Source organism: Vombatus ursinus, unplaced genomic scaffold (genome assembly GCF_900497805.2).
Source record: "Vombatus ursinus unplaced genomic scaffold, bare-nosed wombat genome assembly UNPS02010304.1, whole genome shotgun sequence".
NCBI classification, from domain to species: domain Eukaryota; kingdom Metazoa; phylum Chordata; class Mammalia; order Diprotodontia; family Vombatidae; genus Vombatus; species Vombatus ursinus.
Genome location: NW_020950082.1, coordinates 3,817,781 through 3,961,959, shown reverse-complemented (window position 1 = coordinate 3,961,959; position 144,179 = coordinate 3,817,781). Strand labels below are relative to the sequence as shown.

Here is a 144,179-nt window from a genome sequence, read left to right as displayed (position 1 = left end):
GAATAGTCATAAGCAAAACAAACTCAAACATTGGTGGGAAATATAAGGGGGGGAATTAAAAAGGAAAAGAAGAAAGAGTAAAAACCTGGGATCAAGAGTGGGGTAAGAGTAAAAGAAGAGGAAACAGGCTATTTCACTTGCAAAACCACTGGTGTTAGGACAACTCCTTTTCTTCTGCTACTTTCTTGTTTGCAAAGAAAGAAGTGAAAGCAAAAGGTACAAGAGGACAAGATGTGGAAGGGATACACAAAAATTAACAACCATGACTTTAAATATAAATGGAATGAGATCACCCATAAAACAGAAGAGCATAGTAAAATGGATTAGAAACCAAAATCTGCACCCATCTATTTCACCACAAAAATTCAGGAAGCCACTCTTTTCTCTCATCTCCTTCTCCATTTTTTTTTCAGAAAGAAATTTAACCCAAAGTTTCCTATTTCCCTGTTAAGCTACTTCCCCACTGTAGCAATAATATTTGTATAGCCCAGTCTTTCTATAAAAGAGTTTGTTCTCTCTTGTCACTAAGTTATGGCTTTCCTTGTGATCTGGATGTGCAGTGGGTGTTCTTTGGTTGGTTAGTTTACAGGACATAGAAAGCTGGGAGTCTATCTTTTCCAGCTTAGCAGTTGATGCTACTTAGAGATATTTTAAGAGCTGTTTATTCTATATTTTAAAATACCTCTATAAACTTCAAAGAGCAGTCTATTGTGTTTCCATAGCAACTGCAGCCCCTGAAGCTAAATTCCTTCATGACCCTCTAAAAAGGAAAACTGAAGAAAAGAGAGGACAGTGATTAAGAGGATGAGTACTGTCCTAAGTTGGTCCTAGTCATGGTCTGAGTAGATTCTACTTCTTTCCTTTCAGGCTTGGAAGGAAGAGTGACCTAAATGAATAATTTTGCATTTTCAATCTGTACTTCATGAACAGCTATATTTAATTTCTCCCATAGCAATTCTACTTTGTTATTTAGTTGCTATTATAACAAAAAATTGCTCTCACTCTCTCTCTCTCCTCCCTCCCATATTCAAATATAGCATCAAACAGCATCCAGACTAGGCCCTGATACTAGTTAGAATAATAGATTTTTTAGAACATAGATGCACCTACAAGGATAACCAGGCATTAGAAAGGTGCCCCCTTTGCATGGTGCTAGTGAATTTGGGGGTAGATTATAGCTATCCTAAAATAACATGTCTGTGCTCTGTAAAATCATTAGTGAGGACTAAAAAAGGCTCTGCAAATAGCCCTTCCTCTTAATGCAGGTTTTCTTCCCAGAAAGAAATGCTTGAACTAGCAGGACCTAGTAGTTTTGGAGATTTTTCCAAACCTGGTTAGTGATGAAAAGAAGCCAGGATCTAGTAGTCCCCAGTGGGCGATGAAGAACACTAGAGAGGCCAGGGAAAGAGGTAGTACTAAGAGGAGGTGAACAGCAACAAATCAGGGAGCTATTACTAGAGAGACAACATGGTAACAGAGGATCAAACTGAGTGTTCACTCCAACTTTTGCCAGAGCCCTATCCAAGGTATTACAGATAATACACAGATCCCTGGAAGGGAATGGTGGAAAAGGGGGGGGGGGGAGTCCATAAAAGAGGGCTTGGATATGAAGCCTTTTGTGCAATTAAACGTGTCTAAATGCAAACATTTGTGAGCCTGAATAACTGTAAAGGGAGGTCTTATTATCAATGTCAAATAAAACATTTCTAGGTCTCATCTGGGTGAGAAAAGCAAGCAAGTGCCTAAAAGTATGCCTGCACCCATTCACAGCAAGAAAGAGCTCCTGACACAAAGGTTATATCCTGTTTCCTTTTTATTTTCCTTTAGTTGCCTAATAAATCTCCCTTTGAAGAAACCCAAACATAGTGTTAATTGAACTAAAAGGAAAAAAAAGATTTCTATTTACAGTAGGTTAGGAAAATTTAAGGAAGTCTGAGGGTCCCAGGAGCCAGGCATAGACTGGTTGCAACCAAACTTAGATGGACCAATATCTAAAAGAGATTTCAATGCAGAGGAAGGAAAAACCTCAGGGTAAATGGGGTTAAGCTGCATGCGTCCTTCCCCTATTATGCTTGCTATATTCCTTTACAGGCTCTATGCCTAATGACATTTAAGCATGCTTTTAGCTGCTGCCTTTTTAGACAATACATAGCTTAATGGTCCTTAAATTTCAATTTCAATTCTAATTCTCTATTACCTCCTTAGATTAAGTTTGGCATTGGTTTAGAATTTCCCTGAAGGTCCTTAAATACCTCCCTCTGACATAACCATTTTTAAAGATCTCATAAAATAGGCTTAAATCACCCTAACATGCTCTTGTATGGTTTGAAGTCATTCAAAAATATTTATCAAACAGTTATCAGATGCATGTTTACTGAGTAATATTGTCTCTCCCCTCTCCAACTGATCCTCTACAAATTGGTAGTAAATTGATATTCTTAAAATATAGATCCAACCCTGTCACTCATCTACTCAAAATTTTCCATGGCTCTCTCTTGCCTCTAGGATAAAATATAAACTTCTCAGCTTGGATTGTTTTTTTCATAATAAATTTTACTGATGCCTTTTGTTTTTATATCACAGTTATTTCCAGATATGACCCCACTAATACTAAACAGCAGTCCACTGTAACAGAAAAACAAGTAAGCAAAGCAAACTGATGCAACTCTATCTGACTATGCATGTACAACATTCTGCCACCTCTCTCCTGAAAAGAGAGATATTTCCTCATCTCTCTCAGGCCAAGATTAGACATTATATTTACTAAGTGTCCATCTTCATTTTAGTGATTTTTAAATTTTACTTTGTTGTTATCATCACGTATATTGCTCTCTCATTTTTGCTTCACTTTGCATAAGTTCAAACAAGCCTCCCTGTGTTTCTCTGAATTCCTCATATTACTTTCTTATGGTACGTTTTGTGCTAGGCCTAACTCAGGCCAGTCCCCTGCCAGCTTAAGTTCAGTATTGAAACAAAATGAGACACCCATAGGTCATTCAACATTTACTTCCATTTGTTTTTGTTATCACAAAAAGCCTAACAGCATTTAAATTCCTCCACCATCTGTCTCCCACCTACCTTTCCAGTTGTATTTTATATCACACACCCTACACACACCCCCGCCATTTTCCATTATACTCAGACTAGCTTGTTGCCTGTTTCCTGTATACAACATTCATCTCTCACCTCCTTCTTTGTACAAGTGGTCCCTGTGGACCTATTCACTATGAAAATACATTTTGGAATGTAGTACTTCCTACTCACCATCATCTTGTGGACTCCCTTGTTTCTTTTAAAACACAGCTGAGATGCCACCTCCTACACAAGACCTCCCCCATTATTGACACTCCCTCCTTCTTGAAATTACATTTTATTACTTTGTATGTACCACATATTTACTTACTTGTGGAAATGTTGTATCTTTCCAGTAGAATTTAAGTTCCTTGAGGTTAGAGATTGTATCATTTTTGTCTCGGTATCCCTAGCATAACACAATGATTTGGATATAGTATGTATTTGATGAAAGCTTGCTGAATTATTTAACTCACCCCGGGGGATACAAAAGAAACGGTTTTTGCCTTCTAGGAGTTTGTAATCTAGTTGATATTGTTTACATATATTTATCTTTCTCTTTCTGTGTGTTTCTCAATGTTGATTTCTGCTTATGTGTCTATGGGAGTCTGCCTTATGATTTAATTGAAAAAATGCAAAGGTCTATTGTAATGTTTGTCCCACTGTCTATCAGGATAAAATTTAAGAGATTTTACATGTAAATGTATGTTAAATAATGTGCAAATCAGTGCTTGGATTTTTGTGTTAGGAATTATAGGAACTTTTAAGATTGACTAGCAATTAAACATAATCTTTGAAAAGAGAGGATCAAATGCTCCAGATTATAGAAACTATTGAAATTTGCATACACCAAAAGAATGCTGTAGAATGAGAATACAAGAGCAAGAAATGTGCTAGTAGTACCTCTGTACCTGTTTTGAGAATTGTGTGGCCTAGTTGAGGCATCAGTGTCACAGCTGACAGATGCTGGTTTCCTTCACAAGTGAAGAACATTGGCTCCCTTTCTTAGCTCTTCTAGATACAAAAAAGCATATGTCGTTCCTATGTTTTATGTTGTTCACCTAGAACCAGTTTGAACCAGTAATCCATTTTTATATAATAACAGTATTTGGTTTATATTATACTATCATTTTATTTGAAGCTCTCAAGACGTTCTCCTAGTACTAATAGCAAAGAGTAATGTTTTGAAAATGAGGGAGGAGGATTAATTAAAGTTTTGAGTAAGAAAGCTAGTTAACCACATCTGGACTTTAGGTAATTCCAATGTACAGTAAGGTGATTGCATGATTGACGAAGTACACAATTTCTCCAGAGATAATGGAATTTAAACTCAACTTTCCTGATTCCTGAGCCCTTTCTTGAACACAAATACACACGCACACACACACACATGAATGGAAAAGAAAATCATATATTTAAAAATACTCTTATCAGACAGAGCTATCCTTAAGGAATGGAAAATAGAGCTTATTTACCTGAGTTCTGTGCTTGCCCATCTTACCTTCCTATCTCAGTTGCCAACTCTTATTTAGATTCCTAAGAGTGAAAGAAATCCCAAAATCATTTTATATGTGTATATGTGTGTGTGAAAGAAGCATTGATCAGGAGAGGTCCCTGATCAATTTGTTGAGTTTATTGGAAGTGAGTCTTTATTCTAAGCATTGGATTGTCCATTATTCTCCAAATAGAATATGGACATGGATATTAGAACCTTGTAAGGGAACAAAAATCAACTACTGAATCCTTCTCAGTGACTAGGGCTGCTCCAGGATGAATTGGTTGGTTTAGAACCACCCCTTGGTGCCTTTTAAGGACAAGTTTCAGTGACTGGAGTTGCTGCCAAGATGATTTAGTTGACTCATGTTCTTGGAAGGATGGACTCTCATGAGAGGAGCACCTATTTGTTCTATACCATAGAAGTAAACCAACACATTTTCTACTTTTTTTCTCACACCTTTCTTCCCAAGTATAGCAAGTCTATCACTTGGTGGAGAGAGGATATCTCCATTGACAGATGTGTTGGAGCAGAAGTACATAGAGCTACATCTGTTCACTTGTGAAACAGAAGAGGAAAGTTCTTATGAATGTACTTTACCAGTTGCAATGATGGCAGCAACCAGAAAAATGTTGGTGAATGCTGGAGAAGCTTTCTTTGCTCCCTTTTCTCCTTGTCAGAGGAAGAGGATTTCTCAGGTATTATCATCCTGGAGCCTAGTCTTCTAGTCAGAGAAGGGAAGTTTCTTGGCAGTGCCAGACTTAAACAGTGCCCAAGGGATTTGCCTAAGAGTAACCCCAAGTTCAAGAATTCAAAGATTAGGCCTTCTAAAGAGAAAAATGCCTCCTATAAGAACAAAGGATAGCACATGTGGGCCCAGCAGTTGGAATATCTATGAGAGCTCAGATAAGGGGGAGAAAAAACTTGTACTTTGACCCCCTAAATTGCCATGAATTATTCATTTATGTATTTGATTTTTTAATGTGAAAAGGTTTATAATTTATTTTTTCTAATTACATGTAAAAATAATTAACATTTTTTTTTAATTTTGAGTTCCAAATTCTCTCTTTCCTTTCCCTACCTCCCTCCTTGACAAGGTAAGCAATTTGATATAGATTATACATGCGCAATCATGCAAAACATATTTCCATATTAGCCATGTTGCAAAAGAAAACAGATTAAAAAAGAACAAGGAAAATTAAGAAATTTTTTTAAAAGTATGCTTCAATATGCATTTAGATTCCATTAGTTATTTTGTTATTTTCCCCTAGCTCTATAAAATAATTTTTTTTGTAGTTTGATTGATATGACACTGAATAAGTAAACTAATTTAGGTAGAATTGTCATGTTGGCTTAGCCTACCCACGAGAATTTAATATTTTCCAATTTTTTAGATCCAACTTTATTTGTGTGAAAAGTGTTCTTCAGGAGAGAGGGATTCACTGTAATATATAGATGCTATTTTCTTGGCAAATCCATTTTCAATTCCCTTTCAAGGAGAGTTCAAATAACTGGGAAGAGTTCAAAGTATTATTCTACAACCCTGGTGGAAATGTGGGACTGATTAATATAATTATATTTATATGTGATATATATTTATACTTTATATAATTATAATTATAGAACTAGAGCTAACATAGGGCAGCTAGTCATTTGTCCCAACCGCCAATACCTGAGGTGGGATGCATCTTTACAAAGGGAAGAGAATTGTGTGGATTGCTTTGAGTCACTATGAGTGTCCTCTGTTTCTGTCTATGAGCTCCTGGGAGTTCTCTAAACCTTCCACATTTTCTGTGGTGTGAAATAAGGTCTGTACTCTACTTGACATGCATTTGTTACCTTAATTACTTAAATTTTTGGAAATCTAGACATGAGCTAAACAGAAGCTACGTTTGGAGATTTTCCCAGTCTAAACCCTGAGTGAGGGTACAATGAGCCAAACAGAGAATGTAGACTTTTAGGAGGGCCCCAAAGATTGGATCTAATCTTTGTGAGCTCAAAATTTGGGAATCCTGAATCATGGCTTACATCTTTGGGGGCTCATCCAAGATTGTTTAATTTTCCAATAAAGTATATGAGGTAGTTTTCCAATTAACTTCAAGACCACATTCCTTTGGGGAGAAATATACAAATCTCCTTGTAAGTTCATCAAAATGATCAGATACCTTCCCTGACCAACCACCTTTTACATACATGTATTACTCATTTGTTAAGAAGGCATTAGTACTACAATGTTGGTTATAGTTGAATACAATATAGCAACATGTGGTATTGAAAGGCTGCTTGTGGTTCAGGTAGGATTACAAGTGGGTATTTTCCAGTTCAGGCTAACTGTATCAGATGGTACCCAGATAAGTATTCTTGCAGAGTTGTCCTGTACTCCTATTTACTTGTGTCTGAACATGCAATCGACTTTGGATTGGCTTCACTGGGTTTCTATAGAGATGATTGTTTATAGTCCTAGAGGCTGTGAAAAAAACTGGGCCTAGCACAGGATAGTGGATCATTTGTCCCACGTCCATCACCTAGGCTGCAGTGCTTCCTTTTTACAGTTAGAGCAATGGCTTTTCAGGCTTTCCCTTTCTCATCATCACTTAGCAACTGTCTCCCCTACTTTGAAGTTTACTCCATCCTGTCCACATCCTTGCTGTTTTCATTTAGGGACCTCCAGATTATTTTCCCTCTTCTTCAATACGTCTAGGACCTAGCTCATGGTCTCCATCTCCACCCAAATCTCCTGGTCCCTGGAACACCCTGTCCTTCCAGTTGGTCATCCAAGACTTCTATTTCTAATTTACCTAAACAATACAAGAAGTGAATATATCTCAACCCCTTCTGTCTCCTCCCTATAGCACCCCACATCCCAAATGAATTTAACCTATGTTCCATAATTTGTAAGTATAGCTCTAGTGGCATTATGCAACTGATCATTTCAAACTCTGATTTTGAACTATAGGTTGACACAGTATATCCAAGGCTTATAGAAGGTTTTTATTAGGATACTTGCAGTCAATCAGCTGAAGAAACTCCAGGTCAATCAAAAGGGGATTGGAGGAGGAGGGACATGTCCTGGAAGAATATACTTATTGGTCAAATGTAATATTTGAATGTTACATGCAGCAGAATGTATGTTATCTTGCATTTATTTTGATTATACTTATATGTGTTTGTGTCTCCCTTCCATGAAATGTAAGCTCCTTGAAGATAAGGACTATTTAATTTTTGTTTTGATCTCTCCAGCACCAAAAATAGTGTCCTACGCATAGTAAATGTTGGATAAATGCATATGGATTGATTGATAAGCCCTAGAATGCAAACCCAAAATTTGCTCTACCAAATACATTTCCTATCCTCATCAGTCAAAGAAGAGGGATTCAGGGAGAAAGGGGAGGGGCTAGCTACTGTAAAAGAGAGCTGAGTCCTCCATATAGTTCTTTTTTGTGTGTGTGTGAGGCAATTGGGGTTAAGTGACTTACCCAGAGTCACACAGCTAGTGAGTGTTGTGTCTCAGGCTGGATTTGAACTCAGGTCCTCCTGAATCCAGGGCTGGTGAGTCCTCCATATAAATATAACCCACAAGATCATCCCCTTTGTGACATGTTTGCTCATCCAATATATTCCTTGTTTTGGAGCACTTAAAGAAAAGTAATTCCCATGCTGCTTCCAAGTTTATTACAAAGGTGCCAAAGACACCGTGAAAGTGGGACATCTAGCATAAATAGGTAGTTTTCATAATATGGTCATATACATTAGGTTTTGAACTAATTTTTCAGAAACCATTCTAGAATCATCTAATAGTAACTAATTTTGCATTGGTTTCAGAAGAATTTTTAATAAAAATGGGTCACATGTTTTCTATTAGATAAATAATAGGAGAAAAAGGAATCTTGAGCTAAGTGAGCAGGCTTGATAGTGCCAGGCACTATTCATCACATTTTTGTGTTGCTGAGGTTTTTTAAGCACATAGTATTATCCTTCATTCAGCTTGCTATGTGTAATTTAGCAACACAGAGCAGGTTTTGCTTGATCTAATTTTAGGTAATTACTTCCCCTCTCAAAGGATGCTTTCCCCCTCCTTTTCTAATGTTTCCTAGCTTGTTACACAGTTACGTTCCATAGATACTGAGAACTTACAAAGAAGAATCATTCAATTTCCTTTGTCAAATATAAAATGGAATTATAAGCAAATGTGTAAAAGAAGGAATTTGACACTAGTCATAAAATGTACCCATCAAAAAGTGCAGAAGAAACAAACTGAATCAGAGTGTATAAGTTAATGAGAGACTACATAAAAACCAGCCAAACACAAACATTACTGACAGCTGGGTGTCTAATCAGAGTCATTACCTAAATGGGACAAGCAACTACATGTTCACTGAATACCAGGTATTTCCACTCAAGAAGTTATGCTTTCCCAGAACTACTTCTGTTAATGCCATAATAATGCCAGTCTCTATAAACATAGACAGAATTCTAGCTCTTCCTTCTCTTTAAAAAAAAATCCTACTAGGTGAACTTGGTTTGTTTTTTGTCTTTACTTTTTAGTTTCCTCCCTTCAAGAGTGAAAATAACATTCAAAGATGTGTATGCTTTGGAATGTTATTGTGTTGTAAGAAATCATGAGCTGGTTGATATTAGAAAAACATGGAAAGACTTGCATGAAATAATGAGAAGTGAAGTGAGCAGAACCAAGAGAACGTTGTATATAGTAACAGCAATATTATTAAAAAAATAATCATGACCAAGTTATTCTGAGTACTATAAATGCTCAAATCAACTATAAAGGACACTCCACCTCCGGAGAAAAAACTGATAAATAAAAGTATGCATAGCATGGTTTTCCATATATTTATTATGTCAAATAGTGGCCTTCTCTAGTGCATGGGGGGGGGGGGAGGGAGACAATTCAACACTTAAAATGTAACAAAAAAGTAAATTAAATTTAAAAATGTGTATGCTGAAGTGTTACATTTCCATCTCATGAAACCAAAGACCAAGAGCATTCCCTAGCAGCCCCAACAACATTATACACTTTGCACCTAGTCATTTCTCCTTACCTTAAATGTAGGGTTAAAAAAAAAAAGCAAAAACAAAACAAAACAAAACAAAAAAACCAACAAACAAAACCATGTCCTGGAAACTCACTTGAAATACTATGTAGGGGTCAATCTAGTTTGGATGTCTCTTTAACATATGGTCCTAAATGACCTGGAAAAATCATTCCTAAAACATCACAATGCCTCAATTAGCCAGAATCAAGCTAACTGTAATGCTCAATCAAGTAGGATTTTTAAAATAAATCACAAGAAAGTAAAATAATATCAGAGATTTGCAAAAAAAAAGACAAATCTTTCTTGTAGAACAATCCCCTACATATACAACACCTATAAAGCTACTGTGATTTCAATGATCTAGGGATCTCCTGGGTGAGGAAGTTCCCTTTACCCATCCATGTTAGCACCTCCTCTGCTTAGAGAACAGTTTCAGTAACTCTCTAAGAGGTTAGATGACTTGCCCAGAGGCACCCAGGCAGTTTGTGTCAGAGGTAGGACTTGAATTCAGATTTCTTAGGTTTAGAGGCTGCCTTTCATATATAGCAATTACAGTGAAAAATATTATTAAAAACCACAACTCACAGATACGCTGAAAGATCTTATTTCATCAAAGAAATATTCACTTATGATAGAAATATTGTTAATTCAGAAAAGTGGATTAATGCACTTGATAAAAGATCTTTATTTTTTAAAAAGAATCAGAGTAAAGATGTGAATGAAATCAATCAGAAAATGTAATTAAAGAGAAAAGTTCATTTTCCAAGCATTCCAATTTATCAAAATGTTAGGGTTGTACTTCCTACAAAACAAGAAGAGTATCTCAAACTTTTGTTTCATAGACAAGTTGGAATGGTAATAGTGTCACATTTATTTCAAAATGTGGTTTGGAGGCTCATCACCTAAACTCAGTGAGGTGACTGTGCACTACAAATTTGTTATCAAATTTCAACCAGGCCCTTATTGCTGTACAGAAATCCTTTTATTCTTTTCTTATTGGACAAGTAATTTATACTTTCTTAGCCTCAGTTTCCCCTTTTGTGAAGTAGGAATAATTGTGTCTGGGGCACTTTCCTCACAGAGTTGTTTTGAAGATCAAATAAGATAATATTTGAAGTGTTTTCTAAAACTTAAAGCACCATTTAATGTCAACTATTATTATTGGCTACAGCAGGTTTGCAACTAAAGATATAGTTGATTGATATAGTAACCCATATCTTTATCAAAGTAACTTGGTAATAATGTGAAAATATGTTTAATAGGAATATATATGTATAGTCTATATCAGATTGCACATCATTTTGGGGAGGGAAGTGGGAAGGAAGAGGGAGAAGGAGAAAAATTTAAAACTCAAAAGCTTATGCAAGCAATTGCAGATAAATCAAAATAAATTAATAAAAAAAACAAAATAAAAAATAAAATAAAAATTTAACAAAATGAAAAATTTAAAAATTTTTAAAAAACCAAACAAACAAAAAAGTAACTAGGTAAGACTTTCCTGAATACTCTCTCTTCTCTGAATTTTCATGACATTAATCTCTTGGTTCTCCTGTCTAGGATACCTGTCAGTATCCCTTGTAGGATCATTATTCATTTTATTGTTTTTCAGATGTGTCTGACTTGGTGTGACCTCATTCGTGGTTTTCTTGGCAAAGATACTGGAGTGGTTTGACATTTCTTTCTCCAATTCGTTCTAAAGATGAAGAAACTGAGGCAAACAGGGTTAAGTGACTTGCCCAGAATCACACATCTAGTAAGCGTCTGAGGCCAGATTTGAACTCAGGAAGATGAGTCTTCATAATTCCAAGCCCAGTGCTTTATCCACTGTACCATCTAGCTGCCTAAGCATGAGGGTACTACATGAAATAGGATCTTGTGTCCTATTCTTTTTTTCTCTCATCACTCTCTCTTGATGATTTCATCAGTTCCCATAGGATTAAACATCATTTCCATGGAGATGATTCCCAAATTTACCTATCTGTCCCAATTCTCTCCCACAAGATTCAGTCCCCACCTGACTGCCAGACATCTCCACCTAGATGTCCTATATGTACCTCAAACTCAAAATGTCCAAAATGAAATTTATCATCTTGCTTCCTAAACCTAACCATCCTCCATGCTTCCAGTCACCCAGATTCACAACCCAGGAGTCATCTTCTTCTCTTTATTCTCCTTCACTTCTATATCCAATAAGTCGCTAAGTCTTATCAATTCTACCTACACCATATCTTTTCACCTAGTTCAAACCCTCATTACCTTCTTCCTGGAGAATTGCAATATCAATCTAATGATTTCTCCCCTTCCCCAATTATTCCTTTATGCAGCTGTCAACACATTTTCTTAAACTACAGGTTTCACCACATTGCTTTACTGCTCAAGAAGGTACTTCCTTCCGTATTGCCTCTGGAATAAAACACACTCCTTTATTTGGCTTTTAAAGTCTGTCATATCTGATTCCAGCCTACCTTTTATGATCTAGCCAAACTACCCTCTTGCTACTATGTTGTTTTCCATAAACTACATTCCATTTCCAACCTCCATCATTTGCACAGGCTATCCCTCCAGACCTGACTCTTGAAATACCTAGAACTCTTCAAGGCTGAGCTCAGATACCACATTTCCTGATTGTTCCCAGTAGTCATTACCTTCTACTACTTGAAATTAATTACTTTATATTTACTTCTCTGAGTATACATTGTATTCCTCCAAAATAGAATGTAAGCTCATTGTGGTTAAGGGATGTTTGCTTCTGCCTTTGTATTCCCATTGCCTAACACAGTACTTACTACATAGAAGGTGCTTAATATATGCTTGTTGAATCCCAGTTATCAATAGCCATAGAAAAAAATTCTCTAAATCACAAATATTTAGATGCAACTTATAGCCATTTGGAGGTCTTCTCACACTTATCAGACTAAAAAAGATGACAAAAGAGGAAAAGGATAAATGATAGAAGGGCTTCAGAAAAACAAGCACCCTACTATACTGAATTGGTCCATCTATTCTGAAAGGTATTTTGGAACTATACCCAGAAAGTTACTAAACTGCACATAGCCCTTGACCAGCTATACTACTGGTGAGTATAGTTGCCATAGAGATCAAAGAAAGAAGAAAAGAATCTATGGGTACAATAATATTTATGCCAACTCTTTTCATGCTAGTTCCAAACTGGAAACTAAGGGAGTGTCTTCTTACTGGGATGTGGCTAAATAAATTATGGTATGTGAATGTAATGAAATATTGTGCTATAAGAAATTACAAAATGCATGGTTTTAGAGCAAACTAGGACAATTTCTATGAACTGATGCAAATTGAAATGAGAAAAACTAAGAGAACAATTTATACATATGTAGAAAAAACTCTGAAAGACTTTAGAACTTTGATCAATTCAATAATAAACCCTAATTCAAAAGATTGAAGATGAAACATGCTGCTTACTTCCTGCCAGAGTTAATGAAATTAAAATGAAGAGAGACAGAGAGACAGAGAGACAGAGAGAGAGAGAGAGAGGGAGGGAGGGAGGGAGACAGAAACATATTTTCTGGCATGGCCAATATCAGAATTCATTTCACTGTACTACGTACGTTTATGAAGGTTCTATTTTTTGCCTTTTACAAAAAATTTCAAATGGGGAGGGGAAGTAGAAAGAATTGATTATAAATGCATATAAATAAATATACATTTATTTAAAAAATAAATGCTTATTGAAGTGAGTTCAATAAATGGACTCAGGTAGTACATAATAGAGGGTCCCCCAAAGACTCTAGGGAAATTATTTTTGTTACCAATTCATCTGCTTTTGCCCATGCAACTCCCAGTCCCTTTTTCATGTCTGGGGGCTATGCCGACTCTTGGACCCTGTTCAGTACCATAATTCTAAGCATTTGGGGGAAACAGTCTCTCCTTGTGTAACCTCACTAACCTTATTTTCTTCATAAAGAAATCATGCTTATGATATATTAACATACATATGGAAGAAAAGTTTCTCTGTTGAAGCAACATGATACAATGGAAAGAAGAGTATAACTAGTAATTTCTGCACCCATGGCAAGTAACACAAAATGGGCCCATGCTAATTGTCATTGAAATGCCCTCCTAAATGCTTCTAGGAAGGTCAATGGGGTGGGATTAGTGGTGACAGAACAGGAAACTGTTTACCTGGGGTGCAACCTGGGTACACCTGGGGTGTACATGATGTGCCATCATGAAGCTTCCAATTCTAACCAATTATTATTGTTAACTAGGTGATAAATTCAGTTCTTGCAGGAGTCAGCAAAACAGGGTTCAAATCCTAGCTCCTACTTGGGAATGTCAATTCCCTTCACTGAATCTTACTTTTTTTTATCTACTAATGAAGAGGTCATATTTGATGATCCCTAGGTTCTTTTCTAGTTTTAAAGTTATGATGCTAAGAGATGATTCTTATTAGATGTAAAGCAATCCTGAGATCTTACTAGATGTAAAGCAGAATGTCATCATTCTTTGACCCATGTTTTTCTAGAGAAACTGAGAATAAACATATAAATTGCATACTTGAAAATAAGTCATATAAAAACAAGAGGAAAAAGACAAAATACAAAGTAGAGGTTTACAGATTAGTTCTTTTAATTTGTCCCCTTTTTTCTTAAAGTATCACGTCTTAGCTTCCTTCAGGGATTAAAAAGGAATAGCACTCATTCAAGCAATTAAGATTTCAGGGAAAACTTAGATGAACTGATATAGAATGAAATAAAAAGTAGAAAAACAACATACACAATTACTATAGCAATGTAAATTGAAAGATCAATAAGTGAACTTGAATGCTGTCTGATTATAATGACCAAATTTGGTCTCAAGAAGAGTTGAAAAAGCATGCTTTATTCCCTTCATTGGATAGGTGTAGGGCTATTGGTATGGAATATTGCAGATACTGTCAGACATGGTGGATGTGTTGGTTGGTTTTTTTTTTTAATTTTTATTTTCATTTTAAAATCTTTGTTATAAGGTATGGCTTGCTGAGAGGGGAGAAAGGAAGGGATATATTTGGAAATAAAGGTAATGTAATAAAAAAGCACAAGTAAAAAATTATTAAATTTTTCTAAAATTAAAACAATCATTTTATCAGCAGCAGCTTGTTAAATCCTGACACCCCACCAAAACATGGAAGCCAAGACTTCTAGCCATCCTTTTGAATATATACAGACCTCTCCATCTCCCTTTACCAATAAAATATAGGTGTCATGTTTATCTCTCATGTTTCCCTGAAGCATTCAGTTATTATTAGAGATTGTGCTTCAGTGTGTGTGCAAGTGATAATTTACCCTTACCTACCCTGGGCAAGTCACTTAACCCTGTTTGCCGCAGTTTCTTCATTAGTAAAATGAGCTGGAAAAGGAAATGGCAAACCACTCCAATATCTTTGCCAAGAAAACCTCAAATGGGGCCATGATGAGTCGGTTACAATTAAAATGACTGAACAACAACAAGCAATGTGGAGGCAGGTACTATGATAGAGAGAGTCAAACTTGAATGTAAAAGTAGAGCTGAAATCACCTCCATCCTATTTTAACTAGGTATGAACACATCTTGAGCAATCAATCAAGAGACCTAAGAAGTCTGAAAGGTCTTTGAAAGCCATTAAATGGAGTAAAATGATGCCAAAGAGGAAGTCTGTCCCAGTAGGGTGGGAAACTTAGTCACAACTCCAGGAAGATTTATAAATTATCAAGCAAGCTGAGAAGGGAAAGGGACTCCAGAAATTCGTGTATGGCTTTCTAGTGCATTTGGATGTGGGGTAGTTGGGTGGAAAGTTGGGAAGAAAGAAAGGCTTCTGCTTTAGCCTTGGCCTGGTATCCTGCTCCTCCTACCCCTTTCCAGATTCTAAAGGTCTGAAGAATATTGGATTTCCCATTTTCTCATCTATCTTCTACAGATCAGCTGGCAACAATGTCTGCATTGAGAGCACAAAACAAATAGGATAGAGATTCACCACATTTAAAGATAACTTTTTGAGCACCCCCCCGAATAGGAAAAAAGAACTTCCTGCAAACAGGAGTTGTGTAACCTCTTTGCCATGTGTGATTTCTGATGTTGAGCCCATTTTCTTGTGTATTCTGTATATACTTGAGGGAAAAATATGTCACAGATACTTGTTGAGATATTTTATATCAACTGTGCCTCGCTTCCACTTTAGGAAATACTTTTTTGGGGGGAAAAACTGTTCAAGGCTAGTTGACTAAATTGATTCTCAATTGATGACTGTGGAGGGAAGCACACCAGTGGGCACTAGAATCATAGGCATTAAGAGGTTATCAATGATCCTAGAATCATAAAAGGGAGCTGTATCCAAACCCTGGGAATCCTAGACTTATCTGTAAGAATAAGAGTGGAGAAAAAGGGTGCTTCGGAGTTCACGTGAGATTACAAAAAAGTCAAAATTCTGATTCAGTCTGATGTCTTTAGAGACATATATTTGAAAAATGGCTTCTATATTTCCTGGGCTACTATGAGCAAGTCACTTAATCTCTAGGAACCTCAGTTTCCTCATCTAAAAAGTGGGATTGGTAATATTTGCTTTATCTGTCTCACCAGGTAATCTTAAGGAAAGTCTTTTTTAAACCTTGTAGTTCTATATAAATGAAAAATAAGGAGAAATACTGCTAATGTACTAACTTAAAGGATTGGCTACTCAAATGCATATAGAAATTAGGGTAATATGCACCTTTCAATCACATGAATTCTCCGGTGTGGATTGCAAGGGCAATCTCTTCTGGGGACTACGGATCTCGTAGAGAGGACCTTATAGAGTTCCTGAGTTAAATGCAATCATCACATCATCAAGAAAGAGAAGCATCTAGGCAATCTGACTAATTATAGGGAATTCCTGTTCCATTTGCATTCTACACAGCACATCCTCCATGCCATGAGAGCATGTCATAATTTTATAACTCAATATTGATAATGAGAAGACTGTTGAAGAAAACTCTCTCTGTGGTTTCATCAATCAAGGAATCTTCTAGGCAAGTGATTTAAAGTCTTTGGGTCTCAGTTATCTAATCTGTAAAATGAAGCAGTTGGACTAGATGGCCCCTGAACTCCATTCCTGTTCTAAATATCTGAATTATGTATGCATTAAAACACACCTTGCTAAAAGCTGTATTTTGCTCTGTTGTGTCAAATGCTCGTTTGCAGCCAACAAACAATAAACACAGTACAATCTTGTATTGTCTATCCCTTAGTCACAAGTCAGAGGTATGACTATGAAGATGTGGTCCAAAGATTGGGAAAACTTACTTCTTCCTTTCTCATATTTCAAGGATTTCTTTGATGCATGCATAGACAAAGTATATCATTTTTATAAAGATTTTATAGAAATAAACATGTAGACACATGAGTCAGTAGTCACTGATATCTTTTTAGCTGCCTTATATTGTAATATAATATCTATTATCTTTTCCATATTGTTGATGTTTTCCTCTCTTAGCCATATGTTGAAAATTGATCCCTCATTGTCCTATAAATTCTGTTGCCTCCAGCATGGATTTCTCTTCATATATTTAGTCAGCTACTCTTTTGACTTTGTTTTAAAAGACATGTCAATTTCCCGTATAATGAGATTAGTTCCACTATCAGCACCAATAAGATTAAATTCCCTCTTTACCCTACACCATGAAATTACTTTGTGTTTGTGTGTTTTTTATTTACTCATATGTGTATATGTTTCGTTGTTTCCCCTAATTGAATGTAAGCTCCTTCTAGAGAAGGCTGGTCTAATTATTGTATTTGTGTCCCCAGTGCTTAGCATAGTAGTTGTCATGATTGACTGATTATGACTACAATTACAAATGCTCTCAAGATGAACTGATATAGTTGGCTATCAGCCAACAAATATGAAAGCTCATTTTCTCTTCTATTAAATTGTTATTTTTAATTGATATTGCATACTGAAAAAACTAACAAAAAAAAAGTTTGGCCTAAGTTGATTCCTTAAAATCTTTGAACATAGAAGTTTAGAATTCTGTAAAGAGAAGTTTTGATATCATTGGAAAAAGAGAGACTTTTTTCCTAATATAGAGAGAAAATTCTAGATCTATTTTAAAAATAAGCTAGAATAATGGTTGACATTCATCTAGGATTTAGAAATATGATCTCATCTAATTCTCTTCCTTATCAAATTCAATGGCCTCACAACAATCCTGGGACCTAAGTTATATAAGTGTTGTCCCTATTTTATGGCTGAGGAAACCTTCATGGCTAATGAAGGGCAGAGCCAGGACTCAAACCCAGGTCTTCTGACTCTAAATTTGTTCTTTCCACTATGCCATATATGCTCAACCTCCAAATGATGTGGAGGACTGTGTATTTATCTTCTGTTTGCATCAGTACCACTGAACTGTTTACCAATTTTTTTAGGATACAGTTGTAATGTGTATGTACTGGCCCTCTCTCCCAAAGCCATGCTGCTATATCTGTCCCTCTGGTTTCCAAGGGAGTAGACAGGAGGAATTAGAATATCTTTCTTTTTAAAAAAAATTTTTCCTACATGCAAAAACAGTTTTTAAAATATTTGTTTTTTTTAATTTTGAGTTCCAAATTCTCTCCCCCTCCTCTCTTTCCTCTCCCTGAGGTGGCAAGAAATGTGATACAGGTTATATATATGAAGTCATGTAAACATTTCCATATTAGTCATGTCGTGGGGTGAAAAAACACCAAAAAAAGAAAAAGAAAAAGAAAGTTTAAAAAAGTGTACTTCAATCTGCATTCACACTCCATCAGTTCTTTCTCTGGAGGTGGATAACAGTTTTCATCATAAGTCCTTCAGAATTGTCTTGGATCATTGTATTGCTGAGAATAACTATGTCATTCACAGTTAATCATCATACAATACTGCTGTGTACAATGTTTATCTGGTTGTACTTGCTTCAATTTTCATCAGTTCATGTAAGGCCAGATTTTTCTTAAAGCATGATGTTCATCATTTCTTAGAGCACAATAGTATTCTATCACAATCACATACTACTTGTTCTGCCATTCCCTGTTGATGGGGATCCCCTTAATTTCCAATTATTTGCCACCACAATAAGAGGTGCTATAAATATTGTTGTAACATACGTCCTTTTCCTTTTTTTTTTCTTTTGATCTCTTTGGGATACAAAACTAGTACTGGTATTTCTGGGTCAAAGGGTAAGCACGGTTTTCTAGCCCTTGAGCCATAGGGCTGAAGCCATAGTTCCAAATTGCTCTCCAGAATGGTTGGATCAGTTCATAGCTCCAGTAGTGCATTAGTGTCTCGATTTTCCCAGATCCTGTCCAACATTTGCATATGTCAATAGATAGTTTTGATTTCTTCTTCTGAAAACTGCCTGTTCATATCCTTTGACCATTTCTCAATTGGGGAATGTCTCATATTCATATACATTTGACTTAGTAGTTAAATCAGAGAAACTTGCTACAAATTCAACACCCCTCCCAAGTTTCCTACTTTCCCTTCTAATCTTGGCTGCACTGGTTTTGTTTGCATAAAAACTTTTAAATGTAATGTAATCAAAATTATCCATTTTACATCCTCTAATGCTCTCTCTCTCTCTCTCTCTCATTTGGGAATAAATTCTTCCCTTATCTATAAATCTGACAGGAAAAATTTTCCATGCTCCTGTAATTTGCTTAAGGTATTAACCTTTCTATCTAAATCATGTACCCATTTTGACCTTATCATGGTATACAGTGTGAGGTGTTGGTCTATACCTAGTTTCTGTCAAATTGTTTTACAGTTTTTCCAGCAGTTTTTGTCAAATAGTAATTTCCTACCTCTAAAACTTGGATCTTTGCCTTTATCAAACACTAGATTACTATGGTAATTTACTGTTGTGTATTGTGTACCTAATCTAGGCCACTGATTTACCACTCTATTTTTAGCCAGTACCAGATTGTTTTGATGATTACTACTTTGTAATACAGTTTGAGATCTGGTATTACAAGACCATCTTTCTTCACATTTATTTTCATTGATTCTTCTTGACCTTTCATTCTTCCAGATAAATTTTGTTAGTATTTTTTCTAGTTCTATAAAATAATTTTTTGGTAGCTTGATTGGTATGGCACTGAATAAGTAAATTAATTTAGGTACAATTGTCATGTTTATTATATTGGTTTAGTCTACCAACGAGCAATTTTTCCACTTGTTTATATCTGACCTTATTTGTATGAAAAGTGTTTTGTAATTGCATTCATATAGTTCCTGGGTTTGTCTTGGCAGTTAGATTCCCAAGTATTTTATATTGTCTGCAATTATTTTAAATGGAATTTCTCTATCTCTTCCTGCTATACTTTATTGGTAATATATAGAAATGCTAATGATTTATGTGAGTTTATTTTATATCCTAAAACTTCGCTAAAGTTGTTAATTATTTCCACTAGTTTTTAGTTGACTCTCTAGAATTCTCTAAGTATGCCATCATGTTATCTGCAAAGAATGATAGTTTGTTTCCAGTTAGAGGATCTTTCTCTTCTCCATTGACATCTGCTTGAGTCCCCATTTGTGGCATTCCTGCCATTGTTAGGCACCTGTGACTAGACCTCATTTCCATTTAACTCTTTAATATCATAGCTTCTACAAAGGGATATGTGTTAAAATTGTATCTTGTTTTAGATCCCCTGACCATTCTCCCCCTTCTACTCAATATAGTACATTTAAATAACCAGTGTAAGGGGGCAAAGAGGAAGCCTGAAGTCTTATACAAACGGTCTCAAAGATCAAAGATGCATAATTTACAAATTGTATCATATATTAACCAAAATCCACATCCTGGTAATATGTGCTCAATCAATAGAAATCATTTAGGTGCTGCTGTCAGAGTTTTCTGGTCCCGTGATATGGAAATCCCAGACAAATTCCAGTCCTCCATAGTTCCAAATAAAACAAAATATCAAAAAGTGCTGATAACTTTGAGATGAAACATGATTTGGATATGTTAATGGACTTACCCCAAGGTGGTCCAGATAAGAGTTAGTGTGTTCTACAAAAACTCCATAAAAATGAGACCTCAAACTCCGCCTTGCCCTCACCTCCCAACACTTTTCTATCTCCACTAGGTCCATGCTACCTAGTGCTCCCAACTCTAAAACATGGTTACTTGAATGACAGTCTCTGCCTCAACCCTTTCCCATACTCAATCCCACCCTACCTGCCTCCCTTCACCATACCATCTCCCCAACCTGTCGCATTGCCGTCTGCCTCAGTACCCCTTTTGCTGCTTGTCTTTGTACCATCTGTGCCATATTAAAATGTGATTGCAGTCCCATTTTCCACTGCCATTGTGGGTTTTCCCAGCAAGTACTCAAAGAATCAGGTGTACCTTCCTCCATTTCACAAATCATCAATTTGGGATATTTACTTCAAATGTATAGCAAAATCAATCATATAAACATTCTTCCTAATGCTTCTAGGGATTCAAACTCAGGTTTAAACTCCCATTAACGCCACCTCAGAGTATAGGGAAATTTAAACTCAAAATTTAGCGCAATTCCTGCATTGCTTTGAAGGCAGTATTGCTGTCAAATAAATCCTCAACTCAGTCATCCTTGGGCCAGGGTCCCAAAGATTATTTGTGGAGGTTTCTCCTTGTTCTTTGGGGTATTGATAGTATACTGGTTATAAAACTCAATCTGGATTCCAACTCCTAGATTTCTGACTTGCTCTCAAGACCTTTTGAAACTCCCAAGGTTGGCAATCCTACTCCTTTCACTTCTAGAACAGAAAAAAAAAAAAGGCCAAGGACAGAGGTGTGTTTCTTGGGGCCCCAGAGAGCAGGAGGCCCTGTATATCATGGTCTCTGACTGGATGAAGAGAGTGGTAAAGGAGTCACTGATTGAAGCCAAGACAGGTAAAGCTGCCTCAGGCCTTTTTAAAAACATGGCCAGTTCTGGCCATTCAGCTAATCAAAAAAGGTTCCCCCCCCCCCCACCACATGATTAGCCAGCTGACACCAGTTACAGAATGTCTACATAGGTTTCACAGTCTCTCCATAGCTCTCCCCTTACACATTATCATGATTCTCTAGGAAGCAAGCTCCCCAGCACGTGAAGAGAATAAATCAGTTTAATAAATTGATGGGGTCTGCTTATGTACTAGACATTCATTACACAGAGAAGTGATATTTGTTTGGTATGATGGTTCAGAGGCACTCTCTCCCCTGGGATAGCACACTCACTTTAGAGACCGTATGAAGTTTGAGAAAAGACACTCTGGTTTACTAGTATAAGAGATCTAAATAGGAAAAATGGAATAACATTCTACCTACCAGTAGAATAAAAACAAAATACAATCTAATCTCATTTCAAAAAAATACTCTTATCACATATTATTGTAGGCCTTCCTACTCCATGAAGTGGTTCCAAAACAGAATGATGACATAGTCAAAATTTGGATAAGAATAACTCACATGTATCTGAGAACTCACATGGTATCTTCAGGTTTATAAAGGTCTTTCCTCGTAATAGCCTCAGTTGTATAGATCCTGGTCACTATTTGGTTTGTGTCTATGAGAGAGATTTTTAAAAAATAATTAAACTAAGGCCCAGAGAAGAATAATGACTTGTCCAAGGTCATTAGGCTAGTGTTAGAGAGAGGGTTCAAGCCCAAGTTTCTCCTGATCACAAATCTAGAGTTACCAACTCTATTTAATTGAACTCCAATAATCTAGAGTCCTTTCCTATTTCCTATGTTTTCACATTGTACAGAACCAAGGGCCCTTTTAAGGCCAGTAATACAATTTTTACATAACTCCATTTTTCTTTTTGAATATGAGGCAATTGGGGTTAAATGAGTTGCCCAGAGTCACACAGGTAGTTAGTGTTATGAAGTCACATTTGAACTCAGGTCCTCCTGACTCCAGGGCCAGTGCTGTATCTACTACGCCACCTAGCTGCCCCTATAACTCCATTTTTAAACAACACTTTTGATCTTAACTCCATCATCAACTCAATACAATAGCTTCCCCACTGATTTCCCTCACAAACATTTATTCTTAATTACTTTTAACCATTTTCTGAAGAAATTTTTAGGTTTTATTTATTTTGCAGCTGCTTTGTAGTAATTATAGGAAAGGGTTTCATATCTTTCCTCATGGTGTGGTGCTTATTAGTGTGCTTTCTTGTTGTGTGTCTTTTAAAAAATACTTTGAGGATTCTACAAGGTGCTTTAATTCTGTTTAAATGTATATATTGGTGTTATGAAGTCTCAATCACAAGGGAGATGGGTATAAATTAACATGTTAATTAGCTACTGTTCAACAAAAAAATTCAAAGAAAATTAAAAGGCTTTCAATTTCCAAGTGACGGTTTACTCATTTCTGGCATATTTGATACAATAAAAACCCAGTAAAACTAAGGAATTAAGAGCTCTTTGAAGTTCATTTTTAATAGATATGACCTATTGTAAAAGACACTGTCATGATTTTCATATATTTTTGTAACACATGTGAATTAGTTCAATGATTCGTGATGCAGATGGACACTATACACCTCAAAAGTATGGTTGCTTTCTTTTAGTAAATGATATCTACTCAAGGATACACCTTTGTATTTCTCCCCACCTTAGAATAGTAGTGCTCCACCCTCTTAATTACTGAGTTTAAGTGAATCCACCACATACTAATTTTCGTATTTATATCTCACTCTCCAAATCTCACAATGCTATTAAAAAACTTATAATGATAGTTACAGTACTGGGAAATTTCTTCTTTCAATTGTTGTATAGGATAGCTTACCAAGTGGACACTCCTATACACTTAGCTAAGGTTCATACGATAATGTAGAGGCTATCAATCAGATCTGGCTCAATAAAAACTTTGGACTACTCCCCTGGCTTTCCTAGCTCTTATGAGATTTCACCTCCTCTTGCCAGGAACCAGACTTCCAAATCACTTTGAGACCATCTCTACATGTTCTGCATGGGTCCTATCTCCCCTTTCCTGCTTCCATTTCTGAGTTTTCTTTACCCCCTCCCCTATCAGAATATAGGTTTTGTGGTTTGTTTTTTTCCTGAAAGAGATTATTTTGCTTATTTCTGTTTTTGTATTCCAAGGTTTGGCAGGAAGGTGCCTCAATAGATAGAGCCCTGGAATCAGGAAAACCTTCGGCCTCAGGCACTTGCTAGCTGTGTGAGCCTGGGCAAGTCAGTTAACTTTGGTTTGCCTCAGTTTCCTCATCTGTAAAATGACCCGGAGAAGGAAATGACAAACCATTCCAGTACTTTTGCCAAGAAAAGTCCAACTGGAGTCACAAAGAGTTGGACACAACTGAAAATGACTGAAAAACAAATTCCCAGGGTTCAGCACATAGCAAGCACTTAATAATTGCTTTATCATCTACATCTATCTATCTATCGAGAGTTGGCCATACAAGTAGGAGGCAAACCAGGGAAGAACAGAATCATGAAAACTCAGGAAAGAGAAAGTACCTAGGTGGGGTTAGAAAAGTGTCAAATGCTGCTGAGAGGTAGAGAAGGAGGACGTAGAAGAAACTAGATTTGCAATTAAGGTATCATTGGTAGGTTTGGAGAAACCAGTTTCAGCTGAGTAATGAGGCTGGAAATCAGATTGCAAGGGGTTGAAAAATGAAAAGAGAGGAAGTAAAGGCAATTACTTTAGCAAGGTCCCCCCTTCCCCCCAGGAAGTTGTCTGCAAAAGGAAGGAGAGCCATAGGATGAGTCTGAGAGGCAGGAAGTCAAGTGATTTTTTTTTTGAATGGGAAAAACTTGCATTTTTCTATAGGCATCAGGAAAAAAGGCAGTAGCTTGAGGAAGATTGAAAATTGGAGAAAGGCATGGGAAAATTTGGGGGAAAGTTGCTACAGAAGACCTGAAAAGAAGACATCCAGGCAACTGAAGGGTTGTCCTTGGCCAGAGGAAGGGCCACCTCTTCATCTGAGAATAGAGAAGATTTCAAATGGTTTTAAGATGTAGAGTAGGGGGAAAGATGAAGGGAGCATTGGGATAATGACTCCTATTTTCCTTTTAACTCTTGCATTAACAAATGTTGACTGGCTCACTGAGGTTTGGTGGGAGAGGGGTTTTGTGTCTGTGCAAAGGGGAGGGGGGAACAACACAAGAAATAACTTAGAAGCAGAATTTGAACCCAATTCTTCCGACTCCAGCTCCACACTCTTTCTACAGTCTCTAGCTAAAATATAAGCCACCATTCAAGGGCTTTGGCCGAATACAAACTTACTAATATTTTATTACTTATGTTTTCTGAATAAAGCTGAACACTTTCTGACAAAATTGAATGCGGTTTTAAAATTTTTATTTAGAAGCAAGAATAACGAAAACACTCATTTTATTCTAGAAAAAAATCTTTAAAGTTGATTGATTCCAGGGGCAGCTAGGTGGCAGAGTGTATAGAGAACCTTGGAATGTGTGTGACTCTAGATAAGTCACTTAATTACACTGCCTCCAAAACCGAACAAAAATAAGGTAATTCATTCCCAAACCAAGCACTCTCAAAGTACAGCATGACCTAAACCTTAACATCTTCATCATTTAAATTGGACATGATGATCATAAAGAAGTCTAAATCTCAACTGTGTTCAGCTTTCTTCTCTTACACCCTCTTTCTCCTCCCCCGTCCCCCAATCCCAAGGTGAAGTAAAACTGCGTTTGACCCAGCTAGGAAAAGGAGGAAATCATTTTTCCTTAAGTTTGATAGCTGAGTCAAAGTCCTTCGACGAAGGGTAGTATTATAGTCAAGAAAAGGGGGGAGGGGGAAGATCGGGGTAGCTAAGTGGTGCAGTGGATAGAGCACCAGTCCTGGAGTCAGGAGGACTTGAGTTCAAATCAGACCTCAGACACTTGCTAGCTGTGTGATCCTGGGCAAGTGTCTTAAGTCTTTTAAAGTCAAAAAAACAAAAAGAAAGACAAGGGGGGAGGAGAACCTTTCTTCCTCCATTCCACAGGGTCATCTTGGGATCCCAAAGGGCTTTCTTTTTTTTTTCTTTCACATTCCTCCCTCCCCCCACCCCACCCTACCCCACCCCAGAACTGGCCAAAGCGCAGTTTTCCAAGCTGTGAGCCCTACCCAGGGTTACCCCGTGACCCAGCCACATCCTAGCTGTTAAAGTCTCTTATTTCCTGCATTCCTAGCTGTAAACCGACTACTTGGGTTAAAAAAGTAAGAACTTCGAGGAAACGCCCAGGAAAAAGGAAGATAGGTTCCTTGAGAAGCCTAAGAAAGAACCGCGGCTTCTCGCGCCTCCGGATCCGGAAGTGGTGATTCCTCCCTCTTGACCTCCCCTTCCCGTCCCTTAATAGGATGACGTGTCTGAGAAAGTAAACGCGGAAGTGGGCGTGTCCTAATCCGCACAGGGAGGCGTGAGCCAGCCAATCAGCGCCTGAAGCGCGCGTCAATCACTGTCCCGGGTTCCTCCGAGTCCGGTGCGTAGTCTCCGGGGAAAAAGAAGAAATCCTCGCTTCTCCGGGTTTTAGTGGAAGCCCGGAAAGGGCGTGGAAAGGGGCTGGAGGAGGCGGAATGTTGTCGCCTGGGTTGGAAAGGAAGGGGATTCCTTGGGAAGTGGGGGACTCGGTGGATTAAAGCTTAATTAATTAGACCAACGAATTTACTAATTAAACTAATTGATTAAATTTAATTAAGCTAGTTAATTAAAATTAATTACCACGTTTAGACATTGGAATTTTATTCAGCTTTTGAAATGCAAGAGGATATGTTTCACTAGTAAATTCACTTAATCCCTTTGGGACTCAGTTTCCTCAACTGCAAAATCCACTGCATCATAACAGCTAGACTTTAGATGGTGTTTTAAGGATTGCAAAGCACTTTACATATACCTCATTTTATCTCTGTGCTGAGGTCCCCTTAGGGTCTAAATCTATGATTCTATTAGGTTTGGTAGAAAACCTTCAATTCAATTCAATTCAATAAACATTTATGAAGCACCCACTCTATGCTGGACACTGCTGTAAGCGCTAGGGATACAGAAAGAGGCTGAAAACATTCCCAGCACCTATCAAAGAAGAATTGTCCTGACACTTGGTTTCTACCTTCCAACATTAGTTATTTTTATAGGAACAGTGTTTTGGCTTCAAATTAGACTATAAACTCTTTTTAAAAAAATTTATTTTTTGAAATCCGCCTACTCATCATTTCTAATAGCACAGTAACATTCCATTACATTCATATACCACAACTTGTTCAGCCATTCCCCAGTTTATGGGCATTCCCTCAGTTTCCAGTTCTTTGCCACAACAAAAAGAGCTGCTATTAAACATTTTTGTACATGTGAGTCCTTTGCCCTTTTTTATGATGTCTTTGGGATACAGACCTAGAAGTGGTATTGCTGGGTCAAAGGATATGCACAGTTTTGTAGTTCTCTGGGCATAGTTCCAAATTGCTCTCCAGAATTGTTGGATCAGTTCACAACTCCACCAAAAATGCGTCAGTGTTCCAATTTTCCCACATCTTCTTCAACATTTATCATTTTCCTGTTTTGTCATGTTGGCCAATCTGATAGGTCTGAGGTGGTACTTCAGAGTTGTTTTGATTTGCATTTCTCTAATTAATAGTATTTAGAGCATTTTTTTTCATATGACTGTAGATAGCTTTAGTTTCTTCATCTGAAAACTTCCTGTTCATATCCTTTGACCATTTATCAGTTGGGGAATGACTTGTATTCTTGTAAATTTGACTCAGTTCTCTATATGTTTTAGAAATAAGGCCTTTATCTGAGACACTGGCTTTACAAATTGTTTCCCATCTTTCTGCTTTCCTTCTCATCTTGGTTACATTGTTTTGTTTGTGCAAAACCTTTTTAATTTAATGTAATCAAAATCATCCATATTATATCTTATAATGCTCTCTATCTCTTGTTTGGGCATAAATTCTTCCCTTATCCATAGATCTGACAGGAAAATTTTTCTATGCTCTCCTAATTTGCTTATGATATCACCCTTAATGTCTAAATCATGTACTCATTTCAATTTTTTTTTGTATATAGTGTGGGATGTTGATCTATTCCTAGTTTCTGCCAAACTGCTTTCCCAGCAGTTTTTGTCAAATAGTGAGTTCTTACCCCCAAAGCTTCGAACTTTGCCTTTATCAAACACTAGATTATCATGATCACTTACTACTGTGTATTGTGCACCTAATCTATTCCACTGATCTACCACTGTATTTATTAGCCAGCACCAGATTGTTTTGATGATTACCACTTTGAAAACAGTTTGAGATCTGATATTGCTAGGCTACCTTCTTTCACATATTTCATTGATTCCCTTGATATTTATAATCTTTTGTTCTTCCAGATGAACTGTTAAAATTAATTAATTAAAAATTTAAAAAATCAATATTTTTCTAGCTCTATAAAATAATTTTTGGTAGTTTGATTGGTATGACATTAAATAAGTAAATTAGGTAAAATTGTCAGTTTTATTACATTGGCTTAGCCTACCCATAAACAATGAATATTTCTCCAGTTTTTTAGATCTGAATTTATTTGTGTGAAAAGTATTTTGTAACTGTGTTCATATAACTCCTGGTTTTGTCTTGGCAGGTAGACTCCCAAATATGTCATATTGTCTGCACTTATCTTAAATGGAATTTCTCTTTCTGTCTGTTCCTGCTATACTTTGTTGGTAATATACAGAAATGTTAGTGATTTGTGTGGGTTTATTTTATATCCTGCAACTTTGCTGAAGTTGTTAATGATAGTTGATTCTCTAGAATTCTCTAAGTGTACCATCATATTATCTACAAAGAATGATAGTTTTGTTTCCTCATTGCATATTCCAACACCTTCAATTTGTTTTTCTTGTCTTATTGCTATGGCTAGCATTTCTAGTACAATATTGAATAATAATGGTGATAATGGGAATCCTTGCTTCATCCCTGGTCTTACTGGGAAGACTTTTAGTTAATGTTTGCTGATGGTTTCAGATAGATACTACATATCATTTTAAGGAAAGTTCTGTTTACTGCTATACTTTCTAGAGTTTTTTGATAGGTATGAGTCTTGTATTTCATCATAAGCTTTTTCTGCATCTCTTGAGATAATTGTATAAGCTTTGTTGTTTTTTGTTATCAATATGATCAATTATGATGATAGTTTTCCTAATATTGAACCAGCACTGCATTCCTGGTATAAATCCCACCTGGTCGTAGTGTATGATCTGTCTGATATAATGCTGTGATCTCCTGGCTAGTATTTTATTGAAAATTTTTGCATTAATATTGATTACAAAAATTAGTCTATAGTTTTCTTTCTCTGTTTTTGTTCTTCTTGGTTTAGGTATCGGCACTATATTTGTGTCATAAAAGGAATTTGGTAGGACTCTTTTGCCTATTTTTCCAAATAGTTTATATAGTATTGGAATTAATTGTTCTTTAAATGTTTGATAGAATCCATTTGTGAATCAATCTGGTCCTGGGAATTTTTTTCTTAGAGAGCTCTTTGATGGATTATTCAATTTCTTTTTCTAAGATAGGGTTATTTCAGTATTCTGTTTCCTCTTCTGTTAATCTGGGCAATTTGTAATTTTTGCAAATATTCATCCATTTCACTTAGATTGTCAGATTTATTATCATATAATTGGGCAAAATAGCTCCTAATAATTGTTTTAATTTCATCTTCATTGGTGGTGCATTCACCCTTATTTTTGATACTGATAATTTGGTTTTCTTCTTTCTTTATTTTTTGATCAATTTAACCAATGGTTTACCTATTTTATTGTTGTTGTTTTCATAAAATCAATTCCTATTTTTATTTATTAGTCCAGTGATTTTCTTTCAATTTTATTAATCTCTCCATTGATTTTCAGGATTTCCAATTCAGGGGTGGGCAACCTTCATCCTCAAGGCCAAATGTGGCCTTCTTTGTCTTCAAATGCAACACTTTGACAGAATCCAAACTTCACAGAACAAATCCCCTTAATAAAAGTATTTGTTCTTTAAAACTGGGACTCAGTCAAAGGGCTGCAACCAAGGACCTAGAAGGTAACATGTGACTTCAAGGCTGTAGGTTCCCTCATTGTTTTTAATTGGGGATTTAGACTATAAATTCTTAACATTCTCTAATTTTATGAGGGCCTTCTACCTTATGAAATCATTGAAGGTTGGAACTGGAAAGGACTTTAATGGTAACCTAGGCCAAACCTCTCATTTTACAGATGAAGAAACTGAGCCCTGGGAGAGAAAAGTTCCTTGCATTGATAAGAAAAATAAGGACTTGAACCCAGGGCCTCTTGCCCTCAAATGAAGTAGTGCTCTTCCCACTATACTATGAAACTAGTTGTGTGACTTCATAAAAATTACTTAACCTCTCAGTGGCCTTCTCTATAAAATAGGGATATAAGTCAATAAGCAAGTCAGGGATCTTGACAATCAATCAATAAACATTTTATTAAGCACCTACTGTGTGCAGACACAGTGCTGCTAATAACCAGGGATACAAAAGGAGTCAAAAGACAGTCCCTACCCTCAAGGAGCTTACAATCTAATTGGGGAGACAACATGCAAACAAATACATGCAAAATGAGCTATACAAAGGATAAATAGGAAAGAGTTAACAGGGGAAAGAAACTAAAATAAGAGTTGTTAAGGAAGGCTTCCAATAAAAGATAGGATTTGCCAGGAAAGTCTTCAGTGGTCCTAGCAGAGGAAGGAAAGTGTTTCAGGTGTAGGGGAGAGTCAGAGAAAATGCCCAGTACAATCTTTATTCTCAAGTGGCTTAAAATCTATGAAGGGGAATAAGACTGAGAAATAATATAACCCAGAATGTAATAAGTGCATAGGAGAGTCAGTCAACTTGAATTTATTAAGCATCTACAATATGCCAGGCACTGTGCCAAGCATTGGTCACACAAAGAAAGTTTAAAATAAAAAAACAAATAACAACAACAAAGTTGTCTCTTCTTTCAAGCTCACGACTGTGTACAAACAAGCTATATTCAAGAAAATTGGGGGTAGAGTCAGAGAGAAGGCACTAAGATTAAATATGACTTCTTGCAGAAGACAAGGAATTTAGCTGAGATTTGCAGGAAACCAGGAGTAGGAGATGAGTAAATATTAAGTGCTTACTATGTGCCAAGGACTGAGCTGAGTCTATGTATTTACTGTCTCAGGGTGAAAACCATAGGTTATATTGATAATAATTTACACTTCAATGGAGCGTTGTAAGAAAAATTCTGTTGAAAACAAAGTACCATTTGTATATTTTTGGTCTGGACTTGTGATTTCATCAGCACAGGGAACTTCTATCACTGGGGCAAATCAGGAAATGGTTTGTAACTTGGAATCATCCATAGATTTAGCACTGTAAGGAAGTTTTAAAGGTCATCTGGTATAACTCCTTCATCGTAGAGGGAAAGAAAAAGAACTTCAAAGAAGTTTAAGTAATTTGCTCTAGGTCACAGAGCTAGTAGTAAGGAGCAGAATCTGAATTTCATCTAGGACTCCAAACCCATCACTCTTTTATGATTTCAGAGGGTTTCCTGGGGGTAGTTAGAGATAAAGTGACTTGCCCAGTTTTGCAGTTTGTATCAATGGCCTCCTTACTCTATAGCCCTGCCCTCTATTCACAATACCACACTTTCTCTCAAAGCACTATAGAAATTAAAGTTATTATTACTGCTCAAAAAACGTTTGATCTAGGACCCTTTTGATGGGTGACAATCACAGATCAGTGGATTTTCTACTGCTAAAGAGGCAGTATGGTGTGGTAGATAGAGGGTTGTCTTCTGAGTCAGAAAGCCCTGAGTTCTGGCTTTCTGACCACTGGCAATTACTTAACCTCTCAAAGCTCTCGGGCAATTCTCTACTTCTAAGTCAAGTTTTTGTTGTTGTTCAGTCGATTTCAGTTGAGTCTTGACTCTTCATGATTTCATTTGGGGTTTTCTTGGCAAAGATACTAGCATGGTTTGCTATTTCCTTCTCCAGCTCATTTTACAGATGAGGAAACTGAGGCAAACAGAGTCACATAGCTAGTGTCTGAGGCCAGATTTGAACTCAGGAAGATGAGTATTCCTGACTCCAGGACCTTCACTATATCCACTGAGCCACTTAACTGCCCTGTAAGCCAAGTTAATAAGCATTTAATAACTGGCTACTGTGTATCAGTTAGCCTGGAGCTGTAAAGAAAGGCAAAAGATAGTCCCTACCCTCCAGGAGCTCTCAATCCAAAGGGAGAGTCAACATGAGGAACAAATATGTACAGATAGGCTATATACAGGATAGAGAGGAAATACATAAGAGAAGTAAGGCACTGTAATTAGGATATTGGGAAAGGCTTCCTATGGAAAGTGGGATTTTAGCTGGGACTTGAAGGAAACCAGGAAAGTTAATAGACTGAGATGAAAAAACAGCATTCTAGGTATGGCAGGGAGCCAGAGAAAATGCTCAGAGCAATAGATAGAGTGTCTTTTCTGGGGACAGCAAGAAGGCTCCGGCATCATTGGATCAAAGACTTGTGACAGGCAAACCCATCAGCAGATTTTTGCAATAGTCCAGGTCTAAGGTGATGAGGAACTGCACCAGAGTGACAGCAGTGTCAAGGGAGAGAAGAGGGCTTGTTTAAGAGATGTTGCAAAGATGAGATCAACAGATCTTGGCAACAGATCCGATATGGAGGGGTGAGATCTAGCAAGGAATCCAGGATGACTTCTAGGGGTTGTAAGTCTGAAGAAATTTGAAGATGGTGTACCACCTACATTAACAGGGGAGTTTGGAAGAGGAGGGATTTTAGAGTGAAGCTCACCTAAATAGTTGGAGATAGTTTGCTTACCTGGTTTTCCCTAATGCTATGAAAGAACAGAATAGAACTTTAAAAAGTTCCCCTTGGACTAGAAAATGCTCAAAGATTTTTTTTTTTTATTCAGCCATTAAATCTAGTATAGTGTTCTGCATGTGAGCATTTAACAAAACTCAAATAATTGAATTGCATTGCCTTTTGTCTTCTAATTTTAAAATCTGATTATTTTCATATAGGTGAGCTTTCCCTTGCAAACAGCTGAGAACATGTTAAATGTTGGCTTTTCTGGAATAGAGAGATATTGTAGTTTTCCAAATAGGGGACTAAGGCATAGAGGGACTTATCCAAGGTTGACTATTCTTTTGTTTCTGTATCTTTAACAAAAAATAGTTTCTGCCATGATTCTTATTTAAATGGATGTTATATAAATGTGAGCTATTATTATTATTTTTACTTGCAATGATTCCAAACAGCTCCCTGCCACAAAAACATATCTAACACTTATATTCTCCCGATATGTGGAACAGTGGATAAAGCACTAGGCCTGGAGTGAGGAAGCTCCTGAGACTAAATGTGACTTTCGACAATTACTAGTTGTATGACCCTGGACAGGTCACTTAACCTCTGTTTGCCTCAGTTTCCTCATCTGTAAAATGAGGATAAATAATGACACCTACTGAAGGGTTGTTTTGAGGACCAAATGAGATAATATTTGTAAAGTGCATAGCACAATGCCTGGCATACAATAAGTAAATGTTGGCTTTTAGTTTTATTATTGTCATTATTATATATGACTGAAAATCATGGAATATGGCAATCTCTGAAGAACTAAAATTATAGATGACCCAAAAGGAAATGGAAAAAAACATGGTGATAATAAATAGACTGTCATATATTTTATGCAAAGAGCTTGTACAGGGTATCATTGAATAAGTGTATCATTATGTAGTGAGAATAAGGTGTAACAGATGGACATCCTCATTGCTTTACTGGTACCAATAGAATGTTAAAAAGTCCAAGAGTGAGGCATCAAGCAACTTGGATATCTCTTTCATAGACAAGAACTCCACAGGATGAAAAATCATTTCGGTTCAGTGGCAAGAGTGCTAGATAGAAGTCAGAGGGGCTGAGTTTGAAACTTTTCTGTCTACCGTAGACCTGCATGTCCTTGGACAAATTGTTTTACTTGTCTTTCCTTATCTGTAAAATCATGTGGTTGGACATAATACCAAAAAACTGCCAGTAGCTCCATAATTGTGTCTAGGACAAAGTGCAAAATCTTCTGGTATTCAAAGCCCTTCACAATCTGACTCTAGCCTACTTTTCAAGGCTTCTTACTCATTTCTTCTCTTCATGAATTCCTCATTCCAAACAAAATGGCTTACCTGCTGCTTCACATACAAAACATTCCTTTGCACAGGTACTTGCCATATCTGGAACACACTTTCTTTGTCATTTCTGTCTCCTTTCTGTTAAGCTCAGCTCAAGTGCTAACTGGCAAAAAGATCTTTCTTGATTCCTCCCACCCCAGCTGCTTTTCACAATCTCCTCCTTGCCCCCATTTTAGAGTGTTTTTATTGTGCATGTCTTTTGAATTTGCTTATGTGCACATTTTCTTGTTTCTCCTTATAGAATGCTAATGTCTTGAGGATAGGTACCTTTCCTCTTTCATCTTTGAATAGCCAGTGCCTGGCACATAGATTAATGAATGCTAGTTGTTCGAATGAATGTTTTTGTGGTTCATTGGTTTTTCAGCTGTGTCCGACTCTTTGTGACCCCATTTGAGGTCTTCTTGGACAAGAAACTGGAGCAGTTTGCCTTTTCCTTCTCCAGCTCATTTTACAGATGAGGAAACTAGGGTAAACAGGGTTAAGTGACTTGCCCAAGGTCACACTGCTACTAAGTGTCTAAGGCCAGATTTGACCTCAGGTTTTCCTGATTCCTGGGCTGGCACTCCATCTACTGTGCCACCTAGCTGCCCTTGTTTGCCCTAGATGATCTCTACAGTTTTTTCCAGTTCTTAAACCTAGACTTCTAAACAGTGAATGAAATGTCACTTAAACTGTTGAAGAAAGTAACCACATCAATAATATCACAGATCCTTTAAACTGTTAAGTTTTATCAAGCACTTTCTTCACAACAAAACCCAGACTAACTACCATTGTTATCCATACTTTATAGATGAGGATACTGATCATTTTTTTTTTTTTTTTTTTTTGTTTAGTAATTGACCAATCTGGGACCATTGCCTAGATTTCATCATGTAGCTAAGTAGCTTGTGACTCACAATCTCTTCCTGTTAATAATTTGAGAAATTAAGAAATTTTTAATGATCTGTTAACAGGTGGTTAAGAAGACCCCAATTCAAAAATGGCCTCAGACACACTTAGTAGCTGTGACCTTGGACAAGTCACTTAACCTCTATCTACCTCAGTTTCCTCGAGTCTAAAATGTGATAAGGGGGCAGGTAGGTGGTACAGTGGATACAGTGTTGGACCTGGAGTCAGGAGGACCTGAGTTCAAATCCAGCCTCAGACTTGTACTAGCTATGTGACCCTGGGCAAGTCATTTAACCCTGTCTGCCTCAGTTTCCTCATCTGTAAAATGAGTTGGAGAAGGAAATGGCAAGCCACTCCAGTATCTTTGCCAGGAAAATCCCAAATTAAGTCACAAAGAGTCAGACATGAATGAACAACAACAAAAATAGCATCTACCTCCCCATGGTGGTCTGTCCTGAGGATCAAATAAGATAATAATTGTAAAATAGGTGGCCCGTAGTAGGTAGTTAATAAATACTTGCCTTCCCCTTCACCCCCCCCCCCGCCATGTTCTTTCTGCTCTAGGAGTTCCAAGCTTGAATGGGGTCCAAGAATTTGTTTTTAAAAACATATTGATAAATATATTTCAATATGGTTGGCTTCCTTTTGGGGTCTATGTATTCTGCTTTATGCATTTAAGCACATTATTTTGAGGTCCATACGCTTTAAAAGTATTAAAGTCCATAGGCTTTAAATGTGTTAAATACATTATTCTGAGCAATAGACTTCACCACGGGGCCAAAAGGGGACAGACATAAAAAGGATAAGAATTGTTGCCATATTACTATAGTCTCACAATGTAGCCGATCCGTCCCCTGCGTTCCCTCCCACTTACTGGTTTGACCCCGCCCACCGCGTTTTCCTTCCAGCTCCCTTCTTCCTTGGGTCCAGGGAAACCCTGGAAACTGGATTTTTCTTTTTTACACACGCTCCCGGAAACGCTTAAGGGCCTCCGGGACAGCCTCCTACTGGGCCTGCGCAGTGGAGTCGCGCATGCTCTGTCGTAACGTGGTTAGGTTTCTGTTGCGGGGGCGGTCTTATCTCCCAGTGCAACCGGAATTGTCTGACGGTGACCCGCCCTCCTGCTCGGCGGCCGCCGCCTCCTCCTGCGCCGCTAGTCCGTGTGTTCCCCCCCACCCCCGGGCCTTCCCCGTCCCTCCCTCCTCGCGGCCCAGCCAGCCTTGCTCCCGAGGTTGCCCGCCCGCCCGCTCTACCGCCGTCATGAGTCCGGGGCCCCGGCCGTCGTCTTCGCCTCGGTGGCGGTGGCTGCTGCTGTCCCTGTTGCTGGGGGCCGCCCCTGGCCCGGGCAGCACCTTCTACCTGCCGGGCCTGGCGCCAGTCAACTTCTGCGAGGAGGGAAAGGAGAGCCCCGAGTGCAAGGTGGGCGAAGGGGGGATGGTGGTGGAGGCCGAGGGCCGGCGCGGGGCAGGCGGGGCGGGCTGGGCCGAGGCCGGGGGTTGAGTGGGCCGGCCAGGCCCCAGGCCTCGTAGGGGGCAGGGCCCGACCCCTGGAGCTTGGGGCGAGCCTCCATTCCCGTCTCTCGATCCCGACTTTAAAAACCTTTCGGGGTCCGGGGCACCGGGTGGTCACCTGGCCAGCACTGGACCAGGCACCACTGAGGGGAGGGAGGGAAGAGTCGGCATCCTCTCCCGTCCTCATGGAGCACCCCACTTACTTTTGGGCTGTTTGTAGCAACTCACCTGCATTACCTGATAATAGTAACAAAAAATAGTTTCTACTCTGTGCCAGCTAGGTAGAGCATCGGGCCTGGAGTCAGGATGACCCGAGTTCAAATCCACTCTCAGACACTAGCAGTGTGACCCTGGGCCAGTCACTTAATCCTGTTTGCCTCAGTTTCCGTCAGTCTGTAAAATGGGGACACATCGAAGAAGGAAATGACCAGCCACTTCAGTATTTTTGTCAGTGGGGTCTTCTAGAGTCATACGCGACTGAACAACAGCAGTATGCAAAGTGTTTTACAACTCTCTTATTTGATTATCACAACAACCCTGGGAGCTAGGTGCTGTGTTAATCCTTTTTTACAGTTGAGGAAACTGAGGCGGGCGAAGTGAACCATTGCCCATGTGACTTGCCCACAGTCTTAGCTAGTGCCTGAGGCCAAATTTGAATTTAGATCTTGCCTCCGGGCGCAGCTGCTTTCAGAACTTGCAGGGCTGAGAGGTTCTTAAACCTTATTTTGGGGGTGAGGAGCAATGGACGACCCCTTTGACAGTCTGGTGAAACCTCTAGACCCCCCCCATAATGTTTTTAAAAGCATAAAATAAAGCACATAGCATTACTAAGAAAACCAGTTGTGTTGATATTTTTTAAAGTTTATAGTTTCTAAGTTAAGAGACTTGGGCATAGAAGCCCTGCACACAATTCAATTTAATTTGACAGACATTTACTAAGGAACTACTATGCGCATGGCACTCCTGCTCAACCCTTAGTGTCGTAGCCCTGGACAATCACATCATTGTAAACAGACTATTTTTTATTTGTAGAGGGTTACACCTCGAAATGCACAAAATTCCTACTACTATTAGTATTGTCACTGAAGCCTTTACATTACACATTTTCAGAGCATTGTGGTGTTTTTTCTTATTACAAGCTCCTGGGGGAAAATTACATACTGCTCCCAAGAAATTTTTTCCAGTAGAGAGATAGGAAAGAAGCAGGTGATTGATGAAACCCGAAGAGGGACCGTCTAGGGCAAGACTTAAAAACTTCAGCGGTTAAAGTATTTCAGGTTGACTTGTTAACAGTAAAGGAAGCAGTAATGTATGTTCAGTCAGTTCTTAAGGTACATTTAAAAATAGTACATCATAATATGGAGCAGCTGGGTGGTACAGTGAATAGAGCTCCTGGTCTTGCTTGGAATGAGGAGGACCTGAATTCAAATTTGACTTCAACACTTCCTAGCTGTGTAAGACTGGGCAAGTCATTTAACTCTGTTTGCCTCGATTTCCTCATCTATAAAATGAACTGGAAAAGGAAATGGCAAACCACTCCAGTGTCTTTGCGAAAAACAAAAACAACCCACATGGGGTCATTTAAAGTCAGACACAACTGAACATCATAATATGTAGTATTGTATAAGATGTTACATTTTACAGTTGGGCTCACAACTCACAGTTTCTTCCCTTTAATAACTTAAGAAGTTAAATTGATTTCTCCCAAACTTTTAATAATCTAATAACAAGATTTTTAAGTATTAATAGTAGAATGCTCTATAGATATGATCACAGGCCTATTGAAATAAGATTACTTAACATTTTTATTTCCTGTTATTTTTATGTTACACAACAAATTTGGCATAATACAAATATTATATGTTTATTCTTTCTGTTATATAAAAGGCATTTCCTTTTATATTTGTTAGTTTTCCTGAATGGTACCTGGGTATTGTATATCTAGATTAGTTAGAAAACTTTTAAAATTTACATAGGTAAGGTTTACTTAAATTTGACTAAGTACCATGTGATTTTTGCGCAAGGGTTGCCTAGTCAAAATGGAAGTCCTGATCTCAACTGAAGTCGAGGATAGAGACTGTTTCTTAAGTACTCAGAATAATCAGTTCTTAAGCTTTAATCTAAATAACCAGATAATAAACATGACTTATACGTCGGTGTGACATTAGCAGTTGGCATATCCATAAGATGGTTTTGAATTCTCTTTCAGTAATAACTATAGAGTCAACTCAGGAATGCTTCATAGACATTTAAGATTGATTTAGATGGGTAGAAATCAGGTCAAGAGGGGACCAGTGCTCTGAAATCCATCTTTAGTCATCTGTGTTATAGGGGACTGCTGGTATACTGTTTGAGTAGAAACAGCTGTTTAAAAAGTAGCAAATAGCTCATGTAATTCTCTTTTCTTTAAATCATGCCATTTAATGAAACTTGAAATAAGCTTTGACTCACCTTCCCTGATACGTGAGTTAAGGTGAGGAAAGCCCATAAAGTCAGTTTTGATTTTATTATCGCAATGACCTGTTAATGTGACCAAGTCCATATTTGGAAGGGAAGAAGTATCAGGTGTTATGATCAATCATAAGTAATTTAAACAGCTGAAAGAACATGCTTCAAAAAATAGAGAAATAAGTATTATAAAATTAGAAAGGAATTTTTCTAAAAGAAGGCTTCACAGTTACTACCTTAGGCATGGAGGATGTGTAGGAAGAATTGGGTTCTGTTAGTTATTTCACTGCCTTTAGACAAGTTATTTGATATTTTTTTTAACATTTAATTTTTATTTTTTTCCTCACATATAAACAAAAATTTTAAACATTCATTTCAACATTCCTGTTTGTCTATTTCTTTCTTGGATCAGTTTATATTCTCATTATTACCTCTACCTGGTCCTCCAGTTGTCTATATTCTTTTTGATATTTTTACATCTACAAAATGAGAGTAGCAGGATATACCTATCATTGTAATAGAATATTGTGATGCTTAATATTTGCAAGGTAATTTGAATTAGTGAGAAAATACAATATGAATGCAAGTTTTTTTATATTATACAATTTTTTGTATTGAGATGAAACATGAAGATCTGTGTTGTTAGATCTTCTGTGGTCTCATTATTTAGGTGTCTTAATATTTTGATAATATAGTATATTTGTGTTTGAGATGATTTTTTCAGTGAAAGAATTTCAAGTAAACCCATAAGTCACTGTTTCTCAGTATCATTTTCTTTTCTCATTTGTTTTCTGCATTTTGTCTTTTCCTTCATTTTTTGTAATCACAGTAAGGTAGGTAGATGTGTAAGTATAGCCATAGTATTCCTTTTTTTTCTAGATTCATCCCAGTTTTTTAGATCAAGAAGATGCTCCATGTTGGCTAATTGTAGGAGTAGGTAGAAGTGAATAGGATTTGCCATTCATTCTATGTCTGTGAAGTACTATTGTGCTAATTTGCTATATAGAAATTCAAACTATACAAAATTTTATTATTTCAGATTTCTAAAGTTGTTGGATGTACTGCTAAGTTTTAAATCAAATATTGAGAATATGCAAATTAGCAAAATCTGGAAAGTTAATTTCCTAAGATTAACGGTAGGTTTTACAGTCCTTGTCAACCATGGATTTAGATCTTAGAACAAGTATTACAACTAGCACTACAAAACATGTGCCAGATTTTCAATATTTGAAGTGTAGAATGTGTTCTCTTAGATGAAGGATCAGGAACTTCTTTCCTATTTAGATAAGAGCAGCCAAGTATGCACTCTTGTGGTTTCTTAGAACTAGGAATAAATGTTTTACTTAAATTATATATTAAGGAGTGGCAAGTAGACATAGGCTAACCTTATGAAAATTTCACAATCTAAAAGATGCTTGCTCAAAAAGAATTTTTATTTTTGTTTCTTGGTTGCAGGTAGGTAGTTCACTTGCAGAATTTGTATAAGTTTTATGTTTGTGAATGTAAATGATTCAAGGGAATAAATATATAAATTATTTATGTAAATATTTCAGGTACTTTTAGATAAGAAGTAAAAGTGACAAATACAGTAGTATTGCCATGATAGGGCTGAAGATTTAATGGATTTTTTATTCTTTAGTTCAGCTTTGGTATCCTTTAATATTTTACTAGAAAATTTTTGTGTAAAAATTTCATTTTTAACTTTTAGTTTTCGATTGTTTTATTGGACAAGAGCTTCAATTCCTGGCTTCTTGAATGTAATAATTCTGTATGTTTTTGTCAATGCCTAAAATCTGGCACTCTCAATAATAGTACTTCACATTTATGAATCACTTTCTTAGCAATCCTGAGAGGTGCAGAGTGCACATATTATTAATATCCCTGTTTAACAGATGAGAAAACCACTACCTTAATAAGTCAAATGATTTGTATATGGTCATACTGGCATATGGCATATCTAGGCTTCAAACTTAGGTATTTCAAGTCCTGCACTCTTTCTAGCATTCATTTGTCTCTTTTGGATGTGATTACCTCAGGCATACTGTATCATATTTTCTTTCAGAACTTACTGTTTCAAAATGAGAGAAAAAAAGATCAAAAGTGTCACTTTAAAACAATTTTTAAAATAAAGTGGGTGTTTATTTTCTCAGCACCTTTGTGTAAAGTCACTGTAGAGGATCTGTTAGGTCTGGGGATTTGGTGGGGAAAATTTAAGAAAGAAGATAGGAAGTGATAGCTAAATACCTTCTCTCTCTGGATTCTTTAGCTGTTGTGGCCGGAAAAACTCCACAGCCTCATCCAAAATAATGCTTGTGTCTACTCCTATCCCTTCACCCCCAGAGTTCCCACTGCAAACATGTGATAAATGTGTCTTCTGAATCTTTCCTGCTTTGTCCTCCTCAACCTGGAAACTTTTGTTCCTATTTTCCTGTTTCTTTCTTGGATCAGTTTATATTCTCATTATTACCTCTAACTGGTCCTCCAGTTGTCCATAAATTGGTGATCTTTGGAATATGGCTGTTCTACTTCCCTCTTTCTGACCTTGTTTCTGTCTCTCTAAATTTCGATTAAGCATTTATTTTCTCTCCCTCCTCTTCCCAAAAAGGGGAAAAAACATTGTAACAAATAGGCATAATCAACTCAAATTCCTGCATTTGCTTGTCCAAAAATAATTTATCTCATTCTGTATCTTGAGTCCATCACCTCTATTAGGAGGTCAGTTGTAGTGCTTCATCATTGGTCTTCTGGAATCATGATGGATCATTGCATTGATCATAGTTCTTAAGTCTTTCAAAGTTGTCATTGTGATGATTTTGTTTCTGTAAATTGCCGTCCTGATTCTTCTCACTTCACTCATCAGTTTGTACAATCTTCCCAGTTCTCTGAAAACCATCCCTTTTGTCATTTCAAATGGTAGTCTATGTATATGCCATAATTTGTTCCGTCATTCTGTTAAATGGATGCCTCCTTAGTTTCCAGATTTTTGCCACCACAAAAAGAACTACTGTAAATATTTTTGTTCATATGTGTCCTTTTCCTGTTTTTTGATCTCTTTGGGCTGTAGACCTAGCAGTGGTATTACTGAGGCAGAGAGTATTTTCCAATTCTTTGGAAATAGCTTCTGATTCGCTGGACTAAATCACATTCCATCAGCAGTGCATTGATGTGCTTGTTTTCCTGTAGCTCCTCCAACATTTATCATTTTCTTTTTTTGTAGACTTTGCCAATCTGATGAGTGTGAAGTGAAACATCAAAGTGTCGTGATTTGAATTTCTCTGATTATTAGTGTTTTGAATCATTTTTTAATATAGATATTGATAAGTTTAGATTTCCTTTGAAAATTGCTTGTTTGTGTTTGATCAGTTAGGCAAGGACCCTTTTTTTAAAAAAGTTTTCAGCATTCATTTTTTATAAGATTTTGAGTTTCAAATATTTTCTCCCTCCCCAAGATGACAAGCAATCTGATATAGGTCATACATGTGCAGTCATGTAAACATATTTCCACATTAATCATGTTGTGAAAGAAGAAACCAAACAAAAGGGAAAAGCCACAAAAAAAAAGTGAAAATAGAATGCTTCAATCTCTATTCAGACTGTGTAGTTCTCTCTCTGGGTATGGATAGCATTTTCTATCATGAGTCTTTTGGAATTTTCTTGGATCATTGTATTGCTGAGAAGAGTTAAGTCAATCATAGTTGATCATTGCACAGTGTTGCTATTACTGTTTACAATGTTCTTCTGGTTCAGCTCACTTTACTCAGCATCAGTTCATGTAAGTCTTTCCAGGTTTTTCTGAAATCTGCCTGCTCATCATTTCTTATAGCACAATAGTATTCCATTACATTCATATACCACAACTTGTTTAGCCATTCCCCAGTTGAAGGGCATTCCCTCAATTTCCAGTTCTTTGCCAGCACAAAAAGAGCTGCTATAACTATTTTTGTACATGTAGGTCTTTTCCCCTTTTTTATGACCTCTTTGGGATACAGACTTAGTGGTATTGCTGGATCAAAGGGTATACACACAATTTGATTGCCCTTTGGGCATTGTTCCAAATTGCTCTCCATAATGGTTATATCATTTCACAACTCTTCCAGCAACGCTTTAGTGTCCCAATTTTAAAGGCTTTTACTTTTAGTCAGTTCCTTTTATATTTTGGAAAAGAGACTTTTATTAGAGAAATTTGCTGTGAAAGTTTTTCATAGTTAATTGTTTCTCATTAACTTTAGCTGCATTGGTTTATTTGTTCAGGAACTTTAATTTTACGTAATGAAAATTGTCCATGTTATTTTCTTTATTCCTTTCCCATGTTTAGTCATGAACTCTTCCTTTACCCATTGATCTGAAAAGAAATTTTTTCCTTATTCCTCTGATTTGTTTATGATATGACATTTTATAATCTGTCATTCCAACCTTATTTCTTGGTCTCCTAAGGGCACTGAGTCCCTAAAATTAACTATTAAGAGTGTATATGTGTTCAAACCAACACAGTGTCTGCTCAGACACAGCAGGGTCTGAACTAGAGATATTTTTCAGCTGTGCTTAGATTATTTATATAATGAGGGAGTTGGACTAGTTAATCTTTAAGGCCCTCTCCAACTCTAAAATTCAGTGACATCTTCTATCCAAGTATTGTTACTCTGAGAAGTATAGGATTTGGGGACTTGCCATAACAAAGCTCGGTAATAGACTTGTGGACATCCATTTCTGACCTCCCACATTCCTTCTGGAATTTTAGATTATTTCCAAAGCAGTACTTCTTGTCTCCTCTAATCTGTTCCTTCTTTCTACTAGGTCCAAATGGTTTAAACAGATATTACTGCCAGGTCCAAGTAGTCTAAATCAGTGGTGTCAAAATTCAAAAAGAAACAGGGCTCCTAAACCATTCTGGTACATATTGACATTATGTTTTATTGTATTTTATTTATTTGTTTTATCTATTTGTTTGTTTATTTTGGCGAGGCACTTGGGATTAAGTGACTTGCCCAGGGTCACACAGCTAGTGAGTATCTCAGATCCTCCTGACTCCAGGGCTGGTACTCTTATCCACTGCACTACTTGGCTGCCCCTGTCAGTTATTAATGATATTTTAATCTGGTTTGGGGGGGTACCTGGAAGTGTTGTGGGCCTATACAGGCAGTCACGTTTGACCCTTCTGGTCTAAATCTCTTGATGTAACCACATCAAGACTTAGTTTTAAAGCAAAGAGGATTTCTGCAGCCTTGCCTTAGTTTCATTCCATTGTGTTCAATCAGTCATCTGCTTCTTTTAGTTGGGATTGTTCATCAAAACTCCCCTTTGCTTGCTTCCTACTTTGGTGTCTCAAAAAGTAGGAAGAAAAAATTAAGGGAGAAGGGAAAAGTGAGAGAAAAGAATGAAAAAAAAAGTGTTGGTTAAGTAGGTGTGAAAGAGAACAGTATAGAAAGGGTACAGTAGATTATAGACCAGGTGTCCTGCATGTAATAAAACAGACTGCAGTTGTGACCAGAGTTGAGGTTAGACATAGGATAAAGCTGAACAGGAAATACGGTTGCAGATGAAAGCAAAGAAAAAGAAGGGACAGGATAGGCCTATAAAAGTAAGCTAATAAAATCAGATATGATGTAATTCAACCCTATCACTCTACTCCACCCCAATAATAAAAACTCTTAGGAATAAACTGGTTATGTTTTGTATTGTATTTGAAAGACTTGTGCAAAGGAAAGTTTCCTTAAAATTTAAAAGGGGAATAAATTATAGAACTTTGAGAAAAGAGTGTCTTTGCTTTTCTATCTGTATTAACAGTGCTTGGAACATGATGAGTACTCATTAAATATTTTTTCGTTCATTTATATCTACAATGATTTGGATAAGGTCTTATCTGTGATTATTTTTCGGATATTACAATTTTAGAGTTTGAAGGGAATCTGTAGGTCATCTAGCCCAACCCCCCCTTATTTTATAGACAAGGATACAAATCCTTCAAGGGGAAATGACTTCCCTAAGGTGAAACAGTAAGTAAGTGGTAGAAATAGGACTTGAAGTAGGTACCAACAATGCTGTTTTCATTACACTAGAGAGAGAGTTAATTGATTTTTAAATGGGAAAAGAAATAGCAATAAGGGACTTTTTTTGGGGGGGGGGGGCAGTCAGGGTTAAGTGACTTGCCCAAGGTCTCACAGCTAGTATATGTCAAGTGTTTGGTCTGAGGCCGGATTTGAACACAGGTCCTCCTGACTTAAGAGCTGGTCCTCTGTCCACTGTGAATAAGGGACATCTTATAGGAAAAAGGGGAGAGGGAGGTGGCATTTAATTAACAGACATTGTATTATGTTAAAGAGGGGAAAATGTTTTTACCATGAGTTGACTAATACACTTAAATAATTCTCAACTAGGGACTGATATATCCTACATTAATGTTATACTAAAGATTTTCAGTGCTGCTTCAAGAGATAGCATACTTATTTTAAATAGCTCATTCAAAGAATCCCTATATATGACTCATTGTTCACTAATTACTTTTATTTTGCATCTCAGTTTTCATTGTGCCTCACAAAAGTTGTTTTAGATTGGAGTCTTTTTTATTTCCTTTTTTAAAGGATATAGTTATATATTCATATATGCCAAATAGGCAGTATACTACATAACTATATTTATGGATATACTTATGTTTCCTAACACATTTGAAATATCTGTATCTGATAATAAGTTTCATTATCTATAATTTTTCATGTACTACATTATATAGCTTTTTTCACAAGGTTTTTTTTTTTCATGTTCCCTTGCAGTGAAAAATTGAATTCTCTTTGATTTTAGCCTACTATGTTCGTCTTGGATATTTTGAATAGAAAATCAGAATTTTTTAATCTTCAGACCATCTTTTTTCAAAATAATAACAACTTTAAAGCAAAAAAGATAAACTGGAAATCAAGCCAGCATGAAGGAGGAGCATGAAGGAGGCCACTGTTTTAGAGACAGGATTGGAAAGATAGAAATAGATGCCATTTTTGAAAAAGAAAGAAAAATTTTGTTCAAACTCCAACAGATATCCCTTTATTAGATGAGGAAAGGTTAATTAATAGAAGATAACTAAAGGAGCAATTCAATTCATTAAGCATTTATTAAGTACTTAGAACTTGCTAGACACTTAGGTACATGCTGGTTAAAAGTAAGAAGATAAAATGAAATAATCCTTGTCCTCCACAAAGAGGTAATGTGGTACAGTGGAAAGAGTGTTGAGCATGGAAGACTGAACTTGGAGCCACAGGACCTGAGTTTAAATTCCAGCCATGTCATTTACCTGAGTCTTAAGCTAGGAGATACAAAGAGGCAGAAGTGAGGAGAGAGCATGCCAGGCATATAATGTGGAGTTAATGAGGGAGGAATAATATGAAATGAGTCTAGAAAGGCTGGAACCAGATTGTGGAAGACTTCAAATACAAAACTGAGGCATTTATAGTTTTTATCATAGAGGCACTAGGGAACTACTAAAGTTTCTTGAGTAGGGGAGTGACATGGTCAGATCTGTGTTTTAGGAATATCAATTTAGCAGCAGTTTGAGGATGGATTGGAGCAGAGCTGCACTGGAAGCAGGAAAACCAGTTAGGATGCTGTTTTTAATAGTTTAGATGAGAGATGAAGAGAACCTGAATTAGAGTGGTTGTGGTGTGAGTAGATGGAAGGGGGCATCTAGGAGAGCTGCTTTCTTCGTATTATCAATAGCTGCATCTCTTAATGTTTGCAATAAATTATAATAAAAAGATGATAATTGATGATGCTGAAAGATCCTGAGTGTTTGAAGAAATCACTGTACTCAATAATAATACTAAGTAACAACAACAACATTAAGGTAGGAGTGAAGCAAATGATTTCTGTTTAACTTAAGGAATATTTAGGTCATCTAGTCTAGCTCCAAGTCATCCTATACGGTATTCCCGAGAAGTAGTCATCTAGTCTCCTTTAAAAGATCTCTGTTGATATAGAGCTTAGAACTTATCATCTCTCAGGGTACATTGTTTTACTCCTGAACATTTGTAATTGTTAGTAAGTTTTTTCAAAATCTAACTTTAAGCAGATTTTGCTGAATACTTCTAGTTCTGTTCTCTGTGGCCTAGTAGGACAGATCTAATTAATTCCCTTTTCCATATAATAACCCTTTTAATACTTGAAGACTGTTATCTATGAGGCACTGCCCTCAAACACCCACCCGCACACCCCCAAAAGTCTTTTTCTCAGATTAAACATCATTTAAATTTATTTATTTTTAGTTTTCAACATTCACTTCCACAAGATTTTGAGTTCCAAATTTTCACCCCATCTCACCCCTCCCCCCACCCCACGATGGTATGCATCCTGAATATCCCTTCCTGTAATCTGCCCTCCCTTCTCTCTCTCCCCTCCCTTCTCTTATCCCCTTCTCCTTCTATTTTTCTGTAGGGCAGGATAGATTTCTAAACCCCATTTCCTATATTTCTTATTTCCCAGTTGCATGTGAAAATATTTTTTTTTAAACATGTGTTAAACATCATTTAACTGATTCTCTTATGGTTTATTACTAGTCTCTTCACTGTCCTAGTCACCAGCTTAGGTCCATTCCATTTTGTCAGCGTCCTAAAAATCTAGCAGCCAGAATGGAGCACAATAATTCAGATGTAGCCTGGCAGGACAAATTATAGTCAACTCTTTGATTTTTGGGATACCATTTAGCCAAAGATCATGTTAACTGTTTTGGCTACTATGTCACACTATTGATTGACATTAAACTTGCAGTACACTCAAACTGCCGTTTATTTTTATAGCAGCTATTGTCTGTCCAGCCATTTCCTTAATTCTTCCTCCACCCCCTATACTTGTGAAGTTGCTTACTTAATCTCAAGTGTAGGACTTTATATTTATCCCTATTGAATATTGTCTTCTAAGAATTGGCTCATTGTTTTAGCTTATCAAAATCTTTTTGGGTCATTTGTCATGCAGCATTTATTCCATTTTGAAAGCTTGATGAGCATTTGTTTTATATCTTCTACCCAGTAACTGATAAAAATGTTGGACAGCAAAGCCAGAAACACATTCCTTGAACATACCACTAGAGTCAAACCTGCAAATTGACATAATGAAAACTTGTTTTGTTCTATCAACTAGTTTTGAATTTATCTAACTATACTATAATTGTGCTTCTGAAGACTTTAGTTTCTTCTCCATAACTTTATAGGACAATAGATTCAGAGCCGGAAAGCACCTTAGAGTTCATCTATCTAATCCAGCCCCTAAATTTTGCAGATGAGGAAACTGAGACCCGGGAAAATGTGATTTGCCTAGCATATAGTAGATGTTTAATAAATGTTTGTTGATGTATTGGCCAGAATCACATAGTGAATAAATGTTAGAGCCAGAATTCAAACCTACATCCTCCAACTCCAAATCTGACGCTCTTTCCAGTATCAGGCTAATCTAAAGCAGCTCTTTCTTGGTTCCTTCATTTGTCCTCATATGAATCAATCACCTGAAGTAGTAGTAGTTCTTAGGTTTAATAATCTCTGGTGGAGGTTCTCCTTAAGTTACAAGAAGATAGCTGTTGTTCAGTTATTTTTTTCAGTTGTGTCTGACTCTTCGTGATCCCATTTGGGGTTTTCTTGGCAAAGATGCTACAGTAGTTTGCTGTTTCCTTCACCAGCTCATTTTACAGATGAGAAAACTGAGGCACACAGGGGTAAGTGACTTGCTCAGGGTCACATAGTTATAAGTTTCTGAAACTACATTTGAACTCAGGAGTCTTCCTGACTCCAGGCCCTGCCCTCTATCCAAGTGCCTCCTAGGTGCCCCGAGATAACTTTAGTGGGAGCAATATTCTGACTCCTGATTCTATGCAAATTAGACTGTTTTCCTTAAAGGTATTGAGGATGCCTCTAATTGATTCACCTGAGTGAAGCTCACTTGCTCTAGTGGTTCATCAATTTCCACCAGCCAGCTATCAGAAAGCTTCCCTAGATCTCCTAGAGCTTGTTACCTATTCAAGTGGTGGGATAATGGCAACAGCCTGAGCCTTTAGTTTCCTGAGCCAACCACATCTTGAGGATGGTTTCAATACCATTTAAAGAGAAACAAACCTAATTTAAAGGGGTTGGGATATTGTTCTTAACTGCGAAGAGCATGTTTAACTATTTGTTCTTGGCTGCATTAGTACTTCTTATCATCTAGTCATTCATTACCTGTGACATCTTTATTAGTCTTCTGACCAGAATTGGAAGACCTTTTCTTTGATAGCTTTGGATCTTTATCATTCATTGGTGCACAAAAAACATTGGTGCTTCCTTAGAGGGTCAAACTTTTTATCTTCTATGGGAAGAGCCTTATACCTATTTAGTTGCTACAATGTTCAATGTTTTTTCTTTCTTTCCTTGTCATTGTGACAGTTTTCCAACCTCCTGTTGGAAGTTAAGATTTTTGTCTCTTCTTCTTTTTGTTTTATTTTTCCTTTCTAGTACCTCTTCTGTTCTTTCAAGGAATACTTTGTTTTCCTTAGTTAACCTGGAGCATAGAGAGATACTTTTCTAACGCTTTTGCCTACTGCCCGGAATAGCAACAGCAGCTGCTAATAACTACTACTACCTTCCCTATAGTATAGGTCAGATACTCAGGAGGGCCCAGAGTAGCTTTAGCCTGGCTTCCTCAGCTGTCTGAGGGTCTCTAGGGGCAAGATAAAAGTACATTTTGTGTCCACTTAGCTGCATCTTGGACCTGAGAGAAGCACAATTGAGAACACAAGCTAAGTGGTGCAGTGGATAGAGCCTTGGAGTCAGGAGGACCTGAGGTCAAATATGGCCTCAGACGTTTGACACTGACTAGCTGTGTGACCCTGGGCAAGTCACTTAACCCCAATTGCCTCACTAAAAAGCAAAAAAAAAAAAAAAGAGAGAGAGAGAACACAAGATAAACAAAACTCATAAACACGAACAGTCATTCTAGACAAATTTCTACATTGGCCACGTGTAAAAAAATTACCTCATTCTGCATTTTGATTCCTTCATCTCTCTTATCAGGAGGTGCTAGAGTATTTTATCATTAGTCGTTTGGAATCCTGGTTGATCATTATAATGATGAGAGTGTAGCACAATGATATTTCATCACATTTATATACCAAAACTTGTTAATCTATTCACCAGTTTGTGGACACTCCCTAAGATTCTCATTCTTTGCCATCTCAAAAGGAGCTATGAATATTTTTGAATATCTTTAGAGTTTGACTTGTTTTGGACTCATCCCTCCTTTAACCTATTCTCCCTCTTAATTCCTTTTTCCTCCCTTTCCCTCATATTTTACCTGTTAAATGAAATGTATTTCTGTATCTAATTGTGTGAGTGTGTATTTGTGTATTTGTATTTTTTCTTTTGACCAGCTCAGATGAAAGTGAGGTTCAAATGTCAGATGTCCCCTTCCTTCCTTTTTTGTATAGATGTCTACTTATGCTCATAGATTATGAGTTAATTTCCCTAATTTATTTTTCCCTTCATCCCATTACTTTTCCTCACTCTTTCCATTCTTTTCTTAAACTCATCAAGACATAATAGAAGCACTCCCCAGTCTCATCTAATTGGACTCCTGCTATGAACACTGATGATGATGAGGTTTAGAGGGCACACATATTATCTCCACATATTTGAATGTAAGGAATTTATTCTTGTTCATTCATGTTTATCTTTTTATATTTCTTTTCGCTCCTGTGTTTGAAATTCAGAGTTTCTCTACAGCTTAGTTTTTTTTCTTCATGGATGCTTGGAAGTTCTCCATTTCATTAAAGATCCATATTTTCCCCTGTAGCATTATACTCAGATTTACTGGGTAAATTATTCTTGACTGTGAGCTTCTGTCCTTTGCTTTCTGGAATATCATATTCTAAGCTCTTTGTTCCTCCACAGTGGTAAACTATGATCCTGACTGGCTTCTTGGTACTTAAATTCATTCTTTCTAATTATTTTTTCTTTAAACTGGAAGTTCTAGATTTTGGTTATAATGTTGCTGAGAGTTTTAATTTTTGATTTCTTTCAGGAAATGACTAGAGAATTCTCTCTTTTTCAACTTTGTCCTCTAGTTTTAAGAAATCTGGGTGGTTTTTGTTAATAGGATGTCTAGTTCCTTTTTTTTTTTTTGTCATGGTGTTCAGATAGTCCAATGAGTCTTCATTATTTTCTTCTTGATCTGTTTTCTAGATCATTTGTTTTTGCTATGAGATATCTTGTATTTTCTCCTTCCCCCCCCCAGCTTTTGGACCTTGTTTTAATATTTCTTGTTGCTTCATAAAGTCATTGGCTTCTGTTTTTTTTTAATAGTATTTTTCCCCAATTACATATCAAGACAATTTTTAGCATTCATGTTTTACGAGATTTTGAGTTTTCAAATTTTTGTCCTTCTTTCTCCTCCCCTCTTCCTAAAATAGTAGGCAGTTTGATATAGGTTATACATGTGTTGTCATGTAAAACATTTCCGTATTAGTCACAGTTGTGAAAAAAAGAAACAGATGAAAAGAAAATAAAACCACAAAAAAGAATAAAGTAAGTGAAAAAAGGTTGTTTCTATCTGCATTCACAATCCATCAGTTCTTTATCTGTACGTGGATAGCATTTTCATTACTGAGTCCCATTGTATTGCTGCGAAGAGCTCAGCTATTCATAAAGTTGCTGATACTGTGTACAGTGTTTTCCTGATTCTGCTCGTTTCACTTTGCATCAGTTCAAGTCTTTCTAGGTTTTTCTGAAATCTTCTTGCTCATTATTTTTTTATTGCAGAATAGTATTCCTTTAGTCTATTTCTCTTATCCATAGGTGCAGTGCTTTTTAAACTGTGGGTCGCAACCTCAGGTCTCGAGTGGAAAAAAGTTTAAGAAGCCCTGGATTAGAGAATGGCCTTACAAATTTCCCTTTTGCTTTCTGCCTTCACCTGACTTAATCATCCTGCTAGAATCCATTGGGGAAAATGCCTAGCTATGTGCTTCTATTCCAGTGATACACAGGCAGAAAAGAGTAAAATAGAGATGGATTTTAAGAATTATATCTTTCACCCATTCCTCCCAACACAGACATGTCATTGAGAGGAGTATATGGAAGTACCAGTGCAGGTGATAGTCATTAATGGTCAGTAAACATTTATTAATTGCCTACTGTGCGCCAAGTACTGGGGATACAAAGAAAGGTATGACAGTCCCTGCCTTCAAGGAGCTCACAGTCTAATGGGGGAAGACAACACTTAAAAAAGAAGCTGAAAAGCAAGGGGATGAGGTAAAGATCACTAGGGTGAGGACATAATGAAGTCCTACAGCTGGGTAGGAAATGATCTGAGGAGATGTGAGTTTCAGAGTTGATTTCATCTTGCAAAATTGTGAGTTTCTGGAAAGCATGAAATCTAGGTCATCTGGGTGGGAAATGATAAGGTAAATTCCCAACGTTCCTTCCTTAAATGGTAGAGGATTAGGGAGGAACTCTCCAGTGTCTAATCTCTAACCTCTGTAGTCAGAGGGAGGGGCCGCAGGGGCAGGAGCTGCTGAAGACGTGTGAATTTCAGAGTTGATTTCATCTTGCAGTGGATAGCACTCCTGATCCAAAAAATACAAACATGGAACTAGGTACATGTAGCCTAGAGAAGAGAAGACTCAGAGGGACATGATAGTTATGTTCAGATATTTGGCTGTCATGTGGAGGAGGAGTTAGGTTTCTTCTGTTTGGTTCCAGAGGACAGAACCAGGTGGATGTTTCAGAGAGTCAAATGTAGGCTTGATAGCCAGGAAAACTTCCTAACTATTATAGCTGTCCCAAAGTGGAATGAGTTGCCTTTAAGACAACTGCCAACAGGTGATTTGGTGTATATTTTGGACTAGATAACTGCTGAGGTCTCTTCCAACTCTCAAATTCTGTGATTCTTGAGTAGGAAAAGTGATTTTTCAATTTTGCCACCAAGAATTCTATGCCATGAGTAATAGATTTCAATTCTCAAAGTTTTTGAAACCCTTGCCATGATTTTGTATTCTTTGACCTTGTCCCCTTCTCACCCTCCCTGCACAAAAAAGAAGTGCTATGTGGCTGTGACAAAACAGCTTTGAATCTTTTTTATTTTATCTAGTTTATGTATGTTAAAATTTGTAAGTAGATATTAAATATTACATTTGTTCAACAGATAATTGTACTATTATTGGTGTTGTCCTAGTTCTTAGTCTTTTTTTCTTTTCTTAGATATCTTCAGCCTTTTATTGATTTTCTTTTAAAGCAAGACGACAGGAAATCTTTCATTTAGAGAAAGCAAGACTAGGAAAAACTATTAAATTGATTGTTAATTGTAGCATTTTGCTACAAATTGCATCTATCTTCACTTTATGTCACTATTAGCTGTCTTCCTGAAGTCCTTTTCCTCTTGCTCAGTGATTTGAACTTGTTTGATGATTAATAAATGTTGGATTTAATATTTCCACTTTAGGGACCTCCGTATCATTCACTATTCAATACATGCTGTCAGTGAAGACATTCTTGTAAGTAAATCAGACTGTGCTAAATACATGAGAGGAATATAAAATACTGTGAGAGATAAATCACTTCTAGTTGGGAGATACTACTTAAATTCTAATTTAGCCACTTTGTGGCAAAGTCACATTTGTTACCCATTTCTTTTCTCTTTTATTTGAAATTACCTCCAAGACCTTAAATTCAGAAATTCCTATTTTTATCCATAATATCCCATCCTCTTATCTCTACTGTTATTTTACTTCTATTTGAACCTGTTTTCCATCCTCATTGTGATCACTTGATCCTAAACTCCAGTGCATCACCCTTATTCTGAATTTGCTTGCCTCTCTGTTCTATGGAGACTGGTGAATCATTTCAGGGTTCTACTTAATGACACCCTCAGATCTCTCGTTCCCTTAGACTTTTCAGTGGGGTCAGCCTTCATTGCTAATTTTACTTGGATGCTGGGGAAAACCACAAAACCTTGTTGACTTCATCATGTTATGTAGCCTTAGCTGGACTATCAGTGCCGCTTCATGTTCATTTTTTGTTCACTTTATCTATTGCTAAACCTTTTCTACTCCTCAAGCTTTGACCCCACTCTTATATCCCTTGTTGTCAGCAGCATTCCTTCTGTTTTATTGGGAGGACCTAGGTCATCTGAGATAAGCAACCCATAAGTTTCCTTTACTTAAACTTCTATCTTCACTCTTTATCTTCCATTCCTGTCTTGGAGAAATAAGTACCTTTTCTTTGCTAAGGCTCACCACTTTGTGATCATCTAGAGTGGCAGCATGATGTAATGGAAAGGTCATCTGATATAGAATCAGAGTAATTAAGTCTAAATACTGGTTCCATCACTTATTATCTATGACTTGAGCAAGTCAGTCTCACTGTGCCTCAGTTTACTCTTATGTAAATGAGAGTGTTGGCCTCCAAGGTCCCTTTCAGCTCTAAATCAGTGATCTTGTGAACTCTCAAGTCTCCACATCTGTAAAATGAGGAGTTTGAACTAGATGACCTTTAACCCGTTATTGTGTGTTAACTTAACACATTAACACGTTATTCCCCAAATCATAAGATGCTTCTCAATTATACCACACAAATAGCTATCTCAATTCAATTAGTTTAGCATTTATTAAATACCTCTTCTCTTTTAGGCATTGTGTTATTGAGATACAAACAGAGAAAATAAGTCAGCTTTCTAGGAGCTTAAAATCTAAAGAGGATTTCGTATATGTACACAAATAAGTGAGGTACATGATGGAACGTGGAAGGGCAGAGATGAGGTTTCTAGATGAGAGGCTACAAGAAATTTGAGGTAGGGAGAAAACACTTTTAGTTGGAAATATAAGGGAAAGGTTTGTGAGGGAATGGTACATTGGAGTCAAGGTTTTAAGAGAGAGGATTCTAATAGGTTACAGTGACAGGATAACATAGAGTAGGAGACAGTATTCCAGTTTGACTAATGCTAGACTAATATAGTCATAGGTCTGATAATCTTATTGGCCAGAACAAACCATTGTACCCACATGGCCTGGTGTAGCTTGTCTAGTGGTAAAGGTAGTACCATCTCCTCTAGTACACTTACATCTTTGTTCATGGTAGATGTTACATGGGGACTTTCATCAAAAAACCTGTTCATACTACAGACCCCATATGCCTTGGGGCTCATCTGTATCTAAAAGCTCCATTTAAAAATGGAGTCTGACAGGGATAACTAGCAAGTCAGATGTTTACTAGGGCAGTGTCTTTTTGTATTCCTTAATACGGTGGAATTTCTTCAATGACTGAGTTTCATTTTTGATGCTGCTGCTCTAGGATTTTTTTTTTAGCCAGGGTATGTTATAGTCAGTTCTTATATCTTTAGGAGTTAGTTCAACAAAAAGGCTATTCAGTCTCTCAGAGAAGGGTTAAAGTTAACCAGATTGTTGATCTGACCTGAAAAAGTATTTAAAAGAGAAGTTTTTTCTAAATCTGTATACCACAGTGGCTTAGTAACTGGGATAATAAAAAACTCTGTTATAGTATTGATCAATTCAAAGCATCAAAGCATTATGTCAGAAAATATTCAGAGAAACTTAGAAGTCCAAAATGTTTTCCTTAAAGATCCTTTACATACCCAGATACCCAGTGTAGTTACTTGTAAGCTGACATTTACAATAAAGAATCAGATAAATCCGCTGATTGATGGAGATTGACAAGTCAGGACAATTGGAAAATGTTTGTTATTAGACAGGCCCAAAGGAGGTATCTCCTTCCCTAGGATGATGCTCTTCCTCCTTACATCCCCTTTCCCTTTACGTCCCTGTTTTTTTTACTAGTAGTACTACAATTTTCTCCCCCCCTTTAAAAAAAATTATGCATTTGAGAGACATATGAACATACCCATATACAAAGAACAGAAGAGGAGTGTATGTAAAACTGAACTTGTCTTATGCTCTGTGTGTGTGTGTTTTAATCTGATCCCTCTCTGGACTTCTGCTCTCTTTATATATTTTTAAAATGTTCACTAATATTGTTTTCTTTTCTTTTTTAAATATTACTATCACTCTTCCCCAATAAAAGCACTTTCTTGTAACAAATATAGTCAAGCAAACCAAATTTACACATTGGCCTTGCTCAAGCCAACCCCAAGCCAGTTTGTTGGGACCACAAGGCAAAAGGGGAGAAGAGGGAAAGGTAGCCGTTCCCCCTACCCAGTCAGTTCATGATGGCCACCCAGTCAGTGAACTGTGACCATCACTGTCTCTGGACAAACCAGTAAAAAATTTATTGCATTCTGTTTTCACTGCTCATATCTTAGTTCATACTCTTATGACCTCAAGCCTATATTGTAGTGACCTCCTAATAATAGGTCTTTTTGCTTCTAAGTCAGTCCTTTCCTTTTCCAATTCATACTTTTATGACCTCAAGCCTATATTGTAGTGACCTCCTAATAATAGGTCTCTTTGCTTCTAAGTCAGTCCCTTCCTTTTCCAATTCATCATCTTTCCAAATGCCAGATTCATTTTCCTCTACAGCACATGAATGTGATAAAGTAGAGTTGAAAGAGTACTGCATTTTGGAGTTAGGAATTTCTAATACTTACTAGTTGTTTGACTGAACAAACCACTTAGTCTCTCTGAGCTTCAAAGAGAGGGTGTGGATTAGACTCAATATTTAGCTCAGTTCCTACATAGCATTGATCACACCAAGTTTATGGCCAGATGCAGTTTGACTGCATCTTAGCTACAGCTAGACTGGGTTCCCAAAGGTCACTCCCAGAATTTGGTCCTTGCTTCTTGGGGCATCCGTGCTGCGTTGACTACTGACCTGAACTCTGGAATGATGGGATACCAAAGAACCCTTTGGGCTTTTGGAAACTCCCAAGGCCAGAGACTCTACTCCTTTTTACTGGACCTCATGAATGAAATAGTAGTGATAGTTGTAGCTGGGAAAGGCCTAGGCCAGGATCTCTTTAATAGATGGCAATCTGTATCAGAGCAGATGCTGCTGAGATGGTTGTTATGGAAACAATTGAATGTAAATTTTATTTTTTTGGTAATCCCAGCTAAGCTATTATTCCTCAGAGTATTGTCCTATTTCAGCAGAAGAAACAGGAACAGGTGAAGACTTCAGCTGGTAGGCAAACTAATGATTAAGAGGAAAGTCTTTTTGAAAAAATTTTACACCTAAATGTGGTATTAAAGGGTAAATACAGCACCTCAACTATTTGGGAGATTACTTTAATGTATGGGTTGACTAGATGACTGTTTAGGGCCCTTCTGATCCTCAAATTCTGTGATTCTTCTTGCTCATTGTGAGGCAAGAAGGGGACACCAGGAAGTTGAAGGTCACATAGGCAGGGCCTTCCAGCTGATTAGTAATGCTTGAAAGCCCAGCAGAGGTGGTCACTTTTGTTAGCTTTAGCATGCAAGTAGAAAACTGGATATGATGAAGAGAAGATTTTGTAATCATACCCAGTGGGGTGAGATGCTTACACTAAGAGAATCATACAGGAACTGAGACCTATTGAGAATACAGTAGATTCATATTTTCTATCTAAAGCTCATTCGGAGACATAGGTTCAGTGAATGGAATGGAAGGCCAAATCCTCGGTACTGCCTAATAATTTTAAACATTTTTGTAGGTAATAGACATCCCCCCCTTCCTCTGGAAGGAAAAAAAAAACATTTCTATATACAAAGTAAGAGAGAAAAAGAGGATTATATGTGAAATGTCTATTATATACAGCTTGCTTTGAAAAAAAAAGTACATAATAAATTCAACATGTTACTTTCAAAGTTTTCCTTTTTGTGTTTTCCCCTGAAGTTCCTTCTCTCCCTTCTTTACGTTTTAGAAAATAAGCTTCAGCAACCCTCTTTTATTCCTTTTCCTTTTTGGAGGGGAGGGGAAGGACACAACTAGCAATAAATCTTCCCTTCCCCACAAATCCCTTAGCTCCAAATAAAAAAAAGGAAAAATAATCCTTGTGACAAAAAAGTATAGTCAAACAGGACAGATCTACATATTTCCCAAGTCCAAAAATGTGCCATTCTGCCCCTCAAGTCCATTATTTCTCCATCACAAGGCAGATCATTATTATCCTTTAGGTTGCATTGGCCATAATTCTTAAGATTTTCAAAATTGTTTTTCTCTACAGTGATGTCACTGTATATTTTTTTCCTGATTCTGCTGACTTTGTTACACTTCATCAGTACATAAAAATCTTCCTAAGCTTCTCCAAAACCTCCCATTTTTGTCATTTGTTTTTTCATTTATACAACAGTAATTTGTTTAGCTACTTCCCAGTTGATGGTCACTGCCTTTGTTTCTAGTTCTTTGATACAACAAAAAGAGCTGCTAAAAATATTATTGTGGTATGGTCCATGGTTTTAATGATTACTCATTGCTTTCTGGAATGGCTATCAATTTACAGATATACCAGTATATATTAATGTGCTTGTCTTCCTGTAGCCCTTCCACATTTGTCATTTCCCTTTGTCAATTCTTGTCATGTGTGATAGGTGTGAGTTATAGCTTTAGTGTTGTTTTTTCATTTCCTTAATAGTGTTTTGGAGCATTTTTTCCTGTGGTTGTTGATAGTTTGGACTTTTTTTTTCTTTTTAGGCAATTGGGGTTAAGTGACTTGCCCAGAGTCACATAGCTGGTAAATGTCGAGTGTTTGGTCTGAGGCCGGATTTGAACCCAGGTCTTCCTGACTTCAGGGTTGGTGCTCTATCCACTGCACCACCTAGCTGCCCCAGTTTGGACTTTTTAAAGAATTTTTGTTCATGTTCTTTGACCACTTTTTCTTATTGGGGAATGATTGTCATTATTTGAATTAATTCCTTATATATTTTGAATATCAGACTTATATCAGAGAAAGTACTATTTAGGTTGTACTTCTTCCTCTCCTTTTTATTTTTGCCCAATAATATAATTTAATTTGTACAAGTTAAATGCAGTATAACTCAGCCACATTTGTACCCAGAATTCTGGTAACTTTTTCTTTTTGGTTTTTGCTTTTAATCTGTCCTCACTTTCCTTCTTCTTTTCTCACAAAAACAAAAAAAGAAAAGAAAGAAACAGCCCTTAAAACATAACTGAATAGCCCAGGAAACCATCCCCACTTTGGCTATGCCCAAAAATATTATGTCTCTTTGTGAACTATAAGTTCATAACTTCTCTTTCAGGAAAGTTGTGTTCTTTCTTTATTCTTTTTTTTTTTTTTTTAATGGCTAGGCAATGGGGTGAGGTGACTTGCCCAGGGTCACACAGCTAGTAAGTGTTGTGTGTCTGAGGCTGGATTTGAACTCAGGTCCTTCTGAATTCAGGTCGGTGCTCTATCACTGTGCCACCTAGCTTCCCCATTTTTTTCTTTATTCTTTTGGACTTATGGTTTATCATTGTATTAAGTGGTATATAACTGTAATAAGATCAGAGTTCTTAGGAAGGCTTCAAAGTTTGTTTTTCCTTATAATATTATCATTGTATAAATTGTTCTCCTAGACTCTTGTCGTTCTATATCAGTTCACAGAGGTCTTTCTAGTTTTCTTTGAAATTGTCCATTTTGTCATTTTTATGACACAATATTTTATCACACTTATGACTACAAATTTCTTTTTTTAGCTTTTCCCCTTAATTTCCAATTTTTTGTGTATCATGAGAAGAGCTAGTATAAATTTTTTTTATTTCTTTGGCATATACTCTCAATAGTGCTGTAGCTGGGTCAAGAGTACGCACATTTTAGTACCTTTTTGGGCATATCAGTTTATGACTCCACTAACAGTGTATCAGTGTACCTGTTTTTCCTTTATGAAAATTTAATTTTTTTATTTTGAACTTAAACATAAGTCAGATATACATTTCCATACACGACTTCAAACAGAAAAATAAGGTTGCGCATGTATCTATGAATCTGCATCAATTATGGTTGCTTTACCTGCTAAGTATACAATAAAGTAAAATTCAAAATTGTCTGACTTATCTATATTCCTGCTGACCTTCACTCTGTACTCTTGTTTGTATTTCTGATTTCTGCAATGGCCCTTTTTCGTTCTCTTAAACTTTTTTTGATAATGTTATCACTTGGACCCTACCCTCCAAAAGTATTTGAAAGAAGGAGAACAAAACAAATCCCCAACTTTGCCATTTCTGAATATGTATCTCATTCTGCACCTTAAGTTCATCACACCACTATCGGGAGGTAGGTAGCATATTTCAGCTTCTGGTGGTTTTTCCTCAAGAAATCACATGTCAGGATTTATCTAGGATAAGTCTTTGCAGTATTAAAAAGGTTTAAACTTTTATAACCTAGTAAAATTGATGAGAAAGAGAAGTATGACTGTAGTTTCACAAAACCATTAAATATAAAAATAAAGCCGTTCATGCTGGGCTTTTTCTTAATGGCAATTTTGGGGGGGGGGGGCAATTGGGGTTAAGTAACTTGCCCAGAGTCACACAGCTAGTGAGTGTTATGTGTCTGAGGCCAGATTTGAACTCAGGTCCTCCTGACTCCAGGGCTGGTGCTCTATTCACTGTGCCATCTAGCTGCCCCCGGGCTTTTTCTTATTGAACAGAATTGGCTCTCCATCTGTGAAGACCTTTGTTTCATTTTAGCCTGAGGCTTCAGTTCTTAATTAACAAAAAGCAAACTATATTCCCTTTATATATGGTTTGAGAAGCTGTGAAAGCCCAAGTGTTCTGTCTTCATCAGGTAGCTAAAGAAATAGGTTTCTCCTACCAGTATGGTATAGAAAAAGAACATCGTATCTGGAGTTGGAGCACTTGGGTTCAGATCTTAGCTTCACTGTTGTATAGGTGATATTAAACTATTTCAGTTACTAGAATATGAGGACGATGGGAATAAGCTTTGTGAAGAGTACAGAAAGCTGTACTAGAAAAAAAGTGATAAGTGAATTTTATTGTGGTCACATGGAATAAATTTCAAGAAAACTAATCTGGACTTTACTTGTAAAATGATAGAATCCATTGTGTTTTTTATATATGCATAGGAGAGGGGTTTAAGAGAATGTTCCTTGAAGATAATAGTTCACTGTGTTTCCACAGTTAAGAACACTGAAGGATACTAGAAATAAAACATTCTATACATGTACAAAATCATGGTTTAGCCTAAAAATTATTGTTTCTGTCCAGATCTTGAGAAAGTCATGTGAGCGCAGAGAAGAATATGTGTTCAACAAAATCCTTAAATACTAGAACTAAGGAGTATATTGTGAAAGTCAAAGGAGAGGTTTTAGGATAAATAATACTGCTTCCTATAGTAAGTAGCAGTCTAAGTGGTGATACAAACTAAAAAAAATAGTTTTAATAACAGATTAATTTATGGGTGATAAAATTACGATATTTTGCTGTGTATTGGGGTTGTATCTATGGATCAGTAGAAAAAACGTTAGAGTTCAAATTGGGAAGTGTGAATTCTAGTTCCCATTTTCATCATATTGTTAAATACCCTTTTTGTTTGTTTTGTTTTGTTTTGTTTTTAGGCAATTGGGGTTAAATGACTTGCCCAGGGTCACACAGCTCGTAAATGTCAAGTGTCTTTTCTAAGACCAGATTTGAACTCATGTCCTCCTGACTCTAGGGCCAGTGTTCTATCCACTGCACTACCTAGCTGCTCCTTAAATATCTTTTTTTCTTTTAAAAAAATTTTATTTTTTCCACTTACATATAAAAATGCATTTTAAAATATTCATTTAAAAAGATTTTAGTTCCAAATTCTCTCCCTCCCTCTCCTAACCCCTCCTTGATAAGTTCAGCAATTTGATATAGCTTATACAGTCATGTAAAACATAATTCCATATTAGCCATGTTGCAGAAGATAACAGACAAAAAAGAAACCCAAGAAAAATAAAGGTTTAAAAAAAAGTATGCTTTGATCTATATTCAAACTTTTATCAGTTCTTTCTTTGAAGGTGGAAAGCATTTTTCATCATAAGTCTTTCAGAATTGTCCTAGATCATTGTATTGCTAAGAATAGCTAAGTCATTCATTATTGTTCATCATAAAATACTGTTATTGTGTACAGTGTTCTCCTGGTTCTGCTCACTTCACTTTGTATCAGTTCATTTAAGTCTTCCCAGGTTTTTGTGAAACCATCCTGCATATCATTTCTTACAGCATATTGGAATTCCATCAGAATCATATGCCACAACTTGTTCAGCCATTTACCAGTTGATGGACGTCTCTTCAATTTCCAATTTGTTTGCCACCACAAAAAGAGCTGCTATAAATATTGTTATACATAGGTCTTTCCCCTCCCGCCCCCCTCCTCACGGGATATTACAGACTTAGTCATGATATTGCTGAGTCAAACATGCACAGTACTATAGTTCTTTAGGCATAGTTCCAAATTGCTCTCCAGAATGGTTGACTCAGTTCACTATTCCACCAACAATGCATTAGTGTCCCAGTTTTTCCACATCTCCGCCAACATTTGTCATTTTCCTTTTCTGTCAGTCAGATGAGTATCAGATGGTACCTCACAGTTGTTTTAATTTGCATTTCTCTAATCAATAATGATTTAGAGCATTTTTTCATGAGTATAGATATCTTTGATTTCTTCATCTGAAAACTGCCTATTCATATCCTTTGACCATTTATCAATTGGAGAATGACTCATAGTCTTATAAATTAGACTCCTTTCTCTTTGTATTTGAGGAATGAGGCCTTTATCAGAGAAACTTGCTGTAAAATTTTTTTCTCCCAATTTTCTGCTTTCCTTTTCATCTTGGCTGCATTGGTTTTGTTTGTGCAACCTCTTTTTAATTTAATGTAATCAAAATTATCCATTTTATATCCCATAATGCTTTTTATTGTTTGCGAATGAATTTTCTCTTATCCATAGATCTGACAGATATACTATTCCATGCTCCCCTAAATTGTTTATATCATCACCTTTCATGTCTAAATCACATAATCTATTCTATCTGATTCCATATTATAGGTGAGTTTGTCCCATTCACATTCACAGCTATGATTATTAACTGTGTTTCCTTCCATCCTATTTTCCCCCCATTTATCCTTCTTTCTCTCTTTTTACCCTGTCCCTCCTCAAAAGTGTTTTACTTTTGAACAATAGCTCCCTTAGTCTGGCGCGTCAGTCCCTCTCCCCTCACCCCTTTCTTATTCTACTCTTCTCCTAATTCCTTATAGGATAAGATAGATTTCTGTACCTAACTGAGTGTATATGTTATTCCCTCTTTCAGCCAATTTTAATGAGAGAAAGGATCAAGCGTGGCCCACTGTGTCCCCCCACCCTCACCTTCCCCTTAACTGTAAAAGCTTTTTTGCACCTCTTTTATGTCAGATAATTTACCCCATTCCTACTCTGCCTTCTTTCTCCTAGTGCATCCCTCTTTCTCACTCTTTATTTTTATTCTTGTTTTTGTATATAATTATATCATAGTCATCAACTCACACACCCAAGGCCCTCTGTCTATTGTGGTATTTAAAAGGGGTTGAGAGACATAATTTCTGGGTAATTTAATCATTTTTATTAATAATGCTAGCATTTTAATGAAAGGATGGTCATTTGTCCATCTCTCTTAGACCAAAGACCCCTCATGGTTGTGGGCTCACAGTTTATATGCCTTTCAAAGAGTAGGTGTTCCAGAGGGTGGCAATCAACTTTGGTTCGTGAGAGAATAGGCTATATATTACAGTGAGGATCTTGGGGTACATGACTTGAGTCACCCAAATCTTGGTCAGTGAGACTTATCAATTTCTATATCACCTGTCTGACGTAAGGGAGAATCAGCACTTCCCAGACCTGCCTGAGCAAACACATTGAGCAGGAATGCACTCATTAGCCCAAGCTAGCATTTCTTTTACTAATGAATTAGATCTTGGCCTGGGTAAATATTTCAGACAGATTTCCTACACTGATTGATTTCTGGAAGAGGAAGTGGAATAGGGGAAAGACCTTGGTTCTGATTGAATAATTAATTATTAATACTAGAGAGAAATAATCATTTCTCTGTAGAAAAGTAAACAGTTTAGCTTTGTTGAATCCCTTATGATTTTTCTTTCCTTTTTTCCTTTCCTTATCATTTTATGTTTCTCTTGAGTCTTGTATTTGAAAGTCAGATTTTCTATTCAGCTCTAATTTTTTTCATCATATATGCTCGAAAGTCCTCTATTTCATTAAATTTCCATTTTTTTTCCTCTGAAGGATTATACTTAGTTTTGTTGGAGAGGTGATTCTTGGTTATAACCCTAGCTTTTTTGCCTTCTGGAATATCATATTCCAAGCTTTCAGATCCTTTAATGTAGAAACTGCTAAGTCTTGTGTTATCCTGACTGGCTTCACGGTATTTGAATTATTTCTGTCTGGCTGCTTGTAGTATTTTCTCCTTGACCTAGAAGCTCTGGAATTTGACTATAATATTTCTGGCAGTTTTCATTTTGGGATCTCTTTTAGGAGATGATCAATAGACTCTTTCAGTTTCTATTTTATCCTCTGGTTCTAGGATATAAGCAGTTTCCTTGATAACTTCTTGAAATATTATGTCTAGGCCCTTTTTTCAATCATAACTTTCAAGTAGTTCACTACTTAGATTATGTTTTCTTGATCTGTTTTCCAGGTCAGTTGTTTTTCCTATGAGTTATTTTACATTTTCTTCTATTTTCCCATTCTTTTGATTTTGTTTTATTGTTTCTCAATGTCTCATGGAATTATTTACTTCCACTTCCCCAATTCCAATTTTTAAGGAATTGTTTTCTTCAGTGAGCTTTTGTACCTCATTTTCCCCTTGTCTAATTATACTTTTTAAGAAGTTTTTTTTCTTCTGAATTTTTGTACGTCTTTTTTCCCCTGTGGTCAATTTTGATTTTTAATGAGTCCTTTAGTGAATTTTTGTACTTCCTTTACCATTTGGCCAATTCTGATTTTTAACAAGTTCTTCCCCTCAGTAGATTTTTGTGCCTCCTTTACCATTTTTTCTTGTTCTGTCTTTTAAGGTTTTATTTTCTTCAGTTGTATGTGTATGTGTGCGTGCGTGCCTCCTTTAACAAGCTGTTGACTCATTATTTTTGTGATTTTCTTGCATCATTGTAATTTCTTTTCCCAATTTTTCCTCTCCCTCTCTTATTTGATTTTAAAAATCCTTTTTGAGCTCTTCCAGAAATTCTTTTTTTGGGCCCGAGACCAATTCACATTTTTATTTGAGGCTTTGCATGTAGCTGTTTTGACATTGTTGTCTTCTTTTGAGTTTGTGTTTTGATCTTTCCTGTCACTATAGTAACTTTATATGGTTAGGTTCTTTTTTTTCCCTCACTTTTCCAGCCCATTTCTTGACTTTTAACTTGATATTAAACTTTGGCTTTAAATATTGAAATTAAATATTCAATTGATAATAAATATTTAAATATTGATATTAAAGTTGGATGGAAGGGGCACTGTCCCAAGCTTCAGGTTTTTTGTGCTGCTGTTTTCAGAACTAATTCTAGGGGTCTGTAAGTTTTTCAGTTCTTCCAAGGTGGTATGATCTAAAGAGCAATGTGGGCACTGCTCTCCTGGCTTGTGCTTTGGTCTGTGAGTGACCACAAGCACTCTTTTCCATTCTGGAACTGTGTCCTGGGTCCCTGCTCCTGCTAGTGCTCCTCCTTGCCCTGAGACTGCAACTCTGATCTTCATATGGGCAGTGCAAGAGGGTCCTGCTCCCAGTGACAGAAAAGGGTCAACTGTAATCTCCTTCTGACCACTTGTCTAACCCCCTTACTGTGTGGGCTGAGAGCTCTGAATGCCAGCACTGCAGATTCAGTGTGTCGTATGTCATTGTCCATCTCCCTCCTTCACTGGCCTACTTGCTGCTGGACTGTGTTCTACTCTCACTCTAGTGAGACAGACCTTTCCTGCCATCTAAGCTGTCTTGGGCTGGATAATGGTTTCACCCTATCCTTTTGCTGGTTCTGCCATTTCAGAATTTGTTTTGAGGTGTTATTTTAACATTGTTTGGAGGGGGATATGGAAGGGCTCAAACAAGTCCCTGCCTTTATTCTGCCCCCTCAAAATTGTTTAATATTTTGAACTTCTAGTTTCTTAATGTAATATAAGTGCGTTGAAAACAATAACTTATTCTTTAAGATCCCATCCAGTTCACAATCTTACCCTAAAATTTTGAAATCGAGTTGAAAAAACAACTGAGATCTAGCCAAAATGTCATCCTGACTGTGTGACCTTGGGCAAATCACTTAACTTGTATTTCTGTTTTCTCAAATGTGCAATAGATAATAGTTTTAAGACCAAATTCACAGTCTCCTAGTGAAATAATGTATGTAAAACACTGTATAAAAAATATAAGCGGTTACTACTAAGGAAGACAATCTTGTTCACTCTCAAACTGGAGGCCAGTGTCAAGAAACCAAATGTTGGGCTTATATTTGGCTTTCCTTCAAATCGTCTATCATGTTAGATGCCACCTCAATATAATGACTGCTGAAAGAGAGTGTAAAAGCTACATATATGGTTCCATGCATTCAGGTGGGCCCATAAGGACCACAAGGACTAGAGATAGCTATATATCAAACATGCTTGCATCCATATTAGACAGTACTTTTGCCTAGATGAGCCTATCCTAACCCCTATGATATTTTCAAATAACACTTATCAGTCCTGAGCAGAGTAACAAGCATCCTTGTTAGCTTTTTTTTTAAAGAGCTATAAAAATTCCTCCTCCTCCTTTTTTTTAATTTTTAAAAAAATTTTTAACATGTTTTTAAAACTTTGGGTTACAAATTTTCTCCCTTCCTCCCAGTCACCACCCACCCTCATTGAAAAGGCAAGCATCTCGATACAGGTTATAGATGTGTAGTCATTCAAAACACTTCCATAGTAGTCCTGTTGTGAAAAACTAAGTATATTTCCCTTCATCCTATCCTACCCCCCATTTATTCTATTCTCTTATCTCTTTTGACCCTGTCCCTCCTCAGAAGTGTTTGCTTTTGATTATCCCCTCCCTCAATCTTCCCTCCCCTTTATCAACCCCCTGCTCTCTTGTCCCCTTCCCCCCTTATTTTCCTGTAGAGTAAGATAAATTTCCATACCCCATTGTGTATGTTATTCCCTCTTTAAGTCAAATCCTATGAGAATAAAATTCACTCATTCTCTCTCACCTTCCCCCATTTCACCTCCACTGTAAAAGCCTTTTCTTGTCTGTTTCTTGCAATACATTTTACCTCATTCTACTTCTCCCTTTCTCCTTCTCCCAGTATAATCTTCTCCCACCCCTTAATTTTATTTTCCAGATATCACCCCTTCATCTTCAACTCACCCTGTGTCCTCTATCTATCTATACAAACATAATTTTTTCCGTCCCACTACCCTAATACTGACAAAGGATTCATGAGTTACAAATATCGTCTTTCCCTGCAGGAATGTAAACAGTTCAGCCTTAGTAAGTCTCTTACGATTTCTTTTTCCAGTTTACCTCTTTCATGTTTCACTTGAGTCTTGTATTTGAAGGTCAGATTTTCTGTTCAGCTCTGGTCTTTTCCACAGGAATGCTTGAAAGTCCCCTATTTCATTGAATGACCATTTTTTACCCTGAGGGATTATACTCAGTTTTGCTGGGTAGGTGATTCTAGGTTCTAGTCCTAATTCCTTTGCCCTCTGGAATATCATACTCCATGCCCTCTGGACCCTTAGTGTAGAAGCTGCTAAATCTTGTGTTATCCTGATTGTGTTTCCACAATACTTCAATTGTTTCCTTCTGGCTGCTTGCAATATCATCTCCTTGACCTGGAAATTCTGGAATTTGGCTACAACATTTCCTAGTAGTTTTTCTTTGGGGATCTCTTTCAGGAGATCGGTGGATTCTTTCATTTCTATTTTGCCCTCTGGTTCTAAAATATCAGGGCAGTTTTCCTTGATAATTTCTTGAAAGATGATATCTAAGTTCTTTTTTTGATCATGGCTTTCAGATAGTCCAATAATTTTTAGGTTCTCTCTCCTGGATCTATTTTCCAGGTCAGTTGTTTTTCCAGTGAGATATTTCACATTCTCTTCTATTTTTTCATTCCTTTGGATTAGTGTTGCAGTGCCTTGATTTCTCAAATTGTCCCTGTTTTCCAGTTTCTCCATTCTAATTTTTAAGGAAGTATTTTCTTCAGTAAGCTTTTGGACTTCCTTTTCCATTTGACTATTTTGCTTTTAAGGGCATTCTTCTCATTGGCTTTTTGGACCTCTTTTGCCATTTGGGTCAGGCTATTTTTTAAGGTGTTACTTTCTTCAGTATTTTTTTGGGTCTCCTTTAGCATCACTCTCAGTTTTTCCTCTACTTCTCTTCTCAGAATCCTTTTTGAGCTCTTCCATGACCTGGGACCAATTCATATTTTTCTTGGAGGCTTTGGATGTAGGAGCTTTGGCTTTGTTCTTCTTCTGGTTGTATGTTTTGATCTTTATGTCACCAAAGTAAGATAATACAGTCTGACTCTTTTTGTGCTGCTTGCTCATTGTCCCGGCCAATTTTACTAGAGTTATAAACTCTTTGTTAAGGTAGGAGCCTATTTCCAGTGTGGAGGATGTACTGTTCAAGCTTCAGGGGTTTTGTGCAGCTGTGTTCAGAGATACTTCTAGGGACCTGTAAATTTTCAGTTCTTCCAAGGTGGTATGATCAAGGATGAGGTGTTTACTCCTTTCCTGGCCTGTGCTGTGGTCCTTGAGCACTCTTTTCTGTCTTGGAACTGTGAGTAGGGTTTCCTCTCCACAGCCACTATAAGCTCCGCCACACCAGCGTTCCTTCTTGCCCCAGGACTGCTACTCAGAACTATGACCCAAGAGAATCTTGCACTAGCAGAGAGATCCCTGCAATCCCTCTCTGATCAGCCACTCGATTCCGCTTAAGTCTGTGGGCCAGAAGCTCAGGAGGCAGCTGCTGCCCCCGCTGAGATCTTGGACTGGAGCTGAGACACCGACTTCTCTCTCTCCGCTGACAAGGACTTTTCCCACTGACCTTCCAAGTTGTCTTTGGTGTTCCTAAGTTGAGAAGTCTGGAAACCGCCACAGCTGCCTGTGATTCAGTATGAAAGTATTGAATCTAAAATGTATCCAAAAATGAAATAATTTTAGTGCTTAGGATTGAGATACTGAATTTGGAAAACTAACATTTGTATTTTTTAAAAGTTGTTAATAGCATCAATATTGGTGAAGTGAAAATTGTAGTGAAAATATGCTAATACAATTTCTAAAGTTCATGGAAGTAGAAAGGGCTTTTACAATATTTAGGACTTTTAGCAGTACTGAAACTTGGTACAGTTTAAATTCAATTAAATCAAGCTCACCTTTTAAGTAAACTTACTATATGTGATTTTTAACTTAAATAAAATACTTACAACACTCCATGTTGTTTAGTTCCATGTTTCAAACACGTCAAACTATTTTTAAATTCCGAGCATGGTAAATCTTTGTCACTGATTTTCAACATACAGTTGTTTGTTATCCTAATTCTGTATTTCATCATTTTCAGTCTGGAATAGAACTGTTTGTGAACAGGCTTGACTCTGTGGAATCTGTTCTTCCTTATGAATATACTGCGTAAGTGTTTTAAAGTTTGTTTATATGTAAAGTTTTCTATGTCTCATCAAAAGATGTTTGCATTTTAAAACTTTTGTTGAAATTTTTTCCTCACAAAGCATGTGAAACTTGGCTTTTTATGTGCTGAGCATTAAAAGTTTTAAAAGGAGGGATTTTTAGTTATATAATATTAAAATATGAACTTCATTTTTGTCTATTTTATTCCATGAGATAGACAGAGTTGCTGATTAAAATGTTGATTTCCCTCATTTGTCTCATTGGAAACCAAGCTACTTTCAGTTAAAACTATTTGAGTGTTTTATCATGTCACATGCACTTCTTTATTTTAAATTATCTTTTAAACTTCCTAAACAATTCTATCAAACAATTTTGTCAGCAGATGGAAATGGCGAAGCCGGATTTAAGGGGTTTTGTTTTGTTTTTTAATTACTTAGAAAACACAGGATGTTCCCCCTTTGCCCAGTTAGGAAGAACTAGAGAATCTTAGAGCTAGAAGGAACTTTGACATTATCTAGTCCAGTGTTTATTGATCTTCAGTACTTGATAACTTTTTCCAAATCTGTAAAAAAAATTTTTAATAAAGGCTTTTATTAAACCTATAAACTTTAAAAAAAAAAATCCTTCTTTTATCTTGCTCTTCCCAAACCCTTCCTCAGTGCTTTTTTGTTTTGGGACTAATTTTTTTTTTTAATCCTTGAGTTTACACAGGACAGAGCAATTGAGAATTTAGGTATTTTACTTGTCTGGAATATAATCTGGGTTAGGAAACAGTGATCTACTCTAGACTTTTATTTTAAGGGTAAGTGACCTGAAGCCCGTTAAAGTTAAGTGATTAAGTGACTGATTCGCACAACTAGTTAATAGACAAACTGTGTCACATAAATCCTAGTCTATTACTTGTTCCACTGTGGCACAGATAACTACACTAATTTATTTTCAATCTAATATATGTGCATATGCCCTTCGGAACTAAAACTAACTTGGGAATGAAAAAAAATGCTCCCTTTTTTGTAACATACAAGAGAAAATAGTTTGAAACCAACAAAAAGAAAAACATCTCAAATAATAGCTTAAAAAGACATAGTTTATATTTCATAGTAGAATAATATTTTTAGGAACATAAGTAACCCAGACAGGATTCTGACTAGAAGGTTTATCAGGTTTTTGCACTGAAGCATTGAACATTACTTACTCTTATCATGAAATCTGTTACTTAATTAAGATGGATGATGTGTTTTATTTTATTTTTTTTTCTCTTGTTGAAAAACCAATACTTTCTTCCTTTCTAGGTTTGATTTTTGCCAGGCAGCAGGAGGAAAACGTCCATCTGAAAATCTTGGTCAGGTATTATTTGGGGAAAGAATTGAACCTTCTCCATATAAGGTTTGTATTTACCATTATAGTTTACAATTATAAACTAAGCGCATGTTTTATTTATTCTTTAATTTTATCAACATCAAAATTCACTGGTATACATTTTATTAAAAGATATGATTTAGTGTAAAAATACAATAGCACATGAGGGCACTATTAGGCACAAGCAGCAGTATTGTTAAGTGTGGAGGATCCTAATGCTAAAATGTTTTACTAACATGTATCTTAAGAAATTTTTGCTTTTTGTTGTGTAGAGATTTTTAGTCATACTGGCTAATTTGTGTTTCAAGGAAACAGCTGTAACATCCATTCTGAGATCTCCTTTGTGTTTGCCTACGGATTAACAAGCGGCTAAAAGAAGTCTTTCTTGAGAGCTGATTATTGCCCCTGAGCTGTTGATATAGAATAAAGTTACAGACTTCAGACAGCTCAAAAATCACAGAGGAAAAGACATCAAAAGCCTTCAACCTAAGGAGGTGTTTTGATCTTTTAAAAATAGGTTTGAAGGTTAGATTACTCTCAAAAATAAAACTTTATATAAAATAATTTCTTATTTGTGAATAGTGACTATTTTCCTTCACCACACAAATAGAAAATATTCATTATTAATAGCATAATCTTTATATGTGAGGGATGCAGGGGCAGATAATAAAATCAGAAACAAAGTTGAACAGAAAGGAATTCTGGATCAAGCATTATGAATATGAATCTGATGTCCTCCCAGATCTCTTTAGGTTTCAAGATAGACCAAAACAGACAATCATATTATAGAATGTGGAGGGTCTGAAGGGATCCAGACGATCAGTCAGTCTAACTCTCATATAGATGAGGAAATGAGGGCCAAGAGCAGTTAAGTGCTCAAGGTAACTTAGCTAGTTTATGGCAAAGTAGGGTGAGATGCTTTTTCCATTATACCACAAAGTTGCTATTATTGCGTTCTACTTTGATTGCCCAGAGTTCTTTAGGTTAAACTATACAGCCTAGCTTTATTTATTTATTTTTTGCTTTTTGGTGAGGCAATCAGGGTTAAGTGACTTGCCCAGGGTCACACAGCTAGTAAGTGTCAAGTGTCTGAGGTTGGATTTGAACTCAGCTACTCCTGACTCCAAGGCTAGAGCTCTATCCACTTCGCCACCTAGCTGCCCCTATTATTTTCAAATACAATAAAATTATAGCTTACATACAGCTCAGAATCATATACAGTGTGCCCCTAAAGTCTTAATGCAGTATTTGAAACTGAAGTACTTAATTAAGTACTTAAATATATATTCTTATACATTTTTCTACTGATTTCTTGTTTTTTTTTCTCCTCACCATCAAGATTAATAGTTCCTTTAGGACAGTAATTAGATTTTTATAAATAGGTATTGAAGGAAGTAATAAAACAAATTATATTCAGAGACTTATCTTGAATTATAATTTGTTTTATAATAATGAAATGTGCCTGTTTATAAAAAATATAGACTATTTTATCACAATTTACCATATTATACATTTAAAAATTGATTGTTAGGCTCATAAGTTGAAGTAATGTTGAAGAACCCTAAATTTGGGGAGCCTTTCGTTTAAAAAAACAACAGCACAGTGATTTTTATTTTGAATTTTGTTTACTCACAATTAAGATCTTGAAAATTGACAGAGCAAGAAATATTTTGAACGTAAGGGTTAAAGAGAAACACATGTTGGCATGAAATGAATGAGCTTTCCCCCCATCACCAACTATGCTTATTTTTAAAAGCCATTAGAGTATTCTTCAGAAAAGATTGTGATTATTTTTACTAGTGATAGAATAATGCTCCATTATTTTCCAACTTTTTGTTTTTGTTTTCTCAAGATCAAATTCAGATTTTGTGACATGTAGACTGAAATCTATGAGCTGTCAGACTGGAATTTCTATCAAAAAGAAGACAGAAAAATATTGTTTACCAAACAGGAAAAACAAAGTAGATGATGAATGTTTTTTAAGAGTGCAGAATAAGATTACATTTTTTAATCTGCTAAAAGTATTTCCTAGTATGAGGGTATGACATTTATGATTAAACTTCATTTTAAATGATTGGAAGAATTTTGTGTTTGGTGTGTGTGTGACATAGCTGTAAGTATACCTAAGGTGTCTTCTATTAATTGACATTCCATTTTATTTTAATACAGTTTTCATTTAAGAAGGAGGAAACCTGTAAGATTGTTTGTACAAAAACATATCATACAGACAAAGCCGAAGACAAGCAAAAATTAGAATTCTTGAAAAAAAGTATGTTACTGAATTATCAACATCATTGGTAAGACATGGAATTATTAGTAGGCCCACTTTTTCCTTTTTCAGGCTATGTTGTCTGCTTGATATTAAATTTTATTTTATAGGTTAATGAAAGTCTTTGAAAAATAACAATTTTTATGCCTTGAAATTTTTAATAAGTAACATTTAGCTGCATGTAAAATGGAAAATTCTGGCTTAAAGGATGTTTATTTAATACAACAGCTTTTAAGAGAACCTTTAGATAAATTTATTATTCTCTGTTACTATGACATGTAGTATAATAATCCCTTATTTTAATCCTAGACGATTCTCATTATTTATGCAGTTGAGAGAGGAGCTTAAGAGAGCTCCCAGTGAAAATTGTTAGTGTTTTACTTTAGACGATGCAGTTGTGTATTTCAGGATCATTGGTGTGGAAATCATGATCACAACCTTTGTGTTTTTTAGACTTGTTATGAATGGAAAAATTAATTGCATTTGCCAAACCTGATAGTGAATTATTCTCAATTTAGCTAAACTTGTCCTTGTGTTCATCACTGGTCTTGCACTCTAAACCTTCATAGCTTGACCTACTAGAGCTTGCATTGGGTGCCATTACCTTTGGGAACCCACAGTCACTTTCATGCCATGAGGAGCTATCAGTGGAGGGTTCTTGATAGTTTAATATGTACATTAATAAGTAAATAAAGTGAGTATGCAAGAACCGTTCCAGACCTGATAGTCTGTGAGTCTAGGAAGTCTTTATAGATATATAAGCATAATAATCAAGAATTGAGACATTATAAGGATCTTATGACTATTATTTCCTTAATTTATTCTTTTGAATTTTTCTTTGAAAGTAATTTATCTTTACACTACAGTTGTGTAGTATATTATACGCAACACTTGCAAATAGAGAAAGAAACAAATAGCTGAAGTGATTAAGTTAGAAGTAAAATCTTTGTTCTATCCACTTTGTAATGATAGGTTGATGTACTCTTTCCCCATTCTTGGTGACAGGGTTACTTGCAATCTAGTTGTTCTTTGAGTTGGTTAAATCTTTATGATCCTTTTCAGCAGCATCTTTTCATCATGTTCATTGCCTTTAACTCTTTCTGCTGGTGGTGCTCCTTTCCCCTCCCCCCCAGTCTTATTAGACTCAACTATTAGCTACCTCAGTATTCCAGTTCTCTTCATGATTATTGGACTGCTTTTTTCTGAGTCCTCTTATTCTCCATTATTATTTTATACAAGTGCCCTGAACATTTCAGTCCTGAATTTCTGCTGATTTTCTTACTATACCCCCTACATTTAATTTATGATAAGAATACATCCAAATCTCTATAACTTCTTTATAATTTAGTGTTTCATGCTACTTTCAGGAAGTCTTTTTTGGTGTCACAACCACACCTTAAACTAAACATGTCTAAATGTTAACTAATTTTATTTCTTTGCCAGACTATCATCTTTCTGAATTTTTATGTTATCAGCAAAACTACTATATTCCTGATGCCTCTGGAATTCTAAGTTTGAAGTAAATGTGTAATTCTTCTTTCTCATTGTTTCTGTCCAATCTTGTTGCTAAATCCTGCCTGTCCTCTTATAACATAATTTTTGCATGTATGCTTTTCTCACCATTTATTCCCACGATGCTAGCCTGGGACTTAAATCACCTTGTATCACAATTACCTGCAATGAGTAGACTTCACATTGGTACATATTCCTGGTTCCCTCTTCTGTAGTAGCAAGAATTAATATTTTTCTGAGGTGGAGTCAAGATGGCAGAGTAAAGGCAGGGACTTGCCTGAGCTCTCCCCCATCCCTCCAAATACCTTTAAAAAATTACTCTAAACAAATTCTAGAGCAGCAGAACCCACAAAAAGATGTAGTGAACAGATTTCTAGCCCATGACAACTTGGTAGATTTGCAGGAAAGGTCTGTTGCACCAGGGTGAGAGAGGAGCACAGGCCATGCCAGCCCAGGCCCTAGCAAACTCGGAGCAGGCCTCAGGGCCACTAAATCATTGGTAGTAGTGGTACTTTCCAGACTCACAGATGCCAGAAACAACTTAGAAGGTCGGCAGGAAAGGTCTGTCTCACCTGGGTGAGAGTGGAGTGCAGTCCAGTGCAGGCTGCACCAGCACAGCCCTGGCCACAGCAAACCAGGAGCGGGCTTTGGGAGTGATCGAATCAGTAGTGGCAATGATTGCTTCTAGAGCTCTCAGCCCATAGATGGTAAGGGGGCTGAAGAACTAGTCAGAAGGAGATTACAGGGGTCTTTTTGCTAGCACTGAGGCAGGACTCTGTTGGTGGCAGTCTCAGGACAAGGAGGAACACTAAGATAGCAGAGCTTGGGGCCACAGTGGAGGGGGAACCCTCCTCACAGTTCGAGGGCAGAGAAGAGTGCTTGTGGTCACTGATAGACCAGAGCACAGGCCAGTAGCAAATAGCTTTCCTTAGATCATACCACCTTGGAAGAATTGAAAACTTACAGGTGCCTAGAAGTATCTCTGAAAACAGCTGCACAAAAGCCCTGACGCTTGAGACAGTGCCCCCTCCACCCATTTTTATTTATTTATTTATTAGTTTATTTATTTATTTTTGGCTAGGCAATGGGGTTAAGTGACTTGCCCAGGGTCACATGGCTAGTGAGTGTTATGTGTCTGAGGCCAGATTTGAACTCAGGTCCTTCTGAATCCAGGGCAAGTGCTCTATCCACTGTGCCACCTAGCTGCCCCAGAGTCGTACTTTAACAAAGAGTTAAAAGACAGGTAATAGACTGGGAAAATGAGCAAACAAAGGGAAAAAACTCTGACTGTAGAAAGTCACTATGGTGACAAGGAACATCAAAACAGACAGAAGACGACAACAAAGTCAAAACCTCTACATCCAAAGCCTCCAAGAAACATATGAATTGGTCTCAGGCCATTGAAGAACTCAAAAAGGATTTTGAAAATCAAGTAAGAGAGGTGGGGGGAAAATTGGGAAGAGAAATGAGAGTGATGCAAGAAAATAATGAAAAAGACTCAACAGCTGGGTAAAGGAGACACAAAAAAATACTGAAGAAAATAATACCTTAAGAAACAGACTAGGCCAAATGGTAAAAGAGGTCCACAAAGCCAGTGAGGAAAAAAAATGCCTTAAAAAGAATTGGCCAAATGGAAAAGGAGATCCAAAAACTCACTGAAGAAAATAATTCCTTAAAAATTAGATTGGAACACATGGAAGCTAATGACTTGTGAGCAATCAGGAAATCATAAAACAAAATCAAAAGAATGAAAAAATAGAAGACAGTATGAAATATCTCATTGGAAAAACAACTGACTTAAAAAATAGATCCAGGAGAGAAAATTTAAAAATTATTGGACTGATTGAAAGCCATGATCAAAAAAAGAGCCTAGACATCATCTTTTAAGATATTATGAAGGAAAACTGCCCTGATATTCTAGAACCAGAGGGTGAAATAGAAATTGAGAGAATCCACTGGTCACCTCCTGAAAGAGATCCCAAAATGAAAACTGCCAGGAATATTATATTATTAGAGTACTTATAAGGAATATATATCGACAGAGGGCATAGATGTGAGTTGAATATGAAGGGATGATACCTAAAAAAATAAGATAAGGGGTGAGAGGAATGTACTGGGAGAAAGAAAAAGGTAGAGGCAGAATGGAGTAAATTATCTCACATAAAAGATCAAGAAAAAGCTTTTACAGTGGTGGGAAGGGGGGAGGTGAGGAAGAGTTAATGAACCTTACTCTCATCAGAATTGGCTCAAAGAGGGAGTAACATACACACTCAATTGAATACAGATTGAAGCATACTTTTTTTTTTACTTAAAAAAATAAAGAATATTTTCATTTTTATTTTGATCACACCATTCACTTTTTCAAAGTCCTAGAATAATTCCAAATTATATCTCAAATCAGTTTACGTTTTCTAATCATAGGCCTTCTGCTATTTGCTGTCCATTCTCCTAAGGATTCTCCCATCTTCTGCTACATCCCAGTTCTGATCTATACTAGTAAAAAAAAAAAATTCTGGACCTGTGCCGCTTCATTGATATCAGAATTCCTAGTGTCAAAACTTCCAGGAATGCAAATAATATAGTTTCCTGGAGTACTGTGAGCTTCAGTGACTAGTCTGTGATCACATAGCCATCAGAGGCAGAACTTGAATCCAGGACTTTCTGATCCCAAGGCTAGCCAATGTGCCAATCAATCGTTTGCAGTTATTAAGCCACGTTAAGTCACCCCTATGTTCCAGGCACTGATGATACAGAGACAGAAAGTTATGTTCTGTCAAGGGAGACAATATATGTACATGTAAGTGTATACAAAATAAGTGTAAGGTGATTTGGTGGGGAAGGGGAGGTAGCTTGCCACTAATAATGAGGTGGCATTTGAGCTGAACTTTGAAACAGTTAGCCCTTTTAAGAGACAAAGGTGAGAAGGGTATACATTCCAAGCATGGACCAGGACAACCTGTGCAAAGGTGAGGATGTGGACCATGTGAGCAGCAGTAGAAGGAATGGCTGAAGCATAGAGAAGGAGTCCTGTCTAAAAAGTCTCAGAAAGCTCGTCGGAGCCAGGTTATAAAGGGCTTTAAATGCCGGAGGAGTTGGAATTAACCCTAGAGCTAGATTTTCACAAATCCTTAATGTCCATTATTGTCCATTCTGTCCTTTTTTTGACAGAAGAATTGATCCTTAGGAAGTGTTTCATGTGTGACATTCTTATTTTATTAACGAGGTGGGATTTTTTTGTTTGTTTGTTTTTTGGCCTTTATGGGTATCTGAAGGATGGAGTTGGATGTGGAAAGCTCTTCTTCCCCTCTCCCTGGTCCTCCAAGTACACACGTTTAGGGGACTTCTTTAATTCTTTTTATTGTCTTAAGCTTCTTCATTATGTTTTACCTCTCACAGGGTAAAGTAAGTGCATTAGGTTCAGGGAGCCTTTGTTTGAATCTGTTCTGATTTTTCATCAAGTCTGAGATCATTTTCCACAAGGGGCTAAACTAAATAGGATCCTAACTCTCCTTTTTTAGTCCAGAGTTTTAGTAATCAAAACTGCCAAATGCTGCCCCTAAGCCTGCTTTCTTTCTTTTCTTTTCTACCTGGGATCCCCAGGGTTTCTAGAACAGATCCTTCTCTTGGTAGCAGAAACATCCTTCTCCCTACTCTCCTCTTTTCTCATGGAAGAGAAGATAAATGTTCCCCCACCAAAAAAGACAAAAGCAATGTTACAGATATCCTCCCTTCTAGGTGCCTTTCTAATGGATTTTTCCCTTGCCTAATCTTTGGATTGAATGAAGGACAGGTACGAATGTGGAATATCATTGTCAGTCTTGATACAGTATTTGTCTGGACAAAGTTGTGTTCCTTTATATTATTTATATATATATATATATATATAGTATAAATTTTAAAAATGTATTATTTACATATATGTATATATTATGTAAATTTAAAAATATATATGTATGTATTATTTATATATAGTGTAAATTTTTCTCCTAATTCTGCTAATTTGGCTCTGCATCAGTTCATGCAAGTCTTCAGGTTTCTGTGAAGCCATCATATTTAACTTTTCTTAGAAAACAATAATATTCCATTTCATTCATGTCACTTTTTTTTTTTCAGCCACTGCTCAATTGATACGTTCCCAATCTATTCCAATTCTTGATTATCCCCATTATTTATTAATGGAGAACAGATAGTCGTTGAGTAATTTTAAAAAATCAATACTTTTTTTATTTCATAATATAATTATACTACTTATTTTATAAAACATTCAGACCAGACAAATATTATGTCTTGACAGTCTTGAGTGGTTTTCTGATTTTCAAGGAGAGGAAAGACTTGGTTTAGGAGAATAAGGATATATGCCAAGACAAACCGAGTGCTACTCTCATCCTATTCTGGATTCATAGAAAGGTTATTTGATCCCTTCTAGTATCATGGAGAAGTTAGCATTTAAGTTGAGCTTTAAAGAATGGTTAAGAATTCAACAGTAAAGAGAGAGCTATAGAGCAGTTCAAACATAGGAAATTGAGCAAAGTTGAGGTATCAGGACAATAGATGGCAGATTTAGGGGCAGATAGTAGACCAATTTGGATGGATCTCAGGATATATACTGTTTAGGAATAGGAGACACGGCAGGAGAGGTGGAGTACCACTATCTTATCGGAGACCTTGAATGCTGGGCAAAGTATTTTTAACTTTCCTCAGTAAGGAATAGGGCCAGCCACTGAAAATTTTTGAGCAGAAGGGTGATCTTATGCACTTCTCATGTGTGACTTTTTTATTTTTGCAGTTATTTGTGTGGTTTGCCTCTGACCCTTCCCTCCTACTTTATTGTGTTGTGGAGATGACCTTGGGTTCTTGAAGGCTGTCCTAGCAAAGCAAAAGTTCTGACCGGTTTTTACCGAGATGGAGTATCTTAGACTATAGACCTGGAAATGAACTGCTGGTTTTTTGAGAACCAATGTAACTACATTATGAGCAGCTCTTAAAGAATTTTTAAAATTCAAAATCATTAAAGCTTAATGCCTATGAGATTTGTTAGTTTGTTTTTTTTAATAGTATGCATGATATCTGCTGCAACCTTAAAATGTGTCATTCTCAAAGAGTACCTTGAAAAATGGTAGTTAGTATCATTTTTATTGTTGCCTGAGAAGTTTGAATTTGCCTGCTAAGGTTTTCACAGCTGGATCTAGCATAATATGTAATCTGAGAATCAGGAATTTAATTCTCATACGTATTGTCCTTATTTTGGAGACAAAAGGTTCATTCTCCAAAGCTCTTCATGACATACCTTTGAGGAACAGAGATTCATGTCATCTCCAGTTGTTGAATTTGTTATTTAAGCTATGGGGGTGGAAACTATTTCTGCCTAATTCAACAAATTTTTACTATGTAACTTCAGAGTAGATGGATGAGTTGACAGAGATATGGACAGATGTTCTGTATCTTCTGGAGCCAGAAAGAATTTTAAAAATACATTGTAGGATTTTAACAGAAATATAGAGCTATTTTCCCTTTGCACTAAGATTATCTTTTGGGATAATCATAATCTTTAGCACCAGTATATTAGTTAGCAAATGCAACCAGCACTTTATTTAAAAAAGAATTATTTATGAGCTTGATCATCAGTAAACATTTTAGTACTCAAAGAAGAATAAGGAAGAGGATTGAACATGAAACTATGACCTTTTTTTTTAAATGAAGTGTATATTAAACTTGTCAAGGTGGTAACAGAATTTTTATATTTGTGTTCTTTTAACTTTTTTTGTTTTTGTCTGTGTATTTTTGTAATGTCTTATTCATTCTCTTCTTTTGGGGAGGGGAATCTCTTTCACCACCCACTTACACCCTAATGTCCCCCCCCACCACCACCAGAAACCTTCCTTTGTAACAGAGGAGTGTAGTAAAACAAAACAAAGTGGCACATTGACCTTATCTTAGTATTCGTGTCCTTTTGCACCTCTAGTCCATCATCTCTCTACCAAGAGGTAGAAGAAATGCTTTGTCATTAGTCTTATGAAACCATGGGGCATATAATGACCACAGTCCTGAAGCCTTTCAAAGTAGTTTTCCTTTATATTATTGTGATCATTGTATAAATTATTCTTCTAATTCTGCTAATTTCATTCAGCACCAGTTCATGCAGTCTTCCCAGGTTTCTTTGAAGCCATCATATTTGACTTTTCTTAGAACACAATAATATTCCATTTCATTCATATGCCACATTTTTTTCAGCCATTCCTCAATTGATAGGTACTCAATCTAATTCTTGATTATTCATTAATGGAGAACAGATATTCATTGAGCAATTTTTAAAAATCAGTACTTTTAAATTTTGTAATATAATTATTCTACTTATTATACAAAACTCAGACCAGACAAATATTATATTTAGTTATGTAAATAATTATCAGAGTACCTATAATTTGATGACTTAATCATAGAATCACAAAGTCACAGAACCTTAATACTGAAAAGAATCTCAGTGATAATCTTACCTAATCGTCACATTTACTGAGTAAGAAAATGAGGGTCAGAGGGAGGGAACTAGCTTAGTGGCAGCTAGTGAATGTCATCTAGAACTAGAACCCAAGTCTCAGTGGAAGGCCCATGTCTTTTTTTCTGGTCATATGTCTTCTGAATGGTTTTATATCATGAGATAGCATGGTGTAATGGTACTTTATGTGGAGTCAAGGAAACCTGATTTCAAGTCCCACATCTAACACTTATTAGTTGTATAATAGGTACAAGTAATTATTCTTAAGGTCTTAAGTCATGTATGGGTTGAGGTGGTGGAGGGTCTTACTACACTATTAACATTATGGGTTATTTATACACCATTTCTTGTGGGCAAATAATCATTGATAGGTAATATACTATAGCCTCCTTATATCTATGATTCATGTTTTCATTGCCCTTTGGATTAACCACAGTTTTGATTCTTTCAAGATTGTAGCATTCCATGAATCACAGTCATATAAGATCACTGAGGTCATGTATTGTGTGTGTGTGTGTGTGTGTGTGTGTGTGTAAAGAATCAACTTGGGATCTTTGACAGTGCTGCTTAGTTTCACATACATATTATTTCAAGGGCCATTGCAATTAGTATATATTCACCTGCAAATAAGAGTATCTGAAAGAGTCATTCCAGGTCCTAGAATATTAATAATTAATAAAAGGATTTGTTCTGTGAAGTTTGGATTCAGCCAAAGGGCTGCACTTGAGGGCCTAGAGAGACACATGTGGCCTTGAGGCCTCAGGTTCCTCACCCCCGTTCCAGGACATCCTCTGTGATGGTGGTAAATACCTTTTTTTTTTTTTTTGTGAGGCACTCGGGGTTAAGTGACTTGCCCAGAGTCACCCAACTAGTAAATACTTTTGATGAGCATGTGTCCCTCTCTTTTCAGAGAAGAACTGATTAGAATTTTTAAAGAATCTTTTTTCAAGTAATAAGCATTTATTTTTTCTTCCAGCTTCTCCCCATCCCCATTCTACCTCCTCCCCCCCCAAGAAAAAAGAAAACTCTGGTTAACAAGTATAGTCAAGCAAAACAGATTCCAGTGTTGGCTATGTCTAAAAACATGTGAACAGCATCCTTCATTGTTGATCACCTGACCTCAGTGCAGTGGTAGTTGGTCAGTGTAATGATAGTTAAAGCATTTATTAAATGTTCATTATGTGCTAAGCCCTAAGAATACAAACAAGCTTACATTTTAATAGGGAAGAATTCTTAAATCTTTCAAAGTTTTTTGTTTTTACAGTGTTATAGAATAAAGTGTTTTTCTGGTTCTGCTTACTTCACTTGGCATGTTTCCACATTTATCTGAAACTATCCTTTTTTGCCATTTCTTGTAATGCAGTAATGTCATTACATTCATATACCCTGATTTGCTCCTGGGAGTCCCATCAAAAAGAAATTTCTTTAAAATTTTTTTTAAATTGTATTTTCAGTTCCAAATCCTCTTCTTTTCTCTGCTCCTTCCCCTCCCTATTGAGAAGGCAAGAAATACAAAACCCATTATACACGTGAAATCATGAAAAACATTTCCACATTAGTCATGTTGTTGGGGGAGGGGGAGCAAGAAAAATAAAGAGAAGAAAAATGTGCTTCAGTCAACACTTAGAGTCCATCAGTTCTCTTTCTGGAGGTGAATAGCCTTTTTCATCATGAGCCCTTTGAAATTGTCATGGATCATTGTAATGATCAGAGTTGTTGCTAAGTCTTTCACAGTTGGTTATCTTTACAATATTACAGTTATTGTGTACAATGCCCTCCTGATTCTCCTTCCTTTACTTTGTATCAATTCATATAGGTCTTCCTAGGTTTTTCTGAACCATCACAATCACATGAACTGAGGCATCCCCTCAGTTTTCAGTTTGCTGCAAAAAGAGCTGCTGTAAATATTTTTCTAGATATGGATCCCTTTCCTCTTTGACCTCTTTGGGATAGTGATCAAACTGTTATTAAAAGAGTTCCATAATGTGTAAAACAGAACCTAATTAGATCTTGACTTGTAGTTAACCTATTTTTGCTGAACATTGTGATACAGTCTTTGCTTATCTCTATCAAGGAATCTTTTGTATTTTAAAAATGGAAGTGAGATACCTTTTAGAAGATCCTTTTAGGCTATATTTTGCTCTACTGAGTCAAGTATTTTTAATAATCAGTGATAAAATGAAAATGTAAAATATTATTTGAGTGCATACCAGTCTCTCAGACTTCCTATTAACTTAAATTTTGTACTTTCTAAGTGCTCCTTATACATTTATTTCATATATTTATTTCATTTAGGTAGCTAGCTGGAGAAGACTGCTGTGTTAAGGCTTCATCTCAAAATGAATTTCTGTTAGGTTAGATAATAAACTTAAGGTATGGCTTTAAGATAAAAAACAATAATAATTAAAATGCCTGCTGATTTCACATTTCATATATGCAGCATCTTATTTTTTCCAGTGTGCTATATGTATTACAATAGTATATAACTAGCATAAATAATGTAGTAGTAATACTGATTGCTAAGTGTTAAAGAAAAAAATCTGTTATTGACTTTGTACTTCATTCCCTATTAAAAATTAAAGCAATTAATAACCAATTCTTTTGACCTCTCAGGAACTATTCTAGAAAGTCTTGAGTTTCTTAATTTATATAACCTTGACATTGTGCTTCTAGATACTTTATAGCATGACCATGGACTGGTAGCCTGCTGTTTGTAATAATAAGCAACTGAATAGTACAGGTGATTCTGAAATTTGGTAGAAACTGCATCATTACGGAGCATTTAAATGCGATGAGACATGTTTTATTAGTTCATTAATATATACCTTGGGGTGAGTTTGGATTCATAATTTCACCACTGGAGGCATACATTAATTAACAAATAAAACATGCCCTGGAGTGAATTAATGTGGTCATAATATAGCTAACATTTTTAGTAACTTTTTTTTTCCTACTTGCACCACCACAGTGTCCTTTGAATATAGGAAACTGCAAGCTAGGACTTTAGGTTCTGTTTTTCCACTGCCATAGAACTCTTTTTAAACCGCTTTTTTTTCCTTAGTCTTTAATTCTTTAAATAGGATATGTATCTCTGCAGTGGTACTGACAACCTCAGGAGTTTTAAAAGTCTTTGAGAGATTCGATTCTCTAGTTCAAAGCAATGCTTCTTCGAAGAAATATTGCTTAGAAACGCACAGTATTATAATCCTGTAATTTGTACTTTCTTCTTGACCTTGACCTTAAGTTTCACACCCGGTTGTTATGCCATTCTTCAGCAGCTGTTTCTATTATTGAATTATTTGAGTGACAAAAAGTCTTTTTTTTTCCCCTTCCTATTCTCTGGGCTGTTCTCAGGGACTGGGTATTTTGCCATAGGAAAATAGGTTTCGGGCTTCCAGAGTACTTACTATGTCAGTACATCATCAGCTCTATTGGAGATATTTTGCAATCATATTACAAAATCATTTTCTAGTATGAGTATGTCTTAAAGAAGGATATAAACTAAATCATTTTGTAGACTGAATTATAAATTAATGAAATTGTAGTAATTGGACATGGAATACTAAATACCAGGTTTAATTCAGATCTGACTTCTTAGAATCCATTCATTAGGAATTATAATATATTAGAGTTGTAAGGGACACAAGGGGTCCCATAGTCCATCTAACCTGAATAGGAATCTTTTTCTGCAGTGCTTGACAAGTAATCATCAATTTTCCATTTAAAGACCTGTAGCAGTGGGAAACCCCCTAACTTTCAAGGCTGTCCATTTTCACTTTGGACAACTTTAATGCAGGTTTTGAAGTTAAAATCTTTATTTAGGTAGCTTCTTTCTGTTGTTTTGGCTTCTGGGCTAAGTGAAACAAGTCTTATTCCACTTTCATGTGATATTTCAGTGGGCATTTATTCAATAACTACTTCGTGCAAGGCACTGTGCTAATGGCTGGGGATACAAAGACAAAAAAGCCTGTGTATATCTAAGAACTTATATTCTACTTGACAACCTTACAGACGATTGAAGAGTCACTTCTCAGATTACCTTCCTCTTCTCTACATTTTGTATCTATCTACTTATTACATATCTTACCTATATGAATGTGTACTCATTGAGGGCAGGGACTGTGTTTACCATTCATTATATTCTCAGCACTGGGCACATTTGTTACCTGACAAATTGTAAATGTTTAATAAATACTTACTAAATGGAGGCTAAACATCCTTCAACCTTTCATCAAATGACATGGTTTTTAGTTTTTATACCACTTTAGTTACGCTGTAGATGTGGTTCATTTTGGCAATGTTCTTTCTTAAATATGGCACCCAAAGTTAAACATAATATTTGCATTTTGGTTTGACCAGGTCAGAAATTATTAGGACTAGTACTTCTCTTGTTCTGGATATTTCTCTTAATGCAGGCTTACTGTATTCTCCTTTTTGGTTCCCATGATATTGTTGATCTTGTTGTAAGCTGTGACTCCCAGGTTCTTTTCATGTAAATGATTGACTGGTCAAGCTTTGGGCATCCTGTAGTTGTGCATTTGATTTTTTAAAATTTGCATGTAGGAATGTACATTTATTTATCTGTATTATATTTCATCTTATTAAATGTGGCCAATTCTTTTAGCCTGTTAAAGAATTGAGCTTTTTGAATCCTGATTGAGTTGTCTGGTGCCTTCACTATCCCTTTCAGTTTAGTGTTATTTACAAATTTGATAATTTGTAGATATTTGAAAACCAGGTTTTAATGAGATAGTCTTTATGAAATAATTGTTTTCAGTAAATAACTCTTTGTTATATAGTGGTGGTTTCCTTTGGAATTTTGTTTTAATTTGTGTGTGTGTGTGTGTGTGTGTGTCTGTGTATGGATCTATCTGTGTGTAGGATTGTGGATAACATGCCTGTAACATGGTGCTATGAGGTTGAAGATGGACAGAGGTTCTGCAATCCTGGATTTCCAATTGGCTGTTATATTACAGATAAAGGCCGTGCAAAGGATGCTTGTGTTATTAATGTAAGTTTGTTAATGTTTTAAAGGTCACTTTTCTAAATAAAAAAAAATTAGCCTTTCAGCTCAGATTTTGTGTGATTAAGTGAAACTTTGGAACTTGCCTTAATATTTATCTAAAATTCAGAATTTAGTATTGTGTGTTAGAATTAATTTAGAACTGACCAGGTTATTGAAGCATTATGTTAACTTTAGATATAAAATATACTAGACCCCTAGTGTAATCCTGTCCAAGGAGATTTGGATATGTAAGTACCAAAAGAGCTTCAGTCTAAGTTAGTCTCGTGAAATGGGTCCCAAGAATTTTGTTATGACTTGGACTCTTGGATTCTTCTAAGAATTTTTCTTTTTGCTTTTCTTTGTGATGTGAACTTTGTGATTATAGAAATGTTGAGCTGAAAGTGATTTTGTTTGTTTCTTTATGTTGAATATTATTCAGCAAAGATGGTGGGTTTAAAATTGTAATAAATTTTAGTTTAATTCATTTGGTATTGACAGACATAGTTGTAGACATTGGCAGGAGTACATTAATGGCCTTGTTAATTAGGAATACTTGAATAACTAGGCTATATAGATCAAGTGGTAAACTTCCTCAGAGTATATGTATTTAACTGTATATGAAGTTGGACACTTCTCTTTTAAAAATAATTCTGTTAATGTTACATTCTAAGTGAATATTTAGACATTTTTCACAGTTTTTTTAAAAATCCATATATTCAAATTTTTATAAGATTTGATACATAAAAGAAAGCATGTATTATCTCTCCCCCAAATTTAATTGAGAAAACTTCTGTGCTTAGAAACTAGACATTCCTCTTGTTAAATGTCGGAGGAAGCGTTCTTTTAATCTTAACTGGTAGTCTTATTGTGATCTGTTTTATTTTTTTTAATGTTATTCCAGACCTAGTTTTCTTCCTTTAACTTTAAATTCTGTCCCACAGTCAGAATTCCATGAAAAAGATACGTTTTACATCTTCAACCATGTTGACATCAAGATATTTTATCATATTGTTGAAAGTGGGGCCATGGGAGCAAGATTAGTGGCTGCTAAACTTGAACCAAAAAGGTAATCACATAATTAGCTAAAATAGATAAAATTAAGTAGATTGAACTATAGTTTGGGGCTTATCAAAGAGGATAAAACATGCTTCATCCTATATTGGTAATATGATAATTTAGCTTTTCATAATGACTTGGACTAAAAGTCTCTTTATCTTGGTTTCACATTATGTTTTGAGGTACTGACAAATTGTACAATTTTTTTTTTTAAAGTTTTATGGCAAATTATAAAGCCAGAAAAGGAGGGTAGCTCTTTGGTGTTTTTTGTTTTGTTTTTTTACCATCAGGAATCTTTGAATATTTTTCCATTTGCAATTTTGGAATTGAGGCAATTGATAACTTTATCCATTATTAAGAGGTAACCTTAATTTAGGGTATTTATAACTTTATCCATTATTATGGGATAACTTTAATTTCTAAAACCTCTTGTGTTCACATTCTAGTTTTTCAAGATAAATTGAAAGAATATTTCTTGGTGCTGCATAAGAAGGCATTCATTGGTCACTTATGAAATCCTTAGATAAAATATTAATATAAAGTATTTTCTGTGCATGGTAAACTTGCTGCCTTTCCCAAGATTAAGCCATTATCTCCTGCTTTTCATAGTAAAGAAATGTATGTCATGATAAGACGTTAAGTTAATTTTAGGAAAAGAGAATGTCAACATTCTTAAAATTTTTGGTACCATTCAAATGTATTCATATCCAAAAGTTTGTCTCTATAAACTTCATTGATTACATTCTTTAATATTTACTTTTCCCAACATTTACATAAATGTTTCTTTCTTACTACAGCTACAAACATACACATACAGATAAACCTGACTGTTCTGGACCTCCAATGGATATAAGCAATAAGGCTACTGGAGAAATCAAAATTGCCTATACTTATTCAGTTAGTTTTCATGTGAGTATTCTTTACTTTAATATAAAATTTCCCTTTGACTTTTCAGTATTTAAAATTATTCTAAAATACTTTACTTTTACAAATAGCAAAACTTTTAAGAATTGATAAATGACTTCTCAGAATGTCAAGTAATCTTAGCTTATGAGTACTCTGTACATTCAAAGTTTTATTACTTTGTTCAAGAGGTGGTAAGAAACTGATGTTCATTTAAACCTGAGGGAATAGAGCTCAATAAAAGTTTTCTAACTTGTACAATATTATAACTCAAGTTCTTCTAATTAGAAGGTACAGTTGGTGGGTAGAGATTGTATGATATTCCAACAGTGAAGCATTTTAATGTGATTTGTAGCATTATCTTTTGCTGTAGAAAGCAATGATAATTCTCTTTAAGTTTCATTAAACTTGAGTTTCATGAAGGTTAAATACCTAGTTCATGTAACCTGAAAATATGCAAAATTAATTACATAGCTTTGAAAACTTTACTTTTCATATATTTAAAATTTCCATTCAAAAGAAACCTTTTATCCTGGAAATATTACCAGTGATTTTATTTAGTTTATCAACATTGATACATGGCATTTATATAGGAAGGAAGTAAGGACTGGGCAGTAGAAGACCTGGGTTCTAATCTTTATTCTGTTACTAAACTACATTTGTGATCTTTGCCAAATCTGAACCTGTCTGAACTTTAGTTTGCTTTTGTGTAATAGAGACGTTTAGATTACACTGTGAACAAATCACTGTCCCTGGAGTCAGAATGACTGGAGTTCAGATTTGGCCTCTGATACTTAGTAGCTATGTGACTTTAGGCAAAGTCACTTAAGCCCTGTCTGGCCCAATTTCCTCAACAGGGATGCTGTCATCATCAAGTGAGATATTGTAAAGTGCTTAGTTCAGTGCTTGACACTGAGGAAGCGCTTAATAAATGCTTGATTCCTTCATTCCTGATAGGGACTAACTTCATTTCCACCTCTGAAATTCTATTATTTCAGTGTACATGTCTTAGGTCATGGTTATTTCTCCACAGAAGTCCTACTCTGGTGCTTCATCATAGCATGGAGGTGTCTGGGTTCTTGAAAATGATGCCAAAGCAGTATTAATTCTGGAAGGTCTTTCCCCCCCCCCCCCCCCCCCCGGCAGTTGAGGTTAAGTGACTTGCACAGGGTCACACAACTAAGTATCAAGTGTCTGAGGCCAGATTTGAACTCAGATCCTCCTGACTCCAAGGCCAGAGCTCTATCCATCACAACATTAATTTTTTATAAGATACTGCCCAATCCTCTCAGGGAGGTTAAGTGACCTACTTTTGGTCATATAGCTAAAAATGTCATAGGTAGAACGTGAACCCAGGTCTCTTGATACCTGGTCCAGCATTTTTGTCCTTCTAACATATGATGACTTGTCATTGTCTGTGCTTTGTATCCTTCCTTGAAATTTTTTTTTTGCAGTTTTCTTAATGTACTTTTGCTTTCAGCTATTTATACTTTATTTTTCCCCTCAGGAACAAAAAAATATTAGATGGGCTTCCAGATGGGACTATATTTTGGAATCCATGCCTCATACCCACATTCAGTGGTTTAGGTGAGAGAGCAGAGCTATATTCTTACCTCCTGCTTATTTCAGCCTTTGCACATATCATTCCCTAATCTTATAATGCTTTTCTTTTCCTCTCCTGTTTCTTAATTTGTGACTCTTTCCTGTCAGTTATTTGTTTCATGTCTAATCTTCAAAAAGGGTCCATGATTGGAGTCACCTCTCTTCCTCATTTTGTTCCCTCCTTTCCCACTCATGCTGGGATTTTTAACCATGTGTCTGATTTCAGGTGTGTGCAAAGGGATCCTGCAGATTTGTAATCCTATATATATATATATATACACACACACACACACACACACACGTACATATACATATATATGTATATTATAATCCTTTCCTTTGTAATCCTATATATTTTATTTTATGTATCTAAAAACATTATTCTGAGAATGGGTCTCTAGGCTTCACCAAACTAAAAAAGATTTAAGAACCCTTGATTTGTAGGCAGCAGATGTAGTGAATAGAGAGTTGGCTTCAAAATCAAGAAGACCTGGGTTTTTAAGGTCCACCTTTAACACATAATGGCCTCCTCATATAGACCCTGTCAGTATTATGAAGAGTAACCAATTTGTGAGATTGATAATTAAAGTACTTATTCTTCTTGTAGCATAATGAATTCCCTCGTGATTGTTCTCTTCTTATCTGGAATGGTAGCTATGATTATGTTAAGAACGCTTCATAAAGACATTGCAAGATATAATCAGATGGATTCAACTGTGAGTAAAAACATTATACCATTATCTCTATGGTTTTGATTGGTATTTTTCATTTTTACTTTAGGGAAAATGAAACCCATTTTTGCCTATTCTCATTTTTCATAAACCTGATTCTGTTATTTAGCAAGAATCTTCTTTTAGGTTGTTCTCATGAATTTATACTTTGTAGTATTTTGAATCTTCAAATAAATATCCAATTGTATTTCTATGGTGATGTCTAGCATTTCAAAGTCCACAATATCTTATTGAACATTAAGAAAAAAGTATAATTAGTTCTATATAGACCCTCTTACATTAATTTATTTGGGGAAAAAATAACAAATAGAAGCAGTCATAGCTTTACTCTTTTTAAAACAATCCCTGTGTCATACATCAGCTGTGCCGGTTTCTAGGCCCTATTTGTGAGATATGTTAGAGTGAAAATGGACACCCAAAGCATCTTTAATTTTATTTTAAATTTATACAGTTTTGTGTTACTTTTCTTTTGGTGCACTCAAAGCATGTCTCATACTTTTTCATTTATCTTCTACGCATTTATCTTATCTTCACATAATATATGTGTATAATTTTTTTCCTAAGCCTGCACTGACAGAGAATTGATTTCATAGAAAGTTGTTTATAAATTCATATTTTCATTGTTTTGCTTTTGCTCATTTTATCTTCATTTAAACATTAGCATGTTTAAAACTGGAGGCAACACATTTCCTAAGAACCATTACTTTTCCTTTTGTTTAGTTGTCACCCTTCTACTAGGTTTCCCTTAATATTTTTATACATTCATAGGCTTCCTTATTTTTGCTTTCCCAGAATATCTTTATCCTCATGTTCATGATTCTGTTCTCTAATTAATTTCCTTTTTTTAACAAAGTTCATAAAATTTTTTCTACTCTACCTTGCCTACTCCTCCCACCACCTGCCCCTATAAACCTTGGCCCAAAGTATTTTACTACAGCAGATTTAGAGAATAAGTGGTCATATATTGCCTCTTTTCCATACTTTTCTTTTGGAAAGTAGCTTCCTATATCAGGGATTCCCATGTATCCTTGCTTTGTCTTGATTCTGTTTCTTAAAGCCTTTTAAGCATCTTTTTAATGTACTAATCCTTTGGTCCATCAATGTCTATATCTCGACCATCTTTGATATTCTTTTAAAGTATATTCTTGACTTTTGTTTTTATACCTTTGACCCTTATTCCTACTCTGATTTCTTCACCTTCTCCATTTAACAGGTTGTAGGTTTTTTAAAATTAGATTTGATTAAATAGCATATTCTCTTCCACTGGTTTTCCAACTAAGTGTTATTGAAGCTTGTCTCTCAATTGTTGTCATCTTGTACATTCTTAAAGTTGAAACACAAAACAGTGAACAGTGAAAGAATGCTTCATTAATTATATCCCTCTGCCTTCTTAGTAGTTTGATTCTTTTATAGGTCTCATTTTTATGATTCCACTTTGAAGTAGGTATAGATAGCTATAGATATGCAGAAATGTAAACAAATAGGTTATCAATTTCTTAAGGTCATGTGCTCCATGGTGGAGTTGGGCCTTGAGCAAGTTGTTTTTACTTACTCTAGGATGGTGATTTTCCCCTAATATTTTTAAGCCTCCGAGTATAATTCAGGGTATTGGTTTCATTTTTAAAATTTCATTGCTTAGGTCCTGTCACTCAATTCTACACAGTGTAAATAAGGCCATAGTAATAGAACTATTGTTTCATTGCTTCTGACTCTACTTCCCTGTGTTCTTTTTTTTTTTTTTAACCTCTCTGCATTCTTGACTCCTGTCACCTTTCTCACAGATATTTATCACAAGGACAACCTGATAAAATATGACAGGATCAATGTTAAACCTACCACTACTGCATAAACAATTGAGAAGCATATATGCTATTTATCATAGCTCATTAGCATGTTTAAAAATGAGGACAGCACATTTCTTAAGAAGTGTCACTTTTCCTTTTGCTTGGTTGTTGTACTTGATGTGATCTTATCATGGTGGACATGTCTTCCACCAACACAGATTCCAGCTGCTCTGTGACTTACTTAGAAGAAGGTCTTCTTAAGAGTTGATTTAAAAAAACAACTCTGTTACCTTGAAGCCAAGCTTGATGATGAGCCTTTCCAAATTTGTTGTTTGGCTAATTGTTGGGCAGCAACCATTCAATCCATCACAAGCTTTTGCAGTTTGATAGAGCTTGTCAGTAGTTGCACTCTCCCAGTCAAGCCTTCAAAAACATAAGGGTACCTCCATGTCATAATGAGGCATTCGTATAGGCCTTGAGGTTTCTTTAAGAAAAAAAAAGTAAACATTGTAAGTTTTTATCAGCTTTAAAAACTCAATTGATTTACATTTACTAACAGAAACAAATTCAAAATTTTAACTGTAGCATTGCTCTCTGAACCAAAGCAATTACTTTATACCAACTGAGGACCGATCATTCTGTCCCTTAACTGCTGTTCTATCAGTCATATATGAAACTTGCTTGGCTAAGTCTTTTGGGTACTCTGTTACTCAAAAGAATGAACAATAACACTGACATGCTACAGAGTAAATCAGCAAGTATTTATTAAACTGTGGTAAGTGTTGTGATAACAAAGAAGAAGCAAAAACATTTTGCCTTGCCCTCAAGGAGTCTACATTTTACTGGAGGGACAATATAGATTAATCAGTACGTTTTACAGAGAGAGAGAGAGAGAGAGAGAGAGAGAGAGAACAATCCCTCAGTCACAGAGTCATTGCACTAAGACTTCTGGGACACCCTGTATTTATTTAAATTAAACTTTGACAGTCACATTGTCAACCTTCCTGTTTGATTACAAGATTTAGATCATGTTTTTCAAACTTTTTTTGATCTTGGCACAGTTTTTCTTTGCCAGGAGGATTGGGGCATGCTATAGGAGAAAGGAAAATCAGACATGCACCTGTGATTACAAACATAACTTTCATACAGTTTGGGGCACACTTAGCAAAGCTCACAGGAGCACAGATTTTGAGAACAATTAGTATAGACACTTCTGTTTTGTACTCCTGTAAACTTAGATGACATGTCGGTGGAAAGCTAATAATAGAATAATGGATTTTTATTTTCATTCTAGAAAAAGCATTTGATGTCACAGGGATTAAGACATAGTTTCTGTTGTATGAATTATAACTTCAAAAAAATTTGATCATTTTGGATAGGACTCGAGAAGAACAGGCTTATTAACAAGAGACTTGTGATATGGCTAACCTTCTGTGCCACCTTAATGGGGTCACTTATTATTTGTCTAAAGATGACGGTAGGAAGTTCTTGTTCTGGTAGTGAAATGGTGGGGAAACTTCAGATATTCTTCTCTCACTTTCTTATCACAAATTGGAAAACTGGTTATATATGATTTTTCTCTGCCGGAGTAGCCGTGCCACCCACCCTACATCATCCAGATTAAAAAAAAAAAAATCATCCACCTATTTGCTTCCTAAAATATAACATCTTTTCAAAATGCTTTATTGGTATGTTTGTCCAGCTAAGTCTTCAGTAGCTTTTTAATTTATTTCATAGAAGTAGTTGTTCATCCTTTGTACTCTAAGAGGACCAGTGATGTCACAGTGTTGGGGTCAAGGTACAGTGTGTTCACCTGTGGTCTTTCATCACCTGATTGATTAATCCAGTATGAGCTCAGAAGGCTCTACCACAGTTTGGGCACAAATAATCCATTTCAGGGGTAGGGAACTTATGGCCTGCAGGTTCCCCACCCCTGGTCCATTTGAATATTTGGGATGGAAATATCTCTAGATTTGCCATGTTTCCTTTGTGCTACTGCAGTTCTGCTTTGTTCATGGAGCACAGTGCCTTCTTTAAGGCAAACATACCATGCTAGGTGTTCCTATGCCAGTATCTCCCATGTCTCACAATCAATACTAAAGTTCTTCAGAGAGATCTTGAAAGTGTCTTTGCACTGCTTCTGGGTACTTGCCTTGTTCGACCTCTCCATAAAATGCCCTTTTAGATAAATGTATGCTTGGCATTTGGACTGTGTGGCTAGCCCATTGGAATCGCTCTCTCTGCCATAGAGTTTGAATGCTTGGCAGTTAAGCTTGAGAGAAGACCTCAGTGTCCAGTACCTTATCTTGCCAAGTAATCTTCAGAATCTTCCTAAGACAATTCAAATGGAAGTGGTTCAGTGGTTCAGTGCTGGTAGACTGTCTAGGTTATCAAGGCATACGATAGTGAGGTCAGCATAATGGCTTTGTAGACCTTCAGTTTAATAGGCAGCCTAATATCTCTTTTTTCCTCTGCTTTTTTTTTCCACAGAAGTAGCAAGATTTGAAAGATAATATATTTTATCTTTCAATCAACACTGAGCCACAAAAGAATAAAATTTATGTAAAAATTAAATGACTGGGATAAGTAATAACATTCCAGTAGAGTAAATAGGATTGGCAAAATAAATAATTCATCTTTTTTGTTTAGCTGGGAGAAAAGTAAAATAAATTTTACAGTTTATACAATAAAGCTTACAATAATAGGTAGCTAGCATTTATGTAGCACTTTGAGAATTGCACAGTGCTTCACAAATGTTATATCATTTGATCCTCCTAACAACCTTGGGAAGTAGGTACTATTATTATCCCCATTTTATAGATGAGGAAACTGAGGCTGACAGATTAAGTTACCACTGCTAGTAAGTGTCTGAGTCTGGAATTGAACTCAGGTCTTCCTGACCCCAGGCTTTGTGTCCTATCTACTGTACCACCTACTTGCCTTCAGCTTATAAATTTATACATATTTTTAAATGTTTCAGTAGGCAATGTGCTTTTTATTGCAAATGCTTGTTTTGCACAATTGGCATTGCATTCATGAGATTTTGACACATTTTTGGTTCTTCATCATGAAACCACACTTTTACCACATTGGATGTTAAGTATATCTTCAAACAGTTAATTTTTCCAACTTCAGCCTTGATTTTAAACTGTAGATTTTCTTGTTATTCAGTCAACAAAAGTTTTATTTTCTTCCCATCATTGAAAAAAGTAAACCTTTTTTTTTTTTAAACAAATTGCATAGTCAATTTGCTACATTACTACATTGACCATGTATAAGAATAAATGTCTGTCTACACCTTGAATCTATCACTTCTCTTTTGGGAGGTATGTAGGATGCTTCATCATTGATCCTCTAGAATTTTGATTAATCATTGCATCGATCAGAATTCTTAGTTGTTTTAAAGTTGTTTTTGTTCATAATGTTGTTACTATATAAATTGTTCTGGTTCTGCTCACTTGTATGAACTCTGCATCAGTTTATACAAATCTTCCCAGTTTTCTTTGTAACCATCTTTTTCATCATTTCCTTATGGCACAAAAATAATCCATTGCATTCATGTACCATAATTCGTTTAGCCATGAGCATGCCCTTATTTTCAAGTTCTTCACCACTACAAAAAGAGCAGCTATACATATTTTTATATGTAGGTATTTTCTTCTTTATTTGATCTCTTTGGGTATAGGCCTAGTAATGGCCTGAATCAGAAGGTATGCACAGCTAAGTAACTGTCTAGATATAGTTCCAAATTGTTTTTCAGAATGGCTGGACCAATTCATAGCAGTGTAGTAATGTGCCTGTTTTTTGCAACCCTCAAAACATTGGTAGTTTTCCTTTTTTTTTTTTATCATTGCTAATTTGGTGAGTGTGAAGTGGAACCTCAGAGTTGCTTTAATTTGTATTTCTCTAATTATTAATTATTTGAAAATTATCTTTCCAGGGTTTCTCCTATAACTATATTTATAAAAAACTTTTTCTTCTTCTTTGATCTCTTCAAAGAAGTATAGTAATGGCCTGGGTCAAAGAGTATACACAGCTTAGTAACTTTTTGGATATAGTTCCAAATTGCCTTCTAGAATGGCCAGACCTATACTCAACAGTAATCTGCTTGTTTTCTTGCAGCCCTTCAAACATTTTGTCATTTTCCCTTTTTTTGTAATCCTTGCTAATCTGCTATATGTGAGATAGAAACTCATGAGTTGCTTGAGTTTGTATTATTCTAATTATTAGTGATTTGGAGATCATCTTTTCAAGGTTTCTTCTGTAACCACATTTTATTTAAAACCATAATTCTGACTATGAAAAAAAAAACCAACAAGGTCACAGCGTTTATCCCTGGTTGAAATTTTGTTTCTTCCAAATTTGGAATAACGAATACTATTAATTATTTTTGTTTCTTAATTTATATTATTTGGGCACTGAATTGAGACATCCTTTCTTGCAAGTTTAACGGTTACTGTATTTGCTTCTTAGGAAGATGCTCAGGAAGAATTTGGCTGGAAATTGGTTCATGGTGATATATTTCGTCCTCCCAGAAAAGGAATGCTGCTGTCAGTCTTTCTAGGATCAGGGACACAGATTTTAATTATGACTTTTGTGACTCTATGTAAGTGTTAAGAAGAAAGAAAATGGGAAATGTTTTACTGACTATTTATGCGAAAAACAACTTGCTAAATGACAGAATTGGACTAATTGACCTAAAACTCCCTTCCTGCAGCCCTGAGTTCAGGAGAGAAAGCATAGTATGAAAAAAAATTTACTGGATTTAGAGTAATTAAAAATGAGTTTAGATCCTAGCTCTGCTTTTTCTTGCATGACTTTTCAGTTAATCTTTCTGGGTCTAAGTTTCCTTTTCTGTAAATTGAGGCATTTGACCATTATGACCCTTATGGCCCCTTTGAATTCTCAGTCTATGATCTTATAATCTGTAAAATGAAGGGGTAGAACTAGTTTATCTTTAAGTGCCTGATCCTATTCTCCCTGGTGGGAACCAGTGTTTCCTCTTATTTTAAATTATGAACAAATAAAGACTAATAATAGTAATAGCTAGTATTCACATACAGCCTCCTGTGTGCCACGTACTATGCTCAATGCCATATAAATATTATCTCACTTGATCCTCATATCAACCCTAGGATTGCTATTAATATCCCCATTTTATAGTTGAGGAAACTCAAACAGACAGATTAAGTTACTTGGCCTAGGGTCACACATCTAGTAAGTGTCTTAGGCAGGGTTTAAACTTGGACATTCCCGATTCTGCTCTCAGTGTTCTATTCTGTGTGCCAACTACCTGCCTGAGCTGTAAGATTAAATATATATGAACAGATTTTAGCTATTGGTTTAAAAAAATATCATCACACTTAAACTCTTGAGAGGCAACCTGTAGTCAGTTTGAATTTGCCTTCCATCAAGCTAGATATTAATTTGCCAGGGTTGGATTCCCCCCTTGAAATTGTACACCATGTAGGCTCTAGGAGAATAAGGGATAAGGCTAGAAGTTGGGTGTCAGGGAGAACAGAGAGACCGTAGAGATGGTAGGAGTGAGGATCAGGAAACCATTTTTGAGAGAAATGGGACATAATACGGAAATTGGTAAGATAGTCCTATTAAAAAATTTTTTTGAACCCCTTAACCCAGGGGAGCACAGGTAGTAGCCTGGCTTCCTTCCCTTCCCAATCTGTGAAGGATTCTTATCTTTAATAATAAAAATTCTTGTTATTATCCCCTGATCTCTCCTCTACCTTGCCTTGAAACTCTCCTTAGAAATCAATACAATGAAAAAAATAAAATTAAATTAAAAAAATTTTTTTAAAAAGCAATACAATGTATATACCTAGTATCCTTTTTAAAAAAGTGAATATTCTCAAGAAAGTGGTTTAATCAGACACCTCACTGAAATCTGTGAGAATAGAAGGTGGTTTGCTTTTTCCAGGCAGAAGAATGTTTGTGTTGGGGTTAGGTAAGGAGTTGAGAGAGGCGATTTTGGGATATCATATCTGATGAAAGGTGGGATGCCATGGTAGATGTGGGGACATCTACCCCAGCTAGAAGTATCATAGAAAGTACTGGAAGGGTGGTGGTGAAAAAATGGAGGCGGGAGAATGTCAAAGACAAATTTTTCCTGCTTTGAAACTTTATTTAGTTTCATTACTTCCCTTTCTCTTCCTTATCAAGGCCAGATATTACAGAAAGTCTTTCTCATTTTACAAAATGTGACCAAAGAGGAGAGAATAAACTAGAAAAAAGGTACAGAGAAAGTTTGGGGTCTGTTATACATCTTTACAGTTGTTTTCCTCTGACCTACTGGTGGCCCTCATATGAAAAACCCTTTTTATCTCTTTTTGAAACTGGTTTTGAGAGAAAACTGACAGAAATCTGAGGATGTCTTGATTTATGATTTTTTTTGGAGGGGGCCTAGGCAGTGGAGTTAAGTGATTTACCCAGAGTCACACAGCTAGTGAGTGGTTTGTGTCTGAGGCCACATTTGAACTCAGGTCCTCTTGAGTCCAGGACCAGAGCTCTATCCACTGTGCCACCTAACTGCCCCGGTTTATGATTTTCTGACAACCCAAATCAGTTCATCGTGTGGGCAATGCCGAGTTGCTGTTTTCTGTCAGGTGTTACCAGGATCCCCAGTCTGCTAGTAGTCTCTCTTGGAAATGACCCAGCATTCATTAAGTGTCTGCTGTCTGCTGGGCACAATGCTAGCCGTTGGGGATGCAAAGACAATAATGAATCTGTTGCTGCTTTCAGGCAACTCCTGTTCTATCATGGAAGGCAGCCTGTACATACATAAGTATATACAGAATAAATAAATAAATTCAACCTAGTGGGAGGGGGTGGGGGTGGGGCAAACAGGAAAGGCTTCATGTTGAAGGGAGTGCATGATTTGAGTCTTGAAGGAATTCTGAATGATCACTGTTGCCATAGTGGTTAACACAGTTCTCTTAGGGCTCAACTATAAAGAGCAGACTGGGTTAGAATTCACCATTGTCTTTTCCAGAGTGCTGTAATATATGTAAAATTCTGTGTAAACCTTAAAAGAGCTATACATATGCTAGCCATCATTATTGAGATAATAATCTATTTCAGCATTTTCATGTTAACTGTGGAAGTAGTTTCTTTCCCCTTGATTAATTGTTGGTTAGAGTGCCCTAATGTGTCTCTACATTGTAACATTTCAGTTCTTTTAAAGGAAATAGTACTTTTAATTGATAAAATTAATAGTTACCATTAGGCTTCAATTTGACTACCCTTGATGCAGGGAATAATCAAATGTGGTTTTGTCTGTGACAGGGAACCATTGGTAAATGGCTGTCTTGTCACATTGAATATCATCTAAACAATGCTAAGCTTAAGCACAACTCTGTCATAGTGCATGCTTTGTCAGCTCCTCTTATTCTTTCCCCTTTTTGTGTAAATGGGTCATCAGTTTTATCAATTAATAGCTAAGGAAGTCAGATAATTCAAACATTCATGTTTAACTAATTATTTTGCCTTTAGTTTTTGCTTGTTTGGGATTTTTGTCACCTGCTAACAGAGGAGCTCTTATGACTTGTGCTGTGGTCCTATGGGTGCTGCTTGGAACTCCAGCAGGTTATGTTGCTGCCAGGTTCTATAAATGTAAGTAAAAGTTAGAATGAACTAGTATATAGGTTCATTAGACTTATCATAGTATTTCCTTTATAGATTTGTACAATTTTCTGTAAGAATGATGTTTTGGAAATATTTTGGCATGCAACTTTGTTTTTTAGAAGTTGTATGTTTATGCCTAATGTGAAAATATGTTTAATAGGAGTGTATATGTGTAGCCTCTATCAGATTGTGTGCTGTCTTGGGAAGGAAAGTGGGGAGGGAGGGGGAGAAAAATTTAAAACTCAAAAGTTTATGGAAATGATTGTTGATGAATCAAAATAAATTAATAAAATTTTTAAAAAGTTGTATGTTTAATAAATTATTAATAATGTGATAACTGGTTCTCTTTCCATTGAAATTTCCATTACATTATAATTGGCTTTCTTTTTTCTGTTAGCAGTAACACCTACTATGTTAAGTTTAAGTTGCTTAACCTTTTAGCTTTTTCTGTGTCAAGATGTGAAATATGTCCAAATGGTACATTCCCAGGAAACACAGTATTTATGGAAACCCAGTATTTATAGAAGCTCTGTTGCCTTTTTTTTTTTAATAAAAGGGTGATCATCCCCAAATTATGATGTAAATAAAAGATTATATTAAGAATTACCTTTCAGAGGATAATAAAAGACAAGGGTTAAAATTTCTTCAGCAATAATCACCAGAAGTTAAATACAGGCATCCCAAAAGTTTTAGGCTCTAAGAACGTAAAACTGCACTGAGACTTTTGGGACACTCTGTATATTTTTGAATCTGTGTGTAGTGGAATTGGAATGTTTTCATGTTATGTCTCAGCACAAATTATGATTTCCTTCGGATAGGAATTTTGTATTTGAAAATAGAAGGTTAAATCCAGTTGCCACTAAGCATACAGGTTTCCTTTTAACAAATGGTAAATTATAAGTAAATAAAGTATCAATGTCAAGCATTCTGTGGCCATTTTGATTAACTTTTTGAGGTGGCTGCTTTGTGGTTTTTCTGTGTAGGCTTTGTTAAAATAAAAATAAACAAGTTAAAATGTTTCATTTGGGCTTCAGTATCAGAATGTAAATGCAATATGTTTCATTTCATATTCCTGTTGACAAATTATTTAGGCATTAGACTTTTAAAACCTTCCAAGGATTAACATGCTTTTAATTTATATAGAGAAATTAAAATCCATGGTTAAACCACTGAATGTAATTGTAAATTACTTAAAATATTTTACTTTTCCTGCAGTTAGGCCCATCACAGTTTTCTTCAAGTCGGTGGAATGATTCTTTCAAGATAAGGGAAAACAGCTTATCTTTTAGAATTTTGATCTTAGCTAAAGTTAGCATTACTAAAACATTATATTGTAGGTACAACAATCCCATCACAACATAATTTTCTCTACAGTGAAGACATAACAATTTCCTAGGTTATAGTGATGCTCTGCCTATATGGTCACAACAAACTTTTTCTCTAATCCCTGTCCTTAAAACAGTATCTATAATTTTAAAGTGCCCGATTAGTTTTTATGGAGAACATTATAACTACCTTAAAGTATTCTGATGACCCTAATGTTGAAGAGGAATTACACTTGTTGTTCGTGGCCCCCAGAAAGCAGAAGTAGGAGGAATAATGGGTGGAAGTTAAAGGCAGATTTAGGCGTTATGTAAGGTAAAACTTGTAATAATTAAGGTGGTTAAAATGGAATAGATTTATCTGAGATGTTATGGAAATGATTCTCATTCAGCTACAGGTTGAACCAGATAGACTTATGTTCTGGGAAAGAGGGATTGAAGGCAAAAGAACTTTCTGCATGTTATTTTGTTCTATTAGATAGACACTCTTCAATTTTTGTGATCTTTTCCAGCTTCACACATTCCAAATTCATTTTACTTATGATAGTTTCTTGGGCAACTTGACAAAATCTGCTGTCAGGATATGGCCAATTGTTAGGGAGAACAGAACAAGTTCTAGTTTGGTGTGTGGTTTTTTGTTTGTTCGTTTTTTGCTTTTTTAAACAAAAACAGGGTTTTGCTTAGTGCTGTCCCAACACATACATTCTTACCAGTCAGCCCCCTTCCACTCTTGATCTTAGATTTTATATGATACTGAAATAAAAATGCCTAAAGTACAAATGAGCCCCAGTGTAGAACCTTCAGGCTGTTCCCACTTTGAACCCTCTATTGGTAGTGAAGCAAAATGTTTTTTTACTAAGGACATTCTTTAAGTGGCTTTAGTGTTTTGTTTAATATTAAACATAATATTAGAAGACTGTATGTTGTTGTTATTTTTTTTGAAAGAATGTGTTCCACCATTTATTTATTTCTATAGCATTTGGTGGTGAGAAATGGAAAACAAACGTGTTACTGACATCATTTCTTTGTCCTGGGTAAGTGAATTCTTTCTCTAATCATCTTTGTCTATAATAAACAAGTTAAAAAGGGGTGGAGGAGGAATTATCATAAAAAATTTTTTTATTTAAAAACTTTCCCTTTTTTGATGAACTTAACACCGAATAAAATTAGCATTTCATATACAAAGTAGAACAGAAAGAATTGTGTAAGAAACTCTTAAACTATTACATACATTTTGCATTTACTTTTAAATATGTAATAAATTCATTTGTAAATTTGAAAGCTGCCCTATTTGTCGTTTCCTTCAATTTTTCCTTCTTTCTCTCCTATGCCTTTAAAAAAGACCCCAAAACATTTAAATCATTGACCATCTGATTGGGGCTGGGGTGGGGAGGGTTGCCAAAACTATAGGCACTCTTCCAACTCTGCTTCCTGCCCATTGTGGGAGAGGGGTGGCAAGGCAGGGCAATAACCCTTGTTAAAAATGCTCAGAATTAAGTGAAACAAATCCTCACATTGACCATGTCCAAAGATATGGTCCTAATTCTTCATCTTGAGACTATGATCTGACCTTTGGAGTTGTAGTTGGTCATTGTATTCATTGATCAGATTTCTTAAGTCCTTCACAGTTGTTTGGGGCAGGGATTCTGCTCACTTCACTCTGCGTCAGTTCGTACAAACAAGAAATACTAGCTTTTTATGAAACCATCCCTTTTATCATTTTATAGCACAGTAATATTCCATTACATTCACATGCCATAATTTCTTCAGCCATTCTCCATTTGATACGCCTTTTTGTTACAAAAAAATTTTGCTGCTATTAATGTTTTTGTAAATACGGGTCCATTTCTTCTTTCGTTGGGGTATAGGCCTAAGAATATCACTGGGTTAAAAGGTATATGCACAGTTTAGTGATTTTTTTTTGAGTACGGTTCCAAATTTTTCCCTAGAAAGTCTGAACTATTTCACAGCTCTTCCAGTAGTGCCTTAATGTGCCTCCTCTCATTTTCTATTTTGGTAATTTTTCCAATCTGATAGGCAGTGGAACCCTCCGAGTTTTTTTTTAATTCTTATTTCTCTTATTTATTATTTGTGACATTTTCATGTACCTTTGATAGCTTGGACGCCTTCCTTTGAAAACTGCCTGTTCATATCCTTTAAATATCTCTTGGGAAATGGCTACTCTTCTCATATATTTGAATAATTTCTTTATATATCTTAGATGTCAGACCTTTATCAGAGAAGGTAGCAGTAAAATATTCTTCCTCAATTAACTGTTTCCCTTACAATTTTAAGTGCAGTGATTTGTTTCAGAAACTTTAATTTTATGTGATCAAAACTGTCCATTTTATCTTTTTTTAATCTGCTGTCTTCTTTGGTTATAAACTCTTCCCCTGATCATAGTTGAAAAGATATTTCTTTACTTCTCTTAATTTTTCATTATGTCACCTTTTATATTTAAGTCATGTATCCATTTCAAGCTTAATTTAGTCTATGGTAGACCTGCACAACTTGGCAGAAGGTGGGGGGCCACAATTAAAATAGGCTAAACTTCTTTGGGCGGTAGATAGGTTAGACTTGAGACAGACAGACGATGATTGATTATCATGGGTCACATGACAGACGGGAGAGAGTGTGCAGTGGTAACCCTACATTTTTCATGGGCTTCCCGAAATCCTTTTGCAGGCCATGAGTGGTATGTTGTACAGGCCTGGTCTATAGTATGAACTTTGATCTATATGTAATTTCTTCTACTTTCTAATTGTCCCAGTAGTTTTTGTTAGTGAGTTTTGGGGATCTTTGGGTTTATCAAACTCTGTACTACTATGTTCATGTGCTCCTGGATCAACTTCTGTTTTTTTAACCAGTAACAAATAGTTTTAATGATTACTTTGTATTATAGGTTGCTAAGTCCCAAAGGGAAGAGTATTCAGGAACTATTTTTTGGATGCCTTCATGGCATTTGTTTTTTATTTTTTATCTATGAAAAAATTAAGTACTTTTAGTTCAGCAGTAAGCTTTAGGTGGAAGGAGTGTTTTCTTAAAAATAACTGTTGCTCTTTCTCAGCTCATATTACAATTGGTCTGTAGTCCCCTATGTCTAAAATTTTCTGCTTAATTATAATAAGGACTTCCTTCCTGAAGATAGTTGAGATAAACATGCATTTGTACCTTCTGAATAAGAATATTAACTCCTACTAATCCAATACCATTAGATCAAGGAATAGAGACTAGTAAAACCTCCAAAAGCCAATTTCTGACATATTCACAAAACTAGAATAGAAGTAAGGGGGAAACAAGGCTTGGGCAAAAAAGCAAAAACTCCCAAGCTCCCAGCAACAATGAAAATAGTCAGAAAGAGCTAAAGATTGTGCCTAACAGGCTGTGATTGACTCTTCCCTCACCAGAAGGAGAGGCTGGCAGTATTTGTAAAAACGTGGGCCAGTCTTTCCTCCTGAAAACTGAGAAGTACAGGAGAGACCACAGGAGATCTTAGAAGAGACAAGAAAGAAAAAAAAGCAGAGAAGAGGGAATCAATGCCACAATCACTTATCAGACACCTGTTATGTGAGAGGTGGCAGCAGTGGTAGAGATCACAAGCAGTTAACCAGGATAGCTAGCACCAGACAATCTAAAAGAAAAGCCAGCAACAGAGACAAAGAACTGAATAGTTCTACAGTATGTGGGAGAGCAAACAGTGACCAGTACTTCAATAAGCCCTGGAAGGCAAAGGCATAGATAGGAAATCTCTAACTATGTACCATGGGATATAGAAGGCGAGACAAACAGCTAGCCTCTTGCAACTCTTAAAGATATCAGTGTGTCACACCAGCAGCATGCCGACTCGTATATTTAAGCAGTTGGGTGTTGGGGGAGAGGTATCATTCACTTTCCTGTCATACAGAGAAGCCATACATCTAGTATACACTATAGTGTACAGACAAGTTACAGGATAGAGTTTTCACTGCATTGTAGAAAGTGTCTTAAGACATAGATTCTACTTTCCTAGTAAAAGACAAAGCACAGAAGTATAAGGAAGTTGTGCTACCTTAAGAGAAAAATGAGTATTTATACATGATTTGGAGTGGATGAACTCTATAAAACACTATAGATTTTTGTATTATTACTTGATTTACCTTATGTGATAGCAAGGTTCATAAAGATAATTGTTCAGATTATCAGTCATCTTAAACTGTTGTGATGAACTATACTAAGCACCTAGTTAGAACATTTATACTACTTTTTGGATAGTATTACTGATTCTCAGTGAAAAGATTAGAGGGTACTCTTTTCGCTGGCCCATTGGCAGTTGAATAGCAAAAGATTTTATGAGTACTTCCAGAGTTGAATTAGTTATGTGTGTTTTCTGAAGTGGCATTTTAGCATTTTCCCTTGGCACAGTTTTGTAAGTCTGGTTTAAAAAAGTGACTCTGCAAGAAAAATGTAGAAAACATATCCCTGGTTACAGTTTATCATCTGAGCGGTTTTATAATGCTGATGAAACTGGACCATTTTGGCATTGTTTGCCAACTTAGGCCTTGGCAACTAATAATGAAGAATAAAAATATTACTATCTCGTGTTTGCATAATGCTTTAAAGTTTATAAAGCACTTTACTCTCAACAGCCCTTCATGGTAGATAATATAAATATTCTCCCCATTTTATAGATAAAGGAAACTGGTGCTCATGTTTAATCATTTGTTTCTGGTTACATAGCTTATAAGAGTAGGAGCCAGAACTCAAACTTAGGCCTCCAAATTTAAACAAATTAAGGATAGATTTTCTGTTCTTCTGTGTCAGTGTTGTTGCAGATAAAACCTTAAGTGACTCTTAGATTTATTTTTAAAAATCAGCCTGGCATAGTAGAGTTGGCCTTGGAGTCAGACAGATCAGGATTCTCAAGCCCTGCCTCTGAAATTGTACTAACTTTGTGCCCTTGAGCAAGTCAATTAACCATTCATTGTCCTAAGCAGGTCTATGAGACTAAGTTATAGATGAGTTGAGGAGCCACATTAGTGCAGGAGGTGTCCGCATCTGAAGTTCCGTACTTAAGTAAAATCACAGATCGGAGCCTCCCCATTTCCTGCCTCATCTCCCCTGATTCCCTCTTATGTGTTTCCAGAGGGTTTAACATTCACATTACCTGTTGCTTATATAATTAAGCTAATGCATTATGAAGCAAAGACTTTTTTTCTATAGTTTTTCAGTAGATTCATAGAAATACAATTTCAGAATCTGCTGATTCTGATAAATATATGCTTATTTGAAGATAGCAAAGCTAACTTTTTGCTAGAAGGAGGCAAGTGGGTAGTGTGGTATAATAAAAAGGACATTGAACTAGAATTCAGAAGACTTGTGTTTTAGTTCCAGTTGCACCGCTTACTAATTGTATTGGCAGATGACTAAAATTTTACATTCCTCAGTTTCCTTATCTGTAAAATGGTGATAATCATAGTTGCTCAGCCTGCTACACAGGGTCATTGTGAAATATTGTATCTACATGTCCATTGGAAATTATTATGCCATTATGTAAATGTGAGGTTTGTAATTACTATTATCGTTTTTAGAAAATTGTGGAGTTCATCCTTAGGAAGTCTCCATGAATATTTTTTACCCTGTTCTTGCTCACATGTTCACTGATTTTAGGCCAGGTTGTTCAGAATATCAAATGCTACTAGAGAAAAGGTTCCATGAGAGTGTTGATTGATCATTCTTTGACTCTAAAGGACTTGGCTACAGCATCATAAAGAAGATATTTTTGAGATTTCTTGTATCTGGAATTCTGTTCAGAGTCAAGCATTATTAACTTACTGTGTAAGTTCTCATTTAGAAAATTGTGGCCTGGTGTATATGATGATAAGAAATTGTAAGGCTTTGTTTGTAGTAGGCTTCTTCCAAAACATACTTGCACAAATCCTTGAAATGATGAGGCTCTTCCTTCACACCTTGCAAAGAAGAGTACATGCAATTTGACGAGAAATTGCCTACAGTTACTTTATTATTCAAGCAATGCAGAAATAGTAGGTACTGTTTTGGAAAATGTTGACAAGTCAGAGAACACTGGTCAACTACCTTGAAGATGATTTTCTGGAAGGCAAGACAGCTCAGATCTTTGATTCAGTAGTCAATATTGTAGGCAGGCAACTACTCTACCCTGCCAAAGAAGGGATGAAGGTGCATACCCACTCCACTCTTGAGAAAAACACTAATGACAAAGTAGCATAGTTAGTTGTTCATGATAGTGATCCTTTATCATCAGCAAAACTAAAAATTGTGTGTGTGTGTGTGTGTGTGTGTATGTATACACATACATACACATGTATATAGTTTAAGAAAGGGAAAGCATGTTAGCATGTTATTATTTAGGAAAAGGAAACACGTAGCATGTTAGAAAGATTTCCATAAAAATGTTAAATAAAATGTACAGAATTATTTAGAACAGCTCATTCCCAGATGATTATCAGTAAACAAAGTTTGTTTGAACTCATCTTTTGATATTTTCGTACAACTGTAGAAAAGTTATGAATGATATGATTCAGCTGTTTAACCTATGACTCATTTATATAGTGGTTTAATAAATCATATTTTGACTTTTCTCATGTTTTTTAATCAAAAAGACTGTTGTGTTTTTCAGGATTGTATTTGCTGATTTCTTTACTATGAACCTGATTCTGTGGGGAGAAGGATCTTCAGCAGCTATTCCCTTTGGGACTTTAGTTGCCATCTTGGCCCTTTGGTTTTGCATATCAGTGCCACTGACATTTATTGGTGCCTACTTTGGTTTTAAGAAAAATGTGAGTTCATAGACCCTTATGTATAGTAAACAATGGAAATTTATATTCAGAACTTAAGATAGATCTGAGAGAGCTTAAAAGAGGCAAATTCTTTATTATCTTTTTTGTATTATCAGGTTCTCACAGAATTTAATTAATTCTTAGTGTATTTGTTTGCAAACCTATAGGGAGGTTTGTTTTTGTTTTTTTTTTTTTCTGGGGGAAAGTGGAGTATCAATACTATTCTGCTCCCACTCTCAGCTAAATATAAGTCCATAAAAGGCATATACTGGTATGTGTATGAGAGTGATGGAGTGTTTTTTACCACTCTAACCACTTTACACATTGATCAGTATTTTCATAGAGGGAATAGTTGATGACTGTAACAGTACATTACCCTTAATAAGTTTATTTCCAAATGATAGTGATTCATGTATTGAACACTCTAAATTGCAAAATTATATCCTCATAAATTTTATCCATTTGTATGATAGGGAAGAGGGAAGTTACTGTTTATGTATGTATATGTACATATATAAAAATTTATGGTAATTTTCTTCAACCTATTCATCCAACAACAAATGGAATAAAAGTGCCAGTATTCAAAACATTTGTTAAACTATGTTAATTTGGCATCACTATCTTGAACTGAAATTATAGGGTGTATTTATGAAACCCTTTAAAGAAAAAATGAACTTCTAGTCATAAATGAATATATTTAGGTACTTTTTAATTTCATTTAGTTTCATGGTATCATGTAGTGTGTTATGAAAGGGGCAATAATTGAGAGTATCACTAGTAGCCCATGGTCATAAAGTTTCATACAGCCTCATTGTATTCACTGTGTTCTTAATAAAATTGAGCAATTTTAGGAAAGATGACAGTATTCCTCCTCCAAATTTAAAAAAAAACATTGACAAATTTTCAGTACCAGCTGATTTTTTTCTTCAATAAGTATATAATTAAAAAGAAAACTCTAGCAGTACCTTGTTATTAACTACTATTTGCACAGTACTACATTATCTACTTCTGTGTATTTCTTATTTTGTCTAAAGCCATTAGTCAGTGGATAGCTGCTGGAAAGAGTGGCAACTTAATTCAATAGGCCAAATCTGAGTATAGCACTTAGTGGTCTCTAGTTCATTGCTTTTAAATACAAATTTCAGTTTGATGACTTAAGTAGACTTCTCTTACCATTAGTGTCAGCATGGAAGCTGAGGAAAAAGCTGGCAAATAGTCTAGTACAGAGAATATTTTAAATGGATATGTAATTATTCTTTTCCTCTTTAAAGGCCATTGAACACCCCGTCCGTACCAATCAGATTCCTCGTCAGATTCCTGAACAATCATTTTACACAAAACCATTACCTGGTATTATTATGGGAGGAATTTTGCCCTTTGGGTGCATCTTTATACAACTTTTCTTTATTCTGAATAGTATTTGGTAAGCTAACTACAAACGCCTTATTCCCAGAAATATTACATATGATAATAACTTTCCTATCTTTTCTATATGACTGATATATTAAACATTCTATTGTGGATTTAATGAATGTAAGCAATTACCCAGTAATCAAAAATCTTTAATTGTGGAAAAAGTCCTTTGACATTTTCCATGCAGAAGAAAGTTCTATGCTATTGATTTCTTGTTCTATACATTCTGATATTCCTTGAATATGTAACTGATCTCCTTTATTTTGATTATTATATGATCAATTGCACTGGTATAATTGCTATCGAAAATGGCATGACATAATGACTAAACCTCATTTTCTAGGTGAATAATGAATTGTTAAGAATGTTTGATTTGTCAGATTAAATTATTTTGGTGTGTGTGCCAAGTATAAACTTTTCTCACTTTTATATATACTTTTACAGTATTGCTATCAACTTTAAATCATGCTAAAAGTAGAAAAAACAGAAAGTTTCCTAGATTGAGTAGATGTTTAATGTGTAAATGAAATTACAGTGTTTTCTCCTTCCTTGCTCTTTTCAGTCTTATTAGAACATGGTACTATTTTTGACTTGTTAGATTCGTTTTAGAGTTAAGGGAGACTTTTTATATACTTTGAGAAATGGCTCATTAATATGACATTTTTTAATGAAGTCAATGATTTTAATTTCAAAAAGACATTTTATCATTTTAGGTCTCATCAGATGTATTACATGTTTGGCTTCCTATTTCTGGTGTTTATCATTTTGGTTATTACATGTTCTGAGGCAACTATACTACTTTGTTATTTCCATCTGTGTGCGGAGGTATGTATTAGTAATCTTAAGCTATGCTCAATTTTTTAAAATATGCATAATTTTTATTCTATAAAAATTCCATCATATTTGCCAGTTAAGTTCATCTTAGCAAGATTTGACCTGTATGTATTCCAGAGTTAAACTTAAAATTGCCGTAGGAAGATTGTTAGCCAATGAAATCAACAATTAAAATATAATCCTCTAATTCAATAGGTTTTATTAGCTCTTAACAATGAGGACTTTTAAAATGTAATAAGTAGACATGATGAAATGTGACAGTGAAGTGGCTCTATTTGAGTTTCTTAGGTTGTGTCTGTCAGTTAAAAATGAGATGTTATCTTCATGACAGATCTAATAGCCTTAAACTATTTTGGAGTTACCCAAAATAATTGTTATGAAATTTAAAAATCATAGCATTATACAAATTACCAGGGACAAATTAAAGTTACCGACATAACGTAAACATTACACATTTTTTCATCTTTTAAAAACTTTTGCTCAGCAACGTGTCCTTCTGCTACTGTTGCATGATTTGCGTGATTTGACATTGAGTTTGCAAGATTCTGACAAATTATTTTTTTTCTTTATGAAACCACACTTTTATTACATTTACTATTAAGTATACCTTTGATGAAGTCCATTTTCCAACATTAATTCTTGTTGGGAAGACCTGAGTTCAAATCCTACCACAAACACTTACTAGCTGTTTATCTCTGGGAAAGTCATTTTAACCTCAGTCTGTCTCAGGGGGCAGAGCCAAGATGGCGGAGTAAAAGCAGTGACTTGCTTGAGCTCTCCTCCAAACCCCTCCAGATACCTATAAAAAATGGCTCTGAATAAATTCTAAAGCAGCAGAACCCACAAAAAGACAGAGTGAAACAAATTTCCAGACAATGACAGCCTGGATGGTTGATCAGAAAGGTATATTGCGCCGGGCTGGGAGAGTAGTGCAGTTTGGCGTGGGCATGCAGGCCACAGCGAACTTGGAGCAGGCCTCAGACAACTGAATCACAGGCAGCTGTGGCGGTTTTCAGACTTCTTAACCCAGGAACACCAAAGACAGCTTAGAAGGTCAGTGGAAAGAGTCTGTGACTGTGGTGAGAGAGAGAGAAGCTAGGTTTCAGCTGCAAGTTCTGAGTGCGGGCTGCAGCTGCCTCCTGAGCTTCCAGCCCACAGACTTAAGCAGAATCGAGTTGCTGATCAGAGAGGGATTGCAGGGATGTCTCTGCTGGTGCAGGATTCTCTTGGGTCACAGTTCTGAGTGGCAGTCCTGGGACGAAGAGGAGCGCTGGTATGGTAGAGCTTATAGTGGCTGTGGAGAGGAAACCCTACTCACAGTTCCAAGACAGAAAAGAGTGCTTATAGACCAGAGCACAGGCCAGGAAAGGAGTAAACACCTCACCCATGATCATACCACCTTGGAAGAACTGAAAATTTACAGGTCCTTAGAAGTATCTCTGAACACAGCTGCACAAAACCCCTGAAGCTTGGAACAGTACATTCTCCACAATGGAAACAGACTCCTACCTTAACAAGGAGTTTATAACTCAAGTAATTGGGCGGGATCAGGAGCAAGCAGCACAAAAAGAGTCGGACTGTATTATCTTACTTTGATGACAAAACATACAACCAGAAGAAGACAACAAAGCCAAAGCTCCTTCATCCAAAGTCTCTAAGAAAAATATGAATTGGTCCCAGGCCATGGAAGAGCTCAAAAAGGATTTTGAGAAGCAAGTAAGAAAATTAGAGGAAAAACTGAGAGTGATGCTAAAGGAGACCCAAAAAAATACTGAAGAAAATAACACCTTAAAAAATAGCCTAACCCAAATTGCAGAAGAGGTCCAAAAAGCCAGTGAGGAAAAGAATGCTCTCAGAAGCAGAATTGGCCAAATGGAAAAGGAAATCCAAAAGCTTATTGAAGAAAATACTTCCTTAAAAATTAGAATGAAGAAATTGGAAGCTAGTGATAATTTGAGAAATCAGGGCACCGTAACACTAATCCAAAGGAATGAAAAAATAGAAGAGAATGTGGAATACCTCATTGGAAAAACAACTGACCTGGAAAATAGATCCAGGAGAGAGAACTTAAAAAAAATTTTTTTGTTAATTTTTTTTTTTTTAGGCAATTGGAGTTAAGTGACTTGCCCAGGGTCACACAGCTAGTTAGTGACAAGTGTTTGGTCTGAGGCCAGATTTGAACTCAGGTCCTCCTGATTTCAGGGCCAGTGCTCTATCCATTGTGCCACCTAGCTGCCTCGAGAACTTAAAAATTATTGGACTGTCTGAAAGCCATGATCAAAAAAAGAGCCTAGACATCATCTTTCAAGAAATTATGAAGGAAAACTGCCCTGATATTTTAGAACCAGAGGGCAAAATAGAAATTGAAAGAATCCACTGATCACCTTCTGAAAGAGATCCCTAAAGGAAAACTCATAGGAATGTTGTAGCCAAATTCCAGAATTCCCAGGTCAAGGAGAAGATATTGCAAGCAGCCAGAAGAAAACAATTCAAGTATTGTGGAAACACAATCAGGATAACACAAGATTTAGTGGCTTCTACATTAAGGGTCCGGAGGACATGGAGTATGATATTCCAGAGGGCAAAGGAGATAGGACTGCAACCAAGAATCACCTACCCAGCAAAACTGAGTATAATCCTTCTGGGTAAAAAATGGTCATTCAATGAAATAGGGGACTTTCAAGCATTCCTGTGGAAAAGACCAGAGCTGAATAGAAAATTTGACCTTCAAATAAAGACTCAAGTGAAACATGGAAGAGGTAAACAGGAAAAAGAAATCATAAGAAACTTATTAAGGTTGAACTGTTTACATTCTTGCATGGAAAGATGATATTTGTAACTCATGAGACCTTTGTCAGTATTAGGGTAGTTGGAGGGAAAAAATTATATGTATAGATAGATAGATAGATAGAGGGTGAGAAAGTAAGTGCCAAAGTGGGGAACACATCTGGTAACCTTTGCTATGAAGAAAAAATGCTCATTATGGGCAAGACTAGAATACTGATGATGGGCAAAAAGTAGCTTTTTACTGATGAAACACACTTTTTCATTCAAAACTATACCAGAACCACTATGCTAAGTCCAGATGAGCCTAAACGCTATGACTATCTTCATTCAACTATAAAACAACCACTAAAAATGTTTTGGGGATTTTTTAAAAAAAACTACAAGTGGTGCTGGAAGGCTAGTTCCTATTGAAAGAACTGATTAAAAATATACTTACAGACTGAGAAACAAAATTGTTCCAGAATTCAAATGGAGAGAGGATACTTGCATATCACACCATATCATACTCCACTAACTATCACGAAATTAACCCAAGAGATAGATATAAATAACATTCAATGAGCTGTGAACTTGATGATGATGATGACAGTAATAATCAGTATAGAGCTTTAAGGTTGATAAAACACTTTATACAGTTATTATATTAGCCTCACAACAACTCCAGGGATAAGGGTGAGATAGATGTCATTATTATCTCCATTTAACAGATGAAGAAACCGAGACAGACTGAGATTTTTTTTTTTTTTTTTTAAACACTATGTGAATAGTGTTTTCCAACATGAGCCTTTTGGAATTGTTTTAGATCCTTGCATTTCTAAGAAGAGCTAAGTCTATCAAAGTGAGTCATCACACAGTGTGGCTTTTACAGTACAGTGTTCTCCTGGTTCTGCTTACTTCACTCAGCATCAGACTATATAAGCCTTTTCAGGTTTTTCTGAAGTCTGCCTGCTCATCATTTCTTATAGCACAATAGTATTCCATTACATTCATATACCACAACTTGTTTAGCCATTCCCCAATTGATGGGCATCCCCTCAATTTCCAATTCTTTGCGACCACAGAAAGAGCTGCTATAAATATTTTTGTGCACGTGGGTCCTTTTCCCATTTGTATGATGTGTTTGGGATACAGCCCTAGGAGTGCTATTGCTGAGTCAAAGGGTATGCACAATTTTATAGCCCTTTGGGCATAGTTCCAAATTGTTCTCCAGAATGGTTGGATCAGTTTACAACTCCACCAACAATGCATTAATGTTCCAATTTTCCCACATCTTCTCTGACACTCATCATTTTCCTGTGTTGTCTTTTTTTTTTTTTCGCAGCCAAAGACAAGGTTTATTGAAGATTTGCCACGTTAGCTAAAGTCTTAAGGAATCTGAGCATCTGTGAGGTTTTAGCTAGATTGTGAAAATCTGAGCAGTGGCTAGATTATAAGAATCCCAGCCCTGTGTTGTCTTGGTAGCCAATCTGATAGGTGTGATGTGGAACCTCAGAAGTGTTTTGATTTGCATTTCTCTAACCAATAATGACTTAGAGCATTTTTTCATATGACTATAGAATGACTTAAATTTCTTCATCTGAGAACTGCCTATTTGTATCCTTTGACCATTTATCAATTGGGGAATGACTTGCATTCTTACAAATTTGACTCAATTCTCTATATATTTAGCAGATTTTTTTTAAATGGCTCTTCTCTATTCTTCCAACTTTAAAAAGTCCTTACCACATTATAGAAGAAGGAGTAACAATCCCAGTAGCTGTCAGGTGCTCTGAACGTTTGCTTGTTTTCCAAGTTAATTCTTAATTAGGCTGTTTTGAAGCAATAGTTTATCAGTTCTTGGCATTGGCTTTTTTTTTTTGTTTTTGTTTTTTTCAATTATACTCCACATTATACAGCTAATCTTGTTTTATTATGAGCTCAAATGATCTTGAAATGTTTGACTTCCCCACACCAACAGCTGCTACATTATCTCTAATAGTCATTGACATGCTGTTTAAGAATTACAAATTTTGCAGATTTCCTTTCATTTTTTAAAAACCTTAGAATGAAAAAGAACAATGAAACATGTATGGTGTGAAATCTAGCACTTAACAGGCAGAGACCTAACTAAAGGTAGTCAAACCAGCCTTAATCCAGTTTCATCTGGTAAAGTTAGTCATTCAGAATCACACACACATGAATGAATGGATACAACTTTTATTAAGTACTTAACTGTGTGCACAGCACTATGGATGCAAATAGGAAAGTCAGGCAGTTCCTGTTCCCAAGGAGCTCCTAAAGGAGGACACAACACATAGGGAAGGTTTCAGCCACAAGTCAGATGAAGAGCCCCAGGGCCCTTGGGGTAGAGTTGCAAAGCAGATAGTAATACCTCTTTTTTAAAGTCATTTTACTTTAAAAAAAAATCATATCAGTTTCTGATATTGAATTATTCGACAAGGCCAGGGACTTTAATAGCAAGAACTTTTGTTTCAGGATTTTTATTAGCTGTGGCCATAGCCCGTATAGGAGTAGATGCCAGGCTGTATCTACACAGGGGATGATGCTTCCTAGGATGGTGGCTAAAGGCAGTGGGCTGCAAACATTGCTGTTCCCAAGGCTCTTGGGTTTTCTGCCCTGGGCTGTCTCCATTAGAGTCTGAGGGGAGATAGAGTGGTCAAAGTGATGGTAATGGTTGAACTTTTCTGACAAATGCTGCTTCCTGTCTCTCCTTGTGAGCCTTGCTGCCTTAGCTAGGCTGGCTAATCTGCCCTATATGTGGCAGTTGGTGGAGGTGTCTGGCTTTGCCTCAGAAGCTGCTTGCCTGAATGATAGCTGCGAGGCTTGGGCTATAGAATCATGACATTTGCTGTCACTAAGTAAAATAATATCAGAATTATTGCTTGCCCCTACTTAATTTGCACACCACTCTTTGGGTGAGTTCTACGATAGTATTTAAAACTAATTTTGAAAGATTCATATCAAAGTTTGTATTTGTTTGTTTTTGGTGAGGCAGTGGGGGTTAAGTGACTTGCCCAGGGTCACATAGCTCGTAAGTGTCAAGTGTCTGAAGTCGGATTTGAACTTTGGTTCTCCTGACTCCAAGGCCAGAGCTCTATCCACTGCGCCACCTAGCTGCCTCCAAAGTTTGTATTTTTTGGACACCATTTCCTTGGTATAGTTTTTATTCCATTTGGACTGAAGAAAAGGACAATCTTATCTGATGAAAGGAAAATTTTACTAAAAATTTAAATATAGTGCCTTAAGAGAAATGTTTAGATAATTTTACTTCAGACTGGTTAAGAAGTGCATTAGAAATTTCCTTTTTGAAGACTCTTTGAATCATTTTTTACAGTAGTGTCAAACTCAAATAGAAACAGATCTCTGTAGGCTGAATAGTGACTTAGAAAACCATAAATTAACATTATCTTTGTTGTACTGTCCCTGTTACATTCTAATCTGTTTCAGGCACATTTGGAAGGTTTTTCAGGGAGGGAGGGAGAATTTGACACCTGATTTACTAGATTATTTCTAATGGCTTTTTCCATCATTATTTGATTTAGATAATAATAAATGTGAAGAATAGAATTATGGCATAGATTATTCTAAAAGTATTATATTTGACTTTGTAATATTTTTTGGCAATTGTATTTGGATAACTTCTTTTCGAGATGGCACCTCCAAGTTCTATCATCTACTCTGGTTCGTCACTCTTTGCAGAATATTGAATCCCTTCTAGGGCCAGCTTAAGATTTATTACGGTCAACTTGGCCTTTGATTTTGCCTCTTTTAAAAGGGTTCCAGCTGGGCTACAAGCCACATGGCTGACAAAAAGTAAATAAAAGGTCAGATCAATAAACTGGTTTTTTAAACCTAATTAGCTTAATTCTCTCATTGAGAACTGAAAACAGGCCTAACCATGCCTAGGTAACTTAATTTTTCCCAAAATCTAAAATTAAAAATTTATAAATTAATAATATGGAACCATATAAGTAACTTTTTTATATTTATATTGAATTCTTAAGGTAGGTGATAGGACTCAGGCTTAAATGTAACTATCTCTGAATTATTCATGGGCTTATTAGCCAATTCTTTTTATTTTTTCCCCTTATTTGGCCAGCCTTGTAAACTCTTTTGTGGTTATGAGCTACCAAGAGAAGGAAAAAGGATTTTGATCTTTTTCAGCAGCTTTTGAAAAGTGCTTGGTCTCTTCCCCAAAAAACAAATGAAATAGTACTGTCTCCTCTCAGCAGAGAAGCAGTAGGCTAGGGGGTAGAAAGTTCTGTATGTTGTCAGATACTGTCACTCTGTCCATCCTTGGGGTTTTTTTGTTTTTGTTTTGTTTTGGAGTTTCTTTCCTTCATCGTTTTTCTGTGTTACAAGAAGGGTTCAATTCTGGAGGGATAGGTTATATGCAGAAATGTGTTACAAACACAAAAGAAATTAGTAAAATTTGTTTTAAGGAAAGAGTATGGCAGGTTGGAACTGAAGGCTAAAATTGTGTGTATGGACAATCTATACTTAGTTATCTCTTCATTCTGTTTAATGGAATTGTTAGTTAAGAATTTTTTCTTATTATTGATGGCTTTTTTTTTCCCTCCTAGGATTATCATTGGCAGTGGCGTTCATTCCTTACCAGTGGCTTCACCGCAGTATATTTCTTAATATATGCTATACACTATTTCTTTTCAAAGCTGCAAATCATAGGAACGGCCAGTACAATTTTGTACTTTGGTTACACTATGATAATGGTCTTGATCTTCTTCCTTTTCACAGGTAACTATTAAAAACACCTTTCATTTAGGAATCTTCCAGTTTATTCTGAAGCTAGTGGTACAGATCGGTTCTGTAAAATCCTTAAAACTCTTTATATGTTCCTGTTATCCTATGCCTTTCAAAATCCCCCACTCTCTAACGAAATCATTTTTCTACCAGGCTTGAAAGGATTGAGAGCAGAGAATCATATGGGATGAGATAATTGTAGCTTTTCAAAAATAGCTTGGCTATGGAAGGCATCCAGAAGTACTTTCCAGAACTAGGGGAGTCATTCTTCATAAACCTTCACTTGAATATACCCACCATTTTAAATTAAACTCCTTTCAGCAAAGGAAATAGTACTGTAGCTTGGGATAGAAAGGGTGCTTTCTCCATTGGTAAATGAAGGAGAAAATGGGGGTGAGTAGGAGATGGAATCTGTGAAGGTATAGATTTCTTAGGATTCCCTTTCAGCTCAGCAAAGTAGAAAATTAAACAGTTCTGTTCCCATGCTGGAGTTTTCAGAGCCTGGGAAAAATCACCCTTTCTATACTCATCAATAATAAATACTTGTTAATTACCTATTTGTATGTTAGATTTAGTGAATGGTGTCAATAGAATTAAAATCTGACAGTCGTTGATGTATTACTAGCTTAGTTCAGAAGCTTTTTATAAAAAATAAATGAACCAGACCAGTGATTCTGAAGCTTTTTAATCTAGCCATCCTCCTGAAGGCTCTCACAAAGCAAATCTACAAAACACTAAAATTAGAAAAATTTTCTTGCTATGGTTAAGAGTGAGAGAAGCATCTTATGTTTAGAATGTGTCAAAATTAATGATGTTTTTACAAAGCTGTCATCCAAGGTTAGGCTCAATAGAGAAGAAAGACAATGACTATCAGGTTATCTTAAGGTGCTACTGTGGGAAGGGAGAATACTAAGGGGTCAGCGGGATTGTCAGCATCCCCCATCTGAATATCACTAACCTAAACAATTTGAATATTCATACCAAATCCCTGCCGCTTTCTGAACACAAGGCTTATTGTTCGTAGAACTTTTTATGATAATAGCAGTTTCCCTTTAAATCAAAATGATTGCATTAGGAAATTTGAGCAGTAGTTTCCATTTCCAATCATCAAAACAATGACTTTTAAAGGACCAAAGTTAAATATCAAAGAGGATTTTAACTAACTTTTAGGTATTTTTAAAAAACTCTTTTAAAGAACCCCAGACTCAAGGGTTCTTAACCTTTTTTTGTGTCATAGACCTTCTTTGACTCTCTTTTCAGAGTAGCTTTTTAAATGGATAAAATAAAATACATAGGATTACAAAGAAAATCAATCATATTGAAATACAATTATCAAAACTTTTTTTTTTTTAATAACCTCAAAGCACAGGATAAGAGCCTGTACTCTAAGCCAGGTGATTTCAAATGGCAGCATATTTAACAAAAAGTTAAGTAGATCTCTAACAATTAAATGTTTTGTTTATACTTTGAAAGTTCAGTCATTTTAGATTTGTGGTTTTTCTCATTTATTAACCTTTTATTAAATTTTTTTTCTTTTTTTTGTAGGAACAATTGGCTTCTTTGCATGCTTTTGGTTTGTGACCAAAATATACAGTGTGGTGAAGGTTGACTGAAGAAGCTAATGTGTTCCAGTTAAAACAGAAATAAATTAAATTCTTCATCAACAAAGACCTGTTTTTGTGAATACCTTGAATTTATCAGAGTACCTTGAATTTATTGGCCCTAGTATTCCTTCAGAAACATGTTACTAAATATGCCTCTTCCCATACACCTGTCGCACAAAATGTGTTTTCCACTAAACATTTGTATTGTGATTTGATTTTAAATATATTTTCAGTTCTCTTTGAAGAGCAAGTTTAAATATTATGTGCATTTGTAAATACAATAGCTATAATATTTACAATACTTCTAATAGCAGAATAGAGGAAGCTGTATCAAGCAACTTAATGCTTACAAAATAAAGAACAGTTAATTGTAAATAGGATTTTCTAGACTCAGTAGGTGGAAAGAATTATTTTTCTTTGAACGAAATAACTTTTTATCATGGTAATTTTGAAGGATGACTCCTATGATGTGTTAATTTTATTTGGGTTGCGGCTTTTTAAAAAAAAAAAAACAAATCTTGTACTGGTTGTAATTGTTCATATATTCCTATTTCTCTATGTTGACGTCATTATTCCCATGGTATTGGCCTTTTAAACTATGTGCCTCTGAGTCTTTGGATTTATAAATTTGTTATCTTAATAAATATTGTAAAAATGTCTTCATTGCATCATTACCTGTTATAATTATATTCTAGGAAGTTCTGTAAATACAGATATTGCTGGTTGACAAGAATGTTTTGAAATGATTTATATTTTATTGAATTTTGCTATATTTTGTTAATGTAGCACTTTTTGGTTTTCAATCTAATTGAAATTCCATCTTCTGCACTACATGACTAAACCAAAATTTTTAACTATTGAGTAGCAATATAATTAAATCTGTATATCCAGCCAGGGCACTCTGCTGAAAGTTCAGTGTTTAATGACTTTTTTAAGACTAAATTGTCATTGAGGATTTTATATGCTAACTGGTGTCAGGTAGGGGTTGTTTCTTTTTTTTTAATATGTTCTACTCTTGCAATCTGTTTCTCACAGATTAAGGAAAACACTTTCTCATTAAACTGACTAATCAAAATTCATATGGAATATACAATCAGACAATTTTAGAGATATTAGATTGCTTACGTCTATTAAAGAACACTACTCATTTGTGTTTTTAAGGGTTGCATGTTTGTTGCACATGAGAACAAATCGGATACTGTCATTAAATTTTTAATTCACATTATTAGTTGTCATGATGTTAATGTGTTCTTTTCTGTAAAGTTCATGTTAATATGCTTTTAAAAAAATATTGACCATTTAGTTGGATAGTGAGACCAATAAAATACCGTTGACTAAGATAACTTGTTATTTTTACCATCATATAGATGGATTTAAGTTAGAAATCTCTTGTTAAAATAGATAACTAAGAATAAGAAAGATTAGAATTTTTTTGTCCTTAGAGAACCACCTTACAAACATTTTTACTTGTTTATATAATGGCTGTGTTTTATGATGCTATTTAACAAGGAATATAGTCTAAGCCAACAAAGGGAATATGAGAAATAAGTTGTGATAACTGGCTCATGAGGATCAATACTAAGCCCTGTAGTTTTATATCTCCTTTGTATAAATATTAATGCCTTTTTCAAAAAGTATAAGCAATAGAGAACTATTAACTTTATAACTGATAAGTTATATCAGAAGTCATGAATTTTTTCTGCTTTGACTTTACGTCTACGACTAGGAATACTGTGTTAAAATGATGGTATTTCATGTTGGTCATTGGGGAGGGACAGAAAGGGAGAAACTACAAGAACATAAAATTACAATTAAAATGGAAAAGTGAGGAAGTGGAAGGGAAGAAAGAGAAGGAAATGCAAATGGTAGGAAGAAAAAGAGGAGGCATAAGTAGAAAAGTGCTGTGGGTCAGACATATTGCACTGAATCTGGTTAGGTGCTGGTCAGCACCTTTCCTTTCACAGTGTCCAGTTTGATCCCAGACGTCTCTGTGGAAAGGAACAACACCATAGAATAATTTGAGATGCCTACGTGAACCTTAACGCTCCATAAACCTCAAAAGGAGCGTTTTGCTTGAGATGAACTGTAGGCCACCTCGAGTCTCATGTGTCTTTGTAATCCCCGCTGAGCCTGATAAGGTTAGAGCAAAATGAGACCAATAATGAAGAACCTCTTCTTCTACCTACTATAAATGTGGGGTCTCAGCGTAAAGGCTTTGGTAAATGAGCTCTAGTGTAAATAGAAAACAAAATGAGAGTCAAAAGTGGCTGAGAGCAAATGACCCCAATGCAGTGCTACCTGTCTGGAACTTATTTTAGACACTTCACCATGAGATGAGGTTTGGTGTCTCTGGTGCCTTCATACTCAATTGTTTAAGACCTCCCAAAGTACTCTACCCACCTCTCCTGTCCTAAGAACTTCTTAGTTGTGAACCTGATCCCTGGGAGTTACCCTCACCTCCAACCTGATAAATGGATGCCGATATTTTCATGGCTGCTGATAAATCAAAGTGCTACTTTTCTCCCTCTTCACTTCAGTCAATGTAGTAAATAGGGGTGAGAGGAAGGAAGTTTTTGGGCTGCTTTTTGGTAGCCCACAAATCATAGCATGCCATTGCCCATTATGTGTCTTTAAAGACCTGTTTTCTTCAGGAGGGTTGATATCAATGAAGATACCTTAAATTGTAGCTAATTACCTTACATTTTTTTCCCATCAGGCTTTTAGTTACTCAGCAGCTCAAAATTTTAAGATGTTTCTAAGCAGTCTAAATTAATTGCAACTTGGAGTGTTAGGTAATCTTTTAAGCAGTATGAAAGATTAACTGTTGGTTTAAAGTGAAATTTTAAAAGCACTAGCCCAACAATTGTAGAACCTAAGTTTTTGGTCCCAGTTCTGCTTTTGAACTGGAATGTGTATCTTTGGTCATGTCACTGGGCTTCTTTAGCACTCAATTTCTGCCTCTCAAAAGCGAAGCTGAATTTGCCAAGATGCTTTTCTGCTAAAAAAATCTTGCTTCTGTGTTTTTGCGATCTATTCTTAGCTTTTAATAGGCCGTATTCTTTTGTTAACCTATCTCAATATATTCATGACCTGCATATAAGTAGTAGCAATCCAGTTTCACACACCACTAACTTGTATAATTAGTTAGGGAAAGCATATTTATTCACTTTTTTTTCTCATTCCTACTATTCCTCAATCACGACATAGATTTTAAATATCAGGAGGCAGGTAGAGAGAATCTTTCATTCTGACTTCGAGAGTAACTGTAAAGGCTTAAATTTAATCTTCTGTTGTTTTTTTGCCCCCAATCTGATTGCAGATTCAGAGCTCAAAGGAAATTAAATCATGTAGTTCAAACTCATGATTTTATGAATGAGGAAACTGAGGCTTAGAGAGGCTAAATAACCTGGTCAAGGTATTAAGTGGCAGTCAGATTTGACAAGTAGACTCCAAATCTATCATTCTTTCTACTTAGTATATATCCAATTGTGTAACTGTAATCTGTCTAATTTTGCAATTCTGCACAGTCCTTTGATGATATAAATGAATTTTCTAGCTTATATATTTGACCTATTTTTGGCTGAGGTGGGGAGGGAAGAACTTTTGGGCTGTGCACATCTTTGTAATTCTCTATTCAGTCATTAAGTCTGTCATTTTTATGTGGAAGAAAACCTTCAGTACTTGAAAAATTACTGTTGTTCCCAATAAACTTTTGAGCAAGTAAGTCTAGACATAAACATTACTTTTTGAATGTGAGTGTTGGACATGAGTTATAAGATTTATTTACCTTAAGAATAATAATTTGATGGATATAGATTTGGAATGATTTGTTAGGATTGTAGATTAGTGATGACTAAAATCTGTTTTCATTAGACCTTCCCACCTCCTGACATTCTAAGCATTAACACTCTAGCTGAATTCTCAGTCCACATGTGATGTGCCTTGCCTGTTTGCAGTTTGGTTTATTGTGAACATCAGAGAGAATCTCAATTCTGGGATTAAACAGCTCAGCAAAAGTTCTGAACACCTCTGTCCCCAGGTTAATGTAGAGTCTTAGAGAAATTCATTTACCTTCCTCGGGGCCCAAGTTTCCTTGTCAATCAAAAGATGGCGGTCACTCTACCCGGTTCAAACGAAATCATTACTAGCCTTCTATATCTCATCTATAACATGGGGCAATAATGCTACCTACCTTGCCAGGTAGTTTTGAGGAAATTAAACTGAAAAGTGATGTGCTAATATGAACTTAATATGGGGGTGAAAGTGTTTTGAAAAGTATGAAACCAAAGAAATCTGAGGGATTGGTCTAACTGTTATTAGGAGTACGGGTCCATGTGTAGTAAATAAAATGATGATAAAAGTATTGACTAGGGGAAGGGGTAGCTAGATGGCACAGTGGATAGAGCTGCGGTCTTGGAGTCAGGAGGACCTAAATTCAAATCTGGCCTCAGACACTTGACACTTACTACCTGTGTGACCCTGGGCAAGTCACTTAACCCCGATTGCCTCACCAAAAAGCAAAAAGTTACAGTGAGTGAAAAGAACAGAGAGGGAACAATATTCTCTAAGAAATGAGTAGTGCAAGTTATCCCCTAGTCTTGTACCCTGTAATTGGGTTTTTGTTTCTCTGGCTTTATTTTTTACATCCTTTTCTTACTCTGCAACTATCCAAATCTTAATATTCTGCAAAGTCCAGCTCAAATCTGGCCTCCTTTTGTAAAGCTTTCTGTGATCCTGTCTTTTGTTTTTTATGTCTCTAGATATAGCAGTGCCTCTCAAGTAAATAATTCATGTTGGAGTTGATCTCATCAGCTTGAAGTGATCTCTCACTGCTTTGAATGGTGGTAACAACTTTTTGACAAGTTGGGGGGGGTCTAATGATGTTGTTGCTATTATTGTTCTGAATCAATATTTAAATCTTTCCATTGTTACTAAAGATTTTCTAGAATTTTTCTAAAAATGTTTCACCCTATAACTAGATTGTAAGCTGCTTAAGGGCCAGGACTGTGTCTTCTCTATCCTTGTAGACTCCTCAGTGCCTTACACTAGGCACTTAATTTGGGAACTTAATTTAGCTGATAAAATTATGTAAGTTTTCAAATTCCTAGTCATATTACTGTATTTTAAAATGTATCATTTAAAAAATATTTCTGTGGGACACTATATCCATGTTTTGTTTGGATCTAGGAAGCTAGGACTCATGGGTATTTTGATTTGGTAAAATTATGTATTTTAGTATATATCAAGCAATGTTGTATTGTACACTTGTTCCATGTTCATTGGACTGTTGTTAAAAGGATGTCGCACAAACAAATCAGCACTGGCAAAAGTTGGGCAGTTCTTCATTACATCAAGTTTGAACTGCTACTCATGGAATGAGCCCAGACATAAAGCTACAAAGAGGCTAATTGAAATAAGAATGCTGAGTCACTTCTCTTCCAAAAAAAAAAAAAAGCAGATGGCACAGCCTGCCACACTTCTAATATTTGGGAAAGAATGGTTTTTCAACTTCCACATACTTACTCAATTCCTTTAAAAGAATTAGAAGTAGTTACAGAAATGTTGTGATAGAGATACTTCATCCAAACAAGACCTTTAAAATCAACCTGCTTGTTTTCTGATTTGAGGGCTCCAGGACAAGGTCTCTTTTAGGGATATCTAGCAAGCACAGTGTTTCATCTTAGGAAGAATGTTTTATCTTAATTTTTAAATTATTTACTTGAACTATCTTCAGATACTGTTTAAATTTCACAATATTGCATGTGGGTTTTAAAAAAGTAATTACAGAGATGATGTTTAGGTAACCAAAGAACTCCTAGTATAGTCAGCATATTAAACCAAAGCCTAACTAGCAGAATTTTTTTTTCTGTTCCTAATTCTTTTTTTATTTTAATTTTTTTAAATTTTAAAAATTAATTTATTTTTAGTTTTCAACAATCACTTCCATACGCTTTTGAGTTTTAAATTTTTCTCCTCTTGCCTCCCCAAGATGATGTGCAATCTGATATAGGCTCTACATATACATTCCTATTAAACATTTTCACATTAGTCATATTGTAAGGAAGAATTAAAACCGATAGGAGGAACCACGAGAAAGAGGAAACAAAACAAAACAGAAGAGAAAAAAGAGCAAATAGTATGCTTCGATTTGCATTCAGACTCCATAGTTCTTTCTCTGGATGTGGATAACATTTTCCATCATGAGATTTTTTGGAGATGTCTTAGATCCTTGCATTGCTGAGAAGGGCTAAATCTCTCAAAGCTGATCACCGTACAACGTGGCTGTTAACTGTGTACAGTGTTTTCCTGGTTCTGCCCACTTCAGTCAGCATCAGTTCATACAAGTCCTTCCAGGTTTTTTTGAAGTCTGCCTGCTCATCATTTCTTGTAGCACAATAGTATTCCATTACATTCATGTACCACAACTTGTTCAGCCATTCCCCAATTGATGGGCATCCCCTCAATTTCCAATTCTTTGCTACCACAGAAAGAGCTGCTATAAATATTTTTGTGCATGTGGGTCCTTTTCCCATTTGTATGATGTCTTTGGGATACAGCCCTAGGAGTGCTATTGCTGGGTCAAAGGGTATGCACATTTTTATAGCCCTTTGGGCATAGTGCCAAATGGCTCTCCAAAATGGTTGGAACATTTCACAACTCCACCACCAATGCATTAGTGTTCCAATTTTCCCACATCTTCTCCAACATTTATCATTTTCCTGTTTTGTGATGTTGGCCAACCTGATAGGTGTGATGTGGAACCTCAGAGTTGTTTTGATTTGCATTTCTCTAATCAATAGTGATTTAGAACATTTTTTTATGTGACTATAGATAGCTTTAGTTTCTTCATCTGAAAACTGCCTGTTCATATCCTTTGATCAGTTGGGGAATACTTGTATTCTTATAAATTTGACTTATTTCTCTACATATTTTAGAAATGAGGCCTTTATCAGAGATACTGGTTGTAAAAATTCTTTCCCAGTTCTGTGCTTCCCTCCTAATCTTGGTGGCTTTGTGCAAAAACTTTTCAATTTGATGTAGTCAAAATTATCCATTTTGCATTTCATAATGTTCTATATCTCCTGTTTGGTCATAAATTCTTCTTTTCTCCATAAATCTGACAGGTGACCTATTCCTTGCTCTCACACTTTGCTTATAGTATCAGCCTTTATATCTAAATCTTGAACCCTTTTTGACTTTTTTTTGGTATATGGTATATAATTTTGGTCTATGCCTACTTTCTGCCATACTCTTTTCCAGTTTTCCCACCAGTTTTTGTCAAATAGTGAGTTCTTATCCCAGAAACTGAGGTCTTTGGGTTTATCCAATAGTAGATTACTATAGTCATTGACTACTGTGTCTTGAATACCTGACCTATTCCACTGATCCACCACTCTATTTCTTAGCCAGTTTCAGGTAGTTTTGATGATTGCTGCTTTGTAATACAATTTAAGATCTGGAACAGCTAAGCCACCTTCCCCTGCATTTCTTTTCATTTGTTCCCTTGATATTCTGGACCTTTTGTTATTCCAAATGAATCTTGTTATTTTTTTCTAGCTCTATAAAATAATTTTTGGTAGTTTGGTGTGGCACTAAGCAAATTAACCAAATTAACCAAAGGTTTATCTATTTTATTGTTTTTTTTTCATAAAACCAGCTTTCAATTTTCTTTTTACTTCCTCTTCTGTTAATCTGGGCAATTTATATTTTTGTAAATATTCATCCATTTCGCTAAGATTGTCAGATTTATTGGAATACATTTGGGCAAAATAGCTCCTAATTATTGTTTTAATTTCCTCTTCATTGGTGGTGGATTCACCCTTTTTATTTTTGATACTGATAATTTGGTTTTCTTCTTTTATGAAATTAAATTAACCAAAGGTTTATCTATTTTATTGGGGTTTTTTCCCATAAAACCAACTCTTAGTTTTATTTATTAGTTCAATAGGTTTCTCAATTTCAATTTTATTAATCTCTCCTTTGGTTTTCAGTATTTCTAATTTGGTTCTTAATTGAGGATTTTTAATTTGTTCTTTTTCTAGTTAGTTGCATGCCCAACTCACTGATTTTTCTCTATTTTATTCATGTAAGCATTTAGAGATATAAAAATTCCCCTAAGAACTGCTTACACTGAATCCCATAAGTTTTGGTATGTTGTCTCATTATTGTCATTCTCTTGAATCAGAATTTTTTTAAATGCTACCTTTTATATCTATTAGAAAGAAACTCCAAAGGGAAAATGGATGTGATTTAGGAGTCTGATAAACTATTGTTTTACATTCACTAATTAATATTGGAGCTCTAATATGAAGCTAACTCATAGCAAATGTCATTGCAACAAAAATTTCAGTGCTCAAATGGATCTTTGATCTCACCAGTATGGATGTTCCCCCTCTGACATAGAGACTGCATAGTTGAGCTGGATATTTGCCCCTTCCTGTCCTAAGCCCAATCATAGTGGTTTGTAAATCAGGTTTAGTACTGGGGAGCATGGCCTTAGTGGAAAGAGCTCCTTTCTCTCACATTCTTTGGTTCCTAAACAAGCCTCCATCTCAGTACCCTAGGAACATGGTCCAGAGATTCTCCAAAAGGAGGAAAGTTAAAAAAAGGTAATCGATGTACTATATATATTCAATATGGGACAGGTCATTTATTCCCACTCTCAAAAAAAATTGCTAAGAATAAAAGAATCTGTACGTTAACAATTCAGTAATAACTACAATCATTTAAAAGACTAATATTTAAGCATCATCAGAACACAAAGCAAAGTTGTAATACTGCTAATCAGGAAAGTTACATTTTACCTTGGCTTGGAACTGTGCAAATAACTCCTGCTACACATCTGGCAAAATTGGCCAGACTTGGGTCAATCTTTCTGGTGACTTACATCCCTGATACAAATGCTTCCCTTGCTACCAGTCTACTGTAGTTGCTGCATCACTGAACCTTTTTTTTTTTTTTAAGGCAATTGGGGTTAAGTGACTTGCCCAGGGTCACACAGCTAGTAAGTGTCAAGTGTTTGGTCTGAAGCAGGATTTGAACTCAGGTCCTCCTTTCTTCAGGGTCAGTGCGGTATCCACTGCGCCACCTAGCTGCCCAAATAGTATATACATATATATATATGTGTGTGTGTATATATATATATATATATATATATATATATATTTTTTTTTTTTTTTTTTGGTGAGGCAATCAGGGTTAAGTGACCTGCCCAGGGTCACACAGCTAGTAAGTCAAGTGTCTGAGGTCGGTTTTGAACTCAGATCCCCCTGATTCCAAGGCCAGAGCTCTATCCACAGTGCCACCTAGCTGCCCCTCAAACCTTTCTTTTTCATACCTTTTGAACTCACAAGGTCACTGTCAATGCTGGATATGTCTGCCATTGAATGAATACTCATTTACCTAAGATACAAGAAAGATAAGACACAAAAGAGGTAGACAGGTGGGAGACAGGGCAATCATTCTTTTCTCCATATAACTTTGCTCTCTGGACCCAACTCAAAACGGTTCTCACACTTCAAAGCCAGAGTGGAAGAAAGGCAGAGCGGCAGGATGCTCCTTTTTTTACATCCATTGAGTCATCAGCTTACCTGGCTCAATTAGGGTGTTCTTCGTCATATCCCATTTGTCACATCCCTTCTGCTAAGACATACATGACTTAAGGCAGCCCCCCTCCCCTTGAGCTTCCATATGATCCCCAAGAATCATGACTTCTGTATCCACTTGGGAAATGGTAAGATGGCTACCTTGGATGCCCCCCTTAAATATAGGATTTGGGAAAAGCTCTTCCAGAAAGAATTATGCTAAGAAACTGACTAAAATGTCAATACCCTTTGACGCAGAGATCTCACTGCTAGGTATACACCCAAGATGGTCAAAGACTTAAAGAATGATCTCATATATACCAAAATAATAATAGTATCAAAGAACAAGATAAAGCAGATTCCCATAGATTTTGGAATGACTGGGGAAATATGAAAAACTGGTATATGAATGTAATGAAGTATTGTTGTACATTAGAAACAATAAATATGAAGAATTCATAAAAGCATGGGAAGTGATTCAGAGTAAAGTAAGCAGAACCAGGGAAATAACATGCACAATGACTACAACAATGGACAAACAACTTGATTTTTAAGTTCATATATGTAGTCATCCCTCTGTGTCACTGTTCCTTTTGTTATATATAGTATATTTTAATTTACTTTTAAAATTTTATTTATTTATAATATATTTTATAAATACTTTTATTTATTTAATTTTAATTTATATATTTTAATATATTTTATAGTTCCTATAAGAATTTGTAACAACAACCCTATGTTTCCCAAACTACTGAATGGCTTTTTATGGAATAAAGAAAGCCCTTCCACCCACAGGGCAGATATTCCCATTTTACAGATGAGGAAACAAGTTGAAAGATTTGCCTCAAGTCCCAAGACCCTGCAGATCAGAAAACAAAGGTGATTTGATTCAATTCAACAAACATTAAGTACTGACACTGTGCGATGTACTGTATTAGATACTGAAGTAAGCATACAAAAATTAAACTCAGTTTCTGCCATCAGGGAACTTACTGTTCACATGAGGCTGTGTCAAAGAGATAGGTAAGGACAAAATGATTTGGAGAGGGAGGTGGGAAAAGAGAGACAGAGACAAAAAGACAGAAGAGAAGAGAGAAAGGGAAGAGAGGGATGGGATGAGGAGGGAAGAAACAGACAAAAAGAGGAGAGGAGAAGAGAAAAGGAAGAGGGGTGAAATGGGGAGGGGAGAGAGAGACAGAAAGAAGAGAAGAGAAAAAAGGAGCAGAGAGAAAGGGAAGAAAGGGGTTGAATGGGGAGAAGAGAGAGAGAGAGAGAGAGAGAGAGAGAGAGAGAGAGAGAGAGATTAACAGTTAAAGAAGTCAGAAAAGGCTTTGAATAGGAGATGGCCCCAAACCTGAACCTGGGGAAAGCCAATGACTCCAAGATACAGAATAGGAGGATAAGGAGAGAGTATGATGGATTGGTAAATTTAGGGAATAGCAAGTTGCATTAGAATGTAAAGGAGCTGAAAAGCCCATCAATACCATTATCACCATCTCTTATATTGATCTAGTGCTTTTAAATATAGTATCTCATTTGATCCTCACAATTACCCTATGACACTAGTAGTGTGACTTATTATCCTCACTTTACAGATGAAAAAACAGTCTCAGAAGAGTTGTTTTTACAAAGAAATACTAGGAAAGAGATAATCACAAATGTACAAACTTACTCCACGTGTTAGGTTTTTACAAAGAATACAAAAGATATAATTGCAAATGTACAAACTTAACAACACTTGGGAGGCATAACCCCCACCACCACCCCTTTTGCACCACCTTAGTTTCTGGGGGAGGGAAAGGTAATCCAGTTCATAGATCAGCTCAGTTCCTGTAAAGCACAGTCCTAGTTCCAAGTCCAAAACTCCTCCAGGGTTCAAGTGCCAGGCACCCAGGCTTTTTTGGGCTTCCCTGGCTGTCCTGATAGTTGGCTACAGCATTCCCCTTGGAGTCCTGGCTCTGTCACCGAGGCTTGAACTCCTAAGAGCAGGTGGAAAGCTCTGCTGGCAACTAAGACTGAGGACAAAAAGAACAATCCCCCAACTAATAAAAGGAAGAACTAACAAAATGCAAGTGCTCTTTCCACTACATCTCACTGACTCATTTAGAAGCAACTTTCTTTTTCTAGATGATAATGGCATAAGTATATATGTGAAGCTATACCATTACAGTAAATAGAGCCCTTGTTCAAAGCTATAAAAAAAAGTTTACAAAACTTAGTTTTATTTCTTCTGCCCAGATCACAGTCTGGCACACAGAAGTGCTTAATAAATGCTTCTTGACTGGCTTTCTGGGGTGTATATTCTCATTATGTAAGCTGCTATGTGCTACATGTAAGTAAAATGGGATGAAAATTTTTCAACAAATAAGGAAAAGAAGTCAGGGAAATGAGGACAAATGCTTTTTTTATATATTAAACCACTACTGCTTCTGTGAAACATGATGTCCTAGATACAGAAACATAATTGTTTCATTCTTTCCTTTCTTCAATTTATAGGCTGTCTAATCTATATGGCCCAACAGTTCTTAATGTTTTCCTGATGTTCACAAAGTCTTTTGGTAGAAGTGATTTTGTGAGACTGAAAGTTCACGGAGTTGGGATGCCTGAGTAGAGAGGGGTGGACGGAGGTTAGGTGGGGGATGATCCTTACCTAGGAACATTTTCACGTAGATTCAGGGATGGTTTCACCCCATGGGTAGAGACAGTAGGTAGGAGTGCAGAGGATTTTGAGACGTAGTTTTATCAGAAGACCTTCACCTTCCCAGCGTTTGGGGGAGGAGAGAGGATGGGCCTAGAGAATGTGCCATGTTAATAGGATGGGTGTGTGTGTGTGTGTGTAGAGCCTGATAGAAGTTGTTCCATGGGGTGGTCAAGGCCGTCGGAGGACAATGAACAAAGTGAGGTGATACTAGTCCCTTCCTCCCCAGGAAGTATTCTTTTTTTTTTTCCAGACATGAGTCTGCTCCCTGGGGCAAAGCGTCATTTACCTAATGTAAGCTACAGCCTATGAGGGCAGGGAAGAAAAAAAAAAAAGGGGGCCAAGGGAATAATTGACAATAAGCTTTCAACTTTCTAAACCACCTCACAAACTAGCCCAACAGTTCTTTATGAAAGTGCAAATTGCTGATAGGAAGGTAGAAGTGAAATTCTCTTAGGCCTAAGAATGAGGAGGAGGGATGAAATAATTAGGCATGTAGGTGGCATAGTGGACAGGGCATTGAACTTGGAGTCAGGAAGACCCTGACTTCAAATCCACCCTCATACATTTACTATCTATATGACCCCGGACAAGTCACCTAACCTTTGTCTGCCTCAGTTTCCTCATCTGCAAAATGGAGATAATAATAACAGCACCTACTTCCCAGGGTTGTGAGGATCAAATGAGATAATAATTGCAATTCTTAATTTATTTCTTATATTAATTTGTATTATTTATCATATTAATGAGATTAATAATTGTAATCATTTTAATACAGTGCCTGGCACATGGTAAGCAGTATATAAATGTTAGTTATTATTATTAATTATTATTATTATTACCTCCCAAGGTTGTTATGAAATTGAAATGAGATAATATTTTGTAAAGTGTTTTACAAACCTTAAAATGTTATGTAAATACTGTTTTTATTATTATTATAGCAACCAGTTTGAGACCCTCTGAAAGATCATGAGCTGGAAAGTCCTGGCATAACTTTCTAGGTGTCTGATGAACAGAAAACACAAAATTATAGGAAGAGAGAATGCTATGAAGTTTAGTCTAATGGAGGGGATAGGGTGGGAAGTTAGAAGGTAGGGTAAAGGATGAAAGTAGGTGCTCCACCAGCGAGGCAGAGCCAAATGCCTGACTTCCTGCTACCATGCCAACCACATGAAAGCGTGGACCCTTTAAAAAGCAAACTTCAGCTTTAAGTGATGATGGAACTGGAGGCTCAGTACCCTATTTAAATACCCCAGAAAATATGCTCAAGTGTTTCTCCATCTGCATAATGGAGATGGCGGAAAGCTATGAACAGCAGGCCATGAGTGTCCTTTGAAGGCTGAAAGGGAAAGGCCCTAATGCATCATTGTTGTTGAGTGATCCTGAACCTTCCGTCTCTCATCATACAGGACCTCGAAGAGATTAAATGTCCTGTAAGCCTCCTTGATTCACACGTCTTCAAACAGAATTTGATGAGTTCAGCATTTAGAGGCGTGACTCCAGAAGCCAACTCCTGGCATAGGATATGAGGAGAAGCCCTGTGGGGAACTCCAAGTCCTAGCTGATGGAATGCAGCCTCAACCTACACTCCTGCCTGGCAACTCCCCAAGGGTGTCGAGGGCCCCCATTTTGGAAGCAACAGATCAAAGTGACCAACTTGGCTGATGTGAAAGGACATCCTGCTGACAGGCTGGGGCCTTTGATCTGTTGAGCTAGGGTGACTGGAAGATTTTCTTTGTAATTTTTTTGCCTTTTCTGTGGGATTCTGTGGAGGTGCCTGCAAGCTTGGCTTTGGTGGGACCTTGACACTGTAACTTCCAGTTGGTTTACCTTGTGAAGGCTGCCTGGTCTAATTAGGTCCCTAGAGGCCCTGTTGTAAGTATTTTTCAAGTGTATGGAAATTTAAAAGTTTTATTGAAGGAAAACAACATTTTTTTTTCCAGGACAGAAATGTCAAGAATCCAAGGTGATTCCATAATAACATATATTTCCTTCCACTCGGGGTACCCAGGAGCCAGGCGGAACCCGCTAGTGAGATCCAATTGTTAAATTTTCGGTTTGAGCATTTACACCTCAGAAATCAGCAAATGCTACAAATCAGGGCTCGATTTATTGATTGCATTCATTTGAGAAAGTGATGCAGAGAGTGTACATTTTTTTCTCCAGGGAGCCAGATGTGGAATATTTACAAGCATACCCCATATCCACCTTGCCTCAACTGGTGCTATTTGTTCAACATTTTGAGCTTTGAAAAACAGTTTACATACATTGAAGCTGCATTTACAGCTTAATTCTGATTTAATCTGTAGAATGACCCTACGAAGGGCAGATAATGAAAATATTATCCCCATTTTACAGATGAGGAAACTAAGACTAAAAGGTTAAATAACTTTCCCATTGGAAATACAACTAGTAAGTGACAAAGGCTGGATTGGAACCCAGGCTTTCCTGACAACAGGTACTGTGCTCGAGCAACACACCTCACTTACTCTCTAGGGAACAGCCAGGGACATCATCTCCATGTTTAGAGCATGACCTTTAAAACTGCTCCTGGCAGTGGCCGTTTGCTTATGGTTGAACGGACAACAGTGGTTTAGAGAGAAATGCACCAAAGCAACTGAGCCTCTGGCTTAACCTTCTCTAGGCGAACTAGGAAAGATGTAAGGAGCAGACATGGGTTACTGTACATTTTCACTGTTGTTGAGCATAGACCCGTAACAAATGTGATTCTTTAAAGAACTTTGGTATCTAGATGGTACAGCAGATAGCACACTGGGCCTGGAGTTGCCAGAGTTCAAATCCAGCCTCAGACACTTACTAGCTGGGTGACTCTGGGCAAGTCACATCACCTGTGTGCCTCAGTTTCCCTAACTGTAAAATGGGGATAACACCAGTACCTACTTCAGAGAGTTGTGAGGATCAAATGAGATGTTTGTAAAATGCTTAGCACAGTGTCTGGTACATAGTAGGTGATAAACAAATGTTTGTTTCCTCCTCCCTCCCTCCTTTCCAATGAGGTCTTTGTCCCTTCTGACCAATCAATCAACAACCATTTGCTAAACACCTATTATGTGCCAGAGTAGTGCTAGGCACCAGAGACACCCTTGCCCTCTTTGTGGAAAATAATATGTACATACATAAGAAAACATAAAATAAATGTTAAATAAATATGAAGCAATTGTGTGTGGAGAGTACTAGCTGCTGGAAGGATCAGTAAGTAAATGAATGAGTGAAGCGTGCTAAGTGCTGGGGATACACATAAAAACATTTAGACAGTCCCTGCTTCAGCTAGGCAAGGCTTCATGTAGGAGGTAGTATTAGGGCTGAGCTTTGAAGGGAGCAAGGGTTTCTGAGAGGCCCAGGTGAGATGGCAGTACATTCCTGGAATGGGGGCAACTGGTAAAGGCTCAAGAACAAGAGATGGACGGTTTTGTATGAGGAATAGCAACTGGGCCAGCTTTTTTCCAGAAGGTAAAGTATTTGAAGGTGAGTAATATGTAGTCTGGAGCCAGACTGTGTTAAATGCCAAATAGAATTTGTATTTTATCCTAGAAGCAAAAGGGAGCTATTGGAGATTTTCGAACAGGGAGATGACATGGTCAGACCTCTACTTTACGAATATCACAAGAAGGAAAAAAGTGAAATTAGAAAAAAGGAAAGTTTGAATTCATTCAAGTAGCAGCATCAGTTTCGGCACATGCTGACTGTTCACTGAACCACAGGACTGAAAAGGTCAGCCAAGATCTTCTCATCCAACTACCTCACTCCCTAGGCTATATGAGATCTCATCCCCTCCTGAGGGGGGCATCATTTCCTCTTACAAGTGTTCAGGATAACAAGACATCTTACGTGGAATGGCCTTTATTTATACAGCGCAGAAATACAGAAAGAGAAGAATACGGAAAGAATTCACAGCCAGGATTCCTTTCCTCCGTCACAGTGTTGGGGAGCTAGGTGGTACTATAGATGAAGCAGATAAAGCACTGGGCCTGGAGTTAGGAAGATCTGAGTTCAAATGCATCCTCAGATGCTTACTAACTATGTGACTCTGGCCAAGTCACTTAACTCTGTTGGCCTCAGTTACCTCATCTGTAAAATGAGTTGGAGAAGGAAATAACCAAACACTCCAGTATCTTGGCCAAGAAGACCCCAAACGGAGTCACAAAGGGTCAAATAGGCAACAACAACAAATCATAGTGTTGACCCCGTGTTGATCAGTGTATACTGCTCTGGGTAGGGCTCCAGTTCTCATCTCTATAATTATGTTTTCTGGTTATTTATTGCCATGATTCTGTTTCCTGTCATTCACTGCTGTTTGACTCTCCTTCCACAAATTTCATTTGCTTCTTCTCCCAGCAAATGGCGGTTCCTTCTCCCCCAGAACCAGAATGAGTCAGGGCTGTTTACTTCTGAAGATGCTCTGGGATGGTTCTCTCTCCTCTCTAGGGCACTGAACCATTTCTCTAGAACCTGAAGAGAGACACAATAACAATTCTCCATGCCTAGAGATCCACACCAAAACAAAGGTATTCCCCAGGTTGGGGGTGGGGAGGGCAAAAGGGAAGAGGTACTGAGTTTTTACTTCCCCTTGAATAAGAATAAATTCTTCCATTGTGCTCTCTTCTTTCCCTCAGCTCCTCGGTGGGGTGGTTCCCAATTGCCCAGCATCTCCTACTGAATTTTGAGGTTCAGAGGTGCTGCTCTTTCACTCCCCACTTATCTAGCTATTCCTTGCCTTTTTCCCTGGTTGCTGGAATTTTCCATGAAAATCAGAAAGTACCAGAAAATAAAAGGGAAAAGTCAATCAATCAATCAATATTTATTAAGCACCCACTATATGCCAGACTCTGTGCTAAGCATTCAGGATACAAAAAAAAGGCAAAAGACAATCTTTGCTCTCAAGGAGCTTGTAATCTAATGGGGAAGACAACATGGAAGCAAATATATTCAAAGCAAGTTATAAACAGGATAAATAAGAAATAATTAAAAAGGGGAAGGCATTGGAATCAAGAGTGGTTGGGGAAGGTGACCATCATTTCTCCTATAAGTACTATCACTAATAGAAGGAAAAGAGCCATCTTCTTTCTCCCAGGGAAGGGACAGAGGGAAGAGCTGTTCCTAGCACAAATACCTGTGGTATAAATGTGGGAGGGTCCGGGAGAGGTAGGAGCAATCTTTTGCTACTCTTGTCTTCCTATTCCACAAGCCCAGGCACCATTTTAAACATTATAGTAGATCTGTGTTCTCATCAATTTGGGGCATTCTCTCCAATTCCACCCATGCCTGCCTGGCTGCCCATCCTGTGCAATTCATCCATGGCCTCTCTTAGGTTCACGAGGAGAAGCCACCCAACATGCTGAGGACCTTCCTCAGCTTTTCTTGACACAATGAGGTTACCAAATTAGACCACTTTATCATATTATCAAGCAAGATAATACTTGTAAAGAGTTTAGCACATAATAGACACTTAATGAATGCCTAGTCCCTTCTTCTTCCCTTATCCTCTTCTTTTTCTCAAACACATTTCCCTGATGACATCCTTACCCTTAGTGCTTTGAAGTTCCTTTATTATCCTAGGTTATATCCTGCTTTCTATGTACCTTTTCATTACTGGATACCATTAAAGCACCCAAGTAAATATCTCCAGGATGTTCAAAAGTGATCTGCTACCCAGGTGGTTTTTAACCATTTTAACTGGGAAAATGTCAGGAATTTATGACATATACCATGGGGACCCAAACTTTCTGAAGTAAGGTAGCAAGTAGTTGACCTGTTTTCTTCAGGGGTTATGGCGTTGAGGTACAAAAGCTTACTTCTAAAATCCTACAAACATGGGGCAATTAGGTGGCGCTATGGTTAGAGTTCCAACCTTGAAGTCAGGAGGACTTGAGTTCAAATGTGACCTCAGACACTTGACACTTACTAGCTATGTGACCCTGGGCAAGTAGGCACTTAACCCTGATTGTCTCGCCAAAAAAAAAGCAAAAAAAAAAAATCCTACAAATATTCCACCAGATATTTTGGTTAATAAGTTCTTCTCTTAAAATGTAAATTCCTCTAGGAAAATTAAGCCTATTGTCATTTATACTTTATTATGACTTGCTTACATATGCCTCTAGCTAGGACCCCCACTCTCAGTTTTTGGTCCTATCCTTACATTGGCAGATCTAGGGAACTAAAGAAGAATCATCACCATGTGTCTACACTCAAACTCTATCAGGATACTGTCGTTGTTCAGTCATATCTGATTCTTCGTGACCCCCGTTGGAGTTTTCTTGGCAAAGATACTGGAGTGGTTTGCCATTTCCTTCTCCAGCTCATTTTACAGATGAGGAAACTGGGGCAAACAGGGTTAAGTGACTTGCCCAGAGTCACACAGGTAATAAGTGTCTGAGGCCACATTTGAACTCAGGAAGATGAGTCTTCCTGCTTCAGGCCTATGTTCTATCTACTTCACCACCTAGCTGCCCCCTCATTAGGATACTAGGGCTAATCCTTTTGTGGGGAAAATACAGTCCCCCTGCTCATAATCAGTGCACTTCAGTCTACACAAACCCAGCCACTCATTACCATCTTAAACATAACCTTTTACTCAACAATAAGGTGAAAGTGATAATAATTACATCATGCATACTGACACAAGGCAAATGAAGGAATAATAAATACATCATAGTCCACACACAATCCTGGTTCACACTTCCAGACTAGGTACAGCTAGCTCTCAATTAGAACAAATAAGGAATTCCCCTGAAGTGACATAATTGTTCCAGTTCACTCTGTTCCAGTGAAGTGGTCACATTATTTGAATTCACACTGTTCACAGTTCAAACATATGTAAAATATGGCAATGTTTTGCAAAAATCTACCAGTCTGACATTGTATACAGTAATAGCAATATTGTTTTAAGAACAAGTTTGAGTGACTAAGTCATTTTGACTTATTATAAACACCCAAATTAACTACAAAGGATTTACGAAGTAAGATGCTATCTGCATCCAGATAAAGAACTGATGAATAGTAGTATGTATGGAATGGTTTCACATACACATACATATTTGTGTCTAATAGTAGCCATCTCTAGGGAGGGTGGGTGTAGGGCAGGAAGAGGAAAAAAAGAAAGTTACATGATAACTTTATTACATACTCTAAAGGAATAGCAAGTTGTACATAATAGATCTGAAGTTTCATGTGCAATCTTTTTTTTCCTATTCTTTTTTTTTTTTTTTTTTGGCTAGGCAATGGGGTTAAGTGACTTGCCCAAGGTCACACAGCTAGTAAGTGTTATGTGTTTGAGGTTGGATTTGAACTCAGGTCCTCTTGACTCCAGGGCCAGTGATCTATCCACAGTACCACCTAGCTGCCCCCCCTTTTTTCCTATTCTATTGTGTTATGGAAATACTTGCTTTATTTCTTAAGTCTGGAATTAAAAAATTTTTTTCTGAAAATAAAAAGTGAAATCTACTGTAAAAAACAGAAATGAATTTAGTCTGGTACAACCTGCTCTTGATGAAACCCTCCTGGATTTGTGTGATCACCCCTTCCTTTTATAGATGTTCACTCACCATTGCTTGAATAATACTCCATTGAATTTTATAGTTAAAGTCAAATTCATTGGTCAATAGTTTTCACTGTACATGCTCTTCTTTCCCCCCCCTTTTTTTTTTTGAAAATCAGGTCACCATCTGCCTTTCTCCAGACCTGTATCTCTCCTGTTCTTAACAGTCTGTTAAAAATCTCTGGTAGTGGCTCAGGAATCCTATCTGCCCCTTCTTATCTACTTGTATTATAAGTTTGGTAAAACTTGCTAGAGTTTTCAGGGATTGATTTTGAGAAGTCACCTCCATAACACAATGAGGCATCACAGGAGGGTTTTAGTATTGGAATGTATGCAGAGTCATGAAATGCTATGTCAATAGCCTGGAAGGGAAATAGAAGAATTTGGGGACTTTATGAGAGGAAGAAAGGGTGTCAGCTACATGTGGCTTTGCTTTTCTCCTTCACGTTGCTAACTCCCAGTTATTAAAGTAGTGGATGGAAAGTTGTGGGATGGTAGGTATATGCACTAGACAGTTCTCAACCTCTCGGTGGCATAAAGGCTAGATCTTGTCACTATAGGAGTATGCTATACTGGGCTTAATAAATGTTTGTCAGATTGAATGGAATGGAAATCTGTTAGTGTCAGGAAAGGGTACGAGGTCTGAACTCAGAAGACCATCATTTAAACCCAAGCACTATCAATTACTAGCTGTGTCTCCTTGACCCTTGACCTTCCTGGACTTCAGTTCCCTAATCTATAAAATGAGGGAATTGGATTAGATCAAGACTTCTTAATCTTTTTTTCGGTCATATACCCCTTTGGAAGTGTGGTGAAGTTTATGGACCCTTCTTAGAATAATAAAGTAAGTGCTAAATTTCAGTTAGAAGTTAGTAAAAGTAAAGATGTAATTTTTTTTCTTCTAAGTTCATGGGCCCTCTGAAATATATCTATAGCCTTCTTAGGGTCTGTGGACCCCAGGGTAAGAAACTCTGGACGAGATCTCTAGGGTCCTTTCTAGTTCTAAATCTATGGCCCTATGAATTTTGCTCATGCTGTTTTCTGGGCTAGAGATGTCTTATCTCCCTTTCTTTCTGCCTGTCCAGTCTATACTTTATCGAAGGCCAACCTTGAAAGTCACTTTTGCCATGATGCCTTCCCAGGCAACTCAAAAGCACCTTTCCTTTTTCTGAATTCCTAGACGTGTATTCTTGCACTTGATTATAAAGTGATTTACATTGTTCTCTAGAAGTCTGCATTTGGGGATTTTTTCTTTTGGACTATGTATATTTTATCTCCCCAACCAGAAGTTTAGCTTTTCAAGGTATCCAACCATACTTCATACTTGATAATATTTCCCACAATGGCCATCATGGTACTGAGCATACACCAGATATTCAAAAATACTTACTGTCTCAACTTGCTAAACACTGTGTAGAATTATGGAAAGCCGTTAAAAGTAATTTTTCTTAGGTGTCAAGAGGCATTAAGTACCTCTATATGATAAAAATGTATGGAGAGAAGAGTAAAAAGATTGGAAAGAAAGGAATGGGCCAAAATTATGGAAATCTTTAGACACCCAACAGATTTTATGTTTGATACTGAAGGTAATAAACTGGAGTTTATTGAGCAAGGGTCATCAAATTAGTGGCATATCACTCCATTGACTTTGGGGGTTACATGTTATGTCTTGTTCAGTTGTTTTAGTCATGTCAGACTTTTCATGACCCCATCTAGGGTTTTCTTGGCAAAGATACTGGAGTGGTTTACCATTTCCTTCTCCAGCTCATTTTATAGATAAGGAAACTGATGCAAACAGGGTTAGGTGACTTGCCCAGGGTCACATAACTAGTAAGTGTCTGAGGCCAGATTTGAATTCAGAAATATGAGTCTTCCTGACTTCAGGCTCAGCACTCTATCCACCTTGCCACCTAGCTGCTCACATATCTATGGGACGCTAAAAGAGTCTTTCAATTTAGTGGAAAAAAAAATCAGACAAGCTAATTGCTAGACCTACTCAATCACAGAATCTGGCAAACCAAGTAGACAGAGCCACAAAGTTTGCTTACTTCTGGTCCTTCTAAGATTATTAAAAAGCAACTTAAGCAAACAAAAGCCATAAACTAATTTTTTTTCAGTTTTGGGTTCCTGAACTAGGCCGGAATTCTACAAAAGACCTTCGAGAACAGAGATAATAATACTATTATTATAGCTAGCATTTTATAACACTTTAAGATTTGCAAAGCCCATTATAGATATTAAATCATTTGAATCTCACAACAACCGTCGGAGGTAGAGACAATCATTATTCCCATTTTACTGATGAGGAAACTGAGGCAGACAAAGGATAGGTGACTCACCCAGGTCATACAGCTAAGTAATGTCTGAGGCTGGATTTGAACTCAGGTCTTTCTGATTCCAGACCCAGCATTCTATTTACTGAATCATCTTGTTACCTCTGGAGAGGACCCTCATGATTCCTAATACTATAAAAGAAGAGTTTGGGGCCAGTAAAGTAAAATGATTCTCTTGAAAAGTGCTTTATAATTGTTATTAGTATTTTCCACAATGTAATCTGTATTGGACACTTACAGTTAGATGGGAACTTAGGGGTCCTATAGTCTAACCTCTTGTTTTTACAGATGAGAAAACCAGAGCCAAAGTTAAGTGATTTGCCCAATGCACACAGGTAGTAAGAGACAGAGCTGGGATTTGAACCCAGACCCACCGGCAATGGGCAGCTAAGTGGTACAGTGGATAGAGTGCAGGGCCTGGAGTCAGGAAGACTCCTTACCCTCAGGTCAAATCTGGCTTCAGACATTTAATTAGTTGTGTGACCCTGGACAAGTCACTTAACCCTGTTTGCCTTGGTTCTTCATCTGTAAAATGAACTGGAGAAGGAAATGGCAAAGTCCTCCAATATCTTTGTGAAGAAAATCCCGAGTGGGGTCATGAAGAGTTGGACACGACTACAATAACTGAACAAAACCAATGACAGTAGATGCAACATTCTTCCTCCTGTACCATGCTGCCCTTACAATCCCTCTTTTTCTATAAGTAGCTCCTTAAGACTTCATGACTTTATTTGTCACTGCTGCTAACTTTAGTCTCCATATAGTATTACCTTTACTTTTCTCCCCTTCCTCATTTGCTGAAATTTTTTTTTCTTGAAAGGTGTATAAAACCACCTGCTCCCAATGATTTTCTGATTATGTAATTTTTACTTTTTGTTTAACTTAGGTCTAATTGTCTAAAGCTAAGCCACTTGCCATTACTTGAAGCTTCTTTTGTTATTTCCTTTGGAACCAATGTTTTGAATCTTCCATATTTGTTTGGATTTGGGGGGAGGAAGAGAGGAGTAGGCTGCCACGTGCTTGAAGGAATGAGAACAAGGAAGACAATGTTTTAAATGAGAAGAATAATTACAAAATGCTGTGATGCTGTATTTTCATTATAGCATTGCAATACGACATTCAAAGTCTGTGATGTCCTTCAATGTCATCCCAACCTTCTAACACCAGGAGCACGTAAGTAGCTTTTGTTTTTTTTGTTTCTGGTTTTTTTTTGTTTTTTTTTTAGTGAGGCAATCGGGGTTAAGTGACTTGCCCAAGGTCACATAGCTAGTACGTGTCAAGTGTTTGGTCTGAGGCTGCATTTGAACTCAGGTCCTCCTGACTTCAGGGCCTGTGCTCTATCCACTACCCCACCTAGCTGCCCCATAAGTAGCTTTTGATTAAATTTTCTTAGTGTTCTGTAGCAAACAGAAAACCCAGCTAATTAGGATGAGTTAAAGAACAGCTTCAATATAATAATTAGGGCTCAACAGGAGAGTAGCAACATATCCAATTATAAAAAGTCCCTTTTTGGGGGGTGTAACTCATAATTCCAGACTTAAAGTTCTAGATTTGAATGGACTAATTTAATCTTAGGGACTTAAAATCTCTCTTTGGCTCCCGCCCCACTAAGAGTTTGTCCTGGTAACACTGAAATTTGACTTGTGTCTGGTCTTTCAATGAAAAAAAAAAAGGACCCTAAAGGCTCAAGCAAACATTTGGGCTAACAAAACATCCACTACAGGAGAGTAGTTATTAATAAATACTCAATTGATTTAACTTGATTATATAATAAAATTAATAATATATAACGATAAATAAATAAAAACTAATTAAAAAATAAAACCCTGCAAAAGATTTGTACCTGAGCCCACAAACAGTCAAATCAATTATATTTCACTCTCTGGACCCAAGATCTTTGCAGTCTTCTAGCCTTACACTACTACTCATATGGTGAAGATCTGAGTGAAAGGCATGCAAAAACATGGAATGCTATCATGGATACTGGATAGACCTTTGTGCCAGTTCTGTTTACCCTGTTCGTTAGCTTTGGACAGATGAGGTCAAAGATTCCTTCCAGTAACCAGATGGCCCACACTTTCTTGAATTCCATTTGGTCACACTAGTTCCTTCTTGTATTCCACACTTGGGTGCCATAACTGAGCTGAGATCTGTTTCCAGAGTTTCTGCATCTATACTTGAAGACCAGTCCCATGAGAAGTATGAATTGGAAATCTTATGAGAACTGTGTTGTTTCACTCCTTTGCCTGTTCAAGAGAAGGCTTAAATAGTACATTTTCTAAAACTCCTAGGTCCACACTGATCCTATATCTGACAGGACTCCTGTGGTTTGAGAGAATGTTGGGCTTGCAGCAACTCTATAGGTGTTTATTATTTTTATTGTATATCATCTCCTTGTTATTATTTATTTCTGCTGACTTGTTGACTGTGTGCTGAGTTAAAAAAATAAAGCTTTATCTAGTTCTATAGAATGCGACTGCTGTGGGGAACCAACTTCACTATACCATGCTCACATGACTTATTGTTTAATTGTTTCAGTTGTATCTGACTCTTTGTGACCCCATTTAGGATTGTCTTGACAAAGATACTGAAGTGGATTGCCATTTCCTTCTCCAGCTCATTTTACAAATGAGGAAACTGAAGTAAACAAGGTTAAGTGACTTGTCAAGGGTCACACAGCTAGTTCAGGAAGAGGAGTCTTCCTGACTCTAGGCTGGCACTCTATTCACTGTGCCATTTAGCTGGTCACATGACTGTGCTCTCTTTTAAATTCAAAAAGAGGTAGGTTAGCAGGTGTATGGGGGCTTGAAGCTAAGTTCTCGTTGGATAGATCCATAAATTTGCACAGTTGTAGACAAGTGGTTGCTGCCCAAAGCTTAGAGATAGAAAATCTAAGACATCTGGTGATCACACAAAGCATAACCTTACTCATCACTTCTGCCCCAGAGGGACATGTGCAAATCTTCATGGTGAGTTTGGGAATACCAGTGAGTGGTTAGCAGTGCCACCTGGTGGTTAAGTCAGCACATGTCTAACCAATTTTTCTCTGATTTCCTC

The 144,179-nt window shown here is 36.4% G+C and overlaps 1 protein-coding gene across 1 annotated transcript; it reads left to right on the top strand.

Moving 5' to 3' along the window:
- Positions 1-35,660: 35,660 nt before the first annotated feature.
- TM9SF2 (transmembrane 9 superfamily member 2) lies at positions 35,661-120,177 on the top strand. Its single transcript, XM_027854109.1, has 17 exons — positions 35,661-36,047; positions 69,021-69,088; positions 70,378-70,471; positions 72,614-72,741; positions 85,600-85,729; positions 86,665-86,789; positions 87,577-87,688; positions 89,190-89,269; positions 89,892-90,000; positions 96,273-96,405; positions 99,306-99,425; positions 101,736-101,793; positions 107,394-107,553; positions 108,825-108,976; positions 109,680-109,791; positions 117,171-117,342; positions 118,894-120,177. The coding sequence occupies exons 1-17, from the start codon at positions 35,661-35,663 to the stop codon at positions 118,959-118,961; spliced, it is 2,208 nt and encodes a 735-aa protein (XP_027709910.1). The 3' UTR covers positions 118,962-120,177.
- Positions 120,178-144,179: the final 24,002 nt, after the last annotated feature.

Excerpts from the sequence above, each read along its gene's own strand:
- TM9SF2 (XM_027854109.1), top strand. The coding sequence starts at position 35,661 with ATGCTCTGTCGTAACGTGGTTAGGTTTCTGTTGCGGGGGCGGTCTTAT. Across the intron at positions 70,472-72,613 it reads TTGAACCTTCTCCATATAAG|TTTTCATTTAAGAAGGAGGA; the intron begins GTTTGTATTTAC and ends ATTTTAATACAG. Across the intron at positions 117,343-118,893 it reads GATCTTCTTCCTTTTCACAG|GAACAATTGGCTTCTTTGCA; the intron begins GTAACTATTAAA and ends TTTTTTTTGTAG.